The sequence below is a fragment of the Canis lupus genome, chromosome 28 (assembly GCF_011100685.1).
Source record: "Canis lupus familiaris isolate Mischka breed German Shepherd chromosome 28, alternate assembly UU_Cfam_GSD_1.0, whole genome shotgun sequence".
NCBI classification, from domain to species: Eukaryota; Metazoa; Chordata; class Mammalia; order Carnivora; family Canidae; genus Canis; species Canis lupus.
Genome location: NC_049249.1, coordinates 13,601,012 through 13,743,945, shown reverse-complemented (window position 1 = coordinate 13,743,945; position 142,934 = coordinate 13,601,012). Strand labels below are relative to the sequence as shown.

The 142,934-nt window shown below is 49.7% G+C and overlaps 1 protein-coding gene across 7 annotated transcripts; it reads right to left on the bottom strand.

The window, feature by feature from the left end:
- Window positions 1–34,174: 34,174 nt before the first annotated feature.
- Window positions 34,175–120,425, bottom strand: PAX2 (paired box 2). 7 transcript variants are annotated; one of them, XM_038578534.1, is made up of 13 exons: window positions 120,252–120,425; window positions 119,581–119,750; window positions 113,792–113,902; window positions 110,158–110,326; window positions 109,136–109,333; window positions 82,153–82,238; window positions 80,326–80,445; window positions 74,459–74,527; window positions 54,228–54,403; window positions 51,860–51,986; window positions 37,095–37,196; window positions 34,851–34,937; window positions 34,175–34,359 (listed from the first exon to the last, which is right to left on the bottom strand). In XM_038578534.1, the coding sequence occupies exons 2-13, from the start codon at window positions 119,624–119,626 to the stop codon at window positions 34,238–34,240; spliced, it is 1,413 nt and encodes a 470-aa protein (XP_038434462.1). In that variant the 5' UTR covers window positions 119,627–119,750; window positions 120,252–120,425; the 3' UTR covers window positions 34,175–34,237. The 7 variants fall into 7 exon arrangements, with proteins under 7 accessions (XP_038434462.1, XP_038434463.1, XP_038434466.1 ...); XM_038578535.1 differs by having other exon boundaries at window positions 34,176–34,359; window positions 110,158–110,323; XM_038578536.1 differs by having other exon boundaries at window positions 34,199–34,378; window positions 120,252–120,424.
- Window positions 120,426–142,934: the final 22,509 nt, after the last annotated feature.

The window sequence follows — 142,934 nt, the reverse complement described above, 5'->3', positions numbered from 1 at the left end:
GGCTCTGTGAGAATTTGTGTGTACAATTGTGAAGAGTGTTTGTGACTAGGCATGTTTGTGTGAGTGAGACTATGAGGACTTGGTGGACGTGGAAGTGGGTGTGGGGGTAGATGCTAGTATTTGGCTGTAGGTAAGTGGTGGCATAGGTGCGTGACTATTGAAGACTCCTTGCACATGGGACTAGCAGTGTGAATGAAGATGGCTGTGTCTGCCTGTGTGATCATGAATTCAGTGGCTATGTGTGTGTCATTATGTAGGTGAGAATTTCGCTGTGTGTGAAACTGCACGTCTGTTAGTTCATTTGTTGAGCAAGCACTGAATAAATTCCTGCTAAGAGCCAGACATAGGGCTGATGGGCAAAGATAACTAAGAGAGGGTTTCTGCCCTCAAGGACTCAAAGTCTAATAAAGGAGAAAGATTAGTAAATAAGTGTTACAGGGCTATGCTGTGTGGATTGCTCCACTCCAGGAACACTGCTCTGGAAGGCCTCTGAGAAGAGAGGGCTTAAAAGATAAGAAAGTTTCCAAGTTAAGAAGGGATTGATGGGGTTGTGACAGAGGAAGGACATTACAACCAGAGGGAACAGTATGTGGAGCATAATGGGAAGCTGGGACTGCTCAGGAGGGCAGCTCCCAGAGCAGAAGCATTAGGTCATGCTAAGAAATGTGGACCTTTCCTGTAGGGTATTATTATTGCAAATGGGAAGTAACCGGCCAGATTTGAGCATTAGAAAGGCCTCTCTGACTATTGAGTGGAGGATGGATTGGGAGAAGGTAAGACCAAAGTCAAGGAAACCAGTTACAACCATTGCAAACTCCAGGGGAGAGAGGGTGAGGGTCTGAGGGAGGAGAGAACAAATGAGGTAATACAGGCAGAATTTGAAGGAGGTGGACAGAACAGAAAGTATTGAAGGTTTATGAATTTCAAGGTAATAGGTGATTCTACAAAAGGAGATATTGAGGGGCACCTGGGTGGCTCAGTGGTTGAGCATCTGCCTTTGGCTCAGGTCATGATCCCGGGGTCCTGGGATTGAGTCTTGTGTCAGCCTCCCCGAAGGGAGTTTGCTTCTCCTTCTGCTTATATCTCTGCCTCTCTCATGAATGAATAAATGAAATCTTTAAAACAATAAATAAAAATAAAAAATAAAAAAGGAGATATTGGAGAAAGAGCAAGTGGTAGGGGAGGGTCTTGAACATGTTGAGCTGAAGTCATGATAGCAGGCAGCTGGGCATGAGTCTAGAGCTCAGTAGAGAGGCCAAGCCTGGTGACAAAAAGAGAAGCATCAGCAGCATGTGTAGGTAGTAAATAATGTAATAAAAATGGATTAAATTATCCAGGGAAAACATTGAGATCGAGAAAAAAGAGAATCAAGAGCAAAAGCCTGGAGATCACCCATGTATATGAGACCAGAGGAAGAATAAGAATCAGGGAAAGATGACAAAGGAGCAGACAAAGCAAAGGAAAACTGAAAGGAAGTTTGGAAAGAGAAGAGTGCTTTCATGAGAAGGTGAGTTCAGTTTTAGACATGTTGAGTTTGAGGTTTGCTAGGAGATGCTCATTTGGAGGTACCTGGGGGCAGGATCTAGAACTCTGGGCTTTCAGCACAAGTGAGGGCTTGGGGTTGTGGTAGTGTGTGCTGGAACCTGGTGTGGCTGGTGTGCAGGATGAACAGATGGATGGAGAAGACAATGACATTGGAGAAGTGAATTGGAGTATATATGGTTTTGAATACCAACCTGCAAGTTGGTACTTTAATCTGAGGGCAGGAGTTTTTGACTCTTTATTTTTTTAGATTTTTTTAAAGTAATCCCTACACCCAATGTGGGGCTTAAACTCACAACCCTGAGATCAAGGGTCATGCTCCTCTGCCTGAGCCAGCCAGGTGCCCCACTGACTGTCTTTTAATAAGGAAGATGACTGGATCAGATTTTCATGTTAGACACATCACTCTATATCTTAGTTTGATTTCCCCACAAATCAGGGCTTGAGACAATGACTTGGGTGAACACAGTTTATTTGGGAGGTGATCCCAGGGAGCAGTAGTGAGGGAGTGGGGAGAGAGGAAACAAAGAAGAAAGTTGGTTTGTCCCTGTGGGCAAATGATGATCAATCTTTGGGAACATGTCAAGAATCATGTAGAATATACCTCTGAATTGTCCCTGTAAAGGACAGGAAGCTGGGCATTATGTACTGATTGAGGTCTCCCATTGGTTGACAGCTGCTCCCTGGCCCATTCATCCCTTGTCTTACTTAGGCTGGCTACACGGCAATCAGAAGGGGGTGAGGGGAAGAGACGCTGCAGACGATAAAAGTATCTGCTACACTCTGACACTTGGGAGATGGATCAGGAAGGGCAACGTTAGAGGTAAAGATACTGGTTAGAAGATGATTGCAATGTCCAGACAAACCGAGACGAAGTATGGAAGAGTGGATAGAAGGATCATCTGGGAAGCATAGAATTAATAGAATTTGAAGATCAACCAGGCATTTGGATTTGCGGTGGGCAGAATAATGGCCCCTCAATGTCTGCATCCTAATCCCAAGAACCTACACATGTATATGTTATATAGCAAGGGTGGATTAAGGTTACAGATGGAATTAAGATTGCTAATCATGTCCAGGGAATTATCTTAGATTATCTGGATGGCTCAATGTAGTCACAAGGCTGTTATAAGTGAAAGGGGAGGCAGGATGGTCAGAGTCAAAGAAAGATTTGAAGATGCTATGCTACTGGAAAAGGCAAGGAAACAGATTTTCCCTTAGAGCCTCTGTAGCCCTGCCACCACCTTGATTTGAACTCAGTGAGATCTGTTTTAGACTTCTGACCTCCATAACTGGAAGATAATAAATCTCTGTTATCTTAAACCAGTAAGTCTATGGTAATTTGTTACAGCAATAATAGAAAACTAATGAGGAGTCCAAGAAAGAAGGCTCTTGAGTGACTTCCAAGATTTATAGTTTGGGTCAAATAGAGAGGGATTAACTGAGAAAAGAAAGAGAAGTAAATTTGAAAGAGAGGCTTCTGAACTATTTTAGCCATGTTCTTTACATAGTTGGAGGGACCTAGTCCTATGTGGAGCTAGTCCTATGGAATATAAAGCCAAGGTGGGAAAGAGTTTTGGAAAGAGGTTCTTCATCAACGTGGTGACATTTGAAACTGTGAAAGCAGATAAGCTTACTTGGCAGAGGGTGAGGACAGAACCTTGGGGACATGCCAGTGCTGGAGCTGATGGAGTTGTTGCTGGCAGTAGAGGTCTATTGATCTCTGTTTCCTCTTCACAAGCTCTTTGAGTTCCACTGTTGACTTCTCTGGCCTCTACTCTTTCTCTTCCACTATCCCCCTATTTCCCTAGGCCATTAGTTTCTCAGGAGGTAGACTGCAGGGTCACTCTGGACTGTTGTGTAGGTTGTACACTGTACAACTCTAAGGACACGATTCACGTAGACTACAATATGAATATGGTGCTCTCAGAATTGTCAGTGAACAATCTTGCCAGCAATCCACGATAGCATGGTTGGCCTGTTTAGAGAAACAAGGAATGACATTGCCTCTAATGACATATCTAGAGCCTTAGCCCTGGCTTGAATCCAGGATGCAAGAGAGGTCTCAGGAGCAAGGCTCAGACACAGCAAAAGCTGCTCCTGGAAGGGATGGGGCCCCAGAGACCAGGCTGTCAGGTGTCCAGGCCTTGGGAGGACAGCTCTTCCCACTTCTCCTGGCACCCCACTCCTGTTGACTGCCTTTTGATTAGAATGTGGACTCTAACTTGGAATTAACCTGATTAATGTAATGAAGGCAGGGCCGGCTCAGCACCGCCCGGTGATGAGGGGAGATGGATTGGTAGCGAAGGCGCTCGGATGGAGGCGCGGCCGTAATTGCTGCGTTTACTGCTACCTGCCTCGCTGACCCTGCTGTTTAGCCCATTAATGATGATGCACAAGCCTCACTTTCCAGAGATAATGACAGAGACTCTTGGGGGAGGGTTCAGGAGGAGGGAAAGGGAACTGGGGGTCTGGGGTCTAAGGGAGACCTGGGTTCGCGAATGGGGCCATGTTGAGGATGAGAAGATGAGGGGCCAGGGGCACAGAAGTATATGGGGAAACAGGCGGTGCAAGGGTTCAAACAGAGGCTTTCTCTAGGTTCTTGCCCCCCTGGGAAGAGCTTAAGATAACTGCCTTGAGCAGGGGCTGCTGCAGGTGGCAGGGCTCTCTGATTGGGTGGGAGGCCAGCACCACTGCCTCCCGAATTCAGGAGGGCTTCCTAGAGGAGAGGCCTTGGAAAGAGGAAAGAAAACCCAGGGGGTTGGACTAGGGCTGAGCAATGCCTTCCCCATCGTCTCCAGTACTAGCCTGGGGCAGGGAGGAAAGCATGTGGGAGGTCACAGCAGAACCTTGGGGGCATGGTGTGGGCATACCTTGTATACTCAGCACAAAGAATCTGTGCATAAATCAACAGGAACACATCACTTTGATTAATTCCTCTTTGATGCCTCAAAGAAGATGAAATGGATGTTCCTAATCTCCTCCACTGCCCCTCTAGGTACTTTATCCTCATTCACATACTTCATTCATTCATTTACTCAAAATAGCCAAGAGTGGTCCCAGTTCTGCCCAAGTAGCTGACCCCACTGGACAGACCCCTTCCTCTGCTGAGCCTCAGTTGACTGCTCTGTAAAGGAGGGGATGGAACAGATAGCCCTGATACATAATCCTGCAGAGGGGCTGCACGTCTTTGACGTTTGCCGTCCGCCCAGAAGGCCAGGCTGTGGGGAGGCAGGGGGGGGGGGGCTCTCAGCAGCCCTGAGGACAGTGGAAGCGTCTGTCTTTCCAGCCTCTGCTGGGCTCCAGCAGGGCTGCCCACATCTGCGTTCTATCTTTTCAGTAGGTTGGCTTTGTGGACCTACACTAAGTTCACAGGCTGATAAAGTTTCCCTGCTTTTTCTCACATGAGCCCCTGACTAACCTGGACTGTCTCAAAGTGCACAGGGGAAGTTGATTTGTAACACAAATTCAGAACTTCACACTTATCCCTTAAATGACATTATGTTAATTTTGATCCATTATTCTAAGCTGTCTGTGGGGTGCTAATTTTATCCTCTGTCATTTAAGTTTTATATCTTCTGATAATCTGATGAGCCTGGAGGTCATTAACTAAAGCGGGAGAATAGGAAGGGGCAAGGATGGAGTCACAGGACCAAGCTCTAGAAGTTTCTTTTCAGGCTTCCATCATCTAATTTCCCCTTTTATTTCTCCGTTGACTATGGCTTCTCAGTGTAGGTTTCTGCACACATGTTCTCTATTTAGTGTCCACACACTGTTAGTGATACATTTTCTTTTTTAAAAAATTTTATTTATTTATTCATGAGAGAGGCACAGAGAGAGAGAGAGAGAGAGAGAGAGAGAGAGGCAGAGACACAGACAGAGGGAGAAGCAGGCTCCATGCAGGGAGCCCGATGAGGGACCTGATCCTGGGTCTCCAGAATCACACCCTGGGCTGAAGGCGGTGCTAAACCGCTGAGCCACCCAGGCTGCCCAAGTGCCTGCCTTTTAGTCTGAGATATAAGAGGTGTTGAGTGTAGAGTCAAACAAGAGGGTAAATGACTTCTCTAACAGAAATGAAGATGGTAGTTGTGTTAGGGTAGGGCTATGATGGTGCTGTTGCACAAGATGTTAGGAACATCAGAGTGTGTTTCTGCTCCAAGGCACCCACTTTCTGGTCCCTGCCAGAAATGAAGGGGTAGAGAGGAGAGGGAGAGTTTGTGGAAAAATTTAAAAACTCCGGGGTACTTCTAGAGAGAAAGTGTATGTGTGTGTGTGTGGTGTGTGTGTGTGTGTGTGTGTGTGTGTGTGTGTCTGAGAGAGAGAGAGAGAGAGAGAAAGAGAGAGAGAGAATGAGAGGACAAGCAAGCAAGCATAAGCGAGTGCTTTGGGGTCAGGCAGACTTGGCTTTGAATTTTGCTTGAGTTATCTATAGCTGCAAGACTGAGGGCAATTGCTCATTGTTTCAGAATCCTAGTTTTTTCATCTGTAAAATGGGCCTAATAATATCCACTCCCTTTAGCTGTTGTGAGGATTGATGCAATGACAAAGATAAAGTCCCTGGCCAAAGTTTGGGGCTGTGCCTAAAAATGGTGTTCCCGCCTCCTTTCTTTTCTCCTCTCCCTTTTCCTTAGAGGGGAGACTGAAACTTAGGGAGGAAGAAAGAAGAGTGCAAGGAATGTTGTTTGTGCTCTAAAATATCTCTGTTCAATTACCAGAGTCTGGGAAGTCAACCTTGACATTTTTATAAAAAAGCTGTTTTTCCTCATTATATGGGTTATGAATGTTAATTGAAGAAAAATGAAAATTCAGATATGCAAAATAAAATATCACATGTAATCCTACCACCCATAATTATGTGTGTGTGTGCATGCACATGCACATACCTGCACTATGGGAGACATGTTGCACTATTTATTTTAAACACACTGAATTGGGGTTTCCAGGGGAACTTCTGTTTGGAGGTGCCTATTAGGCAGATGAGAATATGAGCAAAGGAATTATCTGAGCTGAAGACAAGAGGTTAGGAGTCATCAATCCACGTATATGGCTGTTAGCACTCTAGGAAGGATTATGGTGCCTGAAGGGAGGGTCAGAGCCAAGGGCTAAGGGTGGAATCCTGGAAAACACTAGCATTTGAGGGTCAATGGAGAACCAGTGATTAAGGTTAAGAGTCACCAGCAGAAAGGCTGGAAGAAAATCAGGGGAGACTGTCATCAGGAAGCCAAGGGAGGAAAGAGCTCCAAGAAGGTGTGGTGGGTAAGCAGCAGAGTGACATGAAGAGGATGAGGCTTCAGAGGCAGCTATGGAATTTGTAATGAGAGGACACAAAAATCTTGGTTGGAACAATTTCCTTGGGGTGGTGGGGACAGAAGCCAGGTGACAGTGGGAATGAGTGTGGGAGAGGAAAGAACAATGCAGGTGCTCTTCCAGAAAGTGTGGTGATGACAGGAATGGAGACTAGGGGCTCTTGGCCTGGAGGGAGGCAGGGCCAAGGGAAGGAAAGGGGTGGAGTGGGGAAGACAGTGGAGAGAGAGCAGAATTCTTGAGTAAGTCATTGTAACTTATGGTTATATTTATATATATTATCACTTCCAGTATCACTTATGATTTATAAAACATTTCTGCATCTTCTACAAGGTATGTTGAGGATATTGCCTGTTCTGGAGTTCTGTGTGCCTCTCACAAGGAACCCTGTGAGAAGCCATATGGTGTGTAGTTAGAAGCATGAGCTCTGGAGTTTGCAGACCTGTTTTCAAGCCAAGGCTTTGCAACTTACTGGTCATGCACAGTTGGGCAACCTCTCTGATCCTTGGTTTCTTCACATGCAAATTGGGAAAACAATATCTAATCCACATGATCGCTATGTATATTAGATGAGGTAATGGATGTTCAGCCTTTGACATAGTGTCAGCCCCATTGGAAAAAAGAAGGAGGAGTTATTATTTATGCATCATCAAGAGTTCAGTTGCAGGAAACAGGATATTAAGCAGAAATATCAAGCAGAACGGGTTTTAATATTGCGAAGAGAGGGAGCTCTAGGCTGCTTCTCAGGAATGACCCTCAGGACCATGAGGCAAAAGTGACCACTGGACAAGGGGAGTAGGAGGGACAAGAGCTTGTGCTTACCTGACTGAGCTTGCCATTGGCTCTGGGTGCTGGAAATGCAAACTGGTGTCTCTATCGGAGGAGAAGGTAAAGGGGTCAAAGGGCCATCTGGTTGCACTCCATCTTCTTGGGACAAGGAAGGAGAGAAAAATCTGGCAATGAAAAGACACCCAAAGGAAGGTAGGGAGGCCAAGCTGGGGTAAGAAGACCAACAGAGAAGAGATAGCCCACCACGCGGGAATCGCACAGGTGCTAGGTAGGGCCAGGTTGTCTCACATAGGGAAGCTAAGGGAGCAAGTAGGAAGAGTCTTGGAAACTTTCCTAATGTGGTGGTGAGGGACATCCTAAAAGACCCTGATAGGGATTCCCAGAGGACCTTCTGTGGTTTGTATCCGAGGTCTGGCAGGACCCTGCCCAGACTTGTTGGAACTCCCAGATGCTGTCTGCAGAACCTTGCAGCTCTAGGTGGAGACACTGAAGAGATCTGGGTCCACTGGGGAGTGTGGGGAATGACTTTTCATTTCTTCTGGCATTTGGAGTTCATGCTTCTGCCGAGAGGATAAAGAGATGTGAAAGTGAGCTTACAAATGGTGTTGAAGATTAAAGGCTAGGATTTGCTTTGGAGGACTGTGCAGGGGTAGTCAGGGAATTTTTGGGAAGAGACCTGCTCCCTCATTAAAAGAGCTGTAAGTTGATGATTGGGTGCCAGGAAAAGCAAAGCCCAGATAAATCTGTAAAACTTAGTGTTATAGGGACCCATGAAAGGAGAAGCCTTTGGGGGTCAAGCAAACTTGGCTTTGGATTTTGCTTTAGTTATGTGTTAGCTGCATGGTTGAAGGGGGTTATTTATCATTTCAGAGCCTCAGTTTTTTCATCTGTAAAATAAAGCCTAATAATATCTACCCCTTCTTGGCTGTTGTGGGGATTAAATGAGAGGATGGCTATAAAGCCAGTGGCAGCGCACCTAAGAATGGTGGCCTGCTTCCTCCCTCCTCCCCTCCCTCTACCTTAGAGTGGAGACCACAACTGTCAGGGGGAAAGAGAGAAGAATGTAAGAAATGTTATTTGTGAGGGCACATAGGTGACTCAGTTGGTTAAGCCTCCAATTCTTAGCTTCCCCTCAGGTTGTGATCTCAGGGTTGTGAGATTGAGCCTGGTATCAGGCTCCGCACTCAGCACAGGGTCTGCTTGAGATTCTCTCTCTCTTCCCCTCCAGCTCATGCTCTCTCTCTCTCTTTCTCTCTCTCAAATAAATAAATAAATCTTGAAAAAAAGAAAAAAGAAATGTTATTCGTGCTCTAAAATAGCTTCATACAATTCCCAGAGTCAGGGACATTTGACTTAAAAAAACCTGACTTTTAAAAAAAATTCCTTTTTTTTTTTTTTTAAAAAGATTTTACTTATTCATGAGAGACACAGAAAGAGAGAGGCAGAGACACAGGCAGAGGGAGAAGCAGGCTTCACGCAGGGGGCCTGATGGACTCGATCCTGGGACTCCAGGATCATGCCCTGGGCAGAAGGCAGACACTCAACCGCTGAGTCACCCAGGTGTCCCCCGCCCCCCCAAAAAAAGGAAGAAAGAAAGAAAAAAAGAAAGAAAGAAAGAAAGAAAGATATTCTTTGCCCATGAGTTATGAATGTTAACTGAAGAAAAACTGGACAATTCAGGTGTGCAAAATAAAACATCACTTACCATCCTATCACCCAGAATACCACTGTTCACATTTTGGTGTACAGCCTTCCAGACTTTATTTTTATGTACATAATCAATTTTTTTTACAAAAATGGTGTTGTATAATATATTCCTTTAAATTTTTTTAAAACTTAACAATTGTAGGCAATTTTTTATGTCAATAAATATAGTGGGAGGGACAAGCCTTGTTAATGCTTGCATAGGAATCTACTGTTAAGGATAATGCCATTGAGTAATCTCTTCTTGATGGACATGGATGCTTTCTACTCTGGAAACAATAATGCAAGGAACATCTCAGAGCATGGATCTCTAAATCCAGGACAGGAATGGGAGCATACCATGTGACTACCTGGGAAGGTCCTAATGAGGCCAGATTGGCCCAGGGCTTACATAGATCATGGAGGAAGGAAGAGTGACTGAGAGAGGAACATTGTCAACACACTGTGAGAAGCATCTGCAAGGTTAAAGCCCCCAAACAGGGGATGCTGCTAAAAACTACCCAGCACTGCAGTGGGGCAGATAAACCCCATGCACATGTATCTTATACAGGACTCTGCAAAAATCCAGGTACTGGCACAGGGGGCTTTCCGATCATACTGTTGAATGAGAAAAGCAAACTATAAAAAAAAGAAAGAAAAGAAAACTATATAACCAGACATTTGTCATCTTACCTCTTTTTTTCAAGCAAAATAAAAAGCTTAATAAGGCAAAACAAGATTATCCTTGAATTTCTCCATATATATGTTAATCGTCATAGGACTCCATGTAAATAAGAATCTCAGTGCTAAAAAAAAAAAAAAAAAAAAGAATCTCAGTGCTAAAAAGAGGGGTTTCAAAAATATTTATTTATTTATTTATTTATTTATTTATTTATTTGAGAGAGAGAGAGTGAGAAAAGAGAGACTCCCCGCTGAGTGCAGAGCCGACTCCAGGCTCAATCTCATGACCCTGAGATCATTACCTGAGCCCAAACCAAGAGTCAGACACTTAACTGACTGAGCAACACAGGCGTTCCAAGAGTTGTTTTTGTTGTTTGTTGTTGTTGTTTGTTGTTTGTTTTTTAATACCTGATACCTTTCCTTGTTTATTGTGGGAAAATATATATAACATAAAATTCACCATTTTAACCATTTTAAAGTGCACAGTTCAGTGGCGTTAACCATATTCACAGTATTGTGCAGCCATCATCACTATTTCCCAAATTTTCTCATCATCTCAAACAGAAACTCTGTACCCATTAAGCCATTACCCTCTATTCCATATAAGCTCCCGAGAACCTCTAATCTACTTTGTCTTTCTAAATTTGCTTATAAGATGTTTCATATAGGGGAGCCTGGGTGGCTCAGTCAGTTAAGTGTCTGCCTTCAGCTCAGATTATGATCCCAGGGTCATGGGACTGAGCTCCTCATTGGGCTCTCTGCTTAGCGGGAAGTCTGCTTCTCCCTCTCCCTCTGCCAGTCTCCCTGCTCATGCTCTCTCTCACTCTATATCAAATACAGAAATAAATTTAAAAAATATATATTTTATATAAATGAAATCATTACAATATTTGTCTTTTTGTGTCTGGTTTCTTTTACTGAGCATGATGCTTTCAAGATTCATCCATGCTGTAGCAGGTGTCAGAACTTTATTCCTCTTTATGACTGAATGATATTTCATTGTACGTACATACCACATTTTGTTCATCTCTGCATCTGTCAATGGACAGGCATTTTCTCTCTTAATGTCAGAAATCTATCCCTTCAGATCAAGTGCTCTTTTTTGCATATGCTAACTGGGAGCCTGTTTTCCATTATTTTAAATGGGAAAAATGATAACAGGTTATATGCCAACTCAGATCCCTTAACTGATTTCCTAAAATATAACCAAATCCCAGTAAAATGCCTCCATGTAAATAACAAATTATTTATTATGCTAGGATGGAAAAATACTCAAAACATTGCTTCCCGGTTACCAAACAATGAATATGGTTGTGACAAATGGCTGCTTTGTTAGCAATAATAAGGCCCCTCAGCATCAGCCACACTCTAGACTCACATCCTCTTTGTTGACACTTTTCAAAACGTCCACACACGATTCTGACACTCTACCAATGCTATTCGAAATGGAACTCAGGATTTTCCCTGTACACCATTATGTTTAGAATGCCATATTGAGTTTTGGGGATGCAAATACTATATATGTTTCCCTTATAAACAATTGAAACACATTAGTGGGAGATACATGTGTTCTATAAAGTCTGGGTGCAGAAAACCTAGAGATACTCTGCCAGGAAAATGTTGATGGGGGATATGTTCTACAGGATATGCCAACATAGTTAAGCAAAAGCCCAAAGCATATGTTTTTTATGTACATATATATGTGTGTAAATGCATACAAGAGTATACAGCAAGGCAGTAACAAAAGAATGGACTATGGAGTGCCTAGGTGGCTCAGTCAGTTAAGCTACTGACTCTTGATTTTGGCTTAGGCCGTGATCTCAGGTTGTGATACTGAGCCCTGCATCATGCTCCGTGCTGGCCTTGGAACCTGCTTAAAATTCTCTCTCTCTCTCTCTCTCCCTCTCTCTCTCTCCCTCTCTCTCTCTACCCCTTCCCCTCCCCCTCTCTTAAAAAAAAAGGACTAGAATTAAGAGGACTGGTCGATGACAGCTCTAGCTTTATCTGTAATATTTCCATTTTAATGAGTATGTATTACTTGTGTGATTAAACATAAGTGAATGAACAAATGGCTGGACTTTACTCATTAGTTAAGTGAATAAATGAATAAAATATGTTTAATACCCAGGACAACCCTTGGAGGGGAAGGTCATGGTATGATGTTAAACCAAAGACAGGGAAGAGCTGCTACCTTCCCTCGCTCCCTTCTTTCCAAGGTGTCAAGGAGAATGACTTCAAATCAGAAATAGTAGGGAAAAAACCATGGTGAAAGGTCCAGGTCCAGACAGGTGTCAAGATCATATGTGATCATTCAGTGACCTTTGGGAAATCATGGGGGTGGGAGGGGTGCCATGGGATGGAAATGGACAAGTATTGCCATTATATTCATCATAGACAACGGGTTTGGAAATTAAAGACTGTCAAGATTGATGTTGATTCCTGGCAAAATTCTGGAAATGATTATTATGTATGGAGTATGGCAGTGCTTACCAAGGAAACTGTGTCTGCTTTTTGGCAGAAGCCAGCATGAGTTCTCTAAGAACACATATCAAAGGGCAGAATATCATGCTTCTTTTGTTGGTTAGGACATTGAATGAGGAGGTTAGGGGAATGCTGAAGACACTGTTTTTTGCTTTCATCAGAGTATGAAGCAGTTTGTCATATAATCCTTGTGCATACAATGAAGACACGTGGGCTATATGATGGCCCTGCTTGGAGGATTCATAGCTGGTGACTCACTATACCCAAAGAAGAGCAGTTATGATAGGGATTATGTCTTGCTAGTGAGGGATCTTGCCAGTGGAAGGCCCTGGTCGTGCAATGTTTCTATCAGTGGCTCAGATGAAGATGTAGGTATCCAGCTCATCATACTTCCAAATGTCACAAAGAGGAACAGGATCACTAATAGGTTGGATGACAGAATTGAGATATGAAATGATCTTGACAGGCGGAACGATGATCTTACATGAACAAGTGACATTTGGAGGAGGGTGGATATAGAATCCTACAAGTGGGGACACCTGGGTGGCTCAGCAGTTGAGCGTCTGCCTTTGCTTCAGGGCATGATCCTGGGTCCGGGGATCGAGTCCCACATCAGGCTCCCCACAGGGAACCTGCTTCTCCTGCTGCCTGTGTCTCTCTGCCTCTCTCTGTCTCTCATGAATAAAAAAAAAATAAAATTTTTAAAAAGGAATCCTAGAAGTAGATTTGGAAGAGCATATGACTCTTGATCTTGAGGGTGTGAATTTTCAAGCCACATTGATATAGAAATTATTTTAAAATATTTTAAAAAACTGTTTAGCTTCTTTCTTTCTTTCTTTCTTTCTTTCTTTCTTTCTTTCTTTCTTTCTTTCTTTCTTCCTTTTTCTTCTTTCTTCTTTCTTTCTTTCTTTCTTTCAGATTAAAACTGTGATAAGATTTTGTTATCAAGCAGCATTTGATAAAGAGATCCAATATTTTTTAAAATCTTAAAATAATGAGTCACTCAAAAACTTTTGACAGTTAATTCATTGTGAATTAATGTGTGGCACTGCCAGGAGTATGATAACTCCGAAGCTCCCAAGCTGCCTTAGTAAATGTAGAAAGCTTAGAATAAGAAAGGCCAATGGTTCTACTAGTTTCCATATTTTGTTAGGTTGAGGGCTGAGGAGCCTTCTAAAGAGTGCTGACCAGGGGAGGCAACCCCCATTGTAAAGAATCTAAACACCAAGTACTATGACCATAAAATTTATTACCTAAACTAGGACACATTTGAGAGTAAAAGAAAGTGTTACTAATAACTGTAATACACGATAATTCTACCTTTGAGACATCATTGGAAGAACTAGGACTTTTTATACTAGGGAAGAAAAGAATTCAAATAACCAAATGGTTGTCCTATAAGAAGGAGAAGAGATTTCTGTGGCTTATTATTTTTAAAACTTTTAATTTAAAAAGGAACACTTGCTCATTGAAAAAACTTCAAATGATAGCCAACTATCATGTCAAATGAGGATGATCCACCTTGAACTGTTTTAAGGATTAAATGAATGTAAAGTGTTTAACGCATGGCATAAGAATTTGTAAGATAAAAATAAAAACTGTTCAACAGAAAAAAAAAAGTTCTCCCTTTTTCCACTAAATCCCATCCCTGACATATCGGTCATGTGCCTCAGAGGCAGCCACGTTATTTATTTGTTGTGTTTTCCCTGGAGCTAAAAACTGCCTCAGTTATTTTATTTTTTGTTGTTATTTGTTGTTTTCTAGTTATTTGTTATAATTCACATCCAAATTCCCAACAGAGATATGAAACTTTTTATTTTTGTCAAGCATATTTTGCAATCCATTGTTACCATAGTTTTACTGGCGGCATCCTTTCTGGACCTACCGTTTTCCCAGGCAAGGCCACCACTAGCACAAATGGCCTTTTTGAGTCAATTTCTTTAAAAAAGCATCCCTTCTGGACAAATGGATTGTAAAAAGGAGTTTCCTGGGATGACAAGTTACAGAATACTTCTCTCTTTGGGAAGATCAATTAGTAAGAGTATCTTCCTCTAGGTTTGATGAAATCCTTTATCAGGAATGTGGCTTGGAAAGCAGAGTGCAAGATGAATTTTGGCTCCTGTTTATGGCCACCAAGCTAGATATCTTTGGTCACAAACAACCTATATAATTGTATGTGGGGTACTTGTTTCTGTTCTAGTCTGTACTGATTATTTCATGAATATGTCCCACAACTGTCATTATAAAATTTTCCTTTTAGGAATTTCCTTTTAGGAATTCCCTTCACCTCTTTCCTGTGTTAGATCTTTTGCTTATTGGGGTTCAAATATTCCTCTTTCTTATTAATTCTTTGATGGAGAACACCCTCCAGTAATTTGTTAAGAAAGGATACAAAGGAATGTGGGGGGACTTTGCAACGGTGAGAAAGACTTTATTTTGGTTTCATACTTCACTAATTCTGAAGCTGAGAATTCTAGCTTCAATACATTCAAAACATTTTTCCTAAGAATTTTGATGATATTGTTCCATCATCTAGTAGTTTCCATTGTTGCTCTTGAGAAGTTTGCTGCCATTCTTCTTTCCTAACTGTTGTATTAAATTCTTTCCCCCCTTATTTCTCTCAATCTGGAAGCACCTCTTTATCTCTTGGTGTTTTAAGATTTTATGATTATGTTCTTCTGTGTGGGAATTTGTAAATCCATTGTTCTGGGTATCTGGCAAATCCTTTCAATCTAGACATTTATGTTCTTCATTAATGGAAAATTTATGGAATTACTTTAAATAATTTTCTCATCTCCATTTTCTTTGTCCTCTTTTTTGGACTCCTTTTATTTATTTTTATTTATTTATTAATGAGAGACATACAGAGAGAGGGAGAGGCAGAGACACAGGCAGAGGAAGAAGCAGGCTCCATGCACGGAACCCGACATGGAACTCCATCCTGGGTTTCCAGGACCAGGCCCTGGGCTGAAGGTGGTGCTAAACCACTGAGCCACCCGGGCCGCCCTTTTGGACTCCTTTTAATCAGATGTTTATTCTTTCTGTATCTATTCTCTTGTTTTCTTATTTTTTAAATTTTTTTAAATTTTTATTTATTTATGATAGTCACAGAGAGAGAGAGAGAGAGAGAGAGAGAGAGGCAGAGACACAGGCAGAGGGAGAAGCAGGCTCCATGCACCGGGAGCCCGACGTAGGATTCGATCCCGGGGTCTCCAGGATCCCGCCCTGGGCCAAAGGCAGGCGCCAAACTGCTGCGCCTCCAAGGAATCCCTTGTTTTCTTATTTTTTTCCTTAGTTTCATGTCTGTGGCTATTCATTCTACTTTCTGGATATTTTCTGAACTTTACCTTGAAAATCTTCTATTAAATATTTTTACTTCTGATATTATGATATACATATATGCAACATACATATATGTTAATTTCCAAAGGGTTAACAATTATTATTATTCTCCAAATGTATCTTAAAAATATACAGTTTTGTTTCATGGATGCGTTTCTTTTACCTCTCTGAGGCTATTAATTATAGATAGATTTTCGTTTCTGTGGTTTGTTTTTAGTTTTCTTCTTTTCCCTGAATTGTTTTTGATTCTTTCAAGTTCATTTTCTTGTGGCCGTCAATTCTGATCTTTATCTCTTATGTTAGAAGCTCATTTAAAATAATTAGTATCCTTTCCTGTCCATCAATACGCAGAAGTAAGGCAATAAAAGACTGCTTGGAAACTCTGTGTGGGTGTTTGAGATATGTTGATTAGTAGATGTCACTGAAAGGTAGTAAGGTGGGGACACAAACTTTTTGTGGGGGACCTCAATTGCAAGAATCTAGAAGTATTTTCTTTTGGGCTGGTCAGGTTTTTGTTTTTGTTTTTGTTTTTGTTTTTGTTTTCAGAATCTCCAGCTTGAATAGCTAAGTAATTGAAGACAGAGGTCAGCTTTCTGAAAAACAAGGTGGGGGAGATAGCTACTTCCAAATTTAACTAGTTTGTTTCAATATAATGATGCTTTAAAAATTTTTATTACTTAAAAATTCAAACATATATAAAAATAGAGAGGATAGTATAACAAACCCAGCTCCAACAATGATCAGTTTATATCTAGTCTTATTCCACATAATCCCAACCACTCCACCCTCCAAATTATTTTATAGCAAATCCTAGACATTATATCATTAATCTGTAAATATTTAAGTTCATATTTCTAAAATAAAAAGACTTCTAAAATGATCACAATAGCATTAACACATCTAAAAACGTCATAATGTTCTCAACAAGATACTAGCAAGTCAAATCCAACAGTACATTAAAAAATTATTCATCATGATCAACTAGGATTTAATCATGGACTGCAAGGGTGGTTCAATATTCACAAATCAATCAATGTGATATACCACATTAATAAAAGAAAGGATAAGAATCATATGATCCTCTCAACAGATCTAGAAAAAAACATTTGACAAAATACAGCACACATTCTTGATAGAAATCATCAACAAAGTAGGGCTAGATGGAACATACCTCAACATCATAAAGGCCATATATTAAAGACCCACAGCTAATATAATCCTCCATGGGAAACAACTGAGAGTTTTTCCTCTACAGTAAGGAGCCAGACAGGGATGTCCACTCTCATTATTGTTATTTTTAAAAAGATTTTCTTTATTCATGAGAGACACACACACAGACAGGCAGAGACATAGGCAGAAGGAGAAGCAGGCCCCTCGCAGGGAGCCAGATGTGGGACTTGATCCCAGGAACCCAGGATCACGTCCTGAGCTGAAGGCAGATGCTCAACCACTGAGCCATGCAGGCGTTCCCTCATCATTGTTATTTAACATAGTACTGGAAGTCCCAGTCTCAGCAATCAGGTAACAAAAAGAAATAAAAGGCATCCAAATCAGCAAGAAGTCGAACTCTCACTATTCACAGATGACATGATACTCTGCAGAGAAAATCTGAAAGACTCCACCAAAAGATTGCTAGAATTGATACATGAATTTAGTAAAGTCACAGGATACAAAATCAACATGCAGAAATCTATTGCATTTCTAGACACCAATAATGAAGAAGCAGAAAGAGAAATCAAGGAACTTGATCCCATTTATAATTGCACCAAAAACCATAAGGTACCTAGGAATAAACCTAACCAAAGAAGTAAAAGCTCTCTACTCTGAAAACCATTAAAAAATGATGAAGGAAATCAAATTGACACAAAAAATGAAAAAAAAAAACATTCCATGCTCATAGATTGGAAGAATAGATATTGCTAAATGTCTATATTACCCAAAACTATCTACACACTTAATGCAGTCCCTATCAAAATATCACCAGCATTTTTCAAAGATCTAGAACAAATAGTCCTAAAATTTGTATGAAACCACAAGACCTCAAGAATCCAAAGCAGTTTTGAAAAAGAAAAGCAAAGCTGGAGGCATCACAATTCCAGACTTCAAGCTATATTACAAAGCTGTAGTCATCAAGACAGTATGGTACTTGCACAAAAACAGAAACACAGGTCAATGGAACAGAATAGAAAACCCAGAAATAGACCTGTAACTATGTGGTCTAGTCTTCAACAAAGCAGGAAAGAATATCCAATGGAAAAAAATTTCTTCCGTAAATGGTGTTGGGAAAACTGGACAGCAACGTGCAGAAGAATGAAACTGGACCACTTCCTTACACCATACACAAAAAATAAATTCAAAATGGATGAAAGACCTAAATGTGAGACAGGAAACCATCAAAATCTTAGAGGAGAACAGAGGCAGTGACCTCTTTGACCTTGGCTATAGCAACTTCTTATTAGACACATCTGAGACAAAGAAAACAAAAGCAAAAATGAGCTATTGGTACTTCATCAAGATAAAAAAAAAAACCTTTTGCACAGCAAAGGAATCAGCAAAATTAAAAGGCAATCTATGGAATGGGAGAAGATATTTTCAAATGACATATATTATGAAGGGTTAGTATCCAAAATCTGTAAAGAATTTATCAAACTCAACACCCAAAAACTAAATAATCCAGTTAAGAAGTGGACAGAAGACATGAGTAGACATTTTTCCAAGGAAGACATAGAGATGACTAACAGACACATGAAAAGATGATCAACATCACTCATCATCAAGGAAATACAAGTCAAAAAACTACAATGAGCTACTACCTCACACCTGTCTGAATGGCCAAAATTAAGGAAAACAACAGATATTGGTGAGAATGCAGAGAAAGGGGAACGCTCTTATACTGCTCGTTGGAATGCAACTGTGCAGCCACTCTGGAAAGCAGTATGGAGGTTCCTCAAAAAGCTAAAAATAGAACTACCCTACAACCCAGCAAATGCACTACTAGGCATTTATCCAAACGATACAAAAATACTGATTCAAAGGGGCATGTGCACCCCAATGTTTATAGCAGCACTATCAATGATAGCCAAATTATGGAAGGAGCCCATATGTCCATTGACTGATGAAGACATAAAGTAGAGGTGATTTATGTATATATATATGCATATAATGGAATATTATTCGGCCATAAAAAGAATGAAAATCTTGCCATTTGCAAGGACATTGATGGAGCTAGAGTATATGATACTCAGTGTAATAAGTCAGCTAGAGAAAGACAAATGCCATATGATTTCAGTCCTGTGTGGAACTTAAGAAACAAAACAATGAACGGGGAGGGGGAGGAAGAAACTTAAGAACTTAAGAAACAAAACAATGCATAGGGGGAAGAAAAAAAGGGAGAGAGAGGCAAACCATAGAGAACTATAGAGAACAAACTAAGAATTGATGGAGGGGAGGTGGATGAGGAAGATGGGCTAAATGGGTGATGGGCATTAAGAAGGGCCCTTGTGATGAGCTCTGGGTGTTATATGTAATGACAAATCACTAGATTCTACTCCTGGAGCTAAAAATAAATATAAAATAAAAAAACACTTCATAATGTGACATTAGTATACTGTTTACATTTCCCTGATTACCTAGTAGCTTCTCTTCTTATTCTTCCTCCTTCTCCTCTTCCTGTTCCTCCTCTCCTTTTTAACTACTTGCAAGATTCAAATGTATCATAATCAGCTGATACGTCTCTCAAGTCTCTTTTAGTCTGTTTTCCCTCTTGCAGTTTCCTTACTGAAGAAACTAGATTATTTGCACTAAAGTTTCTCAGAGTCTGGGGAAACTATACAAGTAAGCACCTAAATCAGATTGCATCCTTGTGGTTCCTCTGTTCATAATATTTTCTGTAAAATGATAGTTACATCTAGTGGCTTGCTTAGATTCAGGTGTGATTTTTTTTGGAAATACTACTTAATAGGTTTTGTTTTGTTTGTATTTTCATCGAGAGGCACATAATGTTCTGTTGTTTCTTTTTTGTGAAATTAACAACCATCAATGAGTGTTATCTAGATCTATTATTCCATTAGGGGTTACAAAATGATGATATTCTAATTCTATCCATTCCTTCTTCATTTATTAGCTGGAAGACTTCTATAGAGAGAAACTTCCCCTCACCCATTATTTGATTTTCCTGAGGTACAGTTCTATAAGAAAAACAGTAGAAGTACTTGATTTTTTTATCAGTTTCCCAAATAATTAGTTGATTACCTAGCATCCTCCAAAGAAGATCAATAAGGCTTTTCTTTCAGGTATAATTATGGACTCATGAATTTAAACATATTTGATGAGTTTCAGTTAATTGCAGTTATTATTCTCATTGATGCTCAATTATCTAGTCATTGGCCAATGGGACTAATTGGTGACTAAGTCCTTTTAACGTGACCCTAGTAGTCTTTTTTTTTTTTTTTTTTGACCCTAGTAGTCTTTCATAGCTTTTCTATTTTCTGAGATCAGAAGATTCCCAGAATCATCTTTTATATTTCTTATTTCAGACTTGGAATCTTCCATTTCCCCAAAGAGTCCTGGCTCCTTTTGGTGCAAAGTGGTATTTAAAGACCACAATCTGGGGACTAGAGGTGCTTATCGGTATTGAGGTAGTCATTTTCTTGTCCTTTTTCCATGGACAGATCCAGGAAATAAGTTTTTTTAAAAAAAGGTAAAATGCATCAAGAGTTATTAGTAATATGTCCAATTAAATACAAAGCTATAGGGATTTTACTTGTCTTCGATCTTCCATCTGGTTTTATTTGTTTCTCTCACACTGAAAAACTCTATGAATATTGATATCACTATTTATTTGCTCTATCATGTACGTCCCACTGGGGAATATATGTACAGTCAATTAGTAGGTTTTAAATTACTTGAAATAGTTTCTATGTGGTTATGACACCAACTCCATAGATAGTTTCATTTGATTCATTTTGCTTTTGCTTTTTTTGAGGAGGATTGCTTATTTATTTACTTAATCTTATTATATTATTATGTAAAATATTTACATGGTTCTAAAGTCAAATCTACAAAATAAGCTATGATCAGTTATGTCTACCTTCTACCCTGTTCCTGTTCTTTTATTTCCTTCCTTCTTCAATAGATGAACATCTTAAAAAGTCTTTTTGGTTTTATCTTTCCATTTTGTAAAATGTAAGTAAATAAGTATATTATTTCATATTCCTCCTTTATTAAATAATTGCTTGTTATACATATGTTCATCCACATTAACATTGGTCTTTTAATAAAATTAGTGTTAAGGAATATGCTACATATTTTTGTCATGGCTCAACCTGCTCCCTGGTTTGCTTCTTGCTTAGGGACACACACTTATTAAAGCAGATACCAAATGGCCAGAGCATGGTGTGCTTTAAGGGAAATGGGCCAGGGTTTGAATTCTAGCTCTTCCCCTTACTTGCCATGTAACTTCAGGCAAATATGTTAACCAGTCTTATCATCCTTATCTATAAAATAGAAATAATAAAACTTCTTAACAGGGCTATTTTGGATAATGCAGGGAAAGTACTGGGCACAGTGCTTAGCTCTTGCTAAAGACTGGGTAAATGTGAGCTGTTTTCAATTGTGTTATTATCAGATCTGGGTCTTCTTTCACATTTTGTCAATTTGATGATTCCAAGGGTCTTGTGTGTATTGGTTGTGATTTACCATCCTCCTTAGCTCGTGAGGGAGTAGACACCTCTTGGGCCAAATGAGCATTTAGAGTACCGAATGCTTTTAGGGATGCTCAGATACTACTCTGCAATCAGGGGCTGCCTCCTTCTGACCCCAGCTTAGGCCCCTCTATTCTGGCCAGCTCCATGGAGCTGTGTCCTGTCCTGCAAAGCCAACATCGTTTTTGGCTTGCCAACTTTCCTTCTTGGTTCAGGTTGCATCATCCTGTCCAGGTTGCATCATCCCTCCAGCAGCTGCTTCCATACCTCTGCTGCATCCTGAGGAAGCTACTATTCAAACAGTGTTCTCTCACTCTATTTTCAGGGCCTCAGGGCTCAGATTAAGAGTTCTATCCTCTTTCCTTCCACTGTCCTTGATGCTTTATTATTGTGTGACATCACCACTACTCCACCATTAAGTCATGGCATCATTGTATCTGTACCTCATTACCTAGTTAACATGATTACACTGTCAGGTTGTCATTTTATTGCTGGGTTGTATGCCTTGTTAGAGTCATTTCAGCACTACAGTATCACAGATTACATGGTTATCTCATTACCACAATACAACCCATATTGTTAGTCAATATACTGATCCATCATTTCCTGGTTGATATTAGTAAATTGGCATATAGTTATTTTATTTCTAGATTACATTATTACAGTCCTACACTATCACTTATACCTGATGACAAATCTTTACTGCATTATACTTATTATTGTAGGATCACTTAGAAAATTATACTACTACTTTGTCACAAAATTGTATTGGCTTATCCAAACTGAAATGCAAATTTGGAGGATAGGAGAGCAAAGATAGGAAGACATACTCCCAATTCTACACCCCAAGGTCAACTCGCACCCCTGAGCTACTGCTCTGTAATTCTGTCTATTGGATCATGCCCAGGCATGCTAAACTTAGGCACATATACAAAGTCAAGCTCATTGCTTCTAGAACCAAGTCAGCCTCTCTTCTTACCTCTGATGGCTTCATCAGCCATCCAGGGTCTTGGAACATGAACTTTGGAGACAGTGATCTTTGCTCTCTCTCTCTCTGTTTCTCACCTTCAGATTCAATTGGCAGCCGAGTCCAGATATGCTATCTCAGTGAGACTGCCACCAGGTCTTCCTGGAGATGGTGATCACGTAGCTCACCTCGTTCCCCTCTGTCATGGGAGACTTCTCCATCACAAACTTTCTTTCCACAGATCAACGTCTCTCTCTCTTTCTCTCATAACTGCATTGGCCTCCTAATGATTTCCTTGCCTCAGACTTCTCCTTTAACCACACTGTCTGGCAGCCTGAGTTAATTTTGAAAATAAAACTTTGCATCTGGCCATCTTTAGAAGCCATCAATAACACCCTCTCTCCCCCCACCATCAAAGACAGGAGAAAGGCATTCATTGCTCTTCACAAACTGGTCTCTTCTCCCCTCATCCCTCTCATTCAATCAGCATCCAAGTTCTGTCAGTTCAACCTTTGGTAAATATATCAAAATATCCCCTTCTTCTCTGGTCAGCCTCATGCTTTAGCCAACTGATATCCCTGCACAGAGTATTCTTCTCCCAGACCCTGGGCTTTGCTCTTCTAGGAAGTACTTATGGCCATTCTAACCTCCATCTCTTGGCAGCCTCATCTGAACCCACATAACATAGCTGGTTTGGGTAGTTTTATGGGCTTACAAGTTTCCTGAGTGTTCTCTGAGGGTTTCTTATCTCCCCAGCCACCCCAGCATGTCTTGGGCTTCCAGGAAAGATCTGACTCTTGGGAGCTTAACCCTAGAGTCAGGCCAGGGATAGAGCCAAAACAAGGTTAGGCCTTTACTCATTAATTCCACAAATATTTTCTGGTATCCATTAAGTGCCAGGCTAGAAGGATAAAGATATGGACTCTATTTTCATGAAATTAACATTTTGGTGAAAAGACAGACAATGCAGAAGTAAGGTGACATGTTGATGAATGAGGAAGTCTGGGAGCTATAAAAGCACATCGAGGGGTTATGGAAGGCTTCCTGGAGGGAGTGACATTTAATATGAGATCTCAAAGATGAATAGGAGTTAGTAAAGTTAATTGGTGATGGGGGTGGAGGTGCTGTTGCAGACTGGGAGAAAAACAGAGTACGCAAAGCCAGAAAAGAAGGTCAGTGGGACTGGAGCAGAGAAAGCAGGGGAAGGATGCTGGAGGTAAGGCTGGGGCTTTGTGAGTCAAGTTAAGAGTTTGAACCTGACACCCTGAAGGTCCATGGTGGTCAACCAAAGAGTATTAAACTGGAAGGTAGTGTGTGTATTATTTGTATTTTTAAAGGTAATGTTAACTACTAGCAAGAGCCTAAATCAAGAGAGCAGGGGCAGCTACTGATGGCTCAGCCTTGGGTGGTGGTGAGGAGCTAGAAGCAACTGGCCCAGATTTCACATGTTTACAGGAGGAGGCTGAACTGACAGGACTTGGATTCTGATTGGGTGAGAGGGATGAGGGAGAAAAAGTCAAGGACAACTAGTAGGATTCTGGTTTGAGCAGTTATGTGGAAGATGGTGCCATTCCCTCACACTAGGATCAATGAGTGGGACAATCATATCTTGGGCTCCACCCACAAAGTCACCCAAGATGGTTGAGGATAATGATGGGGGAGTACAGGAATTATGGACCCTAACCCAGTCAAGGGGGCACAGAAGGCTTCCTGGTTGGGCTAGCTGATGGCAAGGCCTGAATATATGCAGCTGAATATAAGATATGAGGTTGGACCTAGGATTGGGATGGGGTGGGGGGGCACGTGTAAGCTGAGGAAGCAGGAGGCCCAAAGACTGGGAAGTGGACTCAGGGTGGCCCAAGTCCTGGGTGACTCTAGCCTTGGTCGGTGACAGATGGCTGGGCTGGGCTGGGCTGCCCTCTCCTCCTCTGATAATTAATCCCGCGCGGGGGCCGCGGGCGATGACAGGGCTGTCTAGCGTGCACTTAAGCATTAAATGACCAATTTCTGTCAGACTAACTTCCCCAGCCTCCCCGTCCCCTCCTCTGCCGCCCACCCCCCCGCCTGCACCCCCTCCCTCCACTCCCTGCACTCTGAGTTTTTCAGCAACTGATGGCTCCTGGTTCATTTCTGTGGAATTAATTGGTCCCTGAATGAATTCTGTTGACAGGGCAATTTATCATGTGTTTGGGCTGACAGTGCGGGTGTCGGGGGGTAAGGGGGTGGGGAGACGAGTGGGAGATGAAGGAGAGGAGGGGGTCTGGGTGGGGGTGAATATTGGCTATAGATAGGGGCCTGAGAGGTGCCAGTCCAAGGGCTTGGGGTGCCACAGAGCACCCCCACTCATGGTTTCATCCTTTGCTACACATTCTTGGTCCTACAAGTTTGAGAGAAAACCCCAATTGGAAAAGACCCCTTGAAACTTTGCCTGGATTCTCCTCAACTCTTCAATCATCTCAAATGGGGTGTCTTCATTGGAGAATTCAGTACCACCCTAAATTAACCCTCTGAAGGCTAAAATGGGGCCCGGGGCTCTGGGAGAGAATAAGGGTGTGTGTGTATATGTGTGTGCACACATGCATGCACACACTCATGCACTCAAGGAGCAAAGGACTGATTAGTCTAGGGGGTAAGGGGGCTGGTCCCCAGGGAGTTGGGCGCTCAGCCGGCCTGGCTAACAGGGGCCCAAGGGACTGGCTAATTAGGGTATTGGGATGCTTTGGGCAGGTGGGGGTGTGTGGGGAGGCAGAGAATATAGTTGGCCCCAAATGGCTGTTCCTTTGTCTTCCTCCCTTAGTCCCCTACCTTGCACCCCCAATGCGCCCCACCACTCTCCTGTCTCAATGCTGGCAGCTCCTGTCCCTAGAGACCTCTGGGCAGACACTGGGAAGAGAGCTAGGAAAAGGCGGCACTCCCTCCCAGTGGGAGAGATGGCAACAAATAAATAAATCCATGCCTCCTCCTTCTACAGTTTAAAAAAACACTCCATCCCCTCACCATCCAAATGTACCCACCCCACTCCCATGGAGTATTCTCAAGTTCCTCCAGCCACAAGGACTGCCTTAGCATCCATAGTATACAACTCTAGAGGTCTAGGATGTCAAAGTGGGAAGGAGTCCCAGAGGCCATCTGGTTTTTACACATGAGGAAACTGAGGCACAGAGAGAGGAAGGGGCCTCTTTGCAGGCCACACAGCCAACCTTTGGGTTCCTTCTGTTGTTGGCTTAGAGATGCCTCCGTGCACATGTGCTTGTTGTTCTGCCTCTGGGTTGCGCATGGCGGCTGAGAATTCCTTGAGGGGGACCGGCTACAGGGATGGCTCCCCTCTGGGCCTCTCCTACAGGGCAGCAGAGGCCACGCCAGAGGACCTGCGGATGGACAGACACAAAGATCAGACCCCGACCATGGGCCAGAGTTGCTGCTGGGGTTCTGTCAAGTGGGGAGGCCACATGGAGTTGGGGGGATGTGGATCAGGTCAGAAAAGGAGGAGCAAGGTAATCTTGGGCGTCCAGCTGCTGTGTCCTGAGAGATGGAATGAACCTGGGAGAGGGGAGCCAGAGCCCCACCACCCATGTGTGTTCCCACCACTGGCTGGCAGCACATGTCTGCTCTCAGACTTCTGAATCCCCAAGAGAGTCTTCTAGAACTCTACCTTCCTCAAGGCTGGGCCTAGCCCTGCTCCCCACACTCTGAGCAGACAGCAGTTGTGCCTCCTGCAAGCCTCTGAGTGACCCCAGCAGCTCCCTTCGCCTTAGGATCTTCCTTTCTCCAGTGGAATTTTCTGGATCCTCCCCACTCCTCACCCCTACACCTCGGCCCCATTCTTTCAGATCTCCTTCCATAAGCCTCTCACATCCATCTCCAAACATCTTCACTCCCTACCCCTGCCTTCCACCCTCTAGCTTAGCCAGCAAGCTTGTCCACAGCCCTTGGCCTGCAACAACCTTCCCTTGAGCTAACCAATCATGTCATCTCAAGCCCCTCCCCTTCAAAACCTTTCCAAAGTATTGTATACCCTCTGCCTCTTGCTTCCTCAGGTCTTAGCCACCTCTCCCTGCTCCCCAGCCCTCCCTCCCTCTTTAGAAAGCATTAGCTTTCTGGTTACCACGTACCCCTATCTACCAAACCCAGTGGTCTTGTGGGGCCTGGGTGGCTCAGCGGTTGAACATCTGCCTTTGGCTTAGGGCGTGATCCCGTCCGGGAATCAAGTCCCACATCGGGCTCCTTGCAGGTGAGACTGCTTCTCTCTCTGCCTATGTCTCTGCCTCTCTCTCTCTCATGAATAAATAAATAAATCTTTTTAAAAAATCCAATGGTCTCTCCCTCAGTTGTACAGCAGAAAAGCAAAATTTGGTTTATTCACTAAACACTTACGCTTATATGTGTCAAGGACCTGATTGCCTCTTTACATTTTTAATTTAAATTTCATTTTTCAATAAAGTTAAAATTACATTAAAAGGGTATATTCTCACAGACACTTGTTCTTACTGGATCTGCATCCATACTGTTCCCCACCCAGAGATCACCATTTTTATTAGATTGTTGTTTATCTTTCCAATGTTTATGTATAGAATTGCAAATTGTTTCTATTTTTCCCCTTTCTTATATGATGTATCTACTGTTCTGCACTTTCTTTTTTTAAATTAATTAATTAATTAATTAATTAATTATGATAGTCACAAGAGAGAGAGAGAGAGAGAGGCAGAGACACAGGCAGAAGGCGAAGCAGGCTCCATGCACCGGGAGCCCGATGTGGGATTCAATCCCGGGTCTTCAAGATCGCGCCCTTGGGCCAAAGGCAGGCGCCAAACCGCTGCGCCACCCAGGGATCCCCTGCACTTTCCTTTCTTACTAAAACTATAACCTTATCATTTTCCATGTCAGGGTCCTTCCTGAGTGAATCCTGAGTGTAGGTGGAGCGCCACCAGCTTTTGGCTGGGCCACCATAGTAAGGTCATACAGGTCATTCTGTACCCACTGTCTCTTCTCGTATCCCACTCCTCACATTATGGGCAGAGGGCGCTTCCAAAAATGTAGACCTATTAAACCATTCTCTCTCGTTCTAAAACTTTCAGTGGTTCTCACTGTCTATAGAAAAAAAAATCCAAAGTCCTTAACAGAGCATTCGTGCATTCCAGAACTGTTTAAGTTGGAACCTTTTAGATTGCAATTGACAGTCAACACTTTCGCTTAGATGAAAAGGAGACTGTACTGTACTGTCTGATGACCCTTAAAGTCCAAAATCGGTCTTGTTTCAGGCCTAACTGGCTCCAGAGGCTTGGATAATACCAGCAGAGCTTTTTTCCTCTCTACCTCTGTCAGCTCTGTGTGTTCTTGCCTGACTCTGAGCGGGTCTGCACTCTCCCTGTGGTAGGGATAGTCCCGAGGGGCCCAAAGTCCTCGATCACTTCAGTTCATAGTCCAAGAGAAGAGAACTTCTCTCTTCCGGTCCCCAAAAATGAGCCTTCTGAGAAGACTCTGCTCTTAACTTGAGGACTATGTGCTTTGGATCATGACATGAGGTCCCCACTGTCCAGATGTGGGTCTCAGGCCCATATCTCTGGTCAGGAACTGATGGGACACCCTGATTGACAGTCCCACGAGTATTACACAGAGTGATAGAGGGACAGTTTCCCAATGGATGAAGGTGTGCCCCTTCATGATGCCCCCATGGGGACAATGGTGGGTGCTTTCCAGGTTGTAAGGAAAAGTCACCCTAGGTCTAGGTAATGGAGGGAGTTGTTCAAGGAGTTGGGTGATCACATCAAACCACTGGGTTTCTAGAGAAGTAGGAGCAGCATCTGCTCTTTCTCACCTCTTCTGTTAGCCACTCAGCTGCTCTCTGCAGGTCACCCTCCTTCTCCACATGATTGAGGGTTCCTACCATCTCTCACTCTCTCCTGTCTCTCTCCCCTGCCTCAGCCTCCCACTTACTCATGATTTCTTGTTCACATCACTCCATTCGTTTCTCTGTCCATCACCATTTGTTGAACATCTGTGTGCCAAACACGGTCCAGCCATTGGTGATAGAGCAGCAAACAGATCAGAAAAAAATTCTGCCCTCATGGAGCTCACATTCTAACCAGAGAGGACAAGACAGGACCAGCAAAACATAATCGGGGAAGGGAACAGAGTGATGGTGTGTGTGCACTATTTTATTTAAGTTGATCAGGGAGGGCCTGGTTGATAAGGTAACGTTAGAGCAGAGTCCTTAAGGAAGTAGGGGGCTGTCTGGGGAGAAAAGCCATGTGAAGCATGAATGGCTTGAGAAGGCTCATGCTTGGAGCAATGGAAGCATGGTACAGAGGCCAGCAGGCCCAGAGCACAGTGAGCTGGAGCGGGTGATGGAGGCTAAGTCACCAGCAGTGATAGGGCTGGGGGGAAGCGGAGGCCACCAGGACATGCAGGGCTTTGTGGGTCAGCTTTAGGGTCCCGACTTTGACTCTGTAGGAGAAGGGCAGCCACTGGAGGGCTCTGAGCAGAGGAGGGACACGATCCGCTCTACATTGGAGCATCACTCTGGCTGCTAAGGGGTGGGTGGTGCAAAGATGGAAGCAGAAAGACCAATTAGAACATTCTTTTGTGAGTCCAGGTAAAGGGTCATTGTGACTTGGACTAGGACAGTAGAGGGCAGGTAGTCAGACGTGGTCCAATTCTGTGCCTGTTTTAAAGGTAGAGCTGTCTGTGCTGGTGCATTCAATGTGGGATGGGAAAGACAAGGGCATCGGGGCACATCTGAGCTTTTGGCCTGAGTGAGTGGCAGACTGGAGCTGTCTTCTACTGTGATGACCAAGAGGGGGAATCCCCTCAGGGCCTCCCCTGGGCTTTGCTCCCCCCATGTCCTCATCCTCTCCTGCATCCTGTTTCCTGTCCTGACTGGCTCGGCTTGGATTTGTGCTCAAGTCCACCTCTAGTAGCGGAGTCACTGGTACAGATATGGTGTCCACAGGGGCAGGAGGGGCTGGGAGTGGGGCAGCTTCCCTAAAGGAGCTGCATGAGTGATGGGTACCATTTTGACATTTCCAGTACAGTGTCCTGGCTCTCAACTACTTTTCCGCTTCATCTCCTGCCATCTCTGTCTACCCTTCTGCCTCTCCCCAGGCACCTGATACTCCAGCCACATTTTATCTGGTAGATTTCCATGCCTCCGTGTCTTTGCTCCTGCTGTTCCTTCAACCCAGGACACCTTTCTTCATCTGTTTCTAATTGTCATACTTGGTGTACCTCAGCTAGGAACTCTGTGGGAGTGGGGGAGGACAGGACCTGCAGAGTCAGAATTAGGTGAGTTCTGGGGAATGCTGAAGCTGTGGAACGGGCCCTATTTGTGTTTGGGGAGGGTAAATGGGTCTGCAATTAGAACAGGAAACTGGTCAAAGAGTAGAGACATGCTTGGGAGGCCCTCAGATTTCCAGGCAGATATCAGTACCTCAGGAGGGGCACAGCATGAGAGCTTCTGGGCAAAGGTGGTCACCATAGACTGTGGGATCCTCGCTGTCCAATTTGGTCTGAAGGTGACCAGAAGTAGAACAGAAGGTAAGGAGTTCCGGGGGTACCCAGAGGAGGCCCTGACTTCCAATTTAATGGGTTGAGCAGGGCAGGGTTCTCAGTCTAGGGCACCTGGAGGCAAAGCCAGGCACTGGGGGCGAGGTATGATGAGAGCAGCACTGGCTGGGCCAATCCAGTGTACTGACCACTTCCAAGAACGTATCCACTGGGTATCAGGCGACAGCCAGGAGCTCTGCCATGTTGGGTTTTGATGGATTCCTAGCAGAGTGTCTGAAGTGGGGTGTACATTTTCCAGGGAGTGCAAAATAATCCATTTAGGCATGAGATGAGAACATGAGAACTTATTCCTATGCATTCCAATCACATCCTTTTTCTATTTTATGTCCTATAAAAATCATAACGTTAGTCTGATAGTATATTTACGGAATTGCTAAATAAGTCAACATACTTATATTAGGAGTACATATTCAGAATTCTCTTTACTGATAGCGTATATGATCAAAGAAGTTCGAAGACTACTCTTCCAGGAGACTTGTGATCAACAGAAGCAGCACCAGGCAGGGTGGAAAATGGGACTGTCATTTGTTGAGATGGGGAATAGGGAGGAGACTGAGGTGGAGAGAGAGGAGGAAGGGGATAGACCTGATTCGGGGCTTGCTGATTTGTTGAGGACCCTTCATACCCTCCCGAAGACCCTTGATGTGGGTGAACCTGAGCAAATGGGCTGGGGAAAGAAAAGCTTTTGGGATCCTAGTGGGAAGGAGGCATCTGGGAGGCACCAGCCAAGGGAGAAGGTCATTCCTTAGTCAGCCTCCAGGCCTTGTTTTCCATCCTTGACAGCTCAGAGTTTCAGCAGCCTCTCAAGTGGGAAAAGCCAGAGATGGGAGCTAAGGGGAAGGTTTCCCAAGGGCCGAAAAAGAAAGTCTCTAAGAGCAGAGACCACGTGGACGCTATGGCCTTTGTAGTGGGGCTGGAGTTGGGAGGTTGCTGAAGAGACAGAAGTGGGACCCTTTTGAAGTATCTCAGATGCATTCCTCCCCAACGCAGGAACAGACACAGGGACAGACACACAGATAGATCGTTCCCTGGACCTCAGGGATAAGAACAGTAGAGTGTCAAAAAAAAAAAAAAAAAAAAAACCCACAAAAAACCAAACACAAAAACCCGTTTTCCTACTTCCCCACCTCCAGACCCTCCCCAGGACAGATAGGCCCACGCAAACAGAAATCCAGGCCACCGACCAACCGACGGACACACAGACATAAGACATAAGCGCCTGCACGCCCTCTCCAGGACGAACCCAAAGGCGCGAGGATGGGCGAGCAGCAGGTTGTCCGCGGGTCTCCGCGGGGCCGGGCTGTGTCCGGGCCTGGAAGTAAACGCTTAGCGATAGCGAGGAAACCGGTGGACAGCGTGTGCGGTCTCGGGGTCTCTGTGTGGCCTCGGGTCATAAAATCGCGGCTGCGCGACGGGCGGAGGAAGGAGACTGCCTGGCAGATGACCTCCACCGTGGGGAGAGCGCCTCTGACGTAGCCTTCTGAGAGTCTGAACCCTAAATCTGAGTGAGGGTAGAGAGGCAGGGCGGCCGAGTCGGCGTGGTGTAGACGAGTCACTCGAAGTTACTCTGAAGTTTTGGAAAGTGAAACTCCTTGCCCCAAGGGCGAGGTGGGCCGTAAGGGTAGCGACCCGAAGGGCACACCCGTCTGGGCCTCTGCCTCCGACCAGCCGCCACTCGAGAGGGTCTCGGCGAAAGAGTGGGAGGCGAAAGGGTGGGAGGCCAGTCGCAGTGGGGGTGCAGCTGGGAGGATCCCTGAAGGGGTTATTTGGATCGACCAGTGTGAGGGGAGGCCTGTCCCAGAGACAGGGAGAGACAAACCTGGAGCCATGGGGAGTGACATACAAAATTTTATTATTATTATTTATTATTATTATTTATTATTATTTTATTTCTCATGTGCACAGAAAAAAAAAAAGAAAAAAAAAAGAAAAAGAAAAAAAAACAACAAAAAACGAACCGACGCGCTGAAAGTGGCTAAGGAGACCAGAGCTGTCAGGGGATCTCTCGAGGGTTCGACTGGGTCCTGGGTCTGGGGCCCCTGCCCGGCCAGCTCCACAAGGACTGGGATGGCCCGAGCCTAGGCGTCTGGACCTCAGCGCCCTCGCCGCCCCGCTCGGGCCACGGAGCCTGGCCGGGCGCCGGCAGTTCCCTTAAATTAAACTGTTCTTTTTTCTCATTTTCCTTTTCAAATAAAAAGGCTCGAAGGGGAGAGAGATCCGGGCGAGGACTCCAAGCCTTTTCGGATTTGTTCAAGGATTTTTATTTATTTATTTATTTGTTTATTTATTTATTTATTTTCACTTTTATTGACTTTGTTTCTGTTATTTCGAGTCGTCACGATCCACGGGTGAGGAGACATGCAGGGCGCGTCGCCGCTACCGAGAGAGCTACTACGGGGCGGGGCGGCCCGGCCGCCGGCGGCCCGGGGCGCGAGGGGCACGGCCGGAGCGGCGAGCCCGGGGCTGGAGTGGCCGCCGGGGCGCTGGCCTGCTGGGGCCGGGCGGCCGGGGCGGGGCCGGGGGAGAGGCCGGGGGCGGGGCAGAGACCGAGAGACAGAGACGGAGGGGGCGAGAAGCGGGGCGGAGAGAGAGATGGAGAGAGGGGAGAGATGCGGAGGAGAGACGAGGAGAGCGGAAACACGGAATTACAGAGATAGCCAACGAAACAGAGGCGAGAGGAGTCCACAGGACCATGTTCGTCGTTTTGCATAGAGATTTCTTTTCTTTCGTAATTTTTTTTTGTAACATAAAAAATGCCCCCCTCCCCCAGGACGTGCTGTGCTTTAGTGGGCGTGTAGCTGTGTCCCCCCCTCCCCCCAGCGAGCGGCGACTCTCACAGCACAGACAGGGGCGTATCTACAGGCAGGGCGGGCGGCAGCGGGGACTCTACCGGGCGGGGCGGAGCGGTGGGGCGGGCTTATATACACAGGGGTTCGCCTTCACACGACACACACCGTCTCTCTACAAAGCAGCAGCCTGTTGAGTTTGTTTTGCTTATCCTTTTTGCAAAGACCATCATACTAAATAAATGCAGACTTTTCGCGGTCCTGTTCAGTTCCTGCCGGAGGAGTAGGCTGGGGTTGGGGGGAGTGGTGGTGGGGGTGGGGGTGGGGTGGGGGTGGGGGTGGACTGGGCAGCCCCCGCGTCCCTCGGCCGCAGCTCAGATGCCAGCTCAGAACCTGCTCCTGCCACCCGCAGATCGCGAGTCTGTGTCGGGGCAGGGGACGCCCAGTAGCTGCTCGGCCAGACCAGTGCCCGCGGCCTACGGAAACGGGTCCTGCGGCAGGCACTGAAGAGCCTCCGAAGGGGCGGGAGCTAGGGAGAGATGCAGAGCGTCGTGGGACGGGAGGAGGAGGACAGGCAGGAGGGGAGGATGAGAGGTCGGCGGATGGAAGAGACGCTGAGGTAGGGGCAAAAGGGGGGACTGAGAGTCCGGTCACTAGCAGGAGTGCCTGAACCCTGGGGAACCAGGCAGTTCAGGTGGAGCAGGGAAGAGCCCAGAGGAGGGCTTGGTGGGTGCGCGCTGCTGGGGCCTGCGTGCCTTGGGTCCCAACTTCGGAAAGACCTGATGACCCCAAACCCTGTCCCAAGAGCCCGGGCCGCACGCCCCCATTCCATTCCACCTCCTGGGGCAGGGCACACTCGGAAGGTGGGGGCAGTCCGGCTGGCGCGAGGGTAAGGACTCTTCCCCGAGGGTTCGGCAGGGGGCTCTTCCTCCTTCTGCAGAAAATCGTTTTGTTCTTGATTTCCTTCGCCCAGCCCGTCCAGCGAAGCCTCCCGGCGCCGGAGCGTCCGAGGCGGGCTGCTCCCGGGCTGGGCCGCGCTGCGGTCCGCGGTGATTGTGTGTCACAGAAACGTGTCCCCCGCGCGCAGCGGCGGCCCGGCCAGGGTCCCGCGGTGTGGGTGGTGGGCTCCGGGGCCGGTTCGGGCCGCGCCGCGGCGAGCTGGGGCGCGCCCTCCTCTCGACGCCGCGCAGTCCAGGCAGGCGGGGAGGGGCGGCGGGCGGGGCTGGGGGCGGCGGGCCCGGGCCTGAGGGTCCCGCCCGCGGCTCCACCCGTCCTGTCGGGCCGTGGACGGAGTGGTGTGAAGGGCTGCAGGGCTCCTCGGGTGGGGGGGGCTGGGGCTGGGCGGTGGCCGGGAGGCATCGCGTCGCGTCGGTCCTCCCTCCCTCCGGGGTGGGCGGTCAGACGGGCACGATGTGCAGGCCGAAGCTGTCGGCCTGAAGCTTGATGTGGTCCCCGCGGTAACTAGTGGCGGTCATAGGCAGCGGCAGCAGCGGCAGGGGCGGAGCCCCGGGGGGCGGCACTATAATAATAAGGGGAACCTGGAAGTTAACACAGGAGAAGAATGGGCTGGGTGAGAGGACAAACAGGAGAACAAAAAAGGAAAGAAAAGCAAAGACCTCCCCGGGGCTGGGGTCTGGCGGGATCGGGGCAGGGACACCTTGGCTGGGCTACGGGGCCGGTCGCCCCCAGGAGAGCTTCATTCACCGCCGGGAGAGGGACCAGTCGATCGGTGACCGCCGCCGCCCGGCTGGGGGGACCTTCCAGAGGGACACGGTGGGGGGGGGCGCAGAGCCTCCTAGCCCCGGGGGAGGGAGAGAAAACGAGGGAAGGGGAGGGAGGCGCGGGCGTCCTCGAGGGATCCCGGGGCCTCGGTGCTGTACTAACAAGCCCGCCCGGCCTGCACCCGAAGGTCGGGTCGCGGGGAGTCGGACCGGCGCCCCGAAGCAGCCGGGCGGAGCCGGCCCGCGGGCTGACGCGCTGAGCCGCCGGCCAGCCAGGTGGCGTACTCACTTAGTAAGGCGGGGTTGCTGAATCTCCAAGCCTCGTTGTAGGCCGTGTACTGGGGGTGGCTGTACGGGTTGCCGGAGAACTCGCTCCCTGCGGGAGGGCGGGGGAGTGGGGATCAGACCCGCGCAACGCCTGGTTGGACCCGACGTGCCCCAGCCAGCGGCCTCGCCCGGGGTCGCAGGGACAGGTGCAGCGGGCAGGGCAATGCCGGCTGGGGGCGCGCGGGCAGACGGAAGCAGAGCGATCCGCCGGGTCTGCGTGGGGACAGCCCGTGGCGGGGCGGGTGCAGAAGCACTGATGGGCCTCCCACGCCGGCCTGGGGGCTTGGGGTTGCCCGGAGGAGGCGCGCTGGGCCACCCGGGAAGGGCTTGTTCCGGGGTCAGGCGCACCCACCCCGCTGCCCTACCCCAGGGCCTTTTTAGTGGATACTCTGGTTCTAGGAGCGCTAGCCCATAGGGTGGAAGCCTTGGAAGGTGGGAAGGAAGGCCCTCGGGACACTTTGTCCCAGAAAGTCCTAAGAATGGCATCTCAGCACCGTGCCAATGCAAGGGGTTGGGACTCTGCTGGGAAACACCCCCTCCGCCTTTCCCTCCAGAGATTCGATGGGGGGGGGGGGAGCAGCAGGAGAAGGAGGCGGGGGCGGGGGTTGGGGTGGGGGAAGCAGGTGGACTGCCCACCCGTCCGTGAGCGGTTAGCGGAGGGCCCCGTGGACCGGGAGCCCTCGGAAGCTGCTTCCCTCCCTCCTCGGTAGAAAGGCCAGGCCTCCGGGTTTCCCCCTCGCCCTTTCTCCTGTGTGATGACCCCAGACTGTTTACAGTGATCCCTAACCGCGGGTTAAGTAGAGGAGAAGGGGCCCCTCTCGGAGAGGGAGCTGGGTGGGGGTGGGGGATGCAGCCACTGGAAAGCCTGTTTATTGACGAGGAGGGAAAGCATGCGTGCAGCAGGATAATGAGCTTCTGAGCTCAACTGTGACCAAGAGGAACTGAGCTATCTCCTTCCCCATCGCTAATGAAACAAGTGTAATTTCCTCATCAGCACTAGATTCTGTTTAACGACTCCCCCCTTGCCACCATGAGCTCTCTGCAGCTCCCCTCATCCCCACCTCCTTGCAGACACCCCCTCCTTCACCCCTACCTCTCCAAGACCTTCTCCAGCCTCCACCTGCTCACTGCTGGGACCTTCCCAGAAGAATCTCCTTGTCCCCAACACTTCTACCCCACTCCAGGTTTGGGTGGGAATCCCCTCACCCACACATCCCAGCTCTCCTTAGCCAGTCCCAGGAGCTAGCTCCCTTCAGCCCCACTGGTACCCTCTTTGCCACAGCCCATCCCCCCCAAGGTCTGCTTTGCCAGGGCTGCCCCTGAATGGACATCTGGGAATGGGGCCAGGCACCCTCTTCCATCCTCCCCCACCACGAGAGTTGTGTGTCAGGCAAAGGTCGCCAGCAGGAGTGGGCTGCAGGCCCAGAGAATCTCACCCTCTTTAAGACAAGAGTTTTTTGGTGTTTCTGTGAATAGAAGCTTCAACTCTCTGGCTTCAAGCCCAGCTCCCAGTCTGGGGTGAGAGGTTGGGGAGAGTACAACCTCCAGCTGCAGTCCTCAGACCCTAAGTCTGGCCTCCACCTCCCTAATCCACACAGTCCAGACCCAACTCTTCTCAGAAGCAACGAGGGGCCTAGGTACCTCTGAGGAGACGTAGAGCTCTAGCTTGTCTCTCTGGGTCCTGCCATAGCCTTCCTCTGCTCTTCTTTCCTTAGGGACTAGCCCCTTCCTCTCCCTGGGGTGGGGTCAGTTCTCCACACTGGTTGTCCCTGTGGGTTGGTTTGGACCAGGGTGGCTTTGTCTGAGTGATGGACAATGCCCCTGGAAATGACTCTTGGCTCCAAGTTTCCATGGAAACCAGGGCAGGCTCTTCTAAGCAGTGTCAGCTGGCTAGGAGTGGGCTGGGGCACTGAGCAGGGAGCTGAGGCTGAGTGCTCCCCAGGCACAAGCTCCGGTGGGTGGGCACTGGGGAGGGGCCATGACATACAGTGGGATGCATATGAGAGCCACTTCTGCAAACTCCCTCCCTGGGTTGCTCATGAGGGAGGCTGAGGGACCCACTATAGCCTCTAGGGAAAGAGAGGGGTGGGGGGGAGGGGATATTGGGTCTCTTCCCACCCCAGCCTCAGACTACAGACCACTCAGCAGCTCGCCCACAATTTAGTCACCCCCACCTAAATTAGGTAGCTGCAGCATTGTCACCTACCAGGCACCATTCCTGCCAGGGTGGAGGTGGGGTAGCTTCCCTGGCCAGTGGGGGGCACGTGAGGGGGGTAACCAGGCAGAGTGGTGCTCGCCATGTCACGACCTGGAAAAACACAAAGGGGAAGGGGTGAGGCCTGGAAAAGAGAGGCCTGCCTCTGCTCACACCAGGGTACTTCATGGGAAGGAAAGAGCTGTGTGCCGACACGTGGGAGAACATCTGCGTGAGCAAGTCCAAGTGTGCCTTTACATGTGTTTAAGCTTATTACCTAAACGTCTGTCCTATGATCAGTCACGCACCTCTGCTCTGTGTAGCGCTTTGTGTCTCTCTGTGGGCGTCTACGTGTGTATGTTTACCTTTGCTCATGTCTCTTTGAAGCCCAAACCCAGATGGAGAAGGGAGGGAGATGACCTGCTTTTACTCCTCCTTTCCAGCAAGATATTCAGCTGTGGTTTCTCCAGTAGCCAAATGGACCTCTGTCATCTTGCTCACCTCTCACCATCTTTCCTTCAGGCTTGGAGGATACTCCCACCCCCACCATACTGGGCTATTGGGTCTGTCTTGTCCTCTCCAAGTAGAGCTGCAGGTGCTGGGCCTGGCAGGGGAAGGGGCGGGCAGCCAGTGGGCTATTTTGCCATTAGTGTTTATGGCATTTAAATGATAGAAAACCATCCCTGAAGTGAATCAGGAGCTTTGAGAGCCAACAGTTCTGGTGGATCAGATAAAGTTCCACTGAGCAAAACCGGCTTCCCCTACCAGCTGCTGGACTTCCAGCTGCTGGAAACTTCTACTAGCTGGAGTCTGGATGGTGGAAGGCAGGAGTTTCCTTAGCCCTGTCCTGGAGTGAAGGTAAAGCAACCCAATATTAGGGAGCCACCCACAGTCCACAGACATGTCTGGGACGCAGCTACACCTGAGTGCCCTCCCTTCCTTGCCTGCCTCCTCCATCACCATGAAGGAATCACCACCTGCCTTGCAATTTATGCCCCAATCTTTAGTGACAATAATTTGCCCTCTCCCCTCTCCCACACTTTCTTGCCCTAGAGACAACGTGGTGCTCTCCTGGGTCCCATTTATCGTCTCCAGATTCCCCTGGTCCTCCTCTTCAGCCTGTGCTACTCTCCATTCTAGTGCCTTTGTCTGACCCTGAGAAGGCAAAGTGTGGCCGGAGGAAGTCACAGAACTATGCACATCTGGCCCGGTTCATTATCTTTTCATCAGTTGTCTTAGTCTTCATTCTCCCCATGACTTTTCCAAAACGTCCCTCACTCTCCTTGCTACGCTTTCCTTGAACTTCACCTCCTCTCCTACTTTTCTGAGATGTGAATTTCCTCACTCCTCCCTCAACACATCTGAGTGATTCATCTTTCTCTAAGTATACAGAGCTACAACTCAGCTTTTTGTATTTGAAGCTGCCTGCTGAACAGTTTTATTAGCTGTCCCACTGTCACCTCAAACCTAACGGGAATAAAAGCCAACTCATCTTCCCCCCTGATCAGGTCTACCAACATTTTTGAAGACCACCAAACCAAAAGATACCTTTGGAATCCTTTTTTTTTCTTTTTCTTTTTTTTTTTTTTTGAGAGAGAGCTAGAGAGCATGAGTGCACTCACAAGCAGGGGAAAGTTGCAGAACAGAGGGAAGGGGGAAGAAGGAGTAGGGGAGAGAGAGAATCTTAAGCAGGCTCCACATCCAGCCCAACACGGGACCTGGGACTCAATCTCATGACCCTGAGATCATGACCTGAGCCAAAATCAAGAGCCAGATGCTGAACCAACTGAGCCACCCAGGCACCTCTGAAATCCATCTTGATATAGCCTTTATCCTTCCCCTACAGATGAAGTCAGTCACCAAGTGTTACTAATTCCCCTTAGCAATGTCTGTCATATTGGCCCCATCCCCGTTTCCTCTACCCCATCTATAGCTCAGCTCCTGAGCGCCTGTCCTTAGTCTGCCATAACAGTGCTTGCCCCCTCCAGTCTATCCCAGCTGTGGATGCCTGGATTTCAACATATCCCTTCCCTTGGGAAAACCATCACTGATTCTCTGCAGTCCACAGTTGGAATCTACACTCTGCCAGGCTTTCAAAGCCTCCTGGGTACTCCCCCCACCTGATTTTCTTAGCTCTGATTCTCACTCCACCTGATTTGGTTGGACTGTTTTCATACGCATGTATGCCGTGGAATCTCTGTGCTTTTGCCATATCATTTTCTTCTCCTTCTTCATAGTTTTCCTCTCCTTCCAGTTCAAGCCTTAAAATGCCTACCATTCTACCCATCAGGGAAGTTTCTTTCTTCTAAACTTCTATAGTGTCTGCACTGCATGGGTGACCATGCATTATATTTTGTAAGGCATCAGACCTGTTTCCTGAAATAGACCATAATCAAACTGAGGGCAGGGCTTCTGCTATCTTACATAGTTGAGAAATCAATAAATGATGCTCAGTAAATACTTTACTGGTTGATTCCCTATCACTCTTATATACTTCTAGCCAATTCTAGTGGGTTGTATTGTTTTCTAATTGTTCCATTGTGTCGGTCTCCTTTTTTTTTTTCAAGATTTTTATTTATTTATTCATAAGAGACACACAGAGAGAGGCAGAGACATAGGCAGAGGGAGAAGCAGGCAGGGAGCCCAATGTGGGACTCGATCCTGGAACTCCAGGATCACGCCCTGAGCCAAAGGCATATGCTTAACTGCTGAGCCATCCAGGTATCCCTATTGGTCTCTTTTGAAGAGGTGAAGGCTGGGACAAAATGTAAATGCTGAAAGCTGCTTTTTCTCTAAAAACAGTTTGAACAAGGGATCATGAATTGTTATAGGATGAGAAAAAATAACTGACTTATACTGTGACTCAGCTTTATCATGCAATAGAATGGTTCTCCTCTGTACCTGTCTAATATAGCTAAGATCTTATGTTTCTTAAAACTCAAGAACAGACAACAGAGTGGAACTGTCAGACAAGAGATCACTTCAGACTCTCAGAGAGACAGAAGAAAGAATCTGTGTCTGTTTCGTTGTGGGTTTTCTTTCACTGACTTCTACTGTTAATAAGTTTCACTCTTCCTGAGCGTCTTTCAGTGGAGCGGGTCTGAAGTGGACAAGGACAGCAATATCTACCAATTCCTTGAGAGATTAATAATATGGTATTTATTGGTCAAATGGCCCCAAGACAGAGGAGAGTTAGGGAAGAGGTGGAAGTTTTGCAATGAAAAAGATCTAGAAACTCAATTTCTCCTGGTCCTGTACTCTTAATGCCTACAAAGTAGCCAGGAAAAGAAGTATGCTTCTTTCTTAAAACAAACAAACAAACAAACAACAACAATAACAAAACCCCAGGAATTTAAATTTCAGCTGCTTGGTTCCTACAGCCTGTCACACATGAATTCCTAGTAATCTAAGGTTTTGTCATACAATTCCCTACCTGGCTTTAGGAGAGAGGAAGAAAGGTCAGATGCCTGGAAAGGTGTCTCTAGCTAACCTGGAGTTACCCTACTGCAATATTTATTTCCACTGGCTTTTCCCCTCACAAAACAGTCAAGGTCACTTCCAGCATACAGAAACTTTTGCGTGCTGGAAGTCACCCAGAGAACTGTTAATTGAAAGACACATTTCCAAACTCTAGTTAAAAAACTTAATACAGGAAGTGCTTATTCAGACATTTGTCAAATGTGAGGAAAGGCCCATGATGAGGAAGAAGCATACGAGCTTCCTGGTGTTCTTCATACAGCCATGCTGCTGTATCCTGTAATATCAGTATCACAACAAAGAGGTGCCCATCAGGACCCCTGAACCAATAGAGGTGCAAGCCACCGCATACAAAGCACCCTCAATGGCTTCATTAGTACACAGGTGACACTTGAAGAGGAGGAAAAAATTGACCAAACTCTTGCCAGAGCCATATATTCTTCTGGAACACCATTGTCAATAATGGAAAACACATACTGCAGGAAGTTTTCAAATTACTAAGACCATCATACCATTTGCCCAGCAGCATTCTTTGAGCAAGCCTCTTTTAGTGAGAGATATGAATGGGTAATGGAATGTGTGCAAGGAAGAATCAACAGAGCACTGCAGATGGATGGACAAAAGGGAGGCGAGATGGGTTCTAAGACTGTAAGCATAACCACCCCCTAAAAACAAACAAGGAAAAGCACAGGAAGAGGAGAAAAGAGCTATATGGCAAAATACATCAGTTATAAAGTATGTAGCACCCAACAGGAGAGAGGAGGTAGGAAGGTGCTTTGCTGCTCCCCCCTCCCCCCCAAAGGCCAGTAACAAGACAACAGCACTAAGAATCAACAAATGTATAAAAAAACCCACATATTACCAGGGGGTGGGCATTTCGTGTGGGATAGTTGCTTCCTAAGATCACAAAGTTTTAAAGATGGATGAGCCTTCGAGATGATCTAACTTCCTTGTTTTAAAGTTGAGAAAACGGAGGTACAAAGGCATAATGACTTTTTGTGGCCACAGAGCTGGGGAACAAGAGAGCCAAAGTTCGAAGCTATGTCGCACCACTCTGCCTTTGATGACAACATGAAGCCAGATAACCCCCAAAAGGACCAAAGAAAAGGAAAAGTCACCCAACAAGCAAAATATCCTATCATCACTGTCATCATTAAGACGAGGCAAGAAAAACAGGATATAAAGAATAAAATACTGACAGTGAAAGTCTGCAGTAAAACTCCATGGGGTGGAGTATTAATCTCCTTGGAGAGTTTTCTAAAAAACAAAGAGGCTCTTCAAGAAACAGTAGTAGTTGAGAATCTTAAAGTACCCAGAAGTGTTAGAAGCACAGCTCTTGATGAGGGTGTCTTCTCAGTTCAACTGTGGAAGTCCCCAAAGAGTCTACAGCCAATTTCTACAGCAATCACTGCATCTGAATCAGACAGTGCACTTTTGTCAGACATTCCTTACCAAATGGGCCAGATCAAATCAACTGTTTTGGAGACTCTAAGTGCAGTTCCTCTTACAAGTACAGAGAACAGCAAAGTGAATGACTTTATTAAGAAATTGGAAAATTTCAGTCACCAGATAATTTATGCTATCTTGCCAGCTCTTAGATTCAAGGGCAGAGTTGTGTTTCTACTTAATCTAGACTAGCTGGCATTCACTGAACACCATCCTAAATATTTTCTATGTCTTATCTCTTTTAATCCTCATATCAACCAATGATGTTGATCTGTGTGTTTTTTTTTTAAGATTTTATTTATTTATTCATGAGAGACATGGAGAGGCAGATACACAGGCAGAGGGAGAAGCAGGCTCCATGCAGGGAGCCCGACGTGGGGCTCAATCCCAGGACCCTGAGATCACGACCCGAGCCAAAGGCAGATGCTCAACCACTGAGCCACCCAGGTGTCCTGATGTTGATATTTTTAATCCCCACTGTATAGATGAAAAACTGAAGCTCAGAGGGGCTCAGTATTATGTTTAAGGTTCCACAGATAGTAGGTGGCACAACCTGGATGATAAACCCGGCAGCATATACTTGGGAAGTGATTCTAGAAGGACATCCTTGAACATTAGAGACCCAGAAAGTAGGTATCTGGTCCAGGAAGGTAACCTGGGATTATGGTAGGTGAATTCTTCCTAAAACAACCTATTGTTGCTTCTTGTTTCTTGCATGTTTCAGGTTCTTCCATTTTCTACGGCAAGGATTTTAAACTGGGGTTCACTGATTCTGTAGGACTCCACAGATGCGCTTCACAGAGTCCATATAAAGCCATACATCAAATGTTATAGGTATACATATGTAATATCTAGATGGCTTTTATCATACTCTCAGAAGTATTCATGACTCGAAGACTGATAAACACTATTTACCACAAACCAAAAGAACCCGTTCTTTGGCATAAGAGAGACACTGATTTGTTTCAAAGTACTTGAATTGTACCAATAGACAAGCTCATATAAAGAACAGCAAATAACAGGGGAAGGAGCAGAGAGGCTGATCACAAGTGAGGAAAACGTCAGCATCCAGAAGACCCAGGAAATAATAAAAAGGCAGCTGCCAAAGCAGCAGAGATGTTGGGGCTCAGTGATGACTCAGACCACAAGACTTATTAGACATTGATTTATACAGCAAAAGTTCTATTCAGTGAGTGTAGAGATGCTTTTCCTCAGCATCGTTCTCTGAAAATGAGCACTCCTGCTATCCACTTGACACTATGGAGGACCCTAAGGCCAGAAAACATAACTCTTGTTTTACTATCCTATTCTCAAGTTTTGTCTGCTTCTCATAAGGTAGCAAAGATGAAGACATTAAATCGCTCCAAGGTTGGCAGTCTGTGCCTGTATTTGACACAAGCATTTATAATACTTCTAAGAAAACAGTTATTAAATTTGTAATTACTGCCTACATATACTGTACATTTACATTTACTGTACCAATTATGATCGCTTTATTACCAATCCAAAGAAACAAACTTTAAATCTGGAGAAGCTGCTTTTAAAGGAGAGGAAAAGAATTTTCTACATGTTGCATTTTGTTTCATATCTCCCATGTTTCTGAATCCTCCCCAAGGTTTCTCCTGGGGGGGTACAGGGGGGTGCAGGGGGTGCAGTGCAGAGGCATCTGCATGAGAGCTCCCAGCTCCAGGCCAGTACCGTGTTGGCCTCAGAGCTCTTCCTGAGCCTTGTCTGCTCTGAGTTCCAGCAGAGGGGGCTGTGCCGGCAGCTCAGGTGGCTGCTCTCCTAGCTGATCTTGCTTCCTACACAGCTAGACCTTTCGTCCCTGCTGTGTCCTAGGCAGATATGCTGCCCACATCTGGGTGGGCTCAGCTGGTCTGACAGCCAACTAGCTCATGCCACCGGTCATGCTATTTGCACCCCTTCTCCTTCCAGCACTCTGCCCTCAACCTGGCTGGGCCGTGGGAGCCTGCTGGCCAAGGCCCCCCAAGAGGTTCCTTTCTTTGAACTCAGCTGGACCATGGATGGAGCTGCAGCCTCAGGATCCTGAAATGAGGCTAGGGAGTGTTGGGGAGAATCACATTTTCAAAGGCCTGAACGGGAGTCTGGCTATCTTCTAGTCAAATTCCTCATCTTACAGAGAAGGAAACTGAGGCTTAGATAGAGGGGAAGATATAGCAGCCCTCCCCTCCTTCACCTCTCCAAGCTGCCTTCAATAGCTCCTTTAGCAAACCTCCAGTGGAGACTGGAGTCCAGCGGGTGCCGGTGTTCTGGAGGCCACCCCCGGCTCACTGATGGGCTCAGAGCACAAGAGCCCCTCATGCTGGGTGGGCAGAGGTTAAGCCTGTTTGCACAGTCTCCCGATACTCCAGGTCTCCCAGTTCCTCTCCGGCTTTATTTTGTTCTCTGAGAGCACTGAATTGTCAGCTCTAATCCTTCCGAAAGTGCAGCGTTTTTCAGGCGCTCTGTGTAAGTGAAACCCTAATCCCAAGGAAGACGGCCACTTAAGCTGCTGGAGCATTAGGCTGCTCTGGGAGCGAGCCCTCAGACTCCCTCCCTCCCTGCCCGGCAGCCTCCCAGCCACTGGGGAGGAGAGGGGGATTCCAAGCTGAAGGGAGCAAAGCCCTCTCAGAAGTAACAATAGTGGCAGGGCTTGCCTCCCAAAGCTCAGGGTTGAAAAAGTACTAGCTTGTCCTGAGGCTGATAGCTGGGAAGGAAGGATTCTGATAACCCTAGGGAAGAAGTGTGTGTGTGTGTGTGTGGGGGGTGTCTTCCTGTCCCTTAGGGGGGCAGCTGGCTTTCTGGGGGGAAGTAGGCTTTCAGATATTACCTAGGTGGCCTTGAGGCCACCAAAACATTTCTGAGCCCTTGGTCCCAATGTGCATCTGTAATATTCATTGGATACACCACCATTTAGGATTTCTGGTCATTCAGAAATTATTGAGTTGACTCATTTTACTTTTACTTAGCCAACCTTTTCTTCTTAGAAAGTGCCAAGAATGGAGTAAATAAGCTCAGTGCCAGGGGATCCCCCTTTTGGAGAATTTTCCTTTGGGACACCCCAAGGATCTCTAAACATCTATATAGCAGCCAAAGGTTCTCCATAACCTAGGTTATCATGAAAATGGTACCCAGTGTTTTCTATTAGGCAACGTTTTGTTAGCCTGAGATGGCTACTATATGCACTTGAAATAAAGATCATTGATTCCTTAAAAAATATTTTAAATCATATTAAAACTGTCCCCTCTCCCTGATCCCTACATGGACTAGTGAGCCCTGGCTGTGGAGGACTGAGTGTAGTCCATTTGGGGAGCTCAGCCTCTGGGTCTCATGAGTGATGGGAAGAAACAAGGGAGAAGTCAAGAGGAAGGCCTGAGGTAATGGGCCAAGTTTGAACTCAGCTTAGAAGACCACAGTATCGCATCTTTGCTAAAATACCGGAAGCCTTTCACACCTTCTTCGTCTTCCCCATGACTCTCCTCTTCTCTGCAGCTCCATTAGCAGCCCCATGTGCTTCTGTCTAAGGCATCCTGCTGGGATGGGGAGCCCATCACCACTGGGGATTGCTGGTAGGCATAGACATGGACATGGATTTAGGATGGAGATTGGGGTGGTATAGCTTTTATTCTGCTCCAATTCCATCTGACTCTCTCAGTCCTAGAGTGGATTAGTGCTTTCTTCTTTTCAATATCCTTTCCCTCTAGAGTGAACTGGATAAAGGAGGAAGGGAAAGAGCCCAGATCCAATGACTCCCTAGGCTGCAGGCCCAGGGCACCCGCATTATCTGTCAATGTCTCATTGCTATGGAAATGCCCCTGTAATTAAATCAGAGCTGAGGTCTGGGGGCTGGAGGTCCTTGGGGATGTGGCTGAAGGCCTCAGGGATGTTTGAAGGAAGTGAGCTTCCTACTGTTGGTGCTTCTGGGCCTAAATGAAGTGTCCAGGGTGCATGGGTGCTGTGGAGAAGCCCTCTGGTTTGGTTTGGCCTCCACAGCAAAGGGCTCGGACTTGCTGTAAGTCAGAAGTTGCCCTAGCCCCCTCCTTTCAAGGTTGGAGAGGAACTCTGATGTCTGTGCCCTAAATTCCTCTAGCTAATCAGGGGCTTTGAGCCGACAGACAAGGCTAGGAGACTCCTAGCCTCCTTTAGAAACATTTCTCAGCCTTTATTACCCTCTCCTCCCCCGAGGGGCTGGCCAAGGGCTAAGCTGTTTGTTTTATGGAGGGAAGTGCAGTTGCATTGGAAGGGGGTTGTTAACTACAGGAAAGAGGCAGTTTCTGGAGGTCCTTAGGACTCCCTGAGTAGGAGGAAGAGGGTTTCCCAGGGTTCACACTTCTGTCTGCTAAAAGGCCACTTTGCTGGCCATCCCAGATGTGGGCAAAGAGCCCTGAGCTTCTGAGGGCTCACAATCCTTTCTCAGAAGCTGAGCCTGCACAGTTCTCACAGGCCTCCAGACCTGGAGCAGGTCAGCCCCACTTTTCAGCTTTGAACTTTGCTTTACTGATCTCCCGTGAATTTACCAGCTTCCAGAAGTTTCTGCTCCCTCTCCCTACCTTGGGCACTCCCCTCTTGGATGACATCCACATCTCCTCCTGGATCTTAGCTATAGATTCCTTCAGAGCTGTAGCCTTAAGGCATCAAGAGAAGTTTCTCCCAGACTCTTGAATAAAACCACCTTCTCCTCCCATTGTCATCCACCCAGGGTAGGAAGCTAACAAGGCTCTTTCTTCACTGAGGAGAACTGTATTTTCCTTGTCCCTAGATTTCCAAAATTCATTTTTCCAAAGAAAAGGGAATATTCTCTGCTGACCCTTCAGTCTGGGATCTTGGATAAGCAGGGGCCAGGGCTGCCTGACGCTCAGCTCTATCCATGGCTCCTGGACCTCAAAACAATAGCTATAGATGTGGTCTTCATTCCTTGTCCTTTCTGATTTTTAGTACCCCACAACTGGCTAAGGCTTGGTGGGGAAGGGGATATGGGATCTAGATCACTGATAAACACAAAACTGGTACTTTTCTTTTTTCTTTCTTTCTTTCTTTCTTTCTTTTTTTTTTTTAAAGATTTTATTTACTTATTTGAGAGACAGATCTCGAGAGCGAGAGAGCACAAGTAGGGGGAGTGGCAGAGGGAGAGGGAGAAGCAGATTCCCCACCAAGCAGAGAGCCTGACACGGGACTCGATCCCAGGACCCTGAGATCATGACCTGAGCCCAAGGCAGACACTTCACTGACTGAGCTACCCAGGAGCCCCTGATACTTTTCTTTTATCTTTTTTTAGAATATGAAATATGCTTATTTTATACTTGCTTTTGGACTGTTCTATTATCTCCAGTTCTTGGGGGTATTAATCGTCCTATTCATTACTTCTGCTAACTCTCCCTCATGATAAGTCTGTATTCACAGGAGATGTATAATTTTTTTGTAGTGAGCTCATCTTTAGTGATGGAGTCCCACATGCCCCAGGTTGGGGAATGCCTCTGCAGAGAAGGTTTGCCCTTGTTCACGCTGGGGTTTCTGAATGGGTTATTATCCTAGACAAATTTTTATGTCAGTTCTTGGCTGGGGGTTCCTGCCACATACTCAGGTATAAATTTGGACTCTGAACCAGGGTCAGGCTTGGGGGCTCCATTTTTCATGGAGACAATTTTTCACTCACTTGCTTCCCGGGATCACTGGCATAATTTGTGTGTTTCCCCTTCACGGATAGTGTTGTCCTGCTCTGTGCCTGGCTTTATGCAGGGCAGCACTGAGTTCTAGCTTCCTGCTTCTCCTGCACCCCAGGTCACAGCTCCTGTCTGCTGGGTCACAACCGCAGCCTCCCCCACTTAGGGTCCACCTCCATCAATCTCTCACATTTTGCTCTGACTTTGAGTTTCCCTCTACTTGTGGCCCAGAGAGTGAGGTTTCGTTGTGTGTTAACAACTCCTTTGTCACATTTTTAGCCAGCTGCATTTTGGTGAGTGTAGCCTGCCTTGTTCCTGGACATCGATCTTGTTCCTCCAGGACCTCTCTGGGACTAAAAGGAGGACGGCAAGAACTACACTCCGAGCTCTCCCGGCACTCGGTGGTGATGCCCAACAGAGGCCAGGGAAGGGCTGACAGATTCGGGGGCTACTGGGGTTTGCATGGACAGCCACCACACAATCCCCGTCTCACTGCATCTGGCCTCCAGGGTAGGGAGCCTGCTCTCACCTTCACGGTGGACTTTCACCAGGCCAAGGGACTCTCTAAGTGCTCAGGCGCCTCTCCAAGGGACTTAGGGAATCCTGAAACTAGAATCCATCTTCTCCCAGATCAGTGGGGCTGCCAGCGTCCCCTCATGCTCCTCTGTGGCTGTAGACTGTAGACGGGGACAGGCAGAGGAAGGGAGAGGTCGAGGTGAAGGTCATGGGGATGAGGGGCCCTTTTCTACCAGTGATGGGAGACTTGAAGGCACTAGCACACAGCTAGAGCCAGAGTCCTCACTCAAGTCCTGACCCAGAGGTCTCTGGGGCTACCAAGGGGTCGATGACAGCCCCCTCTGGGGTCCTTTGGAAGGGTAAGAACATGACAAAGGTTCCAGCCACCGCTGGCCGACCTGAGGAGGTCTGGGGCCAGAGTACCCCCAACCCACTCTCTCATCTAGCTGGTCCCTTTTTCCTTATCACTTCGGAGAGACTCGGCTCCGTTCCAGACCAGCAGCCTAGAGCAGTGGGCTGGAGAGAAGAGATGCCGCTGAGCTAGAGCAGCCCAGCGGCGGAAGGGAAAGTGGGTGATAAATTTAAATAACCAGCTTGACTTGGCAGCTTGCTGAGTTGTGATGCAGTGAAATTAAAATCTCGGCAGAACTTGCAAACACTACCCAGAAAAAGCCGTCTCTCTCTCTGGTTCCAAGATGGAAGGTAGGGAGGGGAGACTATCAGGCCAAGCCCCGGCCACTGGCAGCCACCCTTGCTTGCAATGTGATTAGCTGTGTCCTGGCCCACTGGGCCCCACTCTCCCCTCCACACAATAGCCCAGGCTCCTCTCTCCTCTCAGTCCTGACCTTGTGGAACAGCTGTATCAAGTGGCTGGTGAAGTTTGAAATCAGCCTCCAGTGCCAGGAGGTGGCAGGAATATCAATAAGGTTGGCTCTTCAGGTTGGGCTAGGGCCTTGCTGGGCCGGTTTCCCCAGGGCTGATCCCTGAATTATAGCCTCCGCTGCCGGTCTCCGGGGAGGAAGATGAGCCGGGTGCCCGAGACACAGGGGCTAAACGCCTTAGCACACCTGAGCCAGGGTGCGGACACAGATGACCTCCCTGCTCCCTTGCTTTTAGCACACACCTGGCCGGGAAGAGCCTCCCCTTCTCTTTCCCCACCAAAGTCCTTCATCTTCTTCAACAAAATAAGCTTTTTAAGAATCTTCAAGGGGAATTTCTACAAATACACCAAAAGCCTCTCCCCTATGCCAGCTGTGCTTGAAGTTTTCACAGATGCCAAGATCTTTCTAGAAGAACACAGCCCAAGTCCACCTCTCTTGTGTCTGCTCACCTTGCATTACTGCTCACTGCTACCCACAGAGTCCTGGCCTGAAGGCCACCATGCTGGACCCTCTACCGAGGTGGCCCATGAAGTCTCTGGACACTGCCCCGTTTCTCACCTTGACAATACCTCCAGCAAATTCTGTTTGTCCCCATAATAAACACATCATGAATCATTCATCTTTAATAGATTATGCAAATTAGGAGGACATAAAATCAACAAAGATCAATAACTGCAGCCGTTTAATTGCCAGCAAAAACATTTTAAGAATGAGCATAATCTGCAGCCCTTTCTCTGGTAATGGCACCATTAATCCAAACATTGGATCTTGGCCTAAGTGTAGAAAAATCATTCCCTGCCCCCACCTCTTCCCACCTCCCCTCCCCCACCTCTCCACACACTTCTCTCTTTTTGGTAATTTCCAGTTTCTGAGTGAGTTTCCCGTCATTACCACTGGTGAACAGCTCCGAATGTTAATGGTTCTGCTTTTGTTACTCCTCGCTTGATTGAAATGTCGCATACAGATTGAGATGTTAGTGCTAACTTGCCACCTGGGAATGTCAAGCTGGGTCTGAAATGAACTTTTCTCACACTTGGATCCAGATGGATCAGCCGGAGATGTTCCCAGGCTGAGCTGGGACTGTTCCAGGGCCATGGGGGGGAGGCGGGCGGGGGATGCTCAAGGTGGAGGCACTTTTCTGCACCAGCCCTGAGTTCTCCTGCAGCAGGAACCCTACCCGAAGATCCATCTCTCCACCCCCGGGGAGCCCCCTGCCTTCTGGACTGTGGCCCCGGGCCCAGAGAAGCACAGCTGGGATTAGAAAAGTCTCCTAGGCTCTCTTTTGTCAGCTGTCTGCGGTGGGATACCTTCAGGAAGTAGCCACTGAAACACTCAGCAGCTCAGAAAGGTGGCCTGGCCTGTACCACCTCTCTGCCTTGGGTCAGAACACCCAGCAGCTCAGAGGGCTTCCATGTTGGCTAAGGCAGGCTCCCACATTGGCTAAGGCAGGCTGGTGTCGAGGGCCAGTTGATAACAGGCCGTGTCCTGAGACAGCTAAGGTTGTCACTCCCAGAAGCCCCATCCAGTTCTCTGACACTTCCAGAACTCAACCCCTAGGCAAACTTTGGTTGCCTAGCCAAAGAGCTCAACCCTATCTGGGCCAGAAACAGCAGTACCTGGACACCCCTTGAGGAGAGCCAGGGAAAGCTAAGGACAGGGCTCCCCCAAGCCCCTGCGTGGAGGCTGGAAGGCCACTCACACACCATCTCAGGCCTGAGCCCTACTCAGATCAGCACCAAGTCAGAACCAGGACCTTGCTCCCCGCCACTGCACCTGGCTGTGACGCTGGCTGCTGGCAGTCCTGCTGCCGATCCCTGGGCCGCCTCTACCCGCCTCGCTCGGCAGGTAACGCCTCAGTGTCTCCCAATCCCCACCGAGACCCTTCTCAATCATTCTGTCTCCCAAGGAACAAACGGCACATTGGCTTTAGTGTCTCCAGAATAATTAGGTGAATTTTAATAACACCTCAATGTGTGTTTCTCCCACTTGGGCACTTTCCTGGCCCGAAAACCCTTCTGCGGTGCCAGGCGCCTTCCACAGCCTTCAGCTCTGCGGCCTAGAGCTTCTTCAGCTAGGCCCTTGGCTGTGTCACACCTCGGCCTGCTACCCTGCTAGATGTCTCCACTGCTCCTCATCCATGGGAGCAGCTGAATTAGATGTCCTCTCCCCCTGCATTTGGCTGTGGGACAGGCCTGACCCTACCTAGCCTTGAAATCAAGCCTCATCTCAGTGATTTCTCTGGGAAGCAGGAGAAGGACTGGGATAATTGTGCTTATCTATAACCACAGAGCTGAATGCCATGCTCTGAAGCCCAAAGCCCCAGCTACCCAGGGTGCCTAGAGAGAGAGAAAGGCAGACACCCACCCCTGCCCTAGGAGCCTTGTAGGCATGGGAGTGTGGAGGCTGGACACTGCCCCATTCTCCCCAGCCTGGCCTATTGACCCTCTGCATTCTTCTGTGCACGTCCTAGCAAGAGGCTTATAATTCTGGGCACCTTGGTGGAGGCAAGAGAAACGGCAAAGAGAGAGGCAAGAGGATAAGCAAAAAGAAGGAACCAGCAACAGCTCCTCCTAGCTTCGACCTTCCCCGGCTGAAGCACACAGAGAGACCCTGACCACAATTTCTGCTCCTCACATCTGCACACATCTGTTCAGGAAGCACCCTGGTTTTTGGAGGTGCTCACTCTCTCTGCAGATATCATGGCAGGGGGCCCACCTGTCACACTGGGCCCCAGATGGCAAGGGCTAAGGTGCCCCTACTGAAAGCAGTGCCCCCACCCTCCTGAAAGCCTCCTTACCGGTCACAACGGGGTATGTCTGCGTGCCTGACACGTTGCTGCCCAGCTCAGGGTTGGTGGATGCAGATAGACTCGACTTGACTTCATCAAGCCCAGGGGTCAGGGCTGGGAGGGAGTACTCGTTCCCCTGGGAGAAGAGAGAAAAGAGACAGCTCTCTATTGATGCGCACATGCGGAGAAAGGGCTCGGTGTGCAGATGGGGAGGAGGAACAGGGAGCCTTCCCAGATGGGGTGGAAGGAGATGGCCAGGCAGAGGGAGGGGAGAAAGGGAGGGGCGGGCTCAGCGGATGATGGAGATTTTTGTGTGGGTGGGGGCACACCTGACTCTGGGTAGCTAGAGGTGCAGCCTGCACATCATTGGTGGTGATCTCAGCACCCTTTAAACTGCTATAGCATCTCCTGCCTAAGAAGCCCCAAGGGTGGAGTGTAGCAGTTGGGTCCCCCCTGCTGAGAGGCAAGGGATGTTTCCAGGTCCCCTGGAGTCTCGGGGAGGAGGGGCGAACCAGCACTTGATGGCCCAGGCAAGAGCTGGGGGAAGGGCCGATGGGGGCCTCTGGCCTGGCACTGCTGGGCTGGCTGATCGGGTGCTGGCGCCCCCTTTTTAAAAAACAAACAAAGACAGCCCCACGGGCCCCTCGCTCTCTGCCTGTGCACTGGGGTATGAAATTGGGGAGGGGGAGAGTCCACATGGCTAACAGAAGGGTGGGAGGGGGCCAGTCATTGCCTCTGAAAGGGTGTCCTGCCCGAAACACTCGGGTAATTGCCTTTTTATTGCCGTCACCGCTCAGCCAGACCCCGGAGCTGGGCCGACCAGGAGCCTGCACAAAGCAGGAAAAGTTGCTCTGATTAATATTACGTTAAATTAAAACTGATTTTCTGCTCTTTCGGGTCCGTTTTTTTCCCTTCCGCTTCCTGGCCCCCCCAGAGGGCCCCCTCCCCTCCCTGGCTGGCCGGGATTGCCTCGTCATTTCCAATTCCTTCTCGTATTGATCTTCCTGTAGAAATCAGTTTTGTAATTAGCTGCAAATTAGGCCTTCTACTGGGGGTGAAGCTGCCCCCTGATTTATCACCAGAGTAATTCGCTGTGATCGGAGAGAAATTAAAATGAACTCAATTAGGCTTCGGATTTGCTTTATGGGCCCTGCTTCGAGTTTCAGGGGGAAAAATGACTGTGCTGGTGTTTAATAGTCTAATGAAAGTAAATAAAGGTTATTCATTGTAATACAGCCGGGGACTCGTGGAGGGTGCTCCGAGCCGCCCGCCTCGGCCGGCTCCTCCTTTGTTGGTTTATGGCTCAGGGCACCTTAAAAAGACTTTTGATTTTTGTTTTATGAAGACAAACAGCTTATGGGATAAAAGGACAGGCAGAGAGGAAGGCGAGTGGCTGGGAGCTGCTGGAGTCCTAGAGTGGAACTGTGCCGTGCAGAGCCTGCGGGGCCACGCAGGTGTGCGAGTGCGCAGTGTGTGCATGAGTGTGTGCGCGTGCAAGCCCAGCTGACTGTATTGTGTGGCAGTGTGGGTCAGGCCTGGGCTGTAGGCGTGGGAGGAATGGGTGTGTGCTCCTATCTTCAAGTGTGTGCATGGGGGGCCTCTATGGATGTGTGGGTGGAGGCAGGCGCTGGAGGTGGCGCTGGAGGTGTGCGGAGCTATGGTATGGGAGAAGGCACCTCTTCCCACTGACCTGGGGGCTGTGCTTTGAGTCCTGTGAGCTGTGAGTGGGGGGAGGGAGCAGGTGTCTGTGTGGTGTATAAACACGTGCACATGGGTAAATGTGAGGAGTTAGGAGATATGTTCCTACATTGTGTATTGTGCTAATGTGTTGTGGGCTGTGACCCATGCAGGGCTGTTCTGCATCTGGAGGAAGTATGGGGTCTGCGGGGTAGGCTGTCAAGTCATGCTGGACAGCTGGATTTGGGGGCAGGAAGCAAGCATTGGGGCCTCTCCTTCTGATATCAGGCGAGAAGAGCACCCCGGGGTTGCACAAATTTTCTGTAAGGCCTCTGGGATATGGCAAGGGGATAAGGACGTTTCCTGAGTATTCCATGCCAGACGCATGGAATGGCAGGGCTGGAAGGGACCTGTTAGACCTTACCCAAGTCCTCCGTTCTACACATGGGGACACTGAGGCTCTGAAAGGTGACAAGGCTTATCCAAGACCATCCTAGCACCCAGAACTTATCATTTCCGACAGCCATGTACCATAATGGCTTTTCCTAACTCTACCATAATGTCCTTATGTGAGTGTGCCCACACAGCACACGCACGGTGCACCCATATGCAGCATTTGCAATGCTGGGTACGCACGTTCTCCAGAGGCCTGTTCTGCCCAGTTTCTGTCCACTCCTGACAGCAGAAAGTTCTTTCTCACCTGTTCTGATTTGATGTGCTCCGATGCCTGGAAGACGTCAGGGTAGGAAGGACGTTCAAAGACTCGATCCAAAGCTTCCAGCTGCTGCTGGGTGAAGGTGTCAGCTCGCAAGTGCTTCCGCAAACTGTCCACGCCACTCTGGGAGTCTCCATTGGGGACTGAGCCCTCGGACACATCTAGAAGACACAGGCACAGTGGGGACATCAGCATGGGCCAGCAGAGGCACAGCAAGTCGAGGGGGCTTCCTACCCCTGCTGGGACCCCTCCTTCCCAGCTTCTAGGCTGGAGCAGCTGGCCCAGGGGCTGACCATGCCTCAGAGATCTGGCTGGGGGAGCCAGAGCCTCTGAAGGACCTCGGGGGAGAATGGGAAGTTGTCCCAGTGTGCGGGGAGGGGGGGGGGTGCACTGCGGGAACACTGGGCAGAGGTACAGCTGGGGGTCTCCTTGGAGATGTTTCCCCTGAACCCCTGCTGTCCCCAGGCCTGCGTCAGCCTGGGGGAGGAGCTGGGTGGCTCAGACCAGCATCATTGAGCCTGTGGAGAATTGAACTCGGCTCTGAGATGAATTTCAGTTCCACTGACTCCAAGGGTGGAAAATCATCAAATCTCCGAGGCTGAGTGTAACCTGGAGGCTGGGTGAGGTAATTAACTTCACCGCCGAGGGAGGAGGGATTCTGAAAGTCAAGCTGAAGCATTCTGCTTGCATGGGGCCAGGACTCCGAGCAGAGCAGGAGGACAGCAGGTGGCATGTGAGCAGTGAAACACGGCCTTGGGCAGAGACTTCGTGGGTACTCTTGTGCCCAGACTGTCCTCCTCAGCCTCTGTCTCTGACCCGGACTCTGACTAGGTCTCTGTCGGAGGCCAGCCCCTCGAGCCCCACCAGCTCCTCCTGTGGTTCTCACAGAGAGCTGAGACTCACGCTGCGAAGGAAAGGCCATGGCGGTGCCACACTAGTGCCCGCTCCCTGGGGCTGCAGGCCAATTCTGTCCACGTCCAGCTCGACCTAGGCTTTCTGTTACCTTCCCTCCCCATCCTGGCACCCCTGCATCAGTTCTGTTAGGGTTTCAGAGCACACAGTGAGCTAAGTGCCTGCTCTCTCTCTCTGTCTGAACCCCTACCCAGCAACTCTCCAGGCCGAAGCTGAGTCCTCCCCAGCCACAGTGTGGCCGCTCCTTGGCTTCCTTCAGCTCAAGAGCCACCGGGGAGCCTTGGGCCTGGGGCCAGCCCACGTTGTAGGCCTCAGGGTATTCCTCTGGGACTATTATATATATCAGTTTATAGGTGATTATACGATATGATATAATCAATATTGCATTATATACAGTAACACCGTACAGTATCATTCAGGAGACCATAGAAAATATTACATATTGATTAACCTCATCCTGCAGCCATCCTCTCTTCTGCCCTCCCAGATGGAGCATGGGGGTCTGCTGTCCAAATGGGACCTGCTGTCTTCTCTCCACTCTGTTCCTCAGGAGGTGGGAAAGCAAAAAAAGTGTGTGTGTGTGTGTGTGTGTGTGTGTATAAGAAAGAGAGAAATGAAGCCCAAGATTGAGTCTGAGGTAGATAGACAGACACAGGAGCAGGCTCCATGGTATTTCCATGTTCCTGGCATTCCTAGAGACACAAAACTTGGTTGTTGTGTTTTTCTACTGTCTAAGCCTCAGGAATGTTTTTCTGTCTTAGAGAGTGTGTGTGTCTCTCTTACATGAGTTAGGGTGTGGCATATTTAGTTTTTCCTTTTATGTGGGTATTCTCTGCGTAAATGCACTTGTAATATTACAAACATTATATTATAAACATCCAGATAAATATGCATCTGTGTATGTGTAAATGACAGAGTGAGAACTATTCTCAAAGAATGTGTGTGTGTACATGTGTGATTGTATGGGGAGCATGAGCTCATGTGCCCCATGTTTTTTCTGTGCCTGCTTTTCTTTCAAGGATGTGCCATCATCCTAATTCCACCCCTCAAAGCTATTTGCACGTTCCATTGTGTCTAATCCTCTCTTGCTGGAGTCTTCCTACCTTTTGGGAAGCCCTGCTGTTAGGGCCTAGGGAGGCAGCAGTGTCTTTGTGTGTGGTTGTTGCAGTGTCACCAAATGGGCCCTGGGAAAGAAAGTGTGCATTTGTCTGTGAGCATGTGCTCATACATTACGTGCATGGGTGTGTGCACATGTGTGGGAAGGCTCATATTGTGCCTCTGTGTGGATTTGTATATAAGCCTGTGTGTGGCTTGGCTCAACCTTGTGTGTGTGTGTGTGTGTGTGTGTGTGTGTGTGCGCGTGTATAGGGGCTGAACTGAAGCTTTGTCCTCAGGTCACTGGCTGGAGGAGTCTCTTTTCCTTCATTTATTCAGGGGCCCTTCAGATCTTGACAAATCTGTCACTCTAAATTTGCGAGAGATTATGGTGCTCTCTCCCCAGCCCGCAGAGAGGTGATATATGATATCTGCTGCCCCTATTGATTGCCTGATCTGGTGGCAGAGGCCGGCGAAATGAACTTGAAATGAACATCATGCCTCAACTCATTGTGCGTATAATACACTACTTAATCCCACATTTTTCAGCCGCTATGGAATTCAATTGATCAATCATGTTCCACTGATAGTACTGTTTTAGGGGTTATTGCCGCTCCCTCCACTCACTGACCTTTTTATTTATTTATTTTTTTGTATACTCAGGCCCTGGTGATAAGACAGGTTACAGAGGCAGCGGTGGTGATGGAAGGGGGAGGGAGGAAGGGAAGGCAAAGGGAAGGCTGCTTCTGGAAGAGGTGGCAGCAGGAGGCGGGGCAAAGAGAATAGCAGGAGGAAGGGCATGGGGGGGGTGATGGAGAGAATGAAGGTGCTGGAGGATTTGGCGAAGCAAGGTGGTGTGATGAAAGCCTGCAGAGAACCCCACCAGAGGCCATGGGAGGCTTGAGGAAACCCCCCAGGGGAGAAGGAAGGCAATGAGAAGGCAGGAAAGGCAGTGGTAATGATGAACGGTGAAGGAGCACAAAGAAAGTTCTGGGGGTTTGGGGGAGTCCAGGGTGTCGGGACAGAGAGCGGGCAGTGACATCATGATGGGGACAGGGAGCTCTGGCAGGTTTTCTCTAGAGGCACGGTGGCACCCACCTTCCTTCAGCCAGAGAAGGAAGGAAGGGATGAAGGCAAGGAAAGAGGGGGAAGGAGTGAGGAGAGGTGGTTGGGAGAAGCCTGGGGTCAGAGGTCCAAGAAGAAGCCCGGGGAAGGAGGAAAGGCAGAAGCAGAGAAGAGGCAGACAGGGAGAGGAAGAAGGGAAGATGCTCCCCACACCAGAAGCCCTCCGAAGTGCTGGTTGGAGACAAGGCACTCGGACAGGAAACCTGGCTATCCAACTAAAGAAGAGCGGGGATGGGGGTAGGTTTGGAGGGTAGGGCAAGGAGGGGGCAGAAAGAGAAGACAGGAGAGGAAGACAGGCAGACACAAAAAGAGAATGTGGAAGATGAGAACAGAAAAGGAAGAGAGCATGAACCGGTCATCAGCATTGACCACTGGCAGGGAGGTCCTCAGGATGATGGAGAGAGAGTGCCCAGGGTGGGACTTCTCAAGGGGAGACCCTCAGAGGTGACAGCAAGAAGAGGGATGAAACTACAGTAGGAGACCACTGCGAGGCCTGGATGGTCACTGGCTCTGGCAGAGCTGGGCCAAAACAGAGGAGGAGGCAAGACCAGGTCTTGATCCAGGTTTCAGAGTAAGTGGGGAATGAAAAGTGTGAGTAATTATTTTTTTAAAGATTTTATTTATTTATTTGTGAGAGATACAGAGAGAGAGAGAGAGAGAGAGAAGCAGAGACACAGGCAGAGGGAGAAGCAGGCTTCACACAGGAAGCCTGACGTGGGACTCGATCCGGTCTTCAGGATGACGCCCTGGGCTGAAGGCAGGCGCTAAACTGCTGAGCCACCCGGGGTTCCCATGTGTGAGTAATTAGATAGCATCCTTCTCCAAGAAGATTCCTGACCCAATAGAGACAGCTCCCTTGTACCAAAGAGCCAGGCTGTGAGTTCCCTGTGGGCAGAGACCACACTGATGCATCTCGTGGCTCTGGCGCCAGGCATGGACGTGGGTATAGAGGGTGTGTTTGATGACTGACTGACTGAATGATTGATCCAGACCCCTGGCCAAAGGTTTCTGTACTGGACACCTGGCTGGCCTGACACCCCAAAACACCCAGGCACTTATCAGGCAAATCTCACACATCCTTAGCGATCAGAAGATGTGGGAAGATCCATAGTAGGTCCCTGGGTAGACTTATGCTCCTTCTTCTCTTACCCCCGCTGCTGGTGAGCTTCTAACAGCATCACTCTCAGCAACACCACCCTGCCCACCTACGTGCCTTTACCCAAAGGACAGAGAACACTGTGTTCCCACTTAAGAGTAGCACTTGACCTGGGAGCTGCAGAATTGCCATCCAAAGAAGGCAGCAGAGGTCGCTTGAGAACAGGGTCCAGAGACAGTCTCTAAATTGAACTCCCCATACCGAGGCCCTGTCACAGACGGTAGGGTTGGGATAAAATGGGTCTAATGGCCCGTGGTGGTGGGAGCTGGTTCCAGAGAAGGCCTTCCAAAATGATAGGAGGAGGCCCTGGGCCTTTATCGTGATGAGATAAGCCAACCCCTTGTCAGCCAACTCCTTGTCAAGGCTCCAAGAAGAGGGCTGGAGTATGGTGGCCACATGTCCCGGGCTCTACGGGACAGTTCTGATTTTTAATATTCTTTTCCATTGCCAGGCCATGTGTTTAGTTTAAAGCTGGAAAATTCAGTTGCTTAGGTTTAGTAAGACCTCACCCTGCACCCTGCCTGAGTGAGGAAAGGACCCTGTGCTAGTCAGTCTCCACATGTGGAAGATTTAGCCCTGTTCTCCTGCTGTCCCCTATCCAGCCACCATCCATTAGCAGCTCACAGTACTCAGTTTATCACATGCCACTGAATCCTCCCCAAAACCCCGTGAGGCCAGGACTGTGATACCTATGTGAAAGAGAGGGAAACTGAGGCAAAGAGACATTAAGTAGCTTAGCCAAGACTAGGCAGCTAGTAAATGACAGTCAGGATTTGAATTCAGGTCTGCTTCACCCAGAGCCTGCCCACTACATCATTTCACTCTGATGCCCAAGTTCCAAACCCAGGGGCTAAGCTGGGGACCACTTGACTCCATCTGGGGCATGGTTTCCCTCCTAGCATCCTCTCTACACTGAAGGCACAGCCTATGGCCCTGAGCTGGCTGAGCACAGACTGTTTCAAAATAACTAGGGGAGGGATCCCTGGGTGGCGCAGCGGTTTGGCGCCTGCCTTTGGCCCAGGGCGCGATCCTGGAGACCCGGGATCGAATCCCACATCGGGCTTCCGGTGCATGGAGCCTGCTTCTCCCTCTGCCTATGTCTCTGCCTCTCTCTCTTTCTCTCTCTGTGACTATCATAAATAAATAAAAATTAAAAAATAAATAAATAAATAAAATAACTAGGGGACATATGGTCCAAATTTCTCATTTTGCAGGAAGGAAAACTAGAAAGGGTGAGCAGTGAGGGGAGAGGGTGGCCAGTCTGGTCACACAACTAGGTAGTAGGATTTTCAGAACTAGAGCCCATTCCGAGTGTCTTGTGCACTACAGCAAGTGCACTCTCAAGGAGAGTGAGCTACTACAAGTCCTTTTTGGAATAAGGCAGGATATAAAGAAGTTAATTAAACAAACTGCTCAGCTAAAACTTTGATGAATAGTATTCTTTCAGGGGAACAAAGACTCATATTGGCTTCTCCTCTGACTGCTTCCTATTTGTTGAGCAGTTAACAAAAACTTTCATAGACCTTAGGTTATCTGGGTTTCCTAACCACTCTCCAAGGCAGGTAGGGATTATAATCCCCTTTTTACTGGTGAGGAAACAGACTCACAGTAAACAAAGTATTGATTAAATAAGGTAGGAGGCTAGCTCAAGGGCATATCCACCAGGAAGCCTGGCACCAAGAAGATGCTCCAGTTCCTTGCACCAGAAGATCCTCAGATAGCTGAGGACAGAGCAGCAATGGGCAGCAGGGGCTGCCTGCCCGGCCAACATCCAGAGCATGGGATCCAGCAGCAGTGCCCCAGTCTCCATGAAGACAACTGCAAAACCAAAGATTGTCTTGACCAAAAGGAGAGCCACCAGCATAGTTAACAATGGTTATCTTCTGATCATGAGCAAATTGTTTTCTTTTCAACTAAGTTTTTCCATATTGTCCAGGCTTTGTACAATAAGCATGTACCACTTCTAAAATCATTAATAAAAATGTCTTTCACTCCTCAGCAAAAGATCTGCTCTCCTCACTCACTCACTTAGCCTTGTCATTCCCCAACTATTCTGGGCTTCCTTGGAGCAGAGCCCTACCTTCTACCTCTCTGAACCCAGGCCAATCATGAACTTTGTCCAGCAAGGTATCAGCAGCTTGGGCAGGAGGGAAGGCACTGAACACCATGTCTTAGGGATGAGGGCTAGGCACAGAAGAGTTCTGTCCTCTTTTTGTGATGACTTTCTACCTGAATTCTCAAAGTAGTCACTGGGAGGGATGAGAGAGATTCTTGTGCACTGACCAAAAGATATGTTGGGTGATGATCAGAGACAGGAGTAATAATGCCATTTCCTTGGTTAGAAAGCACCAAGGCTCATCAAAGTCTACAAAATCAAGATGGGATGAACAAGGGCCACCCCCCAAGTCCCAAAAAATAGGAATTAGGCAAGTGAAAAGAATTCTTTTAAAGTATGGTAAAGAAAAAAAAAAAAAAAGCATGGTAAAGAACTATGCTAACTTCAGTTTTCTAAGACCCAATACACATATCTACCTGTCTATGGGGAAACCAACATTAGAGTTTTTACACACACTCATTAAATCCACTCAATGTGGGAATCCCTGGGTAGCTCAGCGGTTTAGTGCCTGCCTTTGGCCCAGGGCATGATCCTGGAGTCCCAGGATCAAGTCCTGCATCGGGCTCCTTGCATGGAGCCTGCTTCTCCCTCTGCCTGTGTCTCAGCCTCTTTCTCTCTGTGTCTTTCCTGAATAAATAAATAAAATCTTAAAAAAAAATTCACTCAATGTTGCGAGGTACTTCTCATTTTTCAGATGAGAGGCAAAATTATTTGTTCAACATTATCCAACTAGTGAGTAGCAAAGACTGGATTTGAACTCAGGATGTCTGACCCCAGAGCCCTCTCTCCACTGTACCAAATTGGCCTTTCGTGTCAAAGACATCATCATCATTTATGGACATCATCATCATTTATGGACGCTAACTCCAGGCTAGGCAGGCTTTAGGTGTTTCACACACATTATCTCTAGTTCTCACAGAACACTTGCCGAAGAGATACCGTTAGTTCAATTTTACAAATGAGGTACCAAGCTAAGGGATGGTGAGGAAAGTGTGCAAGATCACAGCAGAGCAGAAGCAATCTGGAGGAAAGTCAGTCTTACTCCATCCGAAGGCAGAAAATGACCCAAAAAGGCGATCGAGGAAGAAAAGAGAAAAGCATGGAGGAAGTAGGAACAGCCCGCCAGGGCCCGGGGCGCTGGAGGGGCCGGGGCTGGCTGCGGTTGGGGTGGGGGCTCCGCACTGACGTTTGCTCCCCACGGTGCGGACCGCTGGCCTCCGCCCGCCCTCCCCCGCTGGCTCCTCCAACACTACCTTCCCCCTCTGAGGGGTTCACCCCCAGCTGCCAGTTGTTGCAGTTTCAAACTCAATTGTTCTCCTCGGTACTGAGGCAAATGGAGTCATTAATTACCTTCTATCGGCTGGGCTGAGTTCAGAATGCGATCAATATCCCGCTTGTCATTCAGCGCAGCCCGCCGGTGCAGCCCCGGCCCCACCCCCACCCCCACGCGGCGCCCACCCTCCCCGCGGATGGGGCGCGGGGGCCGGCAGGAGCCCAGGAGCCCCGCCGAGCCGGGCGGCTCTCGCACCCGAGGAGCTAGGAGCGCCGGGATTCGTGCGATCGGAGGGGACAGGGCAGGAGGGAAAGAAAGGAAAGAAGTGTGAGCGAGGGAGGAGTGCACGCGAGGAAAGGCAGGGAGAGACGCCCGAAGAGGAGATGCTGGGTGTTAAAGGAAAAACAGGAGGAGGGGGGTGGGGAGAGCAGGGGGCAAGCCGTGCTGCCCTGTGCTGGGAGGGGCTGCAAGGGCCAGGCTGGAGAGTGCGCTCCTGGGATCACCCTCCTGGATCACCGTTTGTCCCAGGAGATGGGATGACAGTCCCCGTTGCCTCCCATTCTTAAACTGGACAACCTGCCTGCGAGTGTGCCCGGGCCAAGCGACACTCAGGAGGAGAGCATGAAGAAGCCCTTGGAAATAGGGCCCACAGCTTAGGCTCTGAGCAAGACCAGGTTCTGCCTGGCCTGGCCCTGGCAGACCACCTGTTCTCCTTGACCAAGTTCAGCTTCTGGGCTTCTGAAATTTGAGCCCACTCAGTGAGGGACGCCTGGGTGGTTCGGGTGGTTGAGAGCCTGCCTCTGGCTCAGGTCCTGATCCCTGGGTCTTGGGATTGAGTCCCGCATCAGGATCCCTACTGGACACCTGCTTCTCCCTCTGCCTATGTCTCTGCCTGTGTGTGTGTGTGTGTGTCTCATGAATAATAAAATCTTAAACAAACAAACAGTGAAGTTCATGGGAGGGGGGAAAAGTAGGGGTAGCTGCCTGGGCTGCTGTGCCCATTTACACCCACATGCCTCTAGGGACACTAACTTGCATTAGTGATCCTAACATAACGCTGGACTAGGAGTGACATCGGAGTTGAAATCCTGGTCTTGTCGCTCACGTGCTAGATGGCCTTGGCCAAGTCCCATGAGCTTTTCTGGATTGAGTTTCCTCAAAGTTATACCAATGGATGGCTAGCTCCTCCCTCAGCAGTATTAATTTCTTCTTTCTCTGTGTTCCAGTAGCCATCTATCCAAACCTCTATTGTAGAAATAATAATAATAACTGAAATCGATCCAGTTCCTATTACAGTAGCAGACACTATGTGTAACATATAGACACTGACTTAATTCTTACAATAACAGCAACTAACATGAAGTGCTTACTATATATTAGGCAATCATCTAAGAATTGTACATATATTAACTCATTTAATTTTCACCAGAACTTAAGCAGGAAGCTTCTATTATTATCCTCATTTTGGAGTTGAGAAAACAAATGTTTTCTCAACAAATGTACAGAGGTTCCAGAACTTTCCTAAGGTCACAGCTAACAAGTACTGGAAGAGACAGAAGCAAACACAGGCAATATGCGTATGGCAGCTTGAGTTCGTAACCTGGAGAAACCGAAGGATGGAAAGGTTAGGTAACTTGCACCAAATTACCTACAACAGCCGGTAAGAAGCAGAGCCAAATTTAGAATCTATATGTAGCATGGTTGTTGTTGTTGTTGTTGTTTGCATGGTTGTTTTTTTAATGTTTGTTTTCTCCACTAAACTGTGACTATTTTGAAGGCAGGGACCCATCTTTTTCATCTCTGTAAACCTAGAGTAGGGCCCGAGGTGATAAAAAAAAATGTTGGCTGATTCATCTAACAGAATTCCAGAAGCAAAGGTAGATAAATTTGTAACTTGCCTCCCTCAACAATTTACCTTTGAGAGGAAAAAAAGAAGCAACAAAAGAAATTGCTACTCTGGATTCAGTGTCATTGCATTTTACAGCTGCAAATTATCATGCAGATCATTTAAGCTGATTCCCTCTTAGAGACCAAAAAAAGGGCTCAGAAAGGTTGAGTAATTGTCCCCTGTCACACAGCTAGTCATCGTTAGGAGGGGAACTGAGGTTCTCAGTTGTCCAATGCCCTTTTCACTATTCCAAGCTGCTTAATTCTGAGAGAAACAAAAGCCGATAAAAGAGAAGTGATGGGGATCTGGGGAGAAAGCAACCATGTCTAGAGTTGACAGTAGCCAAGGGAGGAGGCATTGGACAGAATCCAACTCAAGGAAAGCAAACGGCTACACGTGGAGGGAAGGAACGGTCGTGATCCCATGGCAAGGGAGTCTAATTCCCTAAGGACAGGGTGCTCTAAAAATGAAATTTCACCTCTACAAGCTCAAATAATCAACCTGACAAAGTAAAGGCACTGGAGTGGGGGGAGGGGCTGAACTAGAAGGACATTTAAGGAAAATCGTGGTTGTTGCACATGGATAAGCTTTAAAAATGATGAGCCTAGATTTTAAAAGATCATGTACACCGAACAGTGGAAGATTATGCAGCCATTAAAAAATCATGTTTTCAAAGAATATTTAATGATATGTGAAAATGGTCCTATATAATGTTAAGCAAAAATAGCAAGACACAAGCTGTATATATACAGTATCATTCCAGTTTTGATAAAAAAATTATATATGCACAGAAGGGGAAAAAAAGACTGTGAAGAATAGACCAAATTCTAACAGTGGTTATCTCTCAGTGATGAGATCAGGGTGATTTTTTTTTTTTAATTTACTGTATCTTCCAAATATTTTACAATGAGCATGTATGATACTTATTATCAGACAAAAGTTTTTTTTTCCCCCTCTTAAAAAGGACACATAACAGATGGAAGGAAGGAAGGGCCCATAACCAAGGATGGATATGAGAATAGCATGAACCTATCAGGAAGAAAAAAGGGCCTTCGTAGCTATGTTTGAAGAAAGACCAAGAAGGAAGGTAGGTTTACGCTCAGTACTTGGGAAGCAGAGTAAGACTGAGACAAAAAAGGAGAGAAGGTGTAGAACCTCTCGGTGCTTCCTCAGCTTGCCTTTGCCTTCTCCACCAAAAAAAAAAAAAAAAAAAAAAAAAAAAAAAAAAAAATCTTCAAAATAGGATCAGCAGGAGGGGGCCAGGCAGGTTAACTCCTTCCCTATTTTTTTTTTTTTTAGTTTTTTTATTTATTTATGATAGTCACAGAGAGAGAGAGAGAGAGAGAGAGAGGCAGAGGGAGAAGCAGGCTCCATGCACTGGGAGCCCGATGTGGGATTCGATCCTGGGTCTCCAGGATCGCGCCCTGGGCCAAAGGCAGGCGCCAAACCGCTGCGCCACCCAGGGGATCCCTAACTATTTCAATTTACTTAACTTTCCCAGGCCCAGATAACTCATCTACCAGGACCCTAGGGGGCGAAGCAGATAGGATCCTAAATTTGATAATCCTTAAGAAGACACAACGAAAGGGGTGAGGCAGTGACAAAGCCCAAGCCATCTGCCCTGTCAAGGGGGAGTGGGGGAGGGGGTGGGGGTGGAGATGGTATGCTTATGCAAATAATGCTCTAATAAATGGTAATGCTAGGGTTGGGGAATTTATTTATTTGTTTGTTTGTTTATTTGTAAGATTTTATTTATTTATTCATGAGAGACATGCACACAGAAAGAGGCAGAGATACAGGCAGAGGGAGAAGTAGGCTTCCCACAGGGAGCCTGATGCAGCACTTGATCCCTGGATACAGGACTGTGTCCTGAGCCAAAGGCAGACAGACACTCAACCGCTAAGCTACCCAGGCATCCTGGGAAATCTTTCAGAAGAAATTATTATACAGTTAATTTGTGGGCCACAGGAAAGAACATGGTGATACCCTGGAACCAGCATGCATTTACCAAGAAGAAGGTGCGGCACATTAATTAGGTAGCAATGCTTCAATCAAATGCCAACCCCACTAAAACTGTCTTAATTGCCCTGGTTGGAAGCAACTGCTCTCTCTCTCTCTCTTTCTCTCTCTCTTTCTTTTTTAAAAAATATTCATCATAGCGCTTTATACCTTGATCACAGCATCTATCACATTCTGCTTATATAATGATGTGCACATTTATCTCCCTACTAGATTAGAAGCTTCTTGCAGTCAAGAGCTGCATTCTATTTACGTTTGTAAATCACTCCTCCTGCCATGTTTTCTATCTAGCAGGTGCTCAATCTGCTCATCAACTTAAATTGCATTTTTTATTGATGAAGGAAATGCTGTGGATGTGGTGAATGTTAACATTTCACAAAGAATCTCCTTCCTAATGTTATGGGCAAGATGAAGGCAAGTGATAAGGTAGATGGCTACTGGGCCCAATAGTATCCAAAGCATTCATTTATTGCAACCAGGAGGGACGTTTCCACTGGTGGGTGATTGTCTCTCCTTTATTTATTTTATTTTATTTTATTTTATTTTATTTTATTTTATTTTATTTTATATTTATTTATGATAGTCACAGAGAGAGAGAGAGGCAGAGACACAGGCAGAGGGAGAAGCAGGCTCCATGCACTGGGAACCCGACGTGGGATTCGATCCCGGGTCTCCAGGATCGCGCCCTGGGCCAAAGGCAGGCGCTAAACCGCTGCACCACCCAGGGTTCCCTGTCTCTCCTTTATTTTAAAGACAAGTAATTCTTGTGAAAAACTCTACTAGGATAATGCTACAGAAGACATCCTTATGTCTTAATCAGGTGGAATTAAGAGCCCAAACCAACAAGATGAAATTCAACAGGGATAAATGGAATGCCCTATGTTTAGGTTTAAAAAAATCAATTATGCAAGTGCAGAATGGGGTAGACCTGGCTTGATAGCAATTGATGTGAAAAAGATCTCAAGGTTTTCGTTGACCACCAACTCAATATGATCTTGAGTCTGACAGAGCTGCTAAAAAAAAAAAAATCGAATGTAATCTTAGGCCACATTATGGATGTAGTATCTCCAGGAGAGTGGCATGGTTCTACTGTTCTTGGCATTGGCTAGACTCTCTAGAGTTCAGTGTTCACAAAGGAGGGACTTTTAACTGTCAAGAATGAATTCAGAGACAGGTAACCGGGATGGTGGGGAAGCTCCTCCAGTGCAGGGACCACATCATGTGATAAACTAAAATCCATTCCGGGGCTCAGCAAACTGGGAAGGATAGATGGAAAGAAGAGAGGGTGTCAAAGGGAGATCTTTACCATCACTCTAAGTGGTGAATACTGTTGTCTATTTTAAAGATGAGGAACGTGAGATTCAAAGAGATTATGTAAGTAGCCAAAGATCCCACAGCCAGTAAGGAGTGCAGATGGATCCCACATCCAGACATCTGGATTCCAAGGTCCTTCCCTCAACACTACCCTGACTCAGTATAAAGGCAGTTCTGCTAACAATGACAATTGTCCATGTATGTCCTATGTCCAGGCAGGGGCTGCAGCCTGGCAGGCAGAACTGCTGGAAGGGAGAGTTCTATGTGAGTGGCATATAAGACCAGATGACCTCTAAGAATCTGAGACCTTGGGCAGCCCGGGTGGCTCAGCGGTTTAGTGCCGCCTTCAGCCCAGGGCGTGATCCTGGAGACCTGGATCGGGTCCCATGTCAGGCTCCCTGCATGGAGTCTGCTTCTCTCTCTGCCTGTGTCTCTGCCTCTCTCTGTGTCTGTCACGAATAAATAAATAAAATCTTAAAAAATAAATAAAAATTTTTAAAAATTAAAAAAAAAAAAAGAATCTGAGACCTTGCCTTGTCACCAACCTCATCCTAGCCACTGGCCTCATTCCACATGGGAGGGGTTTCTGGAGACAGTCTCTCTGCATCTTAGCCATTCCTGGGCTCAAGTCCCGTCTCCTGCTTGCTCTTCTAGCCACTTCCCTGGATTCCTATTGAATGCTCAGCCACATGGTTCAGCATTTAATTAGCAGCCTATTGTCTGATGTGTGATGGCCTTGCCTCTCCCAGTAGATTCTAAGTTCCTAGAGACCCCAGCCCTGGTTGGTTATTTGTTCCTCTCGTACATCCCAACACAGTGGGCACTTGGCCCCACATCGGATACAAAGCTCCCCAGAGATGTTAAGTGTAAGTTTTCTCACTATTCCACTATTTACACACCAAAGCAAAACCACAGACTCTCAACTCTCTGAAATGGTTTATAGGAAATCTGCCCAAAGACAGAAGGATGACCTGAATGATCATCTAGGGTCCTCATATTTCCTAACCAAACAGTAGAGGGGAGACCTAGAACTCTAGAGAATTATACCAGTAGTTACTTTCCCCTTTTTGAATAGGTAACCTCTCCCACACCTCCCAGTTACCTGTAGCAGGAAAGGGCATGGGCACGTGCAGCCAGCACACAGCTAGTGTGAGTGTGTGTGACCCATATATGAAGTAGGAGGCTGAGCAGGTAGAGATGAAGCTGGAAGGAAGTGGGGACCAGAGGCAACGATGGGAGGGGAGCTAACAGGTCATGGAGGGAGAATTGAAATGCACAGAGAAAGGGGAGCAGTGAGCACTGGGTGCGTCTGAGTGAATTCCCCAGAGTGATCAACTTTCCTGCTTGGGAGCAGGCACCGTGCCTTCCTGCTGGCTGGCTGGCAGAGGCTAGGGCTCCAGGCTCATGGGCCGCTAGTGGGAAAGGGCTGGCTGAGTGTCTGTGTGAGACCCTGAGTCCTCCTTCAGCCCTATGTGGGTTCTCACGGAGAGGCCGGGGCCTCCTGCCTGGTGCTGGGCGCCAGCTGGGGCCAGAACCAGTTAGAAACCTCTCTGGAGCCAGGAAGGAAGGGGGCTTTGTTAGCTCAAAGGACACAAGCAAGGCGAAAAATTACATACCAGGCCGCCCTAAGTATGCTTGTTTAGAGAAACTGCTTGCATTTATGAAGTCTTTGGTGCGGAAAGCAGGGTTGCAAATGACTGCATCAGAGCGACAGTAAAGGCCATTAATTTCCTGTTATGTTTTCCTGTGTTGGGGGCTTTATTAATTTAATTTTACACTGTCGAACAACAGCGAGAGCTGACACTGCCACACCGCCACGGCTGGGGTTTTCTTTTTGTGTGTGTAGCAAGGCTTTGCCTGACATGCAAATCAACGCTATTACCGGAACCAATAAAGATGTGTGGCGGGAAGAGGGGAGGGATGAGGAGAGGAAGGGAGGGGAGGAGGCAGGGGAAAGGAGACAGAAGGGGAGAGAAAGGGCGAAAGCCATCCTTGGCCACTCTCTGCCTTCCTCCATGCCTATCATCTCCTGGCTTCAGAGCATCCCCCACAATCAGTACTTTTTGTCCATCCTTCACTTTCCCTTTGACACTTCTTCCCTCGACTGTCCGCCTTCAGACACCTCTACCTCTGCTGTCCTCCTCTGTTCCAGCTCCTGGCCGAACTCGGGAACAGGGACACAAAGTTTCTGAGAAGAGGTGGGAGGCAGACTTCCCTCCCCACTCGCCATCCCCAGCTGAGGCACATTGCGGAAGCACAGGGGTTGCCAAGCAACGGAATGCCAACCCCACAGGTAGGGGTGAAGGCCTTTCCTACACACTCCTCTTTCTTTTAAAGTCAAAGATTCTGGCCCATGTACATATTATTATTAGGTATGCACACATGAACTCACGTGTCTGTGCACATGAAGAAATGTCTAGAAGGACAGATATCCCACCTTGCTTACAAGTCCCTCTGAGTGCTCATATCCTAACCTTGTCAACCATTTGTTTCCTTTGAATTCCCAGAAAAAAAATACGTCTCTAATTGTTTCTCCTTCAGAGCCTCCAGCAGCTGTCTTCACTAGCTGCAAGGTACCCGGCTGGCCTGGACCAAGGGACCAGAGAAAAGGAATCCTGGCATCAGAAAAAAAGGCAGCTTCCTGAGACACCACATTTTGGTCCCTTTTACTCTGTATACCTCCCCCAGACTGCCCCTCACGCAGAGCAACTTCCACAGACTGGCTGTGCCGGTGGTCCATGCTGCCCTCCGTCCCATCTGCCATGCTACCAGTCCGCCAGGGTCCACACTGCCTGAGTGTCTAGATTGGCCACACCACCAGAGGAGCTGAAGATCGGGGGCAGGGAGGTGAAAGGGAAGGAAAGTCAATCAGCTGGAGTCACTCCTACCAAACGCACTATCTGCACCCATCTATCTCAACTCTGCAGTCTGCTGAGGTCTAGGGAGTTCTGTGTGAGTCTGTGGAAGAGAGGGGAGGGGGCACTGAGTGTGTGTGTGCATGTGTGTGTGTGTGTGTGTGTGTGTGTGTGTCCACGCATCCCTCCCTCTGTCACTGGCTTGCTCGAGCTCCTGCCTGCACTTTCTGCTTCAGGAGCTGTTTGCCAGGCTCTGAGAGGCTGTTGGATGGAATCCAGCTCTCCCTAGGAGGAGAGCATACACTTCATAAACTGCATTGACTTTAATGCAGGTTCCTGGGGCTGCTTTCCTCAGGCTTTTCTTCCCTCCTCCGTCCGCTCTGTCTCGATCACATTTTATCCCTGCCCCTGTGTGCACCCAGACCCCATGCGTGCGTGCCTGTGTGCACATGCACTTGCGCGCGCGCACACACACACACACACATACACACAAACACTATAGCTAGTGCTTCTGAAAAAGATGAAGCCTCAGGCGGAAAGAGAATGGGCAAGGTGTAAAAGCCCTGTATAAAGGGGGATTCCTTGGCCTGGCCCTGGAGGGGCCCCGTGAGATGCCCACGTCCTGTCTCCAGTGGAGTTGAGCACAGAGGGTGCTTTGAGGCAGGCAGGCAGGCAGGCGGGTACTTCAGGGAGGGAGGGATACTGACATTTGGTGGGGACAGCCAAATTAGGAGCCACCTGGAGGCTGGGCCACAGGGCTCCAAGGAAGGGAGGGAGAGAAAGCGAGGCCTTCATGCAGGTTGAGGTTTCTGAGGCCTCCCTTGTCTGGTGTTGTCAAGGTCAGCAGGTTCGGGTTCACCGAAGGGTCAGGATGGTTTGAATTACTGGCTCTGCTGCAACTCGGCTCTGAGGCTCGTGATCTGTCTCCCAGCCCCAGAGCCAGGGCCCAGCCCTCCCCCAACCCTCCTTGCCTTTTCACCCCCACACAGGACAGAATGGGGAGGGTCCTGGAGAGCCCTGTGGCCACCATGGCTCAGAAGAAGGCAGGCAGGGAAGCTCAGAGCTCAGGGCTCCTTCATGAGCAGCCAGCAAGGTCAGGGAGGGTGCTCAGACCCACTCCTCTGCCAGGCAGCAATCTGGTCTACCTTCCTTCCAAACCCTTTCTGAAGTGTTCCCCATGCCCCTGCCCTTCCCAGCTGCCCCTTGGCCTGCAGAGGAGGAGGCATCTGGGGAGGTGAGCCCAGGAGCAGCAAGACCTGGCTCCTCCCTCCTGCATCCATAGCCTGCACTTGGGGAAGAAGGGCAGAGCTGAGGCAGCGGATTTCTCGCCTGGTGCCCTTGCCCGTGGAGGAAGGAGAATGATGCCTACCTGCAGGGCTGGAAGGTGGATGCCAAGTGGAAGACTAGGAGTTGAAGACAAATTCTGACAAGATGGGTGTGCATGCATGTGTGCAAGAATGTCCAGACATGGGGGGTGGGGGCCGGGGAGTGGGGAGGACTTGAGGCCTTTGCTGGAAAAGTTGTGATACTGTGCTACACCCACCCCAGTTTCCAGTGGTGGAGGGACATGGGTACCTCCATCCACTGCAGATTTGTACATTCTCTCCTGGTTGGGGGGTGGGGTGAACCTATCTATTCTGGCACCTTATGAAAAAAAAAGTCTCTTTTGTGCTAAATTTCAACAAACTTATTCAAACAACCAAATATAACTCTTTATCCACAACAGCATGAACTGGCTGGGAAACTACACTGGTTAATGATCTGGCTGCCAGTCTCTAGTAGAAACACAGGGATTTATGTACAAATTCAGGCACCTGTGTCAACCTCACACAGCCAGAAAAAAGTAAACCCATGTGTGCACAGATGCCAAGGTTAAGTTCTTAATAAAATATCTACATAACCTACCCCTACAGAAGTGTAACGATATAGTCAGTGTTACACTCATGGCCATAACTTGACAGAAAATTTGGCTAAAAAATATGATCCAACTAAGAAAAGATCCTCCCCTCAGGTGCAAACTGTCTAATTTCCCAGGTTACTGAGAAGATATAATCATAACAATGTATGTCCATAAGTGGATTTTTTGATGTCTTAGTGACTGTTGACCTTTGAACCTTAACTCTTTCTTGGACTGGAGTGGACATTAGCCAGGTTTTGACTATTTGTTGGAAAATGAACATAGGTTGAGCTTTGTTGATACAGTTAAACTCAGGCACTTGTCCAGACAGATTACTACTTTCGTGTAGATTTGGTTTCTGGACTTTCATAGGAGCTGCTTCGTGAGGGCAGAGTCTGTGACCTGGGGCTGGGTGGTATCGGGCAGGTAAAATCATATAATTCCAGCAACCATCCACAGAGTACCTTTCCTTAAAGAAACTCAAACTCTTCTCAGCTTCCCCCTGCCAATATAATGTTTTCTGACTGCCTGACCAGGGCCTGGAGGAGAATGAAAGCCAAAAGAGGTTCTGTGATTTCCTGCTGACAATGTAAGCTCACGCCAGGGTTCTGAGAGCATGACCACCGCCGGTTCCACACTCCCGGGTGGGAGTGGGGGTATTCTTTGAGAAGGGAAGCAGACAGCTGGGGATGTATGTGTGGAAGGAGTAGGTGATAAACAGACATAATGGTGCCAACATACCAGGTTTAGGTTAAGGAATCTGTAATATGGTGCAGCCTCAAGGTGTCTTCCGGACACTCCTCGGCTCCCCTCCCAGTTCCTTCAGGCTGAATCCTGTCCTGCTCACATGGTGTATGCTCAGCAAAACTTCCCTAAGCTCTTCCCATGCAAGCCAGGCTTGGATGGCTCTCTGCTTCTGCCAGTCCTCTGCATCAGGACCAAAAGGCCATGGAAACCAGCTCTGTGGGCCTGAGGGGGTCAGGCTCTGGCTCCTGCCTCTGCCTCTCAACCTCCATCCGTGCCAGCCTTCCAGGGAATGCTCACCTGCGGATTTCCCCCATGAGCCTCCTCCAGGACCGAGTCGAGTCACACCCAAGGTCCCAGGGCCTCTTCCCCAGGGGTCCTCTTCCCAGAGTCCTCCTTGTCTATCTTTTCTGACCCCAGCTCTCTTCCCGCTGCCCCTCCAGAAAGACAGTGGGGAAGAGAGACCAGTGAGCAGGGCATGCCTGGTTTACATTAATGAGATACGCCGAGTGTAATCCGGCCATGGAGGCAGCCTACAAAAGGAGGCGAGCGGGCGGCCAGGAGCAGGGCTGCTCAGGTAATTGGTTTATCTATCTGGAAGCAGGGGGAGCAGTCTCAGCACAGACAGACTAGCAGTAAAGTCTCTTCCTTAAGGCTATTTCCTTTGTCTTTTCAATTGCTTGCACATCCATGTGAGAGAGGGAGAGAGTGTTAAAGAGAGAGGGAGAGGGAGAAATGTTAATTTGTGAATTAATGGCTTTTCTCAGCGGAATTGTAAATTCAAATGTCACCTCACACGGTGACACCACGGCTGGTCTGCTGAAGAAGCAATGATAAGATCCCCCACCTCCCTTGGTGCCCCTCCCTCCCCAAAGATAGCTGTGGAGTGGAACATGCTACTTTTAATTTGCAATAACAACACAACAGAGGTATGCAGTAATGACTGCCTTCTTCCACCCTCCTCCTGGCTTCCTTCCCCCCAGTCCACTTGGCTCCCCATTTCCTCCCTCCCCACCTCCATGCTCTTCTGAAACAACACCTCACCTCAACCGGGCTGCCCCCACCCCCAGCCCAGCCAGGGCCCGATCACAAGGTGGGGGGGTATGCCTTCGGAATTGACGATGCTGCAACCCTCTCTTCTCCTTCAATAATCAGGGGATTAATGATCCTGAAGTTAAAGTGAGGCTGATACCGAGGCCCTGCCCAGCGTTGGGAAAAAGCCTTCATTGTTTTCAAGCAGGAGGCGGGCAGCAGTGAGGGAGATTCATGGATGGAGATTGAATATGCAATTTTCTTTCACCTTGCCAAGAGCTGCCCCTGGGCTGTGCCTGGCCTAAATTTTTCCTTTTACCATCTCTGCCTTATCCGGCCCTCCCACCTCCCTTCCATTCTTTCCAGAAAATTACCTTCAAAATTGATTTCCACTTTTACAAACAAATATAATGGGAACACAGGAAAAAACTTGGGCCGTGATGAATTAGGGCTGTCAGGTGCTTCCAGGTCTCCTTTGCTTTTGTTTTACTACCCGATCTGTTCTTTGTTTTTCCAAGGGCTGGAAAAAGTGCCCCCCATCCACTGAGTGCGTGACCCTCCAGGTCACCCGGGGCCTCAGCCCCCAAAGCCAGCAGTGGCCCATGGCGGAAGTGATCTAGGCCCTGAGACTCTGTTAGCCTCTTGGTTTCCCAGCGGAAGCCTCACCCACCTTGTTTTCTGCTCCCTGGCTCTTAGGAGCCCACTTTCTGGATTATCTCTAATCGCCACCCTTCCCACCCCCCAACTATTTCCCCTGACCCCCACACCATGTTCCCTCTGGCCCCCATACCTCTTAAAGTCCAGACCAGATGCAAACCTCCACCTCCTCTAATGTGGGCAGGATCAGTGTATACCTCAACTAGAGCAAATGAGAGACAGACAGACACTGAGAGATCCTGAAAGGCAGGCAGGTAGAAGACTGGGGGCAAGACCCTGAGATTGGGAGACCAGGCTCCTCTTCAAAGGGCTGTGAGGTTTCTGAGTGACAACTCCCACACAGCCTGAGGGTGTAAGGGTTCCCAGCCTCAGTTTCCCCAGCCTTGGGTCCCAGGCAAACCTGGAGGCAAGCTCAGGACAGCCCATCCATTTGCCTACAGAATGCAAGGTGATGCCTACAGGGCCCTTTGGGCAAAACTGTATGTCTCACCTCACCACCTGTGTCTCAGGACCCTGGAGCCGTCACATAGTCAGGCCTGGCTTCGAGCTCTCTTGCTCACTAGTACTGGTGGATCTGCACCTGCTCTCATTTGGTCGTCTCTTCAAGTATATGCATTACCCAGAAGATTGCATTCCTGCCCAGTGCATGGCGTTCCACACCCCTCTTCACCCAAAGATCACAGAATGGTAGAAAACACACACGTACCCACATTTGCATCAATCATGTCAAAAATTACATGGTGTCCATAAAACAACAAACACACGTTTCCTTAGATCTATAAATAAACTTACATGTGAGAACAGAAACACACAGCAATGGATATGGGAAGGGATGCCTCCATGTTAGAAAAGAAGGGGGTCCTAGATTTATTTACACACATCTAAAATGCCTATGGAGGGATGCCTGAGTGGCTCAGTGGCTGAGCATCTCAGTGGCTGAGCATCTGCCTTCAGCTCAGGCCAAAGGGACCTGGGATCGAGTCCCACATCGGGCTCCCCACAGGGAGCCTGTTTCTCCCTCTGCCTCTGTCTCTGCCTCTCTCTCTGTGTCTTTCATGAATAAATAAATAAATCTTTAAAATAAATAAGTAAATAAAATAAAATGCCTGTGGATGCTAAGAGAAGACATGTGGCCCATTTGGATAACCACACAGAGCAAATGACTAAGTAGAGATGGACAAAGGTCCTCCCAATCACACATGGGTGGCTGACATCTTTTCCCCACTCCCTGGTCCCAGTGAGCTTATCCCAGCATCAGCTTCCTGCACCAAGATTAGGGAGCCTGGGCCCAAGTAAGTTTCCTTCTGACATGACTTCATTTCCCCTCAAAACCTGTTGTCTATTAGGTCCTTCCCCACAGACACACAATGACCTGTCTTCCAAAGTGGATGCAGCTCGACACTCGACCCGTGATTCTGGGAAGCCCTCTCCGCAGTCCCCCTGGAGTAAGTACTGTTGCCATCTCCATGTTCCAGAGGAGAAGACAGAGCTGATGAAGGACTAGTGATTTGCCCATGCCACCAGGATTCACACTCAGCTGTGCCCCACCCCAGAGCCAGCACCTATCCCCACTGTGCCACACTGCCCACCCACGCCACCCAAGGGACTGCCCGCTGGCCTCTGCCGGGCATCCTCCTTCTCGCTGGGACTCCTGCAGTCTCCTCTTGCCTGAAGCCAGGGCCCCCCGACCGTGCAGGCACTGTTCATTGCTGCAGCCGCATCCCCTCATTTGCTCCAAGTCTAACCTGAGCAACATAGTCAGGATTTCAAGGAAGGAAAGGAACTAAGGAAATAAGCCTCCTTCTGCAATTATGGCTTCAGCCAGAGCAGAAAGGAGCTATCAAAGGCAGTGACTGAGCTGAGCCGTTTGCAGCTGTGCAACCTGCCCTGTCTACAAATGCACAACTGCCCTGGCTTGGCACCACTCAGCTGCACAATTCATTGTGCGTCTAATTAATGGAATGCCAGATCACAGCCCCTGGCGATCCCACACATCATGAGAGGATACCAACACATCGCCCCTCACACAGATCAACAGGCCCCTACCACATGACTTCATTTGGATTTTTAGACAAGTGACGTCATTGCTCCGTGCTCCAATAATACACATGGACAGCAGTGCTTTGGGCTACAGCTGAAAGCAACTGGGTGAAAGGCAAAGGACTTTGGGTTTCCAGTCCCCCAAAATACAAAGGTCTCTATCTTCCAGCCACGTAAACCAGAGTACACGGCATTCAGGGAAGTGGTGTCCCTTCAAGGGACACTAATATACTCACCCAAAACTGTAGCCCAAAAGAGGTAAAGATCTTAGCAGGGTACTACACGGCGATCTGCCTTCTCAGACCGATGGATAGCCTGTCTTCTGGGCGCCTCAAGACATAGTTCCTCATCTAACCCTGGTCCATCTACCCGTCTCATTCTGGGAGCTCCTGGACTCAGGTAGGTGGAGAGTGCCAACGCTTCCTGACTAGCACATTTCTCAAAGGAAAATCTGGGGATTTTTCCATACTTCCGGTGGCCAAGGCGCATGAGAAGGCGTCTCAAGCAGGCTCACAGTCACTGTCGGTTCCCTTTCTCCCCAGAGTCACAGCTGATCGGCCCTTTACTAATATCCCCACAGATATGATTGCTGCAGATACTAATAATGCTGTCCATATTCCGAGTGCCAATGCCAATAATGCTTTGGGTATTATCACTGTGAACACCAATAACTACTGCTGAGATTGTCTCCAATAATGCCAGCACACGCTGCAGTGATTGTCCTCGCTAATGCCCACCACCGTGACATTGTTAGTGCTGAAGAATAGGCCGAACCATACCCAGAGGCAGGAGCCGAAGCGCCTTCCTCGAGGACAGAGAGGCTCACAGCTTGCCCTCGGGGTACAGCACTTGTAGAGAGCTGCCCTGGTGCCATGTGGGGGCCAGCCTAGCAGGGCAGCTGGGTCCTCCTGGAGGGGGATGGGCCTCTCCACTCCCTGGAGGTCTAGTCCCTTGACATGCATCCCCATTTCCATGCCAGCGTCCCTCAGTGCCCCAAGTCAGTTTTCTCTTTGCCTGTGGTGCTGGCCCAGTCACTAAAGGACACACCTGGGTGTCTGCAGCCCCTGCCTGAGGCTGCCTCCTGCGAAGGGCCTGCCAGCTGCTGTGCTACCTTGGCCTGACTGCAGACTTGGGCTACATCATCTTGACACATAATTATCTCTCCTATTCTTAATCATCTGAGCTGCTCCCTAATGCAAACTGGGCCCCCGCTGCTTGTAGGCACCCGGAGGCAGCCAGGATGGGGGAGGGGGCAAGGCTGTGAAAGGTCTGCCTTTGCCCTCTCCTTTCCTTCCCCTTCCACCTGGATCCCACAGGTCAAGTGTGTGTGGCGGCCCAGGGGGAATGGGTGGGGGCCAGCTGGGGACAACTGGCTTCCTTCATAGGTGCTGGCCTCCACCCGGGAAAGGGCAGCCCCAACTAGTCTGTGGTTGCTCGAAGAGAGGCGGAGACAAGGCAAGAGAACCACCGCCCCCATCCACCCAACCAAAAGAAATAGGGCCTCAGATCCTCCTTGTACCCTGGCTAGGTCCAGGAGGTGAAGTATTTCAGCAGTAAGAGGAAACTGAGAGTCCACATTATCCCTCATCTAGAAGATGCCAACTGCTTCCTAAGTTGTTTCCCTGTTGCCATCACAGTCTCCCTGCCAGAAGATTGTCTTCCCAAACCCAGCCCTGCTCTTCTCCCTTCCTGCTCAGACACTTTCAGTGGCTACTCAAGCCTGCAGAGAAAAGTCCAGACTCCTTATATGGTCTGGTCTTGGCCTGATCTCCTGTGACCCTAACCCATGTGCTTGCTCAGCCTTCACTCCCAGCCTTTCCCTCGTGCCTCTTCATTCCTGCCAGGGCAGACCTGCATCTTCTCACCACAGTACCTTTTGATCAAGAGGCTCTGTCTACCAGATAGGATTTCACACTGCCATTGTTCTGGACATGCCCCTGATACATCAGTCAAGCCCCTCCTCAAAATGCAGCCCTCCTGCCAGGTTACTCCTTCTTGACTCTGAGTTCCCATGGCCTGCCGCCCAGACCTCTATCACAACACAGCTATCTGATGGGCCTTTCTGCTCTCTGGGCTCACATGTTTTACACGCCCCACTAGACTATAAGCTCCTTAAGGACAAGAATCATATCTTGTTCTGCTTTGGGATCCCCTAGCACCAAGCTTTTCTTGCAGCTGATGCACAGGAAAGGTTCACTGAATTGAATTGACTGGAAACAATGAGCGTGATCAATTGCAGGTAGGAGAGCACTCTGTTCTGGGCTGACTGGGCCCGACCCTGGGTGGCCACAGTCTCATACAGTGCCTTCTTACTCCTGGCCTCCTCTCATGGCCCAGAGGAGCCCAGGAAACAGAGGGCATACTTGGCCCCAACCGCAGACCAATAAGGGAGAGTATATGGGTAGGTCCTGTGGCCTTCCCCACCCCACCTGCTGGACATCCCACAGTCTAAAAATGCAGGGGCTGGTGGTGAAAGGGGAAACCCTTGGGGCCCGAGGAAGAATCTTCCAAACCACTCAGGGTGCCAGGGCACCTGGCTAAGGCCAGAATGTGGGAAGCCCCCAGGGAGAATTGGGACCTCATGCCTTTTCTGAAGCCTCCCCCTGCCCATCAGGGGCTGCCGCCAAAATAACCACAATGAAATTTAGTGAGTGGCAAAGGCCGTGGCAGCCAAATGGGTTTGAATATTTTGGAAGAAGGAGAAATAGAGCCAGACAAGCTGTTTCCCTGTGAAACGAGGCCATTAGGGCTTCTGGAAGGAGGCCAGCACCAGGTCATCACTGTCTTGCCAGACCTAGGCCTCTCCCGCCCGTACTCTGTCCCTTCCGCTGGAGGCCAGGGCTTTCACACCCTCTTTCTCTTCAGCCTATGCCCAGGGAATCTCACTTTTGTTCCCTTTCTCTGTTTCTTACCCTCTAATGCTGCCCCAATCAAGGGGCTTGTCTATGCTTGGGATAGCCATGTTATTTATTGTCCAAATAGGACATTTTTGAGAGAAAAAAGAGATGCTGACTGGCCAAGATGCAGAGACAAAAGGCATAAATTGGGACTGTCCAGGCTAATGGGATATGCGGTCCCCCTCATGCTCATCTCTAGAAGACTCTGTCTATTTCATGGGAGATACCCTTAAAATCATAACCCTCCCCAGACAAGGGACCATGAGATTGGGACAGGAAGCAGGCTCCAGACACTGGTGTCTCTGTTGGTCTGGGGCCACTGGCCCTGCGCCCTGGGCCCTTCTCTCATCAGAAGAGAACCAGAAGGTCACGAAGGGACCCCCTCATGTCCCAACATTTGTAAAACACCTTCTCCTGAGCTCATAGCCACCACTCCCTCTTCATGTCCTTTCCCCCCTTTCTCTCTTCTTCATTCCTCCCTCCTCTGAACTCCCTGACAACCTGGTGGCACCTTGAGGCATTACAAGGAATGTGAAAGGGGGGCACAGAGAGGAGCCTGCATGGCGTCTCCTCCCATAGGGAAGAAGAATACAGAGGGCCCATGTCCAGCTCCCTGAGTGGCTTCAATGGGGGGCAGAATCCGTGTGTCACAGAGAAAGGACACCTGGGTCAGGTGCATATGACATCATGCCCCCAACTTCTGATGGGTTGGGATCAGGTAAGAACCAGGGCAGATCGGCCTTTCATCCTTGGGTCAGAGATGAGCTGAACGCTCCCAGGGTACATGGTTCACGCTGGCATGAACCTGGCACCCCACTGAGATATTAGGGGCAGTCGCAGAGGAAGATGAGGCCATCGAGGCTTCTGAGCAGATGGTGAAGCTGAGGGCCCCACCAGCAGCCGGCCTCCCTCTCCAGGAGCCAGCAGGGCAGTGGGGGGACCTGGGTTCCGCTACTAAAACTGATCTCACAGCAGAGCAGCTGTGAGGCCGGGCCGAAACCGGAGCTCTGAGTCCAAGGACAAAGCATGCACAGGGAAGCCAAGCCTCTTCCCTCCTCCCTACCTTCATCACGTTTCCTCTTCTCACCATTGGAGCGAGGGATCCCCAGGATCCCGTTGATGGAGTAGGATCCCACTGGATCATTGGAGGCGCTGGAAACAGGAGGGGAGGCCGTACTGGGAACTGGATGAGAGTAAGGAGGAAATGTCATCAGGATAAGAGCTGTGATTGAAGGCCAAAGCCCCAAGGCTGGGGGCAGAGAGAAGCAGAGGAAATAAGAGGGATGGGGAGCCCATATCGCCTTCCGTTCTCTGAGGTTTAGAGGGGACACATGGCCATACAGTGCACCCTCTTCACTTCTGTCCAGGCCCTGGCTAAGCGGTGACCAGTTAACCCTAGGCCTTCTCCACAGCTCTCGTGACTTGGCTGGGCCATTAAACTCACTTCCTGAGGATGGACAGAAACACCAACATGGGCTCAATCTAGAGAGTGAGTGGTCCAGCTTCTAGGAGCTCCTAGGAGGCCTCCTTGCACAGCTCCCCAATCCCCGGGGCTGGGCCAACCCTTCTAAACAAACCCCAGCTCACTGACTCTAGTCTCCTGGGCTGGCCTTTGCCAGTCCTATTTCAGAGGGTGCGGCTTTCTAGGATCTGTCTCTGACCCTCTAGGAGACACAACAACAGTCGTGATATTCCCCAGGAGGGTGCAGCTCCTTTCTCCCTGGTGCTTCTGGTCTTGAAATCACCTGAATTCTAAATTTCCCCCTCAGGGCACAGACTCATGAAAACATTCACTCCGTGGTGATCAGCTCGGGTACAGCCTGGCCCAACCCTCCCTCCCAGCACACACTGTAACCCGGCTGCAGAAACAGTGGCTCCTGCCAACTTCAGGGAAGGCCAGGACCAGCTGTGTCCACTTCCTGCTGGTCAAGAGAGAAGAGGACAGCTGCCAAGAGGGCCAGCAGGAGGAGCATAACCTCATCCCAGCCCTTAACGGCTCGGGCCTCACCTAGGGCTGCAGTGGCCAAAGGGGAAGACCATAGGGGAGGGGCTGTTAGCTGGTGTTCTGATGGGCCTGGGTCATCTCAGAGAGGCCCTGAGCAAGGACCAGCAGATAAGGAGGCTGGAGCAGCAGGGAATTACAGAGCAGAGGGGAGAGACACAGGTTGAGGAGAGCCCATTAAGAGGAAAGGAGGGGGATCCCTGGGTGGCGCAGTGGTTTGGCGCCTGCCTTTGGCCCAGGGCGTGATCCTGGAGACCCGGGATCGAATCCCACATCAGGCTCCCGGTGCATGGAACCTGCTTCTCCCTCTGCCTCTCTCTCTCTCTCTGTGTGTGTGTGTGTGACTATCATAAATAAATAAAAATTAAAAAAAATTAAAAAAAAAAAAAAAGAGGAAAGGAGGAAAGAGGCTGTGAGGAGTGGAGCAGAGAGATGAGAACAGACCCAGAGCCACACATACAGAGAAGAGAAAAGAGAAAGGGAAAGGCAGAGAGAGTAAGAAAGAGAAAGAAAGAATTTTAAAAATTACAAAATGCAGTAAGAAGGTCCAGGCAAGTGGAGACAGAATCGGATAAAAACCGAAAATGAGGGAGGAGGAGGAAGGTGGAGAAGAAAAGCTAAAGGAAAATCTTCACGTAGAGAGAGACAGAGATAGAGACAGACAAGGCAGCTGCAAGGAGATGTGGGCGGGAGGCAGAGAACAGTCCTGGTTAGCGAGTCTCTTGGGGAGACCCCGACCTGTAGGAGCTCAGGGAAGGCAAGTGCTGAGAAAGGGGTTCCTGGGACTGCAGGTAGGTGGGTAGGTGGGCCCCACTCATGGGGTGGGGGGAGGTGGTTCAAGCTCTCCTGGGTGGGACCCCGCTTCCTCCCTTCCCTGAGCCCTCTTACCAATGGTGTGGCCAGGGGCTGTCACTCCCGTCCCAGCCCCATCCGGCGTTGGGTGGAAAGGCTGCTGAACTTTGGTCCTGATGATCCTGCAACAGCATCACGACAGCATCACACATCACATACCTGCTCCCACCTGCACCAGCTCTAGCCCAGCCCTGCAGAGGGGCTCTCCCAAGCTCCCCAGCTTCTCATCCATCTGCTCCCTGTATTCCTGCCCTCATTGACTGCTGCAAGGCATGAGCTTTCCCTCCCACTGGCTCTGCAGATCCAACCTAGTGCAACTGGACAGAGGTGGTCTGTATTCTCTCCTGCAATGTGCATCTTCTGAACTGCAGCTTGGTTTTCAGTAGCAAGGACTGGGGCAGGGGAGTGAGCAGAGCATAGCATCCTTCCCCTCTCTGGGGGTGGGGACTGCCTGGTGGCTTGTTGTCCCTTCCCTCCTCAACTACATGCAAATATCCTCCTGGGAACAGGACTCCCTGGGGCTGGAGATCACTTTGGAGCTGGCTTTCCTATTGGGACTGTATCACAGTCCTCTAGAGTTGGGACAAGGGGGAGATTTCCCTATTTCTTAAGCTAAAAAGAAATAGCCAGGAAAGGGCTGGGTCACAGGTGGCCCCTTTGTCCCTGGGATCCCAGTGCAATGCCAGGTACCTTTGCCAGATGCCAGGTCCCAAGCGTCTTCTTCCTGAGCCCACTTACTGCCCTGTCCCTGCCCAGCTCACTGGCCCAATGATCCAATTCTCTGGGCTCTTACTTGGATCACAGCTTCTTTACCAGCCCAGTTGAAAAGCCTGGCACTCAACCTGTGCACTGTGGAGTTGGAGGGCAGGATTAAACATCCCAGGGTGGAGGATGGGTCTGCTTATCAGTGATCTGAGGAGCCCAGGGCTCAGTGATGCAAAAAACCAATGCCAAAGCCCAAACAGAGGAATATTCCCCTCCGCCCACTAGTTAAACTAGGTACCCTTGGTATCAACTTCACCTATGACATGGCTCCTCCCTACAGAGAGGCATGTGGGCCAAGTTCACCTAAAACCAGCCAGGTGAGTCAGAGGCCATGAGTGGATACCACTCTGGTTTAACTGAGCACTCACAGGCAATAGAGATAAGGCACCTGCCTCACTGTGCTGGAGATGAAGCTGGAGAGGAAAGACACACACTCAGAGAAAGCTAAGGAGCACCAAGGGGCTAGGCAGTAAATGCTAGAAGGAGGCAGAGGAGGAATCCAGCCCCTTGCAGGAGGGGGACTGGGAAAGAAGTCCTTGAGGAGGTGGATGTTCATGTTGACCTTCAAAGGAGGACAGGGCTGTTATCGATGAAGGGCCCCAAGGATGGAGGAAAGTGAAAAGGGCACCAGGCCCTTTGGCAGGAGCCCTGAGTCCTGCTTCTGATGCTGCCACTCATCAGCCACGATAGCTTTGGGCTCATCATTCTACCACTCAGGGCCTCTGCTTCTTCAACTGTAAAGTAAAAAGGTGGGACTCCAGGATCTCAAAAGTCTCTTTCCCAGTGAAAAATATTACAGTACTAAGATGAACAAAGAAGTTGTGGTGGGGTGGGGGTGGGGGCATTATAAGCAAGTGCTGGAGGAAGGCTGAAGCAAAGCATGGAAGCTGAGTGAGTTTAAGAGGTTAAAGCCCAGGCTGGTCAGCCAGGAACAGTGGAGATACGTATAGGGGAAAGAGGAAATAAGGCTGAAAACTTGGAAGTGACGATGATAATAGTGATTTTCCATTTGTTAATCATCTATTATGGGCCAACAGCATATGCAATTTATATTACTTATGCATACTACTGTTCATTCACCCAACACCCAACAACCTCCAAAGTAGATACCATTATCCTCATTTTGCAGATTGAAAACCAAAGCTGACAGAGGTTAAGTGGCTTAGTCAAGACCATACTGTTGGTTAGGGGAGAGGCAGAACTCAGTCTCTAAAACATGTGCTTTTCCTTACTTTGTCCTACTTCTCACAACATGCAGCAACCGGGATTAGAGAGTCTCAAGCCATCAGTATTTTCGAGACTAGAGAGAACACATACGAGAAGATCCTGGTAGAGCAACATACAGGCACGAGGTCTCAGGAAAGAAAGGAAAGATTCTACAAGACATTGTGAAGGCAGAATGGCCAGGATTTAGCCACTAACTGGAGTCAACCATGGCCCTAAGACCCCAATTCTGTGTACGTGGAAGGCTGGTGGTTTGTACCACTGGCAGGAGGAAAGATGCAAGGAGGTGGCTAGTCTTGTTCCCAACATGCAGTGTTTGAGGTGGTAGGAGAGTATCCAGCTGGCACAGGAGATGCAGATTTAAGACTGTCAAGGAAAAGAGTGTTGACAGAGACGAGAGGCCTAAGGAGAGGATGTTAGAAGGCACTTAATTTCATAGGCTGGGGAAAAGAACCTGACCTTGCAGAGGGGTCAGAATTGGTCACACTGGAAATGGCAGGACCAGGATTGAGCAGTTTCACCTAAGTCAATGGAGAAGAACACTTCCAGAAGGAGAATATAATTAATTGACGGCACCAATGACAAAGCAAATATTCGAAGGAACTGGGAATAAGAAGAGGCATAGGTATGGGAATTTGGGGGACAGTGGTCTCAACAAAGCAACTAGGGCAGGAGCCAAACAGAAAGGGGTTAGGGAGTGAACAGGGAGAGAGGGAGGCAGTGAAAGTAGATTACTGCCTTCAGAAGTTTGTAGGAAAGGAGAGGAGAGAAAAGTGTGGAAGCCAGAGGGTGGAATTGGCAGCTTAGTGGAGGGAAGGCTGTACAGAGTAGGAAAGATCTGGATATGTTGGTAGGCTGGGGAGGCAGAACCTGAAGTTGCCTGAGCGTGGATGACGAAGAGAACAAGGCAGAAGAAGACGACACACAGGGAGGGATTGGTGAGCGATGGTGCATTTTGAGGCAGCCAAAGGTTTTGAAGAGGAGCTTTCACAGCTTTTCTCTCTTGGCAAAGCAGAAGGGGAGGTCATGTCTCAAGTGTAAGGGAAAGGTTTGGAGCATGATCACAATGGGAAAGATAAGATGGGAGCTGAGGGCAATGTAGACTGGTCTATAGGAAAAGTCTAGAAGGGGGCTGTGCAGCTCAGAGCAGCTGCCCTTAACTGGTTGCAGCAAAAGCTTCTGGGATCGCACAGGTCTGCTGTGGGTGGCTCCAGTCTATGGGCTGATGAGCACTGGACTAAGGGAGGCCCAGGGCTGGGGCTGGTTGACTCAGATAACCAAATGGCCTCGTGGAGTTTCCATCTTTGTTACTCTGAGCCTCTGACCCCTGGGGCACTGGTGCAAATTTAGCTGAGGCAGCAAGTGATGGAAAATCACTACTCCCTGACAGCGGCTTGGTGGTCCACTAATGCTCTCGGTGCCCATTCGTGCTCCGGACAGTGGGCACTTGGAAGTCCCCAGAGCTGATCTTGGGAATTTTAAGAACTGGGATCGTGGATAATGGTGGTCATCAATTGCCCACCTGCATCCTGTACATAGCCCAGCAACTCATGGGATTATCACCAGAGGTTAAAAGGATGAAGTAAAGCATTGCTTTGGGTGATTATCTAATACTATTTCCCCGTTTCTCTTCCTTCTCTTCCAATCTTTTTCATTCTTGGCACTGTAAGACAGCCAGATGTATCTATGGCCTCCATGGCCTCAGGCCAGTTTGGCCCTCAAGTCAAGTCTGCAAGTATGGATCACTGGGGAGTCCCAAAGGCTGCGTCTCTACTAGGGGGCTGGCAAGTGCCATTTCCTGTTGCCATGAAAGATAGCCCCATCAAGACACCTGGTCCCCACTTCTCTTTCCAGCATGTTCTCCTTCACAGGGATGCCCTTCCTTTCCCATGTTTCCTGGCTTTGCCTGAGCCCAGCATGGGGACTTTAGGAACTTAGCAGGGGTGTGACTAAGGCAAAGGGAAGAAGGGAATAGGCTCTGGGTTGAGTCTGCCTGAGTCTGAGACTCAGTGAAACCCCTAGGTTATTACCTGTGAAATCCCTGACAGTTTCTGATTCCCTCATCTGTAAAGTAAGATAATAATACTGTCCACTTCCTAGGATTGTTGAGAGAATTAAACAGGATAATGCATGTCAAGTGGTTAGTATGACCTTTGGCTCAATAAACACTAATGCCAATGCTAATAATAATAACAACTAATAGTAGTAGTAGTAGTAGTATTCCTCTGAGTGACCACCAGGACTGGCTGCCTTCTGTTTAGGGATGAGCCGGGTGCAGGCAGGAGGCCTCTCAGCCCCACACGGTCCATCCTGGTCCATGTAGCTGCCAGGGAGGCCCCGGATGGAGCACTGAGAAGATAGGAAGTGGCAGCAGCAGGTGTCATGACCTGACCCAAAAAGAGGTGCATCAGAGAGACTCTCAGGAAGACAGACTGGGGCCCCCTGCCTGGGGGCACTGGGAAGGATCCACAGACATTATGACCAGGAGCCTCTCTGGGGCCCAGTAGGTACCAGGGGGCTATGGCAGCGCCTCAGAGTATAGATGACAAGGCAGGTGAAGTCACTCTTTCTTTGGTTAAATTCCCAGAAGGCCTTCACCTCCCACCAAGCTGGAGATCAAAACAGTTTCATCAGCTCTGTGAGCTAGAATGAAAGCAGGTAATGAGTCTCCTATTAACAGTTTGTTAAACTCATGAAGAAACCAAGGAGCTCCCAACATGCTAAGAAAGCTCTTCTGGTTCTCCTCCGTCGCCTACTTCCTCTTCCTTTCCTTCCTTCTTCTGGGTTTCACCCTCTGTCTCTCTCCCCTGTGTCTCTCTCTGCCCATCTGTTGGTCTCCCTTCTCTTTGTCTGTCCGTCTGTCTCTCGGCACCCTGAGGTCCCACTGTGGCTGTGTGAGTTTATTGATTCCTGGGAGCTGGGGGAAAGCGGGAGGCAGGGCTGGGGTGCAGGCTCAGGGATGGAAATAGAAGGCTATAAATTATTTGTGACAGGAAAGCAATAGTGGCAGAGTGCTGAGCACAAGTCCTGTGTCACTATTAGATTCCTTTTAGCCTGATGACACTGTAAAAAAGGTTAAGTGTCTGCTGGAATCGTACACCTGGGGGGCCGGGGCAGCCTGAGAGCAGAACAAGCCACTGAGAGCAGGTATATCAATTCTCCAGGCCAATAATATTCCACTCATTGATCGCCACGCAAAGTTCAAAAATCTCATTACAGCCAGGCAGACCGGGAACTTTTTACAAATCAATAGAATGATATAATGTATGTATACTTAGTACAAATGTATCTATTCATCTATCCATCCATCCACGGTCCGCCTCAGGGTTTCCAAGTTAACCTACCCATCATATTATGTTATGTTATGTATGATATTATATTGCATTGTATTATATGATAATAAATGGTGTGCAAAAACTCCCCCTGAGGTGGAGACAAGAGGAGGTCCTATTAGCATTGAGGTGACCTCAGACAGCTCACCTTGGAGAGAGTTAGGTGGCAGCATATCCAGGACTAGACTGGTCAGGATTTCTAGTAGCAATGCTTCCCTAGCAAGAGTTCCAGTAAAAAAAAACCCATTGTCTACTGAGTTATTTACTATGTGTTAGGCAATGTTCTACGTGCCCCAAACAGTTTACTTAATCCTCACAACAACCCATTTTGTATATATGCCATGTTGTAATTTGCCCAACGTCACCCATTTAATAAATGGCAAGTCTGGGGTTTGAATTCAAGGAGTATAAATGCTTGGTAGCCACCAAGCTATCCTATCTCCAAAAAAGAAATACCCTAAAGCCCTGAATCCAAACTCCTGGATTCTATTTCCAGTCTCTTCTGTCGTATTCTGAGAGACAAAGGGTAAGGGGCTCCCTGAGCTTTAGTCTTCCTTCTCTAAAATGGGAGTAATAATACCTGCTGGAGCCAGCTCTTGACAATGTGATATATACATGGGATCTCCAAGCATGTCCCCATAAAATCCTGTCCAGCTGCCTAGAACAGACTGCTTTCCTCATGATGGAATTACTTCTTAGTAGAACGGCAGATTGGCCCTGGGCAAATTGGTCATATTACTGGTTTGCTGAAAGGTTCTTTAGGGCAAGAAGTCAGGTGTCTATATACACGTACCATACACATATAAAAATCAGTTTAAATTGTCGGAGGGTAGACTGCCCACTTAGCAGAGTTTTTGCAGAAAATATTTAATTCCTCATAGGGGAAAGTCTTTCCTGATTTAGTAAATCAAGGGAACTCCAGGTTAGAGAACGTCTCAGACTAGCTGGCCCCACCGTCCACTGAGACAGGGGAGTGGTGGGAGGAGCCTCTGACAGTGCCTTCAGGCTTCCTAGGTATTAGAGGCTGGATCATTCCAGAGGACAAAACGATATTTGCTTCAGCAAAGGATATTTTGCCCAGTGATTGCACATAATTGTTTCAACACAGGCCTTCAAGAACTGCCTCTACCAGGTACGTGTTCCTGGCTCAGCCTTGAGTCAAGTTGGAACAATGGAAACAGCTGGAGACTTTTCATGGCAAAACCTCAAGTGAAATATCATAGATTTTCCAGAAAATTTTCACCTCTCCTAAAAACGGTTCCTCTCCCTATTCCCAAGAATTCCAAATAACTAGAATTTTCCCTCTGTACACCCAGGAACTAAAACCCTAAAATTTATGACCTCCTCCTCACAGAGGAAACAGCATCCATCCAACCTCCCCTCCTCACTGGCAGCCCAGATGTGATTTGCGCAAATTTTGTCTTCCTAGGCTCCAGCTTTGCAATTTGTGCAGGTCACAGTGGCTTGCCCATGCCCACTCACATGCCCTGCAGGTTTCATTTTGGACAACCACCCATAGGTTAGGCAGGGTCTATTCATGAGCATGGCTGCTGATGAGGAGAAGGGATGGGCAGGAACTCCCATTCTGGCTATAGCATGGTAGAGCTGGAATATACAGCTTTGGAGGCTAACAGGACTCCTCCCAAATGAGTCTCTCTTTTGTTGCTTCTCAGAAGTCAAGACTGAGCCCCAAGAGATGAAAACCTTGCAGAAGAGTTTCCTCAAACCACTGTCCTTGAACCATCTGCATTAGAATCCCCTGAGGTGCAGGCTAAAAATCAAATCCCTGGGGCCCACCTCAGCCCTTCTCATAAAATTTCTGATAGTGGTAGGGTCCAGGAATCTGTATTTAAGCAAATTCTCCAGATCATTTCATTCTTTTTTTTTTTAAAGATTTTTATTTATTTATTCATGAGAGACACACACAGAGAGAGGCAGAGATGTAGGCAGAGGGAGAAGCAGGCTTCATGCAGGCAGCCTGATGTGGGACCCAATCCGGGGACCCTGGGATCATGCCCTGAGCCAAAGGCAGATAGATGCTCAACCACTGAGCCACCCAGGCCCAGGCTCTCCCGATCATTCTTAAACTCTATTAATATTTGAGAAGACTAGCTTAAGCCAGGGAATGAAGAAATCATCCTTATGGTTATATAAGGGAGCCTTGAGAAGGTTGAGAGAAAGTCTTAGTAGGCTCAGAAGGTTCTTTACTCATATCTATCAATTGAATTTCTCTCCATCTGCTGATCCTGACTCCCACTGACCCAGTAACCAAAATTCAAGAAGCTATCAGTTCCTCCATGGAAACTAAACTATAGGCTAAAAATAAAAATAATTTCAAAATAGTTTTTGTATATTCTAAGATGATAGATTCCCACTGGGTTCCTTAGATATTACTTTAGATATTATTTCTTTAGATATTCTGAATCACTTAGCCTTCTAAGACTGGCACTAAGAGCGATAATCCTTCCACCATGTGTCCCTGGGAGCCCAGGCCAGATACAATTTACCAGGCTAGATGGGCCATGGGGTTGGCCCAAGGGGGCAATAGTGATGGTTTATATGATGAATGGTAAGCATATGGATTGATTTAACTTCAAGATATGCATAGGTTTAAAAATTAAGGGGCAATGTGTTTAACTAACCATTTGGAAACCAGTCTGCAGTGCATGCCAAGCCCAGAGCGTGACCAGACTAGCTTCTTTCACCACCAGCCCTGCCCTCGTCTGTCAGGGCTTCTGGGCTAGAATTAGGGTCCACCAGCTGTCCACCCCATGGTCCTGCTTGGGAAGGTCCAGAAGACTGCCTGATGTGATGGTCCTCTCTGTCCATGCTCTGTGTCCTTCCCTGGCATGCCTACCTCCCTGGGCAAGATGAAGGAAGCCTGGAGGAAGTGCCCTGAGCAGCAGCAAAGGTGGGACCTGACCTCCTCGCCTCTTGCCCCTCCCATCTCTTACCCAGTGACTCCAGTATTCGAAACCAATCCATCAGTCTGTCTCCTGAAAGAATGTGATGTGGCTAAACCCTACAATTGCTTCCTATTACCAACAGAATCAATTCAAAATTCCTCAGCCAGGCCTTCAAAATCTTTCCCAATCTGGCTCCACCCTGGCTTTCCAATCTATTTATTTCTGTACCCCTCTTCCCCTCAGGGTCTAGCACAGAGCTGAAAGCCTGTTTTCTTGCTTACTCAATTCACACTGAGTGTCCCTAGACTCTGAACTCTACAAGGGCAGATGTCACACCCATTTCTCTCACTATTGTATTTCCAGCACCCAGTAACAGTGCCTGGTGTAATGTTAGCACTTAAAAACTATTTGCTGAATAACAAAAGAATGTTATTATTAATAATAATAAGGATAACATCTTAGGGAATGTAATGAGCTAATATATGTTCACTATGTACCAGGCACTGTGCTAAGTAGTTTACCTGGATTAATTTATTTCTCACAACTTCCTGTGAAGATTATTAACCCTTTTCTGCAGATGTGGAAACTGAGGCTCGGAGCACTAACATAACTTGCCCAAGGGCATATAGCTGTTAGGTAGCAGAATCAGGATTTAAACCCAGGAATCTGGCTCCAGAACCCATGCTGCTAACCACCGGGTAGAATAACTCATATCAAGAACAGAAGGTGGAGGGCGCCTGGGTGGCTCAGTTCATTGTGAGGAGTCTGCCTTCAGCTCAGGTCATGATCCCAGGGTCCTGGAATCAAGTCCTGCATCAGGCTCCCTGCTCCACAGGGGGCCTGCTTCTCCCTTCTACCTCTCCCTCTGCCTGCTGCTCCCCCTGCTTGTGCTCTCTTTCTCTGTGTCAAATAAATAAAATATTAAAAAAAAAAAGAACAGTAGGTAAAATCTATGAGGGGCTGGGCCTGAATAGAAGAGCTGCATATAATAGTAGTAAAAGAAATAACTAGAACTTATTTCATATTCACTAATGACAGCCATTGTGAGAAATGCATTTGCTCATTTAAATCCTAGCTACAACCCTATCAGATACGCATGTTCTCTATTACACAAAGGAGACCACGAAGTGGCTGAGCAATTTGCCTAAGGTCACACGCTTAATGGCACTGGAGTCAGACTTTGGGTCTGGGACTCCAATGTTTATAGGCTGAACCTATTACCTCTTAGTTATCTGTGTTTATTAACTATTTGGGCATAGTATTTTCCCATCTATGATCTGGACAACAGAGCAAATGCATGCGTAGACAATGAACAGAAATTGCATATAGCGGTGATACTAAACATGCTTAGCCCCTCTCCTGTATTTGATGAGCAGCACATCCACATTACAAAGGAACCACAATTTTAGGTTAAGTGGCTATGGGTTCAGTATTTTATATGCACTTGTAGGTTTTGGGTGTAGGGTTTCCAAATACTCTGTATCTATCTATCTATCTATATTTAGTTTCCAAACCATGTACGTGATTATGTGATGGTCCTGTACACAAAAGTGTTGCTATGTTTCTAGAAACCATTACTATGATTAGTGTATCTTTATATTCATGTCTGTTCTGATGCATTGATCTAAGTTTTTTTTTTTTGATCTAAGTTTTTTTGATCTAAGATTTATAATACTGGATATATTTATCAAAACCTACTTCATGAATTTCTGCCCCAGTTATGCCTATTTCTGACAAATATGTAAGCCATGGTCACACTCATCACTGGTCCCTTCCCAGAGTGTCTGGGATTCTCACATCACAACTGTGTTTTTATATTGGTCCATGCACCGGTATTGATGTGCATAAATGTGCACTTGTACACCTGTGTATCTTTCTGTCTATGGCTAGGACAGGGTGGGGGTGATGTGGAAATGAGAGAATTATTAAATGCCAAGTAGATGTGCAATAAATCCCATTGATTTTATAAACTCCAACTTGTCTTCAGTCTCCTTCCATTCTTTATCCTGGGGGCATTGCAACAAAAACCTATTTTAAATACTTTTACTCTCCCCCTCCCCCTCCCCAAAAAAGTGTCAATATTTTATTTGGATTTTTAACTTCGCTCCATAACAGTTGTTTGACCTCCTGACTCGTGCGAGTCACATAAATTCTGGGACTTTATTCAGGAGCCATGTTCCTGCTATTGAATAAGCAATTTGGGAGGGTGAATTAATGACTTGTGCTGTTGCTGGAAAGTCCCTGAAGAAATATTAAAATTGCTTGCAGACTGAATCGATACTCAGTGAACACCCAGCAAGAGGGCTTCGGCTCTCGAATGGCCACAGAAGGCAGGGTTTGGTGGAGGAAGGGGGAATTCCTGCACCCAGCTTGGTGAGCCCCCTCCCAGCCCACCCCCACCTTTCCCTCCATCGCTATAGCTCTGTCATTTTCAGTAACAGCAAAGTCTTATTAAACCCCAGCCGGGATAGAGCTGATTTGTCCTGTCTCAGGAAGCAGGCTCAGGGGACATTTTATTCTCTTACTAGCAACCAGAGCCTGGAGGCCTTATTGAAGGTGATGGTCTGGACACATCCACCTGCTGGAGAAATGGGATGGTGCCACTGCATTCTGCAGGCTGCGCTGTGCCTGGGGATCAGGAGTGCACTGAGCTTGGGGATGCTGTGGCTGTGATCATTTTCTGCTGGGTGTGCAGAAGAGCTGGGTGCTGGACTGCCAGCTCCGTCTCTGTGTATGTCGAACCAGCATTCACTATTGCCCTGGTAGTCACATGCTTTCAGCCTTTGTGTATGGGTGTGCCTGCAGGATGGAGAGTTTGAATTGTGTTGGGTGTACGTTGCATTGCATTGTGCCCCAGTGCATTCCCGCAGCTGGCTTAAGGTTGGTTACTTGGTGTTTCATGATATTGTATTGAGGTGCCTGCACTTTGTGTAACACTGAGCTGGAGGAATTTAAGTATTGTTTAGCAGCAATGTCTGTGTTTTTGCTTTGAATTATTGTGTTCGTTGATCATATCAGCATCTTTTTTTTTTTTTTTGTAATGTATGTCTCAGAGATTAGGTTAATGGGTGTCTCCTTGGTGATGTGGGTTGAGTAATGATGTTGGATCTGGGTGGTGGTGTAGGATTCGGTAATTGCTTTCTCGGTGTGATTGTGGGAGGTGGGTTAGAGGGCCCATCCTTTAGCTATTTTAGCTTATTCCAGCTTAGTCATTTGCACTGCTGCTTTCCAGAAGGAAGATTCTAGAGATGTGGGACAAATTTCTTCTCAATGACCAAATGCATAGTTGGAAGCCTGCTGTCCCTGATCCATGGGACACTTCGGATACAGGTCCTGGTTCCACCCTCCCTACCTCTGTCTAATGTGGGCAGTCAAACTCCAAAGCCAGACTCAATGCCTATTGAGAGTCTTGATCCCTGATGTGGCAAGAGAAGGATGGATGGGAGTAAACTCACCAATTCTAATGAACATGAACCCAAGTCCAACACAAATTCTAGTTCCCCAGTCCACTAGTCTCTGTGATTCTGGCCATCTGTACCTTCTGCCCTCCCAGCATCCCCAGATGACATGGCTCAGCAGTGACCTGCACTCACAGCCCCCCCCCCGCCCAACACACACACACCATGGAATAGTATGGGAACACCCACTAGGTGTGACTTTCTACTAGGGTGCAGGCTCTTTGTTCTGAGCTTGTAAGGAAATGTGTAACTACATCATTGGGCATGAGACTGCAAGTTACCAGAGCCCCACAAGAGACTGTACATGCCTGCGTTCCCTCTGATGGAAAGGTGATATGAAGTAGAACGTGGTGGGTGAGCACATGGGCTTTAGAACCAGTATTGCCTGGGTTCAAATCCTAGTTCTGCTGCTTAACCTGTGACCTGAGTAAGTTATTTAATGTCACTGTACTCCAGTTACCTCATTTATAAACAATCCTATAAAGCCCTATGGGGTTGTTTATGAGGCTTAAATCAATTAATACATGCAACATGCTTATAATGATTTTTACTATAGTAAGTACTTGTTAGCTACTACTATTATGAATATGAGGGCTTACCAAGTAAAGCAGCCATAAGATTGGCCTATGCGTGTGTACAAGCATATACACGTGTGTGCTAATATACATAAAACCCTAAGATGAGTAGAGGTATGTGTGTGGTTTAAGCAGAGAAGTGCAGAAACTGCAGTCAGGTAGCATGGAGGCAGGGGCCGTTCTCTCCTTGGGCTTCTGGTCCATTTGGACAGGGGCAGGGGCTGGGAGAGGATAGATTTCACCATTGCCCATCTCCATACCGAGGCTGCATCCAGCCCTGTGAGGATGAATAGGCAGAAAGGAAAATGGTGGCCCTTAAACATTTTATACTTATGGAAAAAATTCAAGGATACTTGAGTTTTCAGGATTCAAATTTAGCTTATTTAAAAGATTCACTTTCTAATTTAAAAAATCAGTACTGGAATGCTTGGCTGGCTCAGTTCATTGAGTGTCTGCCTTTGGTTCAGGTCATGATCCCAGGGTTCTGGAATCGAGCCCCACATGAAGCTCCCTGTTCAGCAGGGAGTCTGCTACCCCCTCTCCCTCTGTGTGCTCCCTCTCAAGTAAATAAATAAATAAATAAATAAATCTTTAAAAAAAATTTAAAATTAGAACCTTTGTCAGGCAATAAGTATAAATAAGGGATAGTGAAATCTAGGGGTCAAGTTGGGAAATAAGGAAGGCGTAAGAAAGAAATCAGATCAGTGAATATTAAGGCATTTGGGTGTGGATCTTATGAAAGTCCATTGAGCTGAACCTGGTTACCTACCCAGGCCAAATGGGCAGAGAGAGCCACAGGCAAGAATGGGATCAGGCCTTGGCCTCATTCCATGGGCCTTCCCATAAAGATGGGGAGCCAGAACACATCATTGTGAGTTTGGTAAACTTTGGTTTTCGTCTTTGCTCTTATTGAGCACAGAGTAAATAGAATTTGTAGCTGTCCAGTTACTTTGAGTCATTGCACTTAATACGTTAAGCCCAAAGTAAAATTTTTCTCCTAAATTTGCTCCTTATAATCTTTTAGCTCTTAACAGTGAAAATACTTGCAATTAATCTCCCATGCCTCCCTGGAACATCCAGAGATGTGGGACAATAGTAGACAGATTGGTTGGAATTTGTCAAATATTTGCTTACTTTCCCCTCTCCCCTCTCTTTATCCTTTATCTTATCTTTACTTTCTCTTCTCTCTTCCCTTCCTCTTCCTGTTTACCTCCCTACTCTTCCTTCTATGACATTTAAGAATCAGAGAAACCCTTCAAAACCATCAAATAAGGATTTTTTTCATTACTGTTTCATTTTACCTTTTAAAAAAACTGACAAAATGCAAAGCACCACCACCCATGAAAATGCCATAAAGTCCAGAAAATGCCAACCTTCAACTCCTCAAGCACTAGTAGGCTCATTCCAGAGAAGGAGTGTGCAAGCATATGAAGTTCACACATACACACACACACATACATACACACATGTGCGCACACACTGGCACACATCCACAGAGGCTGGGCTCTCAACATGAACAAAAGGGGCAATTATCTGACTAATTCTGTTCAGTGGTCATATAACTGACACATTGTGGGCTTTTTTCCTGCACACACATAGAACAGGCCCTTTCCTAAACCCAGCTAGGCTCGTAGTGGACCGTATTTCTCACTGGCATTCATGATGCACATTTCTGTTCACAGAATATCCTTTCTGCTCAAGCTTTTTTATTTAAAAGAAATCATTGTTTATGCACACACAAGCCAGAAGTCACACACATTGATGCAGACATATAGGAAGAAATATACACTTCATGACTATGACTGCCATAATAACAACTAACATTTATTGAGCATTGCCAGGTGCAATGTGAAGCAGGTTTATGTGGATTAACTCACGTAACCCTCATGAGAGCCTGTGAGAGAGCTGTATGGTTATCCCCATGTTAGATGGGTGAAGAAACTGAGGGCCGGAGAGGATGTGAGATTTACCTATAACCACGTAGCCAGTGAGTAGGGAAGCTTGACTCAAACTCCAGCAATCTCTCCCAGAGCCCACTTTCTTATGTTTTCTGGGTTACGTAGGTTTGTGTGAATTGCCTGGCATGTAGCAGGTACTCAACAAAGGTTTTCTGAATGGACAAATTAAAGTATAAATGAACAAAAAAAGGCCATGCCTCCTAAGAACCCTATACTCTCCTTTAAGATGGCAAAATGGATTCCCTTATGGAAGCCAGGCCTCCAGACAGTTTACCCTTGTTTGGAGAAAGTGATTTGCCCTCTCAACCAACTTTCCAGGGAAAGCATCCACCGGCTTGTTCAGATACTTAACCTTCTGAGCACCAGCTCTCCAGCTGACTTTCAAGTCAAAACCAACCTCCTTTTAAGCCGGAAACCAGACCCAAATGCATCAAAGATGATTTTGAACCACAGCACTTTGTCACCCAGAATATTTTGCTCTGAAAACAGGTGTTTTCCAATGAAATGCAACATCAGTGAAATGAAAATGAGTGTTGATGCCTGGATAAAAACTTAGAAATCTGATCAATTATGTAGATGTCTCTAAATCACCAGATATTTGGCATCCTATTGACAACCCTCATAGATGATTGCCTAAGGGTCCTGGTTTCCATCCAGATGTTTGGGAGCTGTCACATTAACCTGTTTGTCAGCAGTGCTCATGCATTTCTAAGGGACATAAGTGAACACTGAAAAGGACAAGGATAACCTAGAATAAAGCAGAATAAAGAGGACAGGGGTAGCAAGCTATTTAACAAAACTAGTCAAGCAGTCTCCATCTGGGAATGGGTTGCAGCCTTGGAGATCCATTAGAATGTGGATCCAGCTCACAAGAGACTCCTGTGCTCAAAGACCTTTACAAACCCCTAAGGCTGTATTCTTGGCTGTCTGCAGAACCAGACCCAAACAGATCCCTGGATCAGTCCCACTGGCCAGCAGAGAGAGCCCAGGTTACGGCCAAGTCCACCTCTTCATGCTGACACAGCCTCATCTACCCTCTGCACGCCTGCATGCCTGTGCACAGAGTATCTCTATGTGTTGTCAGACCAAGCTGTAGATTTTGCAATGCTTGGCGTAAATCTGGTTTGTGACTTTGTATGTGTACCCCTATTTGTGATTTAGTGCTCTGCTTTTTATCATGTCTCCACTTCCATTTTCTTTCCCTCTCTACTTTTTAATGCCCTTTACAACTTCCTTATCCATAGAGCAGCATGGCGACCTTTCAGTGTCTCTACTAATCTACCCACATGATTTTTCTGACCCGTGTTTTCTCTCCATTCAACTTAATTTATGTTTTGGTAAATAGGAACTTTAGATTATCCCATTCAACAGTATTTAGGGTTACTGCTTTTTATCAAGGCATCATGGCACTAAAGGACTCCCTGTAAGGGACATTTGTTTAGAATTCATTATGAGTGACTGGCTCTCCCTACACATGAGAAGCCTGCGTGCAGGCGGGCGTGCCTGCACAGCGTCCTCGGTTTGTGCCTCTCTGCTCCATTGCCCTATGTCAGTGCTGCTTGGCACTGGCAAGAAGAGATCAGTGAAACCACGATGTGGACAGCAGCAGCCCCTCAAACTGCTAGAGATAAATCCAGGCCCCAGGCCCTCCCTGCAGATGACCCCTTGGTTCTTTTAGGAGGAGGTCCACGCATGCCTGGCAGGGCTGGTTCCTCCAGATTCTCCCTCCCACGCACACACTTCATCTCCAAGCTGCAGCCGAGGCTTGTGATGACATTACTCACAAGTGAGATTTTGGGACTCTCTTCTCTTAGAGGTGTGAGTTGGAAGTGGAGGGGGCAGCAGGGAGCAGGGGCAGGGGGAGACCAGAGCAATGCCTTCCTAGATTTCTGGGTCATCTACTATCTTGTTCTCCCTCTCTTCAATTTTTTCCACACCCTCTCCTCATTTCTGACTCTGTTTGACCTTGAACTCTGTCCTCTCCCTTCACATTAGAATGTGTCCCAAGAGACAGCACTTCCAAAGAAGCAGTTACCTGGCCAGAGAGGCCTGGAGACCAGTAGCCAGAGGGGCCAGCCCATCACTCCACTCCTGGAAATAAATCCCATTGTATTTGCATTTTAATTTTCCACATAAACAAAGGCCCAGAGTACTCGCTTGGGCAGCATCACTGGACAAATTTAATTAGAAATGAAAAGTTTATAGGGCCCTCTTTAATGCGATTAATGCTCAGTTAACATTTATCACATTCGTATGCTGGAATCGCCTTTTCTAAGCAGCTACTGGCCATGAAATGAATTTCTCTCAACTTTTTTGTACCCACCCTGGGAGGTCATCTCCTAAGCAGTCTCCAGGCTGTCTCTCTGGAGCCAGGAACTACCCAATCCTCAGGGCCAAACTAAGGGGAAGTGAGGGAGGAGGAAAAGGCGGGAGGGTAGGGGGTGTAAGAGTGATGGTGGCCACTGTTTTTAGGGGGGAGCTGGACCAAACCAGGGCTGTATCCTCTGAAAAGAACTGAGTGCCCAGTCCAGAAGACTGGCCAAAAGGCTTCAGAGCCACTTCCCTAAAAAAAAAAAAAAAAGAAAAGAAAAAAAAGACCTCCCTTCCCAACATACATACTCAGTCCACTTCTATGGCCAAAAAACAGGCTTTAGCTGGAGCTGGCCTGTGTCAGTTACCTCCAGCTCTCACTTCTTTCCTCCTGTCTAGGCTGTCTCTCTTCTATCTCTTTACCCTCTCATCAGGGGTTCCATTAGACTGTTCCCATACCCAGACCCATGGTGATGGGGAAAGGAACCTGAGTCCTGACCCCAAGGAGTACCTCATTTCCTCTGACTCTCCCAGAAGCCAGACAGTCACGGTCTGTGGGAAGGCTGCCTGCCCTGGTGTCAGCTCCCTAGAGAAGCCAAGTGGAGTGGGGGAACATGAAACCTATATTGGTCCCCAGAGGAAGGATGGCCTTCCTTATCTTATCACATTCTCTTCCCTCTTCAATTAGAGTCTACTGAGATTGGCCTCCTAACCCAAACCAGCTAACCTGAGGCGGAGGAGGAGAGAGAGGAAGGAAAAATGTAAGGGATAGGGGGGCAGGAGAGGATGTAACCTCTCTGCAGATGATAAAAAGAGATAAACAACTTGACCTGTGTCCCTCCTTAAATACACACTCCCTTTGATGATCTCGACAGGCATAAACCAAGCACTGCCATCAGTACTCCTCGTAGGCATGTTACACACCCATGACCCAGCCAATCACTACACCCTCATCTCTAGCAGAGAAAATACATGTTCACACACACAGACTATGTTGAGACCCTTTGTACCTGACCAGACTCCCACTCATCAACCCATCAGGAGATCTATCGTCCATTCAACCCGCGCTTGCCAGATAACATTTGCTAATATCCCAAATAGGCAGGTGGCCCAAGTGTTGGCAGAGACTTTCATTCTGACCAAACAATCCCTTCAGCTGGAAACTCTCTGAAGAGCAAACCACCAGCCCCCTGTTTGACAAGACTGACTCCTTTTAAGAGCTCCCTGGAATACCAGAACCATTTAGACAGCTTCCCAGGACACACACGCTAGGCTCAGCTAGATACCACACACTCTTTCCAGAGTTCACAGGCTGTTTCAAAACAGAGTCATGCAGAGGCCCCCTCAACGCATAGTCACCAACTTAGAGGTGGTATGGTATGACATAGAGGCAGGCACCATCCTGGCCTCTAGAATTAGGATAGAGAATCACAAGATAAGAAGCAAAATAAAGGTCTCTTCCCTGACCGTCTCTGTGGCCTGTCAAGCCAGATACTGCATACAAAGCACCTGGTTTTCCTGCAGCTTTCTCCACCAGCCCAGTAAAGACCCTGAGGCCAAGCGGGAGTAGTTAAGGCAGGAGATAGCGGCCTTGGTGCTTGCTCCCATTTGCTCAAGCTCTGTGGCTACTGTTGTCATCCCTTCCTGCCCTCCTCCTTTCTCTCCCAGACCTATAAAGCCTTCCTCTCTGATTTCTTGACCTTGCTATGCCTACAAGGTAGGTACCGTGCCCCTTGCAGCCTGCTGCCCTGTCATAGGGCCTTTGTGCTACTCCTGCCAGGAGCTGCCCAGGGCGTCCTCTGGCTTCCTCTGTTCCTGCATGGCTGCAGACTGAGCTCACTGCAGAGAAGTCCAGGCAGGGCTGAAGGCAGGCAAAAGAGGAAGTCCAGAGCAAAGTGGCCAAAAGCTCCCAGTTGGGGGCCCTCTAAATCTGGAACACTTAGGAAGTGAGGACCTCCCCCCTTCCTCTTGGCCTCTCTCCCACCCTCCCTGCTGCTGGGGACCAGGCTGCAGCAACGACACCGCAGTGGCTACACGGCCGTGGCCAGCCTGCCGTGTGGTGTGCTGCCCGGTACAGGTGGCCATGGGCCCCAGCTCCTGCGACTTGACCTCCCATGCCACTTCCTCTGCTCTGCCACCTTTCTCCTTCCTGGCCGACCTTCCTGAGGTCCCCCTCAGCCTGATCTACCAGCCTCCCAGAGCTCAGGCTCCCTCCAACCACCTCTAAGCACTACCAGAGGCCCTTGGCTGAGATGCTAGGGATCCAACCCCCTTTTCAAGTTCCTGGAGCCCTCTGCTTTATCCTCTGGCCATGGACTGCTCCCTTCTCACCCAGCCAAGCCAGCTCAGAGGCCTCTCCCTTCCACCCCTTGGCCTCCCCACCTCCTTTCTCATTCTTCAGCCCTCCTTCAGACTTCCATCCTCCCCTCCCACTCGTGCCTCACCCTCCCTCGCCCTCACTGTAGAGACCCGACTCTCCCCTCCATTTGTCTTCCTCAGGGGCCTGTGGGCTAAGGAGCTCAGGAAGCATCACCTGCACCCCTGCACCTGCATCGATAGTGCTCTGGTCTAAAACAGAGAAGAAAAGCTCTGTCTGGTTACACGGCCCAGGGATCAAATCAGGCTTAAAGCTGTGTTTTCTTTGACCAAGCACAGGGTTTTTAAAACTTGAATCTTCCTGACTGTAGGCTGGGCCTGCATATTCCAGCCCTTTCATCCAGCTCTCACCAACACCATCCCATCTTCTGCAGCCCTACTTTCCTCCCTCTACATCCCTATGATAAACCTGACCTTTCTAGAATGCCAACAACTCCTGGTTTCTCTCACTCTCACATGAAAAACAAAATATCTTCTTATTATGTTACCTCTCAAAAACCAAAAGAATGAGTCCGGTTATTCTTGTCATTGCTGAGGATAAGCTACAAGAGGAACCTGGTCCTATGGCTTCTCCCATCTCCCTCCCTCCCTCCCTCCTACACACCTTCTTCTCCTACCCACGGTGGGGGTGGGGATGGGAGGAACAGCACAAGGCCTTCCTCCTTCTCCTACAATGCCAGGTCACTCACTCTCCTCTTATTTCCTACCCCCAACAGCTCCTCGGGGCTCCAGGCATCTGCTGGTGCCATCATGCACTGCCTGGTCTCCAAGGCCTCGCCAACCCCCAGTTATGTGTTTCTCACACATAAACTCTTCCTTATTTCCCTGGTACTTGGGTTCCTGGGGAAGGGTTTGGAGACTGGCCCTTGGGAGAACTCTGCCAATGACTGTGTTCCCCGTGCTGCTGCCACGCCTCCTGCTGGAGGGACCTGCACCCCTTGGTGGGTCTCTGCACTAGAGCTCTACAGGAAAGAGGCCCCCTGGGAAGAGCATCTTTTTAACTGTTTATGCAGTTGGTCCCTACCTAGTCCTGCCGGACTCAAGTGTTGAAGTGAAGATGGACAGCTGACTACACAGCTCTCTAATACAAAGGAGACATCACTACAGCCAAGCCCCTCTTTTGGGGGGCTAGCTGGAATGTGGAATGTTACAGTGCAAATAAAGATTGAAGGAAAATTTGACCTCAGTTTGCCCAAATTATGAAACAAAGAATCTTCAGCGGAGCCCTGTTATCACCCAATGGCCCAATGACTGCCTCCCTGATTGACCTGATGGGCCAAGAACAAGGTGTCCAGTCTTTGTCTGTGACTGCAGGACACATTCTTTGGAATTTCCTCCCTTTCCTCTTGGCCTCAGAGCCCTTGTACCAAAGAGCAGGCACAGTATACACATATAAAACCACACTCACTGAGGATGTCAACCTCTATGCCTAAAACCATTGTGAAGCATGTTCAAGCCGCACCTTGACAGCACCAAAAACAACAGGTTCAACAGGAGGAAAACATTCAACCCCCTGGCTTACTGGTAGACAGATAAACCCAATGTGATTTAATTTCCCACCTGTTTACTTCATTTGTCATTTGGGCATTAGTTGTGAGATACTGATTCCCATGCCTCAGATCTGTCAGGGGCCCTTCTCTCTTTTCTAGACTCACCTGCATGGCTAGGTGAGCTACACTGGCCAAAGCAGTACCTGTGACTGCTTCCCTTGTAAGAATCTGAACTCAGGGTAGCCCCGGTAGTGCAGCAGTTTAGCGCCGCCTGCAGCCCAGGGTGTGATCCTGGAGACCTGGGATCGAGTCCCATGTCAGGCTCCCTGCATGGAGCCTGCTTCTCCCTCTGCCTGTGTCTCTGCCTCTCTCTCTCTCTCTCTCTCTCTCTGTCTCTGTCTGTCTCTCTCTCTCTCTCTCTCATGAATAAATAAATAAAATCTTAAAAAAAAATCAGGACACCAGGCTGGGGGCATAGGGGGGGTAGCAGCAGGGATTCAGAGAAGTAGCAGCTCAGCTTAGACCCCTTTACTGCACTTTTTAATTTTTTTTTAAGATTTTACTTATTTATTCATGAGAGACACAGAGAGAAAGAGGCAGAGACATAGGCAGAGAGAAAAGCAGGCTCCCATCGGGGAGCCTGATATGGGACTTGATCCTGGGACTCCAGGATCGTCCTTACTGCTCTCTATTTTAAAGAACAGAAAGTGAAGGGGTGTCTGCATGGCTCAATCAGTTAAGCGTCGAACTCTTGATTTCTGCTCATAATCTTAGGGTTGTGAGATAGAGAGATAGAGTGCCCCCCTCCCCTTTGTTTCAGGCTCTGTGCTTAGCAGGAGTCTGCTTGGGATTCTTTCCTTCTCCCTCTGCCCCTCCCCCCACATGCTGGCTCTGGCATGTGTGAGTTCTCTCTCCCTCTCTCAAATAAATAAATAAATCCTAAAAAAAAAAAAACAGGAAATGAAAAAATACATATACATATACATCTTTCCTCTTACTATGAGACCTCTAACTCCAGGTAGTAACAAGGAGAGACTCAAGACAAATCTGAGAACTAAGAGAGGAAGTTACTGAATAGCTAGAGCTGGAGATCCAGGGAACTGGGAGCAGACAGGGGAGCCCTTGGCTTACCGTGTTCCTTTCTCAGTCGCCCTGACAAGATGGGGAAGCAGGACCCCTATCCCATGTGGGTTCATAACAAGCCCCTCCTCAGAGTGCAGGCTCTTGGTAGCGTGTGTGTGTGTGTGGGGGGGGGTGGTATTGATCATCTTCTCTACCAGTTACTACCACTGCCACTCTTTCTCTGGAAGCGGTAATGTTCTAGTCTGAAAGTACATGCCATCACATATGCAACCACACTATCCTCACGTGCACCAGAATGAGCCAGTTTCCCAACTGTTTCCTCCCACACCAACTTCCAACAGTGCTTCTCATCCCCTGGACCTACTCTGCACAATAATTTGCTCCTCCTGCCAATATGCACGCAGCACCGCTGCTCTGCCCTGCCACAGCCCAATCCTTCCCCAACCTTCTTTCTCCAGGCACCCTGTTTCCCTTCTCCAGGGGCTGCTCCTGCCTGGCCCCATCTCCACTGGATAATTCCCCCTGTGGCCCCTGTATTGAACTGTTGTGTTGTCCATTTCCCTGTGACAAGGGCTCTGGTTACAGAGTTATTGATTGGTTTTCATGCAGACAGATGGGCCCTTCCCAAGCTCCCATCGAAATCCCTGGCTCTATGGGCTGATTGTTGCCTCTCGGGGTGTAGGATTGCACTGGAGACCACCCTCCACGCAACCTCCTTTGCCCAGGTCGTGGACGGTAATAAATGGAGGCAGCCTGAACGATAATAAAAGCAATTGAGTAGGTTACCTGTGCCGACACAAGATTTATGCCTCTTCATATTTGATGTGATGGTTTTATTGACTTCTCAAAATAGTTGGGACACTATTTATTTAGTTAGTTAGGAGGAGTTTCCCTCTCTTTTCTTCTTTGCACCGCCCTCCAAAACCTACCTGGAGTTCTCCTTAGGGACAACCGGGCCTGTCTCTCTCTTCTCTGGAGTTGCCAGCTGAGGTAAGAACCCAGGGCAACCAGCCATTGCTCTCACCTAAAGGCCATTCTCTGGCCTGAAAGCCCACTCGGAACCAACCGACAAGGGAAACAGACGAATACAACTGCTGGCCAGGAAGCCTAAAGTAACTAAAGGAACAAAAACAGCTTTTCAGGAGGACCACGCCAGCACACTTAAGAAATAAGATCAACAGGGATGCATGGGTAGCTTAGTGGTTGAGCACCTGCCTTTGGCTCAGGGCATAATCCTGAGGTCCTGGGATCAAGTCCCACATAAGGCTCCCTGCATGGAGCCTGCTTCTCCCTCTGCCTATGTCTCTGCCTCACTCAGTGTCTCTCATGAATAAATAAATAAATAAAATCTAAAAAAAAAAAAGAAAGAAAGAAAGATCAAAGTTGGACCTATTTCACATGTTAGTCAAATTATGGGTGATCTCAGCAGCGGAGAGCCCTCTCTGGAGAAGGACAGGCTTCCCAGACAGAAACTGGCATATTTGTGGCCCTAGTCTGGTAAGGCCCCGGGCCACAAAAGGCAAGTTCTCTGTCCTTATTTCTCCTACTCCTCTGAGGACATAAGTCTTCTTCTTAGCCCACTAACTTGCCTTGACCCTTTGCCATGAGACCAACAGCCCTGACTACCAAACAGCTACAAGGGTATGGAGATGTGGCAAGTAAAGCTGCCCTTCTGGCTCAGACTCAGGCCAAGCCAGGTTCTAAGAGTCTATGAGTCAAATGTGCAATGTTCTAGAACCTGAATTTCAAAAAAAGAGACACAAACTCCAGCCCTGAACATGTCTTCAGCATTTCCAGTTTTTCTTTTCTTTCTTTTTTTTTCTTTCTGATAGGTCTTCAAATGAACAGCTGGCCCACTACTGTTGCCTCAAAGCCACCAGACCTCTGATGAGGCCTGCAAATGACACAGGATGGAATCCCTGAACAGTGCTGCGGCTGTCCCCTTGAAGCCACTGTTGCCACCGCTAGGAAAATGAACATGCTTACTTAGAGCCAAAGGGGCTGAGAGAGAGTGTGGGTAGCAGGTGATCAGTGAGAAACTGACTCTGGAAGAGTCCACTCTGAAGATCTAAGGGCAGGGAATGCCCTGATCCCAAGAGTGTAGGGCAGGCTGGAAAAGTTAAGAGAGCAATGGCCTTTTTGTCAGCTCATTCCAAGAGAGCACCCTCAGGGGATCCTCCGTAACCCTAGACTCTACCTGGAGTTCGAGCCTGTTCTTTCAAAGGAGCTGTATACTCTGCACAGAGCAACAGCCAAGCCAGAAGACTTTGGCATATAATCAGGAAAATCCTCCCTGCCTAGTCAATTGCTCAGCGATATAATGAGGTGATTTTCTCCCCCTTTGGTAACATGGATCTCGCTCCATCTCTTCCCCCCCTAGGCCATTTCCCACACCAGGTTTCAATCTCAAGTCACCTGTTTATAAACATCCGTCCTCTACAGCGGCAGTGTACAAGCTGAAGAGCTGGCAACTCCATGCTCAGTGATCAGTAACCCAATATTGAGAATGAGTCACATAAATTCCACATGCTAAGCAATCTAGTCAACCCTCTGGATTTTTGACAGTGGTCTCTGGGGGCTGGAGTGGGTTTGGGAGGCCTCTCTGACCTACTCTACTGACTCAGAGAGGTATTTCTCTGAGGATTTGCCAGTGGAGTATGTGGATTGAATGTCTGAGCCTTTATCGCGACAGGATCAGAGAAAACCAAAACCAATTTTAAAGCATGAAAAGCAATTTAGTTTATAACCATAACAGCATATTTCAAGTGCGGCGACAGCATCTGTTTTGAGGAGGAGAAGATTAAAAAAACTCACAATTTGGCTCAGGTGGGTGAGCATGTGTGGACTTCCTGTCTTGCCAATCACCAGACATGCACACACTTACAATGATTATAAAGTACCTAAGACAAATGGGCACCTCACCAACAGTAAGACTCTAAACTCAAGAACCACCAGTGCCCCTATGCACCACACTTTCTGCACAAAGGAAAATCTCCAGGCTCTTCCAATGGTGAGTGAAAATTCACAAAGTTCCTGATACCTCCAACACTGGCAGAAACATCCTGCCTTTATCATGTTTCAGGGTAAAACAACAAATCTCAGATAAACCATTCCCCCTTTAGAGAAAAGCACCTACAAGGATGAAGCTGAGAACATGGGGCCCTACATGCACCCTTCCAGCCCCAACTCAGCAGCACACTGGGAAGCCCTCAGAATTCTTTCCCAGATTTGAACCGTGATAGGCTTCTGTCCCAAAGTGTCATCGAAAACACCCTGTTTACTCCTTGACGACAAAACAAACCAGGAAGCCTAACTGCAGACGCAGGGCTGGCTGCCCAGGCTGCCAGTGGCTTCCCTGTTCTTCTCCTCCCACCCCTCTCCATCTCCAGCAACACCTGCCCACAGATAGCTATTTCTACATGCCCAAAGGAAGCCGCGGTGCCCCTCAGGTGGTAGGGCTCCACGCTGAGCCGATTCTGCAAGCTCTCAGTGCTATCAAGCTGAGGCCATTCTTCTACTCTCAACCCACTCTTTTCCTCCTTGCTCCTCTACTTTCTCCTAGTTCTGGGGAGTGCACCCCAAAGCTTCTGAGCTTGATCCTGGGATCACTTCTACCCTGCTTTCTGGCATGAGCCAGCTGCCCAAAACACCTCAGCCACTGAAGGTATATGTTGGGGAAGAGGGACAGGGTGCTAGATGGGGTCGTAGGCAAGGGATGCTGCCACCAGAAGTGCCTTGATTGCTCCAACCCTCTACCCAAAAGAAAAGCAAATTGCCTTAACTGTGCATGTCTTGGGTTCCTCTAAAGGCCTGCAAATCCTATCACTGACAACAAGCATTTCTCTTGAACGTCCCCCAGTACACCAGCACCCAGTCCCAGCAACATCGCTCCTCAGCAGGCTGCTCTCCGCCCAAGATCTCTGTTCCAACTCACTCCCAGGACCAGCAGACAGCCAAAGGGCTGAGTCTCCAGATAACTCAGAAAACAAATGCTTTGTCCCCAGCCCTTCCCAAAAGGCCAGTCCTGCCCTAGCCCCAAAGCTTCCCCAGTCTGCTCTGGCTTTTAAATGCAAAGGACACATTCCTCTCCCAAACCACCCGGAGTCTTTCTCCAGCTCCTTCTGAAAGTGTCTGAATGTCAAACCGCTATGCTTTCAGTACCTAGCGAGCCAGGCCCAGGGAGCTGGAGGGTTTTCGGAGGGTGTATAATTAGCTGATCAGTATTATGTTACCCTGTTCATAACTGAATAACCATTTTAATACAGATGGCACACACTGGGATAATTTCTGGGGTCGCCTCGCAGTACGTTACAGCACGAGTGTGGCAGAGGGAATCTTCTTTAGCCAAGGTACATTCTACCAGCTAATTTTACCTGCTGTTTTCAGGATGATTTGGGATAATTCCATATCATTTGCAAAATATTAAAAAAAAACTTGATACGTGATGCCAGTTTCAGCAAAAGGCACTATCCAAATTATTAGTTGTCCTGATAATGAGTCTATGAAGAGTACAAAGAATAACAAGGGTATGAAACCCTCAGCCTTCTTCTCATTTGGGAATCTGCCTTAAAATGGGGGACAGGGGTTGAAAGGCTGGCCAAGCTGTCTGGAACTTGTACAGGGTCTCTGTTGATGTCAGACTGTACAGTTCTGTGATGTTGAAGCCATCCTGGGTTCTTGCATCCAATTGCTGTTTGTATGTGTTGTGCCCAACACAGCCCCATTTGCACACTGGTGTGGTATACATACATGGAGTGTGCATGTATACTTTCCCAGAGAGCATGCTGGAGTAACTTGGGGACTGGGAGACTATCTTGCACAATTATATGTCGAGCTGACTCCAGCCTATGCCATCCTCATGTCACTGAGCCTTTCATCCATGCAGACTTTTCCCCTGGCCCTAAGCATCCTAAAGTTGAACCTCGAGGTCCAGGGCTCTCCCTGCCTGCCTGGTGTCCCACTCCTTGTCCAGTTTCTCTACTTCCTGCCAATTGCCGGCTGGTGGTTGGCGACTGCTCTGCAGGCCTGGATCCCCGTGCATGTAGACCGGAAATTTGTGCTGAGCTGCCTAGCAAGGACAGGGCTCCTGGGATGCAAGCTTTGTGGGAGTTGGTGGGGAGGGTGGGGAAGCCAGGATAGGCGGCTGCCCCTGGGGAAGGGAGCATGCCTTTAGAAAGGGAAGTCTGTTTGGAAGCGATGAATAGACACTGGTCATTTTAAAGGCTGCGGGCTGTGATTGTCTCTAGATACTGAGGCACGTAATCTTGGAGTCTTAATTACCACAAACACTTGGATTCATTTCCAGGACGCCGGCGGGAGAAGCCTGGCAGGAATACCCAGCCGTGAGCTGGAGACCGCTCTGTCTGTCTGTCTATCTCTCTGCCTCCCAGGTCCCCTCTCCCTGCCCAAAGGACTCTGGGGGCTGAGAGCCTGGAGGCAGGGCAGAGGCTGGAGAAAGAACAGACCTCAAACTGGGAGATACCCTGATAGGCAGGAGCTGGGAGTTGGAGTGCTGCCCTATAGTCCCGGGTGGCTTGCTCACCTGTTGATGGAAGAGACGCTGGGCACTGTGTCATTGTCGCAGATGCCCTCAGCCAGGAGCCGGTCTCGGATCTCCCAGGCGAACATAGTTGGGTTCTGTCGCTTGTATTCAGCAATCTTGTCCACCACTTTAGGCGTCGCCACTTTGGGCTTGGAGCCTCCGATCACTCCGGGCTTGATGCTGCCGGTCTCATAGTACCTGCGCCGGGAAGGCCGGCGGGGTCAGCGAGAACAGGCCATGGCAGGGGCGGGGAGGCTGCAGGCTCCAGGGCAGTAAAGCCACTCTCCCACCCGAGGCAGGGCAGCTTCGTAGAGGGAAAAGACTCAGCATGGCTGAGCCAGCTTCCGGAGGGTGCTTGGCTAGGGTGAGGGATGGGCTTCAGGATGAGGAGGAGAATGGAGGATGAGAGAGACACTCCCTCCAGGAAGACAGTCATGCCAGGGATTGCAAGCACACCAGTGGGAATACATGCCCCTGGGGGTTTGAAATCCCAGTCTTTCATTAAAGAATAGGAGGAAGAACGCACTTTCAGGCCTCCAGGCCCACCAGGGCTGAGGCACCACCTCCAGCCCTTTCCTACTGAGCACAGAGCCCTGGTGAGAACCAGGAGCAGGACCCTCCTCAACCCTCCCCAGTGCTGACTTTTTTCTCCTCTTGGGGACCCATTTATGCTCCCCACCCTGTTCCTCCAACACCCGCCCCACTGTCTGCATTAACTCTGCTTGAAGAGGAGTCCCTCCCTTTCTGAAGTCTTGTATCTGGCAGCCTGCTCACAAGAACCCCAAGGCTCAAGGCTGGGCAGGAGCTGAATGATCCTGTTCCGCCCTTGTTCCTGGGGTCCTGGCCACCACCTGAGCACCCTGTCCAAAAGGAGCCACTCTCTAGATACCCTCCCACCCCATATCTAGATACCCCTTCTTCCACTGGCGTCCTGGACTTTTAGCCAAGTCCTCGGTCTGGAGACCCAGGGCCATGGGATAAGGAGGCAAGGCGACTCCCAGGGGCAGCTCTGAGGCCCTCACCTGCCCAGGATTTTGCTGACACAGCCGTGGCTGACGCGCAGCTGCCGGGATATGTCGCAGGGCCGCACGCCCTGGTGGGCCAGCTCCACGATGCGCTGCCTCACCACGTCGGGCAGGGGCCGGCCGTTCACAAACACCCCCCCGAGCTGGTTCACACCCCCGTGCCCTGCTGGGGAGAGACAAGAAAAAAACACAACACCCCACACACAGCAGGGACGGGCCATTAGCCATTAGTCAGGGTCCGCAGCCCAGGATGTGCAAAGGGAGCAGGCAGGGCAGAGGGGCCTGATGGGGGACTCTCGGCAGAGCAGCGGTCTGCTGTCTGCGGAGCACCACTCGGCGGGGATTGGGGATTGAAACCCAGGCCGTAGAGACGCGGAAACGCAGACACAGGGCAGAGAGCTGAGAAGAGCTCGGCTCTAAGACCAGTACCTCTCAAGAGAGAAAGTGAGAGAAGGAATGGAGAAGCAGGGTGCGAAGAGGACATAAGGGGGATTAATGCGGGCAGGAAAGAATGTAGGAGAAGGAAAAGAAGGGTGGAGCAGAGAACAGAAGCAGCGTGAAGCGGGATCCCGCCTGAGCCGCAAGCAAGGGGGAGTCGTTGGTGTGTGCTAGCGCTTGGAGGCAGATGATTTTGGGGGGCCTGGGACCGGTTGACTCGGAACAAAAGGGCTCCGAGCACAGAAAGGGGCTAAGTCTCTGACACCCTCCTTTTTGCTCCCTACCTCTTATATCTATTTTTAATCAGAGTTGGAGTGTGCCTACGTCCTTCACTGTGTTTTTGTTTTTGTTTTATTCTGGGTTTTGATGGGGATTTTCCCTTTCCTTTGTTTTCTATCTTTAGATATTTGGGGGTCATATTTCCCACTCGTCTCCCTAGTGTCTAAAGTTCAAAGAAAGCCAGATGGAGGAGGGAAGGCTGAAGACTGCAGGGGCCCGGAGTCTGCTGCGCTCAAAGCCAGGGAGGCAGTGGAAAGCCGCACGGCGCTCTGTTCTGTTCTGCAGCAGCCAGAGAACGCAGGCTGCTGGGGCTCGTCTGCCTGCCGCCTTGAGCCAGGCTTGGGACCCACTGCCTTGCCTAGGTAGCATGGTACAGGTCACCCAGATGGGCTGACGACTCACGGGGCATCCTGTGCTGCCAGCCAGAGCCAGCTCCCATCCCTCTGACCTCCTAGACCTCGGCAGCCTCCCAGGACACTGCGAAGCAAAGGTGTTTGCTCTCCTGACCAGGAGGAGGGCGCTGGGTCTCCAACCTGACTCTAGCGGGGGAGCCCCCCAACCTCGGAGCCCAAGTGGTCACCGGATGCCAGGCCTGAGGACAGTGCACGGCACCCTATTCCCCATGGCCTACAGCAGTCTAGAAATCCTGTACCCAGAGCGATCAACCCGCAGCCGCAGTTACTGAGCAATCCAAGCGCAGAGAGTTCTAGCAGCCAGCCTGACCTGGCCGGCAACCTACAGCCCCCGCACTGCTAGCCTCAGGCGACTTTCGGAGAAAGCGGGAACATCTGCGTTCTGCTCATTTCTTTCCCGTCCCCTTCTAGGGGTACTGAGAGCAAGGGCCGGTATAATCCCTGGGGACAGGCTTCTGATCTGGAGGCTGGGGAAGGCTAGAACCTTTTATTTTTGCCTCTCATTCCGGCTACTCTCCCTACCTCTAGCCCCACTCCTCACCCTCCCCTCCCTCCAAACCCGGACCATCAATAATTTAGGCCCCGGGAGAACTCGCGTTACCCGTATGAAAAGGCGGCAGCTGCGGGCAGATTAAAGATGAATAATTCAGCCTCCCCGGGCTCTGGGCCCGGCCCCCCGGCCCCAATCTAAAGGAAGGGGATGGAAAGGGGGCACGGTAGAAGTCCAGGGCTGGGACCGGGAGCCGCCGCGGAGTCGGGCCTGGAATGCGCCACGGCCGCCGCCAGCGCGGACTCGGGCTGCGGCTGCTTGCTGGCCAGCCCGCCCGCGCCACGGTCTCTCCCTTCCTCCGACCACCTTCAGCTCTCCTTGCTTCCCTTTGGGTTTCAAAGTGACACCCAGTGGGCGGCAGGGACTCGGCAGATGCCCCGCGGAATTGGCCAGAGAAAGGAGCGAGAGCAGAGGCGGCGGGGCAGGGAAGCCGCCGGCTGGGCGGAGGCGGCGAGTCGACCGGGTTCCACTCGCTCCGAGAAAGGAGACAGGATTTCTGGCTCAGCTCGCGGAGACCCGCGGCGGCCCAAGGCCCCTGACTCCGATTACCTGTGCCCGGAAATTATTTAGGAAAATATATTTTATCCCAGGAGTATTTTTTAAAGCCCCTTCCCACTCCCCATAACACTAATTAAATGCTTAGAGAAAAACAGAGCTCTTCCTCCTTGGCTTTCTTGTCCGGAGTACTGATCCAAGCCAGGTCTAAAAAAGTTTCCCTGTGAAAAGTTACAAATCATCCTTAATTATTAATCTACAGAAGAGGAGAAGTTTTTTTATTAGAATCTATTTATCTGGGGGGGGGAAGCCTGCAAAAAAATCTCTGAATTGTTCTCCAAGCTAAAGACATATGATATGAATTAGATAAATTCAAATCTCATTAAAATAATTCCATCTTTTGGTATCTTCTTCATTTTTTCTCCCCTTTGTCTTTCCTCTGTAGCATCCTTTCTGTTTTCTTTTCTTTTCTTCCCCTTTTTTGGATTCCTCTTCCCTTTCTCCCTAGCTTTGGCGTTTGCCTTCCTTTTGTTCTTTCTTCCTTCCTTATTTTTTCCCCTTTGACTACCCACTGGCCAGTGGACCATTTTCACCAGGGAATGGGAGGCCGGCAAGGAGCCTCCAGAACTGCAAACGAAGCTTGATTTCTCCTTGGAACCCCTCTTTGTTTTTAGAGCATCTCCCACGGAGAGGCAGAGAAAGATGACCACCATGTCCTGCCAATCTCAGGGTCCCAACTCAAGGAGAAGGGGAAGGAGAAGGGAAGGAGGTAGGAAAGAAAAGAAGAGGAAGTAATACAAACCACCTCACAAGAAGCCCTGGCTGCGCTGCCAGGGCCTGAAGATGCTGGGAGCTGAGAGTCAGATGGGGGCACCCCACCCCCACACTCTTCTGCCTGATTGTCCTGACACCGAAGCTGCCCATGCTAGGAGTCTCCTCCTGGACGACCACTCTCTAAGTTTGAGAAAGGTAGAGATGAATGGAGGGTGGGGGAGACACAGAGAGAGAAAGAGAGAGAACAGAGAACACAACACAAACCCCTCAAAACTGCCTGCCAATTATTCTCCCAGCCCAGGGCAAGAGGGTGACAAGGGAGTAGGATGGCTGGAGCGAGGGCCAGGGGCTGTGGAATGATGACCTAAGAAGGAGCAGGTGGAAAGAAGGAAGACAGGTGATGGGCACCAGGGAAGGTAGGAAGGCAGGTAGAGGGAGAAGTATTGGTGACATAAGGCAAAAGAGAGAAACCCGAGGCTTTAGAAACACTGAAGAAGAGAGGGGAACAAGTGGAAAAGGAAGAGCGAACGGGGGGGGGGGGGGGGGGCCTGGAGAAGCCAGTGCGGTCTCCAAAATGGGACCCGATTTCAGGGGCCCCGGGCCGCGCTGGGACGGGACAGGGCGGGAGAGGGTTAGGATGGGGAGCCCCGAGCTGGGACAGGAGCCGGGCGCCGGTACTCACGGTGCATCGCGGAGAAAGGGTCTGCTTTGCAGTGCATATCCATGGGGAGGCAGAGGAGCGGGAGCAGCGCGGCCGCCGCCGCCGTGTCGCCTCTCAAACTCAACTTCAGGACTTGAGGAGAAAAGGGAGGGACGTTGGGGAGGGGGGGAGGTGAGCGGGAGCCCGGCTGCGGCGGGGCGGGCGGGGGGCGCCGCGCTGTGCTCCCCGCGGGGACGCTTCCCGGGCGGATCGGAGCTTGCAACCTCAGCGACCGCAACTTCCCACCGTCGGGGCGCGGGGCTGGGCGGTCAGCAGAGCGGCCGCAGGGCGGCGGGCCGAGCCGGGGGGATCTGGGGGCGCATGGCGTGCGCGGCGGCTCAGGCCAGGGCTGAGGCTGGGCGGGGGAGGCGGCTCGCTCCGCTCCCCGGGATCCCGGGCATCCGAGAGGCGGCGGTCTGGGAGGGCGAGGAGCGGGGACGGCCCGAGGGCGCCGGGCGGGGAGCCGGGCCGCTCCAAGTGCCCGTGAGTTGGCGAAGTTGGCAGAGAAGTAGCAATCCTCGGGATGTCCGAGCGGGCGCCTCCGGGAGGGGAGAGCGTGAGCCGGGCCCCCGCCCCCGGAAAAGGCAGGCGCACGCCGCCGCGGCCGAAGGGCCGGGAGGGAGGGAGGGAGGGAGGGAGCCGAGCAGCGCCGGCAGCACTGGGCTGGCCCCAGGTGGGTTGCGGCTGCGAGAAGACTCGGCCGGAGACTGGAGCCTCGGCTCCCGGTGTGTGTCTCTCTAAAAGCTGCAAAGCCCCCTCCAGACCCCCTCCCCCTCCCCGCGCTGGGAGATGGATGACTTGTCAGACAAAGGCAATAGATTCCACCACTCTGTGATTCGCCAGCGCCGGAGCCCCGAGCTTCGGCGAGGAGGGCCCCGCGCCTGTCACTCCGGTGCCGGAGAGGGGAGGAGAGGGGAGGAGGGAACAGGAGGGAGGGAGGGAGGGAGCGGCGGGCGAAGGGAGAGAGAGAGAGGGAGGGAGGGAGGGAGGGAGGGAGGGAGGGAGGGAGGGGAGCGGGCCAGGGGGAGGGGAAAGGGGAGCCCGGGATTAAAACTACACAGAGAAACGAAACTCGCCGATAAGATAAACGTTAGATAAGGATAAAGAGCGGCCAGTCTAATGAATATTCAGGCAACGACGGAGTGCCGCGGAGCGCCGCTCTCCGAAGCCAGGCTCCCAGTCCCAACTCACCCAGCCCTGCCATCCGCCGGCCAGTGCCCGCGTGGGCCACGCGGCCCCAAGCCCGGTCCGCATCCCTAGTCTTAACCCCCCTCCTCTCAGCCCTGAGTTCCCTTCCGTTCCTTCCTGATTCTTCCTTCCTCTCTCTGGTCCTTCCCTTTCGCCTTTCCCTCCTGAGGTACCTCCCCACCCACGCACCCCCCAATTCTCATTCCGGGGCAAAGTGCCCGGCAGTTTGTCCTCTCTCATCCCACGCGCGGCTGCGCGGAGGGCTTCCCTCTTCTCCTTGGCCATCCGGCTCTGGGCAGCCCAGAACGCTCGGTTTAGGATGGAGCTGGAGACTTCCAGCGAGGACCCACCTGCCTCGGTGGGACCCAGCGGACGGTGGGAGAGCCCGGGGACTTGGCTTCTGGGCCTTCGGATGGCCTGGGAGAAGGGCTTGGGGAAGGAGACAGTGCAGAGCGACTGGTCGCTGGCGGCAGAGGACGCGGGAGACGAGGTTTGCACTCCCGGCTGGGGAGAAGAGGCTGCGAACGAGGCTGAGCGCCGCCCGCTGCCAGCTCGGCGGCTCCGGAGCTAGCGCAGGAGGCGCAGCGCGCTCGGCCCGGCCCCGCTCCTGCCAGAGCCTCTGGCCCAGCCTCCGCAGCCCTCGTCCGCACTCGCTCGGGTCCGCTCATACGCACCAGGCAGGAGAAGCCCTTTGTCTCCTAACTGGTTAAGTACAGAATATCCGGGAGATCTTTATGAAATATTTTCCCTCGTCTCATAAATCATCTTGGCACTTCAGCTGATGTTTTAACTCTCTCTCCCCTCCTTCGCTCCCTCCCCCCGCTTCCCTGGGTCTGCGAAAGGGCGGCTCAGGGAAGCCCCGCGCTCCGCTCTGGTTGCCCAGTCTCCAGGCGCCTCTGGCCTCTGCCTGCAGACCCTGGTGCCCGCGAAAGAGCCGCAGACTCGCGCCGCTGTCCCGCTGGTGGATGCCCAGGCAGCAGCCAGGATGGGGGCCGCCCCTGCCCCACTCAGCCAGGAGGAGACTCCTACTGGGCCTCTTGCACCCGGGTGTTCTGAGTGCCCTTAATCTTCGGGCAGGGATCCAGCCAGGCTCAGTCCCACAGGATTCTGGTCCTCCCACTCCTTATGGGTTTGAGTCGGCTGGAATCCTGACATTTGCCCCCCTTCCTGGAGCCTCCTGAGCCTGATCCGCTTAATCCACCTGCAGAGTAACTTCTGGGAGGGGGTAAAAAAAACCTCCCCGCCAGTCTCCTCCCTCTCAACCTTCGCTCCCGCTTTCCTTGGGCGGCTGGGCTGGTTCCCTTGGGCTGGAAGGTGAAGGCGCAGGGTCCAGCCCCGAAGGTCAGTCTCTTCCTCTAGAGACCTGCAGATGGCGCTCCCGGGTTTGCTTTGGCCTCACAACCCCACGTACACGCACTAACTTCGTGTGGGGAGCTAAAGAAAGGAAAATACAGATCCTCGCAGCCTAAAGCGAAAGGCTCCCAGGCCTAGGAGAAAGCGGCTCTCAGGTGGTATTACCTGGTACAGCCTTGGGCTTCCTTCAGGAAGGTAATTAACCAAGACTGAGGTGGAAACAGGGTGATAGAGGAAGGATCCTTACTGAGAGGAGCTCAGAAATGAAGGAGCCCTTTGCCCCAGGTCTCCCCATATTGGTCCAGGAAGTTAATAAGTCTTGGGGAGTCTGAACTATTGGAGGAATAAGACTGCCCAGAACACCCCCCACACCTCCACACACACATAGACTCACAGATTTTTCTAGAACCAGCTAGACATATCTCTGTGTTACACGTACTATGAAGAGATGTGGATGCAGACAACAGGCATTATCAAGTATTGGGCAAGAGGGATTTCACATTTTGTGAAAGGGAACTTCTGGGGACTTGATACACAAAGTGTGCTGGAAGTTATACTTACACATCTATCTTTCCCATGTACCCCCTGAGGAGAGAAGACTCTCCCATGATAGTCCAATTCCCAGGTAGCCTCTGAGATTCCAGAATCACTCCCACCCCACCCACCTCCAGTTTCTGGGACCCCTTTCCCAGCACTGCGCTAGCTGGACATTCACCCTCCCACTAAGCCAGCCCCTGGCAGCTCTCCTCAACTCCAGCCCATTCCCCAGTCTAGAAAGTTAAAGAGCAATGATCCCTGATGATTAGAAACATTTTGGCCAAGGCTGTGCCTTCTCCTATGGCTCCAGGGCTGGCCTACAGATTTTTCTCCAGACGCTGGCCTCTCCCTCTTGATGCTCCCTTTCCTGTTCTTCCTTTTCTTCTATACAATCTAGTAGAGGAGAAAAAAGCAAGAAAGGGGAAAAGGGAAGAAGAAAGTAGAGGAAACAGGAAAAGAAAGAGAAAGAAAGAAAACAACCCAACCCCAAACACAACCCGGGCTCCGACCTGTCAGGGTTGGTTGCTTTTCCCGTCTGCCTCTAAATGAACCTTTTCTCTCTGGTGTTTTCAAAGCGGCCCTTCCACCCCCCAACCTAGGGGCATTTACACTTCAAACAAGGCGCCCGCCTCCCTGCGGAAATTTAAAGGCAAATAAACTTTTGGGGAGTTGCTCTGATACCCATCTCGGGATTTGCTTCATTAGCCGCCTCTGTGCATCTGATCTGCCCAATAAATCTTCCTTGTGGATCTCCGTTCCTTCGCCGTCTCCGCTCCATTCCCCGCCAGGCTCTCCCGGTGCTCTAGCCCTTGCCTCCCTCCTGGCTGCTGAGCTGCAGCTGGCCTAACTCTTGCGCTGTCCAGGGCTTGCTCTGCCCAGGGCTTGCACTGCCAGGTGTAGGTGTGGGAGAAACAGGGTCCCCGTTGACTTCCTCCCCCACACCCCAAATATACACATACACAGGCATCCCAAGCCAAGCCAAGCCAAGCACGACTAGTGCTCAGAGCTACCAGATGCATTTCTGGGTAGATTGTGCATGAAGTGAAGTGTTCATGTAGACCCTTTCTGCTGCCCCCACTTGTACCAGCTCTCCTCTCCACCCTTCTGCTCCTTTTCCAGTTTCCCCGTTCCCTGGCCCAGAGCTTTCTGTCGGGGTGAGGAAAGGCAGAGGCGTGGCTGCCACTGTACTGCAGGCAGGGCCCAGGCCCAGAACCCAAACTCCAGACCCCCCCCCAACCTCAAACAGTTTGGGGAGGCGCCTGGGAGGTGGGGGCCTGGGGCAGCGAGGGAGCTGTGCTCCTCCCCCTTGGCATGGGGTCCTCTTCCTCCTCGGGCTCCTTCCACCTCCTGGGGAGTGGCAAAGGGAGCCAGGACTGGGCCTCTGAGGGAGGGGATTAGAAATTCCGAAATTAAATGTATCTCCCTAGGAAATGCTCCCCACAGCGCGGACCAAATTAAACGCATTAAAGTTCAGGGGGGAAAAAGCTGTTTAGAACCAAGGGGGGAAAAACTAGTGTGAAGGGAAGAGAAGCAGAAACGGAGGGAAGAGAGGAAGGTAGAGCAGAGTAGCAGCTTTGCAGCCAAGCTTCTTTTCTGAATTAGTGCCAGTTTGGGAAGTCACCACTACTACCACCAGAAAAGAGAAAAAAGCCAAGAGAAAGAAAGTTCACTGACAATCCAAGTGCGGGAAGGCCACAGCCCACTCGCTCTCTGGGTCCTGGCGCACCCTGGGGCCCAACTCTCCGCGACCGGAGCCGAGACAGCCCGCCCAAGCACCGGGCCCCTCTTCAGCTCGGCCAGACCGGCTCCCGCCCAGCCCTCTCCCCTCCTCCTCCCCATTCTCTCCCCGCCCCTCCCCCTTCCTAGCCCTCTGGTCACGTTGGAGGATGGCTTTTTTTTTTTTTTTTTTTTTTTTTTGGAAGAGCTTCTGGTACAATATGGAGCACCATGGGCTGCAATTTCACACTCCACGGCACATTCCCCCTAAAGCTACTTTCTTTTTTTTTTTCATCTAAGACCCCCTAATTTCTGCTTCCTCGCTCCCTCTCTTGCTCCCTCCCTCCCTCCTGCTCTCACTCTTCTTTTCCCGCTTTTGTTCCCAATATTTGGGCTCCCTGCGTGAAGCCCGGGGGGAGGCCGCCTCCCGGCTGGCCCCGCCCGCTCGGTCTGTTGGTCCTGTGGAGGCCGGGCGCACGTGCTGCGCCTTTATCCCCCGCCGGCCCCTCCCCCTTTAACCCGGCTGCTCCACGCCAGAGGTCCCAGCGACCTGCCCGGCCCTTCGCAGCCCCTTTGAGGGTAAACGACAATGCAAGCCACTTGGCCACCAAAGCGGCCTCTTAGCGGCACGGGCCTGCCAGGTGGCTGCCGCCGGTGGGCCACCCGATTGGGGAGCTGAAAAAATAGTCAAACCGGGAGAAACTGGGCTAGTTGGTCTACAGGGTAGGAGTGGAGGGCCCTGTGTAACAGGGCACAAGCCGGAGGGTGGGAGGCCAGAGGCCCACAGAGGCCGAGGTACTCCCAGCTCAGATCTGCAGGCAGCTTGTCCCCCCCCTCCCCAGACACTCCCGGACCTCTGCGCAGCTAAAGGGGCTACTCGCCCCACAACCCAGGAGAAGGGGCCCCAGCCACCACATTCACAGTCCCTTTCCCTCTTTGAGCCTCAGTTTTCTCACCTGTAAAATAGGCATGATTACCTGTCTTGCCTACTCCATGGACCAATGCACTTTGAGAACCAAACATTTCTGTGGTAGATTAAGGAATAAGTGCCCAGTTTTCTGAACCCTTATCCTTCCACAAAGAGGGAAGGAAGGATCCTAGGCTGGTTAGGCAGGGCAAGGGGTGGTGCTTCCATCCGACTTCTATCCTGTAAAGGAAACAAGAGGATTCCTTGCTGCCTCCTTTCCTGTGTTCCTTCCTTTCAGGATTTTTCCCCCTTCTATTGACTATAGGACACCCTGTCCATGTTTACCACTCTGCTCTGTCTTTTCTGCCACTCCATTCTCACTTCTTCCCGCACCCTCGCCCCGCTGTGTCAGCGCAGATGCTAGAGGATCCGTTCAAGTCCTACCCCCTACCCCCCAACAAACAGGTTAATTGTAGCCTCAGGCGCGGTCCCCTTCGGGCCAGTCTGCCAAAACCGTTGGGCGGAGGCTGGCCCGTTCGCAGAGACTCGGGAAAGGAAATCCCGTCCAGTCTGGTTCCAAACAAAGAAAGTTGGTCCTCCCAGGACCTTCAGTCAACCTGCCAAAGCCAGAGCGGGGATGAGACAGTGGGGAGAGGGCCTGATGAAGGGGAGACGTGTTAGGAGGGGAGAGAAGAGGGGAAGAAAGGGGACATGAAAGGAGTACTGGGGGAAAGAAGACACCTGTCTCTGGATGGCCCGAAGAGGCTGGTTCAGGCGAAGCCGAGGTCCCCATCCGGCCAACTACCTCTTCCCTTCCTCCCCAAGCCCGGGTGAGAGAGTGCGAGTGAAGCTGTGCGGGTGGCGAAGTAATGATTAACCCTCTTCTCCGCCAGGCCCCGAGCCCGAAGCCTGACCCGGCTGGGGTGGAGGGATACGGTGCCGGCGAGCGCCGCACCGCCCCGGCGCTCCCCGCCACTCCCCGCCACTCCCCGCCACCGCCACCGCGACGTAGGGGGCTGCGGAGTAAGGGGCAGGTGGTAGCAGGGGGCAGCCGTAAGGGAGCCGAGTGCCGGGCGGAGGGTGGGAAGCGCAACTGCAGATGCCGGGCAGGCCAGCGGGGAGCGAAAGAGCCGCAGCCGACGTCCGCGGAAAGGAAGGGGCCAAACGCGGGCGAGGGCGCGCAGCTCCGCAGCGCTGAGGAAGAGTTGGAGAGGGGCGGGAGCACCCCGGCGGGCCGAGTTTTCCCGGAGTTGCGAGCGAGCCCCAAATCTGCTCCGTCGGATCCATCCGCGGCGCGCCCGCCCTCCCTTCCTCCTCTCCCAGCAGCGGTGTGGATGTGAGGAGCAGGCGGAGAACGCGCCAGAGCCGGGAGCGGGTAAGGCAGGGGGAGCCCCGCCAACCGAACAGGGAAGCGAAGGGCAGGGCCGCCAAGGCGGGGGACAAGCTGCTTGGCGCCGCGAAGTTGCTGGAGACAAAGGACCGGAGCGGAGGGGAGAGGGGGAAACCGGGGAGAGTGGGGCTGGCTGAGACGGGGGAGAACCGAGGCACAGGGGTCTCTCCGGGGACCCGCTGAGGTTTGTCTTACTCCTGCCACCTCCGTCCACCCCAGCCCAGAGCCGGGACGTCTGGGGGCTCACTCCTGCTCGGGTGCCTGGCCCGTGGGCCTGTGGCCTGGGGTCGGGGCGAGGGGTGTTGCTGGGGCTGTGGGGGCCTGAGAGAGAGAGAGAGAGAGAGGAAAGAATGTGTGTGTGCGCGCGCGCGTGTGTTTGTGCGCGCGCGCGCGCGCAGGTTTAGGCAGGCGGGGGTGGGGGTGGGGAGGAGGGAGGGTCTCTGCTGTAGGGTTAGACCCCCCCACCCGCCCCAGGCGGCTGAAAGCCTCCGCCCTCCACCCTCCGTGGTCCAGAGCCTTTCACTCCCCGAACTTGAAACAAAAGGGCTGCACCGAATCCCTCAGGAGCCAGGACAAGGGCTCTTTTTGGAAAAAGTGCTTTGGTTTGAGACTCTAAGGGTCACTGCATCCAGGATTATTTCTTAACTTTCTGTAACTGTTGGGGGGGGGGGGATAAAAAAGATGCAAAGTAAATCTTGGACAGAAAAAAGCCTGGGTCCCAGTAGTTCTCTCCGCCATGTCTGGACCGGCGTTGCGGTCTAGACCCGCGGCTAACGAACATTTGAAGAAACTGACTAATGGAGGGAGAAAGCCTCTGTCCATCTCTAAATCAATTAAGGAGAATTTCTGATGGGTCTTCTAGGGGGCTGAACATCTCTGGGTGAGAGGATCGCGAGAGTGTGTTGTGAGGCTGCGTGGAAGGTGTGTGTGAGAGGGTGCGTGGAAGGTGTGTGTGAGAGGGGGTGGAGAAGGGGGTCTGGGCAAACAGCTGTGTCCCAGGCGGGGCTGAGAAAGGAGCTCAGGACCCATATCCAGCACCTCCCCCTCCTCTCTTTGCCCTCTGCCGAGGCTGTTCCGAGGCCAAGGCCTTCTCAGCCTCTTCCTGAGGGGCGGCTAATCAATCCTGCAGTCAACACAGCAATTAATAAGGGGGTGAGGAGGCCTAGCAAGAGAAGGCGAAGAAGCGTCGGCTGTGTCTCCCCCAGGCTCTGAGGGCCCGGCGGCAGGACCGGGACTGGGAGGGGTCTCGGAGGGCAGAAAGAAACCTGGGAACTCAGGGCCAGGCAGTGGGCCCAGAGCCCCAGGAGGGAGAAGCAGGGGACCTGCGACAGGGAGCCAGATAACCAGCCAGGATAGGCCAGCTGACATCAAATAAACATCTTATTTTTATGATTCTGGGGGTACAGGGGACGATGGACAAAGACCACAATCGGCCTAGCTGCAGATTCTCTCTCCTTCCCCCATACCTCGCCTTATCCTGGTGGTTTTCGCTGCTTCCGATCTGGCTCAGCGAGACTAAATGCAACCCGCATCCTTCGCAAACCCGGCTGCGGCGCTTGCGCCAGGGCGTCAGCCAGGCACGCTCGCTCGCGCGCGCGTGTCATTGTCATTTTGAACTAGCTGAAGCCAAAGGGGCGTGGGGGCCGTTGGGGGGGGGACGCGAAGCCCCTGGGGAGCGGTGCCCCGGACGGACGTGCCTAAAGTAGGAATTAGGACCCAGGAGCGGGAGGGGCAGTGAAAAGAGAAAGAAAGACAGAAAGCGGCTCGGAGGGCGGAAGATTCCGGGGCTCCGTGGGGCCGCCTGGAAGAGAACGGTGGATTCCCTGCCTCCTGCCCAGCTCCGCAGCTCCTCCCCACTCTTCTCCAAGCCGAGGCTGGCAGGAGTGCGATCCCCGCACCGGCCAAAACGCGAAAAGGAGTGCGGGACACAGCTGGTGGAGAGCGGCTATCAGGCCTGGCGCAGGTAAGCGCAGGCGACCCTGCGTGAGCGCCCTGGTCCTTTCTGGAGTAACCCGCGGGCCCAGAAACTTGGGACGAGGGTCCTGACAGGCGCTCAGGGATGCCCCCACCTCTCTGCCTTCTCTTCTCCAAGGCTCTGGGGAGGAAGACCGGCTGCATCTGCGGGGGACTTGCCAGGACTGGGAACCAGGTCCATGCACCTCAGGCCTGCCAGGCAGAAAGAGCGTCCTCCAGAGAGGGGAAATGGAAAAGTGGGAGTTTCGGTAGGTCGAGAGCCTGAGCAGGGGGACTGGGAAAGAAAGAGGGGTGGGGGCAGGAGGTAGTAGGAAGCAAAATAGATGCTGTGAGTGAGGGAGAAGCCTTGTACAGAGGAGGAAGAAAGGGGGAGAGAGGTTTCCAGGAAGGCCCAGCCATTAGGTCTGTCCTTGGGCTGCATATTTATACGGTCGAGGGGGTGCACAGATGGGCTCTCAATTGAATTCCATCTTCAACACCATCAGAGATTGATTTTGTACTCGCTTTTAATTTTGCCATAATTAATTAGATCATTACAACTGTTTGCTATTGATCTCCCTACTTAAACCTCTGGTGCGGAGGGGTGGCCCAGAGCCCTAAAAGCCCAGGAGGCCACAGTTGACACTCCTGGGGGCCCAGGTTCCCAGTAGGTACAAAGCCCCCAAGGGGGAATGGAGGCACTTCTTGACTGGGACAAGAAGTGTAGAGGAAGACCAATGCTGAGAGTGGGAACTGGGTTATCAGCTGAAAGAACTAGATCTTGAGCTGGTGGGGACTGATGAAAAAGGGGAGACTGGCTTTGGAAAAGGTGAGGGCTGAGGCAAAAAAGGGCCTGGAGTAGGTCTTTGACCTCTGTGGAATTATTTGGAAAACTCTTGGAAACTGATCCAACCCTCTCCCTTCCCAGCAATCCAAAACTAGACTTGGGTTCCTGACTTCCCACCCCTGCGCTACTTCTAGGGCACCTAGTGGGCAAACAGAGCTGATTGCCTGGCCTGGAGAAGAGAGGGAGGGGGGGAAAAGGAACAGCCCTCCACTCCCATAGCCCTTTGGGTCAGCAGTTGGAGATTCTTCTCCCCACCTGGGTCCCCTGGCACCTGCCGTCCCTCCCCTTTCCTCAGTCTTCCCTTGAGTTGTTTATTTTGGGGGCAGAGCCTTTTCTCCAAACATCAGACAGGTCTACACCACTGCTTACACTTTGATTCATACTCAAAGACACGAGACCCTCACACACATACACACAGACAGGTGCCACAGACATGTGTGTCCCCATCCATTAACACATATGCACACCCACCCACACTCAGTTCCCACTAGAAACTAAGGCCTTCCTTGTGCACCCAACTTGGAGGAAGTTGTGCAAAACATTTTTGCAGTGGAAAGTGGAAAGATAAAGTCCTAAAGGCACAACAGAATGGAAAAGCCCGGTTCTGTAAAGAGACCAAGAGTTGTAAAACTCACGTTTTCCGAGTGGAAAGTTTTTAGCAGATTTAGAGGATACTGGGAGTGAGGGCCCAGGAGGTCCCACTGGTGGGGAGAGGCTGGAGAGTCCCCGTCATTACAGTGCCCCCCCATACACACATAGGACAAGCACAGAAGGACAGAGGAGTAGGGTCTGCCTCTACTGGGTCGCCCCATCCTTCTCACACCTCGCCCTCCGCCCCCTGCCTGTGGCGCTGATGGCTCGCTCCTCGCTCTTACCTGCCCGGCTCGCGCGCTGTTCCATGCTCTGCGCCCCGCCGCCGCCGTCCGGGCCCGGGTATCGCTTCTCGGCTCCGCCGCGGCCCGACAGCGCGCGACTCGCCTGTGCCGCCGCCGCCGCCCCGAGATCTGGGCGCAGCCACCCAAGACCGAGCGGCTCAGATAACCCAGGCTGCGGGCCGCCTGGGCTGTGCGTCCGCTCGCGCCCGCGCTCACACCGCCGGCCGCGCCGAGGCACAGCCACGCGCGGAGGAGCCCCTGGCTCTCCGCCCCGCGCACACGCGCGCACACGCACCCAGGCCTGGAGCCAGACGCCTGCACACCGACACCCGCGCTACCGGAGGCACCCAGAGACCGAATCCCCAGCCCAGATGCCGGCACACCCTCTCACCCCACCCCCTCTTCTTCACTGTCACACGCTCCCCGTCAGCGGCACAGCCTCACACGCAGGGGCGTCTTCACTCTCGGGCACTCCCCAACTTTGTGCGGGGCCCCCACCCCTCCACTCTCAGCCTCTCCCCATTCTGCTTTACCGACTACTGGGCTCCACAGCCTGCCAGCACCACCCCCCGCCCCCGTCTCAACCTCAGTTTCCAAGCCCTGTAAACGCACCCCAACTTTGTCAGAACACATAATCGTTCCCTGAAGGTCCTTGTCATCAATACATTATGGAACTGCTCACTAAAATTCGTCACCACCTCTCCTATTCCGGATTCTTTTTATTTTTTATTTATTTATTTATGATAGTCACACAGTGAGAGAGAGAGAGAGGCAGAGACACAGGCAGAGGGAGAAGCAGGCTCCATGCACCGGGAGCCCGACGTGGGACTCGATCCCGGGTCTCCAGGATCGCGCCCTGGGCCAAAGGCAGGCGCTAAACTGCTGTACCACCCTGGGATCCCCCTATTCTGGATTCTTCTTCGTTTTTCGTCTTGCCTTCATCTTCCTCCTCCTCCCCTCCCCCTCCTCCTACTTCGTCTTTGCCTACATCTGTCTTCTTCCTCTTCCTCTCCTTCCTCCTCTTCTTCCTCTCCCATTTCCCTTTTTTCTTCTTCTCCTTCTTCTGATTCTCCTCCTCCCTTTAACTTCCACTAAAAAGAAAAAGTCTTAAGCTTCCTTGTCCTTAAGGAGATGATGGGGACCTCAGGAAAGGGAGAATGACCAGACCCCTCCCTAGCTCCTGCCACACTCAAATCACCACCTATTTGAGCCACACCATTCCAAACTATTCTGGTCCTCACACCAGTCTCTTGGACCCTCAGATTCACATCATCTCCAAACACACTTATGCTTTCAGCCCTGGTCAAAGTCTCACTTTAGCTTTGTCCACATAATCCCCTCCCAATCTGGAGTTTATTCCTCATGCCCTTGTCACAAATTCTCCCTTAGACCTCTCATACACTACTTCATATGCATGCTCTTGTACTCCTACTTACATAATCACACTATGTTCCCTGCCCCAGCTCCCATGTATCCCCTTCTCATAACTTACTTTGTACCCCCACTAACTCATCCATCTTCCCACACTCATACAGCCTTGCTTACATGTGTCAAGTGACAGTGAGAGGCTGCCAAGGAAAGTGTTGGGTAAGCCCCACTGTGCAGGCAAGGGCCTAAGGCTGGCCTCGTCTCCTGTACACACACCTCCAGGTCCTGAGCAGAAGGGCATCAAGGCACAGGTCAGGGACCAGGTTCATGAGGCCCACTGAGCCCACTTAGGTAAGGAACTGGAAGTTCTTCTCTGGGAGTCCCATCCATTTCATCAAAAATTTCTCTAGTTAAGATTATGTGACCAGGGACCGGAAGGGGAGGTTGGCACAGAGGCAAAACCTGTATCATGATTCCTCAACTTTTAAAAATCTTTCTACAGGAACAAGAATTTCTGCCCTTTTTAGGAAAGTCCTGGCAAAATTATCATCTTGCCAACATTTGTGATTTTAAGCATCAGATTTTGCTGGTGTTTCTTTTCTGTCTTCTTCTTTTAAAAAAAAAATTGAACAGTGATTTTCCATTATAAGCACACAAAAACTTAAGGAAAAAAAAGCCTTTTTTTTCCTTTATACTTTTTGTTATACACAGAGCAACATTCCCAAGGACAAGGATGGGAGAGTAATCTGCATAAATGAAACCCCAGTCACACACACACAAATCACACTCATGCAGTCACTATTTTACACACCAGTGAGTTGTTCACACACACATCCTCTTACCCCTGTCACCTATTCAGAACCGCCCCCAGTCATATACCCAGGGCCTGCTGAGTTACACCTTCTGTGGCTTGGTTCTTTGTACCTTTTTTTTAAAAAAAAGATTTTATTTATTTATTCATGAGAGACAGAGAGAGGCAGAGACACAGGCAGAGGGAGAAGCAGGCTCCACGCAGAGAGCCCGACATGGGACTCGATCCTGGGTCTCTAGGATCACACCTTGGGCTGAAGGCGGTGCTAAACTGCTAAGCCACCCAGGCTGCCCCTTTTGTGCCTTTGTTACCTCTTTAAAATAATGCTAGTAACCTCATCTTCTCACAGGTTTCTCAAGAGATAACTTGTGTGCAAGTGATTTCTAAAATGTGGAGTATGACCACACACACATTCACTTCTCTTCTGTATTATCAGAGACAAGAACTGAGACCCCAATGTTCCAGATACACACATAGCAGGGAGGCACCTACTGGAGAACCAGGTGTTTTGAACTGGGGAAACACACACTTGGATCAGTGTCCCTGACTGCTCCTGAGCCAGCTCAGTCACAGTTACCTGAACACAGGGCCCAGGGTTGGGGCAGTGCCAGGGCTGGGGCCTAAGCCCAGGGGAAGGCAGCTGAGGCTATTGTGCTAAGTAGCCTGTCGCATACCAGAGGGACCAAGTGGAGGAAGGAGCTCTCTTAGCTCTTGGCTCTGATACCCTCGGAGCCTTGGGGACTCCAGAAGCCTGCAAAGTGATGCCAGTCAAAGGGTCCAGCTTTGTACCTCAGCCTCTCTCCAGCCTCCTTCCTTAGCCTCTGCTTCTCTTTGTCTTCCATCCCCCACCCCTGTCCCACACTGTCTCTGGGGCCCTTTTGCTCATTGCCCGCCCCATTGATTGAAAGTCTCTCTCAGGTTCTCCAAGGAGTCCCAGGAAAAATGAACCACCAGTCTATTGATTCTTCATTAGAATTACATTTTCACGTGTGCTAAATTGGTTTTAAAAGCCTTTTCTGTTGTTATTGTCTTGTCAGACCCTGCGGTCCAGGGCAAACCAAGTTTAAACGTTGTGGCTTCTTAGGAAAAAAAAAAATCACTGAGGCCAGGTCTGTGATTACTTGCTCTTCTGACTTATTGTTGTCATGATGACAATTGTGATTTGGTTTAAGTATCTTTAGGGAAAGGGCCCTGGAGGAGGCTGCTCAGATTGGGCTGGGACTGGCTGGTGAGATGGGTATGTGGGGAGAGGGCTCTGAAGCCCCTGGAGGAAGAACACCAGAGCGGTTTTTCTTTCCTTGAAAAATAAATTTAGCCCTTGAACCTTATTAATTGCTTCTGGGACAAGAGAAAAGGTGAAAGTTTTAAAAAATCACATTTTTCTCCCTCCTGTTCCAGATTAAATAGAAGAGAAATAAAAAACTGATCCCCATCTATTCTAGCTCCCTCCTCTTTCTCCTAAATAGCTGAGGAGGGGGTAGCAGTCATTCACTAGGTGCGGTTGGAAAGGTGGCAGCCTCCTGCTTTGTAGCAGGGCGGAAGGGCGCTTTGAATCATTACACTCTATGCTGGGGGAGAAATGAATCTAAATGGGGGGGGGGACCTGGGAAGGGAGAGGTAGACTCTCACAGAGAAAGGGGGCCCAGACCAACTGAGAGAGAGACAGAGACAGACAGATGGACACAACCAGGGACAGATTGATGGACTGATCTTTGTAGAGAAGCAGAGGCCAGAGAAAAATGAAGGGGAGGAAGGCAGAAGAAAGAAAGAAGGAAAGAAAAGGAAGAGAGGAGAGGCCGAGAAAAGGAAATGCACAGAGGAATGTAGAGAGAAAGAGCGGGAAAGAGACCAAGGCAGTCAGAGGAGCAAGCCCCCGGGAGCTCGCAGCCCCTCCAGCCCCCGCCCCTCCTTCTGGCCTGGCAGCCCGCAGGCTGCGCCGGGGAGTGGGCACCGGGCGGCGGCGGAGCCCAGGCAGGAGAGCCGAACGTCTTCGTGATGTGTTTATCCCCTAATCAGTTCATTAGTTATAAACAACATGACATTAGAAGTTAGGAGGCAGTTGATATTAATTTTTATTTAACTAGTTGATGTTTAATCCGTCACGCCAGGCTGGGTAGCAGCGAGAAAGATCTTCCTGACACAAAACCAGTTAGAACTTCATAAGGCGCAATCAGTGTCCGCGCGTCGAAACAAACAAGAGAGACAGAGACAGAGAGACAGGGAGAGACAGAGGCAACCCCGTCAGAGACAGAGCCGGCGAGTCGGGCGGGAGAGAGCTAACCCCAGGCGTGGGCTGGGGGGAAATCAGCTGGAAAGACTGGGAGCGCGGAGAGGACGGCTGGCGAGAGGTTGGCAGCCCCGAGCCGGGACTCCACTCCCTAGCGCGCCCGACGCAGTAGAGAGGGGCAGGCCCGGGCGGCGAGGGCTGGCGGCCGGTGCCGGGTCAAGCCTCTGCGCCGCAAGCTCCGACGCCTTCCGCGGCGGAACGCGCTAGGTGTCCGGCGGCCTGGGGGGGTGGGGGCGGGAGGCAGGGGCTGCCATCCCTACCAGGCCAGGCCGGCACTTTCATAAACCATCCGCTCCCACGTCTGGAAGCCGAGAACCCCTCCCGCCCTGCACCAGGAGGCGCGGCCGGGGCAAAGGAGAGGAGGAGAAGGCGAGGAGTTTGTGCTCGACGGCTCAAGTTTGGCAAAGTTTGCAGCGGCCACAAGCCAGAGCGGGGTGTGTGTGCGTGTGTGTTGGGGCGCTCGGCAGTGGCGAAGGGGGAGGAAGTGAGGAGCGGTCTCCGGGTCGGAGGCGGGAAAGTTGGCCGCCGCCGCCGCAAGCGTCCCCGCGTGCGGGGCTCTGAGCAGGGACCGGGCTGTGCTGGCCGCGGGCTCCTCGGGTGGCGGCGCCCAGCCGCGAATCTCAGGTCCCTGGGGCTTGCCCAGGTTAAAGCTTCTCCCTCAACCCCGCCCCCAAGCACGAGCGTTCGGCTTTTTCCACCTGCACTCCCGGCACCGGCCGCGGCCCCGGCTTGGTCACGGCTTCCTGCGTCGGCACGGGGGGGACAGGGGGCAGGGGGGAGGGCTGGGGGGTGGGGAAGGGAGGCCGGGGCTGTACTTTTCCGCAGTCACGAAGGACACTGTTTGGAGGGACGGAGGCATCCTCGCCCGCGCGCAGACTCAGGCCGAGCATCTCCCATTTGCATGTTAATCTGCCTCCACCGCGGAAAGGAAATCGCTGAATTCCGAAGAAAATTGCCTCTCGCCAGCGGTTAATAGTTAACTCAGACAGGAAAGTTCCCAGGGAAAGGCGAAAGCCTGGGAGAGAGCCGCAGGGGAGGAGGCCGGGGAGGCGGCCTGGGAGGGCCGTGCCCCGGCCCCGGCCTCTCTCCCCTGGCTCGGCGTGCTCGGCCTGGCGCGCCTCCCCTCCTCGGGCGGCGCGTCCCCCACCCCGTAATTAGCATCGTTTAGTTCACAAACCCTTCCTGGGAGAAATCTGTTCCCTCGTTCCGGGGCTCGGTTCAGCACCTGACTCCGCCGGGTGAGGCGAATAAATCACTGCGGCGGCGGCGGCGGCTGTGGCGGCGGCGGGGGAGCCGGACCCGAGCCCGCCAGGCTGGGGCCGCCGCGAGAACGAAAAAGTAGGAAAGGGGAGGGGGGGGGAGAGGCAGAGAGACCGCGCAACCCGAGCCTAGGGACAGCGAATGGTCCGGGAAGGCCGGCCCAGAGAAAGTCAGGGATCCAGCGTCGGGGAAGGGGCCAAAATAAACAAGGGAGATACAGAAAAAGACGGACACAAGAGAGGCAGAGAGCGAGGAGCGAGGAATAAGAACAAACGAAAAGAAAGGGGAAATGAGGGGACGGAGAAGTTAAGAAAGGCGGGCGAGAGGGCAGATTAAGAAGGTGGGGACAAAAGATAAAAGAAAATAAAAGAAAACCAAAAGAGCAAATGCCTTTATCTACAAAAACAAAAACAAAAAAACCCTGCCTGAGTCTCGGCAGTGAAAACGCGCCCCGCGGCGGCCAAGGATCTCCCGCCAGGGCTGCAGACCCCGGAGGCCCCCGGCGGGCAGCGCAGCCTTCGCACTCAGGGCTCTAGGTCGGGTCGCACGCAGAACCCGACTCCCAAGTTGAAGTTCTGGGGCGCGGGGCGCACAGGAGTATCTGACCCTGGAAGGCATGGTGCTTGTGTGAGGGGTGTCACTTTGGATCCACGGCAGAGGAAGGGGATGGGGAGATAAAAGGCTCAAAGGGTCTCTCCGGCCGGCGCGGCCGCACAGGGAGCCTAGGACTTCCTGCCCTGGCGCCAAGGGAGGCGGGGACCCGGGGCGGGTGGGCTCCGGCCGCTTAGCTCAGCATCCCCGCAGCTAGGATCTCCAGCCCCCGTTCGTCAGCAAGGCCTCGGAGAACTTGCCACCCCGGCCCCCTCTTGCAGATCTCCAGCGCCCAGGCCGGCGCACCGGGCTCAGCTTCGAGAAAAAAGTAACGCAGCGAGAACCGCGCCTCGGTGCCAGTGGAGGGCGCATTTCCCGAACCGCCTCCCCGCGGCGACCGAGCGGCGCGGCGCAGATTCCGCTCGCTCTAGGGGCCAGGCCCCGCAGTGAGCTGCCCGAGGCACCGAGTGCGGAGGAGGAAAGGAAAGAAGAGGAGAAAGAAGCAGGCGGGGGGGGGGGGGGGGGGGGGGAGTAGGCAGAGCAGAAGAGAAGCAGAGAGGAATGAAAAGTGGAAATGTGGACCGAAGGGAAAGCAAGGAGCAAGGACGTTAGGGAGCAGCTCCCCTCCGGTCTGACGAGGTCACCGTATGGACATAGGTGGGAGTCCCTCCCCGGTCTCACTCATTGCAAACCCCTGTGCTGTGGTGCCCCCAAGACATGGGGCTAGAGACTGAGACCCCAATAAGACTGTTGGGGGCCTTTATGCACATGGGACCGAGAGTGAGGAGAGGAAGGCTTCCTGGCCTCCCAGGCAGCCCCTGGAGACCAGTGCGGAAAATTTTCCAACCTCTGGGATTCCTGGGTGGATACGGTCCACTCTACTCCTCCTCCCTCTCCTGTCCTGCCGCCCTGCCTTGTCTGACAGGGCAGGTCAGCCACAGAACTGGACCAGAGGATTTGTGGGAAAAGATCTTCAGAAAGAAGACTGACAGTTCAGTCCATTCCTACTTTCCTGGGGAGACAGGACAAAACATACCTAGACCAGAACCCCTTGCCTGGGGAAAGTAGGGAGGCAGTAACCAAGCTTAACCAGCTCACAGGGCATCATTCAGTTGGTCAGTCCACTTTGGTATGCTCATTGATGGACACTGGGGTTACAGAGGTAAATCAGACACTTCCCCTGCTTTCAAGGAGGACATTGTTGGGTGGCAAAGAGAGCTTTGCCAAGAAACTCCAGAAAGTGTCAAGACATGGGCCAGAAGGATGACTAGGACACAGAGGATGTCAGAGAATGCCTCATAAAGGGGATGGGGCCTTGCAAGATCATTAGATGTCCACTAGATGCAGGGTTCATCTGGGTGGAATATTCCCAGGCAGAAGGAGATCAGAGAGGCAGAGACATGGGGTGGGGGCCAGCAACAATCCACATAACTGGGGAACTGCTAAGAGTTCTGGGAGGCCAATATTAGAGTCAGAGGTGAGGCAAGGCAAATAAGACTAGAAGGTAGATAGGGCTTAGATCAAGGAACACTTTTGCTGAGGAGTTCTACTTTCTTCTTTAGGCCATGGATGCCATGGGTTTTAAGCAGGAAAGGAAAAGATTTAATTTGGAGGGAAAGACCACTCTGCAGGTATAGACAGTGGGCTGGAGGTAGAGAGAGAGCAGTGGAGACTGGGAAAACTGTTCTCAACAAGAGAAGATGGAAGGTCTCAAAACAAAAAGTCTGAGGGAGATATAGAAGAGATGTGAGAGATGGGGCAGAATGGTGAGTACTTGGGCAAAGGCTGAATGTGTGTGTGTGTGTGTGTGTGTGTGTGTGTGTGTTGTGGGATAAGATGATAAATTAAGTTCTACCTAGGTCTCTGAATAACTTAAGCCTCAACTCTGACCCCTCCCCACACTACCATCCCCCTCCTTTACTAAGCCATATGCCCCATAATGGTTACAGAAATGGAAATCCATGCAGCATGTCTTGAGGCAACACTTTTCTCCTCACTGTGCACCCTTACCAGGAAGCCTGCCTCATAGAACAATGTGCACTACAGAAGGAGGTAACTTCTTACTAACTTGAAGACAGGGGAGGCAGCATCCAAGAGTGGAAAATGGAGCCAGGTAGTCCTGAGGTAGACCCCACCTCTCTCAGTTCTAAAACATACTGGTTATATGACCTTGGGCAGATCCCTTGAACTCATTGCACCTATGTGTTCACATTTGTACAATGGGGACAGGAATGTTTGCCTTCTGGAATTGTTGGATGGTATTCAATGAAGGGCATATTAACCACTAGCCATAGATGTCTGACCATATTCATTTGTTCCCCATGCCCACCCTAGGCCCAGACTTCTGCATGCACTCATTTGAGCATTTCTCTTGCACAGGCACAGAGTGTCAGGGGTACAAAGAGCAGTAATATAGAGATACACTGAAGAAATCATCAATCCAGAGGGAAGGCCCAGTGCCCCACTGGAGCAAATCTAATAATAACAACAAAACAACTAACATGCCTGAAAGCTTACTTCAGGTCAGGCATTGTTTTAAGTGCTTTGCACATACTAATTCCATTAATCCACACCTATGATCATTAACCTCACTTTAAGATGAGGAAACTGAGGCACAGTGCATTTTAGTAACTTGTGCACACAGAGCGAGTAGGTAGCAAAGGTAGGATTTGTACCCCAGATATTGCTTCCATAATCTACATTCTTAAGCACAGGCTATACTAGATATTCTTGGTACCAACAAGGAACTCAGAGGGAGAAGGGACACTGGCTGTGGCTTAGAGATCGAATGAGTCTAAGAGGATTTCTTCAAGGCATCCATTTTGTGGAACACAGGAGTCCTCCCCTCTCTCTTGCAGATCCTCACACCAGGCCCCTTTCACCACCTCCATGCTCTTTTCTCTTCTTTGCCCCAGGCCTTTGCATCTGGAAACTCAGAGCTGGCTTCTGTGGCCAGGCCAGACAAGTCTGTGTGGCTTCAGGGCCACCAGCCCTCACTCAGCCCTTCAGGAAGCTGGGAGCTTTACTCTAAAAGCTGCTCTTTGTATTGGAAGACTCTGATTTTTCCCAGCCAGGCCTGTCCCTCTCTAGGGGCTCTCAGGCTTTTTCCAGCTTCCAGGCCTGCAGCTCAGCTCCAGCTAGACTCAGCCTTTGATCAGGCCTGGTTGTATCCTGATCCTCAACAGAAGCCACGGCCAAGAGTTGCCTAGATTGATCTTGAACTGCCCCCCCCACCTCCCCTGCTCCAGGCTTGACTTGGGTTGTCCCATACAGATCCCCTGTGAGCTGGACCAAGGTGCCCCTGGAAATGGCAGGGAAGCGCAGAGCAATCTATTCAGGAGCCCATCCTCTCTGCTGGCTCCCTTGGGTTCACATAACAGGCACTGTGGCTGTCCTCAGAATGGACTTCCCTGTGGCTAGAGAGCTGCCCTTCTGGCTGTGTGCTGGAACTACCTATGGTCCCTCCCTTCTCTAGGCCCAAGAGGTCCTTCTTTTCCCCCTTTGAGCAGAAGTTACCTTTGCCAAAAGACAGAAGTTGAATAAGTTCTGGAATTGTTCAGGCTTGTGGAAACTATCTACAGTCTTTTAACCCACCCGGGTAGAGTGAAGCAGGAATGACTGTGTGCGTATGAGGGGGGAGGTCTGAGCCTATATTGGAGAGGTCTCTCTCTCTCTCTCTTATACTGGAATTCAACCAATTCCCTACCTGTGAGTTACTCACAGGTCACTGTAGAGGAGCCTGGGTGGCTCACTTGGGTGGGCCCAGCCCGCTGCATGCCTTTGGCTCAGGTCAGGATCCTGGGATTCTGGGATCCAGCCCCACAGGGGGCTCCCTGCTCAGCGAAGAGTCTGCTTCTCCCTCTCCCTCTGCCTGCAGCTCCCCCTGCTCATGCTCTCTCTCTCTCCCCACCCCCACTGTCAAATAAATAAATGAAATCTTAAAAAAAAAAAAAAAAAGTCACTGTAGCCAGGAAGATATTATTCCCAAAGTGCCAACCCCACAGAGCAAAGCCACTTATGGATGTTTAGTTGTCTGCTTCCCAGTTTGCAGCCTGGGCTTTTGAAAGCCTTCCTCCAAGATGGACAGGGTGTTAGGCAATAGCCAAATCACTCTGGGCTGACCCTGGCACATAGCTCTGGTGGCTGACTGGACTGGACGGATGCAAATTAGAGAGGAGCTGTCTCTCCCAGGGCTCCCTTTCTGTCCTCCACCCCAGGTCTTCATCAGGTAAAGTTGTCGTGTACTTAGCGCGGTGGGGGGGGGGGGGGTGCGGGGATTGTGGGAGTGCTGCCTGCAGCACCCCTGAAGTCAGTATATCCTTTCCCGAGGACAAGTTACTCTCCAAGTTTTAGCTTCTCCGTCTCAGAAATGGGGAGATACAGCCCTTCAACATTGGGGAAGTTAAAGCATTGGAGCACCCGCACAGTGGGACTCCCGTAAATGTCATTGCTATTATCGCAGGCCTTCGAAGGAGCCCGCACTGCCTCAGTCACAGGCTCGGGGTTCACGGGGACTCCTCAGCACCTGTGGGAGCGCCTCCTCGGAAGCAGAGCCGCGCGGCTCTCGGGCCTGGGGCTGCGCCTCCGCCCCCACCCCCACCCCCGCCGCGTCTCCGGGGCGCAGAACCCTACGCTCGGCAGCGCACGCTAGCGAGCCAGGCTGAGAGGTTGGACCGCCGGGTCGGATTAGAGGTACGGGTGAGAAGCGCGGAATGCGTGCAGAAGGACTCGGCCGCCAGCAGCCGTCCAAACCGGCCAGGCCGCCGCCGCCGAGGAGCCCGCCGAGGTTGGGGCTGCCCCGGGGGCCCGGCGCGTCCTCCGCGCTCCGAGCGCGCTCGCCCACGGCCCGCCCCGCCCCGCCCGCCGCGCGCCAGCGCTCGATTAATAATCATAAACCCCCCGCTCACCCTCCTCTTAAAATTAATAACTCTGTAATTAGAGTCATTTCAGAAGCCTCCTGAGCCGCCGAGGCCGGCCGGGCCGCCGGCCGCCCCGCGCCGTGGGCAGGAGGAGGGAGGGGGCCCGGCGCGGCGGCCGCGGCATCTGCAGGTACAGAATGAGAATTAAAATCGCTCTCAACAATCCAATACACTTTTTATCAGCCATCTATCTGAGAGCCGGGCCCATTCATCATCCGAGGCATTCTCCCTGAAAACAAGACCCATTCAGATTTTATACAAATTATCATATTTATCATCGTCTCCAACTCCGGAGTAACATCTCCGCAAAGTGTCTGCCGTCTCCCCGGGGAGCCGCGCGGCTCGGAGCGCCCGAGCGCCCGCCCGGCAATTCCCCCGCGGAGCCCCTTCCCCTCGCCCCTCCCTCCCGTTCCCCCCTCCTGCCCCAGGGACGCGGGCCAGACTCTGGCCTTTGATCCACTGCCTTGGCCGGCCCCCATCGCTCTCCCTTTTCTCCCCACTCCCCATCAATCTCTCTTTCTCTCCTCTCTGTCCCGCTCTCTTCCCCCTCTCAGCTCCCCCTCTGGCCTCAGATCCACTGTGTCTCTGCTTTTCTCCTCCCTACTAGCTTGCTCCAGCTCTCTCTCACTCTCCCTCCCTACCCCCAGCCCCTCACCTGGTCTCCAGGGCCTGGTCAGGTCTTCCCTCTTCTCCTATCTTCTGCTCTGTCTCCCTATCTGTCTCTTGGGGTCTTTGCTTCCTCCCCAGGCCCCATCCCTATCTCCCTGCCAGGGCCAAGAAGCAAGAAGGGCAATTCATAACAGAACAGCTAGAACTTCTCCTCCAGGACTGAGGTTAATTGCGGGGGGGGGGGGGGGGGGGGGGGGGGGGGCGGGGCAACTTTGGCCCACATGGGGTCTGAGCAAATGAAGCAGGGCCACATGAGAGACGTGTTCCTGCCCATCACATACTATATAGTCTACTACACACTATAAACATCCCCCCACATACACACAAGGCATACACACAGCTACACACACCACACAGCCTCCACCACACATACCACACACACACCCCAACACACTCACCACCCCACACCACATACGCTACACACAGCCCCCAACACACACAACCCTCAATCCACTCCCCTACACTGGACCCTAACCATACTCATGTTGCCAATCTCTCTTTACACATAGCTTCTCCTCATACCACACACGGGCCTCCAATACATACAGATGCACAGAGGTGCAGGAAGACACACATTCCAAACACACAAGTGTGCAGATACATAGCACACTTGTATCATGTCCTCTCACCCAGATCCTTAGTCTCCCTCATCATTTTCTCTTTCTCTCTCAGCATATACACACACTTTAGGCAGGAACAACTTCTAGACTAACTTCTGGCTTGTTGGGGAAGTTCCCCTGTAACTGGCAAGATCTCAGTGCCCCTATCTAGCTGCTGGAAGAGCCCTGCTGCTCTGCACTGACCCCCAGGGGTTAGTGAGGTCTCCCTGGTTCCACTCACAGACACTGGGATATTTAGATTCTAAGGAGGGAGCCCTCACAAAAAGTGACAGCAGGAATGTTCAGAACCCAGGTTTCTGACTCAAATGATCAACCATGGGTGATTGCTTCCTTTCCAGGCTTCTGTCCTACAGGGTCCCTGCTGGCCTTCTTGGAGGCAGCTGGACTCCAGCATTCTATTGAGGTTCCCTCTGGCCTGATCCATCCTCACCTTCGCATCAAAAGCCTGCCTCAGTAGGTTGCTGCAGAGGAGCCTATGGCTGTATGTCCTGTGGGCAGTTGGCTTGTTGATTCATTCGTTCCTCAGTCATTAATTCGACAACCACTGATGAGTGCCTCCTCCATCAGCTCTGGGCCTGGCATGGGATTTACAGCAGTGAAGTAGACATACCCAGTCCTCCCTCTGTGGAGATTACAGTCTAGAGTAATGCTGGCCAACAGAACTGTGATAGCACAAATGTTTCATATCTGTACTTTTCAATATGGTGACCACTAGCCACATATGGCAACTGAGCACTCAGAGTGCCAAATGAGACTGAGGAACTGATTTTTTATTATATATATATATTTAATTTAATGTGATTTAATTATTTAATTTAATTGTGGCTGATGGCTACTGTATTGACCAGGACAGGTCTCTTGGCAGGTTGGTCTTCATTTCATTAAATGGGGCAGGAAGGAATCATCTCTCTCCTTCCAGAGCTGTGGAAGGCCTGTAAGTGTGAGCCGGGGGTCTCTGAGCATGGCTCCCCTTCATGTTTGGACCACCAGCACCACTGCATACTATCAAAACCTGTGCCCCTAAAACAGGCCCATTCTAAACACTGTAGTTAAGTGATTCCCCATGAAAGAGTAACACTAGCATTTCTTGGCTACTAGACACTATATGCATACAATGTATCATAAGTCTTAAGTGGGATTCATAACCACAAATGCCCCTGGTGCAGAAATTGTTGGGAAGGCAACAAGGAGGAGGGGTTCTGGGGCAACAGGAGAGGGCAAGGCCTCTCTAAATGGATGTGCCTGTCATGTAGAAGTGGGAACCAGTGATACCAAGTTGTCTGATATTTTAAGAGCACCCAGGAATCTTGGTTTTTATTTGAAATTCATTGGAAACTATCACAAATTAAAAAAAAAAACCCACAAAACCTAAGCAGATAGTATGCAAGGCAAATGACAAATGTGTAAAGATAGTCATTACAGGTTTGTTTGCAGACTAGAAGCAAGCAAAATGTCCATTATTAGGAGCCTAGTTATATGACCTTTGACACCTCTATACAATGGAATATTAGGCAACCTTCACCAAGAATGAAGTGAATCTTTATATATAAAGATATGGAAAGATCTCCAAGGCAAAATAATTGAAAAAGTTAGGCATGGAATAATGTGTAAAGTACCATTTATTGAGAGAAAAAGAAACACACATACATGCATGCACACATTTGTACCTGAATAGACGAGCTCTGAAAAGATATACAACAAACTGGAAATAGTACTTACCTCAAAGAAAGGGGCAGGGGTGGAAGGAAGGCTTTCCCCCTGGGTACTGTTCAGTATATTTTGACTTTTGAGTAACTGTAGGATTTACCTATTTACAGTAGAGGCAGAGCAAACCTAGCTAAAGGCCAGCTAGCTTGGGCCACAAGTTTATTAACTCTGATCCTCATGGTGTTTCCCTTGTAGGTAGTTATTACTGACTCCATTATACAGATAAGGAAGCTGAGGCTCAATTGGATTAAAGTTGCACAGCTGTTCAAATTTATACATCTGGTTAGTGGTGGAGCTTCAATTCTAGCCAGGTTCCTCTAGTTCACAGGCCACAGCATCATACTGCCTCTTCCAGAAAAGGGGAGAAGAATGATGCTTAATGTCGTCTTTCTTGACAACAATGTTTATTGGGAACTTGTTACATGGCAGGCACTGTGATAAATATTTCTTTTTTTTTTTAAGATTTTATTTATTCATGCATGAGAGACACACACAGGGAGAGAGAGAGAGAGAGAGAGAGAGAGAGAGAGAGAGAGAGAGAGAGAGAGAGGCAGAGACATAGGCAGAGGGAGAAGTAGGCTCCATGCAGGGAGCCAGATGTGGGACTTGATCTGGACACTCCAAGATCATGACCTGAGCCATACGCAGACACTCAACTGCTGAGCCACCCAGGCGTCTCTCTCTTTTTTTAAATAAATATTTCATGTCACATTTAATCCTCTCAACAACTTTATGAATTAGACACCATTATTATCCCATTTTATAGATGAGGAAGCTGAGCAGAGAGCTTAATTAAGCTACCCAGAGTTACATTGGCCAGGATCCTTACCTGGATATTCTAATTCCAGAGTTCAGTGCTTAACCACCTCAACACACATAGAGAACTATGCATCCTATTTTTGTACCCGTTGGGGGGCTCATCCCAAGAATGCTCTATCACACCTCCCTCAGCTCTACCACAAGTGTACAGTGGCTGCTATAGTCCAGACACATCTGCATAGAATTCCTATGTCTTCTTCCGTGGTAGGAAGAAATCGTTATCTGTTAGCAATGGTGATTCAGATCCCTTGTGACTCACCCTTCCTATTTATATCCTTGCACTGCCCCCTGCCCAAAAGCAACTAGAGTTGCCTCTTTTCTCTAAGTAAATGTGAGTCTGGCTCCAGGGCCTCAGGCATTAACATACCAAATGATTGTAGAGCATGCTCTGTCTGGAGTCTCTTAATGCGCAGTGAGGAAGGCAAGAAAGGATTACTATTACTATTCCCCTTTTGTGGATGAGGAAACTGAAGGTCACACATCACATCTACTTGTATGAATTAAAAATACATCGTGGTGCAAATTAATCCAATGATTCCATTATCTCATGGCACTGTCCCCAAAATCCCTGTCCTCATCTGGAAAACATGGGGGGAGCATTATCCAGGGAGCCCAAACTGGAAATGGAGGAAGACAGCAAAAGAAGCAGGCAGGTAAGGGGAGAGGCATGGCCTATGAGCAAGAACTTTCCTCATAGGCCTTTGGCTTGAGTGCTTTGGCTAACCTGTGGCTGAATGCAACCAATAGCCTGGTGTAGCTCTCTGTGCACAAGGACATGTGTATGCTCCACCGGAACTCAAGCCCCAACTTCCCACACAAATTTCTCTTCCCCCACAACTTAGTCCTCCTGACAAGCCTGACCCAAAGAGCAAGTACATTGAGAAGTCTAGAGATTCTCAGCCTGTCCTCACTACCCTCTCAGCCACATGCCTGGATTCCTAGTACTAGGCTGAACTCCAGTGCATGATTAAAGGAGAATAAACAGGCAGATACTGAGGGAACATCCACCCACCCACTCATGAATGTGTCCATGCTTATGTTGGCAAAACATAGGTTCTGGCAGGATCCAGAACCTTGGAGAGCCCAGGGCAGCCAAAGGCAGCCTTAGATGGGGATAGCAAATCTGGCAACTGTCTAACAAACTCAGCTGCCCTTAGAGCCCAAGCATCCTGTCCAAGAAATTTATTCAACAAATGCTTATTTATAAGGTACTTGCTGTGTACTTGGCACTGTTGTAAGCACTTTACAAGTGTGCTAGTTTTCTATTGCTGCTGTAACAAAGTACCATAAATATAGTGGCTTAAAACAACACAATTATTGTCTTACAGTTCTTGCATTAGAAATCTAAAGTAGGGGGCAGCCCTGGTGGCTCAGCGGTTTAGCATCACCTTCAGGCAAGGGTGTGATCCTGGAGACCAGGGATGGAGTCCCATGTCAGGCTCCTTGCATGGAACCTCCTTCTCCCTCTGCCTGTGTCTCTGCCTCTCTCTCTCTCCCTCTCTGTGTCTCTCATGAATAAATAAATAAAATCTTAAAAAGAAAAATCTAAAATAGGTTGGCAGGGCTGTGTTCCTTCTGGAGACCCTAGAGGAGAATGAGTTTCCTTGCCTTTTTCAGTTTCTAGAAGCCACCACATTCCTTAGCTCACAGCCACATCACTGATCTCTGCTTCTGTCCTCACATTTTTGACTCTGATACTCCTGCTTCCCTCTTCTAGAGACCCATATGATGACATTGGGCCTGCTCAGATAATCCACGACAATCTTCTCATCTCAAAATCCTTAACAAAATCACATCTTCAAAATTCCTTTTGCCATGTAAGATAACATAATCCTAGATTCTGAGGATTAGGAATTGAACATTTTTGGGCAGCCGTCCATTGTTCTGACTACCACAGCAAGTATTAACTCATCTCACTCCAATAACAAGTCTATGAAGTGGGTGCTATCACTAACCCCATTTTGGCAGTTGGGGAAGCTAAGGCAACCAAAGGTTACGTCTGCCCAAGGTCATACACTCAGTGCAAGACAAAGCTATGATTCAGCCCCAATCTGCCTGTCTCCAAGGTCTATGCTTTTTAATCACCAACCTACAAGTATCCTGGGGCCTGACAGAAACAGATGCTCTGTGACATCCATAGACATGCCACATACTCAGACATCTCACATGGTGTCTATATATTGTTCATAAACATATACATATATTCATGCCTTTCACATAAGTGTATTCTGCTCACATATATATGAGCTACAAATACTTGAATATCCACAAAATACCTGTACGCACACATTCACAAACACACCCTCTGTTCACATATACTCTCATACTGCACTCAAGTCCACATGCCCTGAACACACATATGCACATTTATGCATGCTACCCCATACAGAGCTTATGCATACGTACATATTCCGCATATACAGCAAACGTATTTTTTTAAGATTTTTATTTATTTATTCATTCGAGACACAGAGAGGGAGAGAGAGAGAGAGGCAGAGACACAGGCAGAGGGAGAAGCAGGCTCCATGCAGGGAGCCTGATGTGGGACTCGGTCCTGGGTCTCCAGGATCAGGCCCTGGGTTGAAGGAGGCGCTAAACCGCTGAGCCACTGGGCTGCCCCAGCAAACGTATTATACTACCTATGCTACCTGTTCACAACCACATAATGCCCTGTCGTGTACATACCTTGCACATGCATGCACACAGAACCAAGCAAACATATATCCTTGTTATAAGTACATCTTGGAAACATGTATAATATGCTTTGCTTGCAATCACACTATGACCTATAAATGAATACACCATGCACGTACAAATACTTAGCAAATACCTATGCTGTCTAGACACACCTTACCCACACATATACCCTACCTACTCACTTGACATACATACATTTTATGAACACCCACCTGCACCCCAAAGCTCTGTAACCTGCATCCCCTACCTACATACACACTTACATGCCATGCATATGTTCTACCGAGACCCTGGGGACCCACATTCTACACATGCACACACATCTCACGTTGAATACATATATTCCTACACACAATCCTGTCTTAATACATTTTATATGCACATTCTGCAGTTACAGACATGTATGTCCTATTCAGCAGAACTAAATCCATGGTGAATTGTCTGATTTAATTAGTACTTCACACACAAAAATAACCTCACAAGTGTACAGCCCTACCCGAGGTTGAGAAGTATTTCATTTCCAACACGGGACAGGGGTCGTCCCCATTTCCTTGGGGAGGAGGCAGAGCCTGGGGAGGGGCGGGGCTAGCGCGGGGCCGCCCCGCCCCGCC

Coding starts and splice junctions, on each gene's coding strand:
- PAX2 (XM_038578534.1), bottom strand. CDS start 119,626: ATGTTTGGTTCTCAAAGTGCATTGGTCCATGGAGTAGGCAAGACAG. Junction 110,327..113,791: donor CCCTTTCTCCGCGATGCACC/GTGAGTACCGGC, acceptor GTCTCTCCCCAG/CAGGGCACGGGGGTGTGAAC. Junction 82,239..109,135: donor AGCGTCTCTTCCATCAACAG/GTGAGCAAGCCA, acceptor ATGCTGTTGCAG/GATCATCAGGACCAAAGTTC.